We start from the raw sequence: 113,795 nt of genomic DNA, 5'->3' as shown, positions 1-113,795 counted from the left end.
CTCCAGCATTCAACCCAACTGAATCTGCGTCCTGTGGATGCAGGCTCGGCTGTAGGCGGGACCAGCACGGTCAGCTGGGACACTGCTCTGGTCCTGGAATGCTGTCCATATTCACTGTCCATGTATGGACAACAATGTCAGGGGTTTTCCCAGAGGCGGAGTCCTGGAGCAGAGCCGCTAGCGCTCTGCCTGGGACTCCTCTCCTTCTTACATCACTGTCCATATATGGACAGTGATGCCTTAATGACTGCAGCATCAGCACCCAGCGGCCGTGGGCAAGTGGGCACCTGGACAGGGACATAATATTACCACTACAAAGCATTAGTGAGGCCTCATCTAGAATATGCAGTTCAGTTCTGGGCTCCAGTTCATAGAAAGGATGCCCTGGAGTTGGAAAAAATACAAAGAAGAGCAACAAAGCTAATAAGGGGCATGGTGAATGTAAGTTATGAGGAAAAATTAAAAGAATTAAACCTATTTAGCCTTGAAAAGAGATGACTAAGGGGGGACATGATGAACTTATATAAATATATGAATGGCCCATACAAGAAATATAGTGAAAACCTCCTATTCCATATAAAACCCCTCAAAAAACAAGGGGGCACTCCCTCTGTCTGGAGAAAAAAAGGTTCCATCTGCAGAGGCGACAAGCCTTCTTTACTGTGAATCTATGGAATAGTCACCGCAGGAGCTGGTCACAGCAGGGACAGTAGTTGGCTTTAAAAAAGGCTTAGACAATTTCCTAGAGTAAAAATATATCAGCTCCTATGTCAATGTGTAGAATTCTTGTTTAAGCCCTTCCCTTTCTCCCATCCCTTGGTTGAACTTGATGGACATATGTCTTTTTTCAACCATACTAAGTAACTATGTAACTATGGCTTAAATTCAGTTTAAGTATTAGTAAATCTTCTCTACAGTAAGATCTCTGCACTTGTCTTTGTCAATACTGACAGTGCAGAGCGGCGTAATTATTCTGTGCATGCGCAGTGCCATTTTGGCAGAGGCGTAGCTGGGTTCTCCAGCACCCGGGGCAAAGATTCAGTTTGCCGCCCCCCTCCAAACCACTTTCCTGACTATTTCTTCTCCCTCGCCATGTTTGCTTTCTCTACCAATCAATGAGATGTAAAAAAAAAAATTATGTAACTTGAGCATAAAACCATTCGTACATTTTACAAGCGAAACAGTTATATAAAGTAGTTAACATAATAAATAAATAGAAAATAAATAAAGATGTCAGTGCCGGACTAAACAGATTGCATATCTGAGGCTAATGAGACTATATGGTGACATAATGAACAACCTCCTGTAGATAGTGCCACACACCTCCGCTTGTAGACAGCGCCACACCTCCCCTTGTTGATCGTGCCACACAGTCCCCTTGTAGATAGTGCCACATTCCCCCTGTAGATAGTGCCACAACTCCGCTTGTAGATAGTGCCACACAGCCCCCTGTATATTATGCCACACACATCCCCTTGTAGACAGCGCCTGTAATGGCAGGGGGTAGGGAGACGGACAAGTGAGCCCTAATCTACACGCCACTCTGTCCCTGCCTACTTGCAACGACCCGCCCTAGGCGACGGGGTACAACTGGGCGGCGGTCCCTGCGCTCAGTAAGTGCACGACAAACACGACAAACATACAAGGAACACAAGCAAGGAAAAGGGGCCGTTGCCCACGGCATCACCGTGAGCAACCAGAGTGGTGAACGAGCCGAGTCAAGCCAGGAGTGTGCGAGGTACAAAACGAAAAGCAGAAGAGTAGTCGGTAAGCCAGGGTCTGTATGGAGCAGGATCAAAAATAGCAGGAGCTGTAGCTGGGCCAGGAAACCACAAGGAGGGAAACACAAGCAATAACAAGCACCGAGGGACAGGAAGTGCAGGCTTAAATAGACCGAGGGCGGGAGCTAGCTGAGTCTGGCCAGGTTACGATAGGCTCTCCCACTCCTAAGCCTGCCAGCCTGAATGGTGGAAGCAGGAGTTAGTCTCAGGGATGTATTCTCAGGTGCTGACTGATTAGTTCTGGGAGTTAACCCCGCTGTGACTGGCAGATCCTTTACAGTACCCCCCCTTTTATGAGGGGCCACCGGACCCTTTCTAAGTGGACCTGGCTTACTGGGGAAACGCAGGTGGAACCTCCTGACCAATACCCCAGCGTGAACATCCCGGGCGTGTACCCAAGTCCTCTCCTCGGGCCCGTATCCTCTCCAATGGACCAGGTACTGGAGGGAGCCTTGGACCATCTTGCTGTCCACAATCCTGGCCACCTCGAATTCCACCCCCTCCGGGGTGAGGATGGGAACAGGAGGTCTCCTCGAGGGAGCCAAGGACGGGGAGCAGCGTTTAAGGAGGGAGGCATGAAACACGTCGTGTATCCGAAAAGACGGGGGTAACTCCAGCCGGAAGGAGACAGGATTGAGGACCTCAATGACCTTATACGGCCCAATAAACCGGGGAGCAAACTTCTTGGACGGAACCTTGAGACGCAAGTTCCTAGACGACAACCACACCAGATCCCCGACCATAAACAGGGGGTTAGCAGAACGTTTTTTATCAGCCTGAGTTTTTTGTACGCTCTGGGACACCTCTAGGTTTTTCTGAACCTGGGCCCAGACTGTGCACAGTTCCCGATGAACGACCTCTACCTCAGGATTGTTGGAACTACCAGGTGAAACGGAGGAGAACCGTGGATTAAACCCAAAATTACAAAAAAAAGGAGAGACCCCTGACGAGTTACTGACCCGGTTATTAAGGGAAAATTCGGCGAGGGGAATGAAAGAGACCCAATCAAATTGACAGTCAGAGACAAAACACCTTAAGTATTGTTCTAGAGATTGATTAGTCCTCTCCGTTTGGCCATTGGTTTCAGGATGGAAGGCAGAGGAGAAGGACAGATCAATCCCCAACTTCATACAGAAGGCTCTCCAAAACAATGAAACAAATTGTACCCCTCTGTCCGAAACAATATTGACAGGGACCCCATGGAGACGCAGGATGTGTTTGACAAACAAGGTAGCCAACGTTTTGGCGTTGGGTAGTTTCTTGAGGGGCACAAAGTGGCACATCTTACTGAAGCGGTCCACCACCACCCACACCACCGACTTGCCTTGGGATGGAGGCAAATCGGTGATAAAATCCATGGAGATATGTGTCCAAGGTCTCTGGGGAATGGGCAACGAACGCAGTAAGCCTGCTGGTCGGGACCTGGGAGTCTTGGACCTAGCACAAACCTCACAAGCGGCGACGTAGGCCTTAACGTCTTTAGGCAACCCAGGCCACCAATAATTTCTGGTAATGAGGTGTTTGGTACCCAGGATGCCTGGATGGCCAGATAGTGCGGAGTCATGATTTTCCCTAAGTACCCTTAGCCGGAATTGCAGGGGAACAAACAGCTTGTCCCCAGGAAGGTTCCCGGGAGCTGCACCTTGATCAGCAGCAATTTCAGAGACTAAATCAGAATCGATCGAGGAAATGATTATACCTGGAGGCAAAATACAAGCAGGATCTTCCTCCGAAGGAGGGCTGGCCATGAAGCTACGCGACAGTGCATCAGCCTTAATATTTTTAGACCCAGCCCTATAGGTAACCAAAAAATTGAATCTGGTAAAAAATAACGCCCATCGAGCTTGTCTCGGGTTTAGCCTCCGGGCAGATTCTAGGAAAACCAGATTCTTGTGGTCGGTAAGGACCGTTACCTGGTGCCTAGCCCCCTCCAGGAAGTGGCGCCACTCTTCAAATGCCCATTTAATGGCTAAGAGTTCGCGGTTGCCAATATCATAGTTACTTTCAGTTGGCGAAAACTTCCTGGAGAAGTAGGCACAGGGGCGGAGATGGGTGAGGGAGCTGGTACCCTGGGACAAGACAGCCCCCACTCCTACCTCAGATGCGTCAACTTCCACGATAAATGGCTCCATTTGGTTGGGCTGAACCAGCACCGGGGCCGAGACAAAGCACTTCTTAAGGACCTCAAAAGCCTGGACAGCCTCAGGAGGCCAGTGGAGGAGATCAGCACCTTTGCGAGTGAGGTCCGTAAGGGGCTTAGCGATGACCGAGAAGTTAGCAATAAATCTCCTGTAATAATTAGCGAACCCCAAAAAACACTGTAACGCCTTCAGGGAGGCAGGTTGGACCCATTCCGCCACAGCCTGAACCTTGGCGGGGTCCATGCGGAATTCATGAGGAGTGAGGATTTGACCCAAAAATGGAATCTCCTGTACCCCAAACACACATTTTTCGGTTTTGGCAAACAGTTTATTTTCCCGAAGGACCTGGAGCACCTTCCTGACATGCTCCACGTGGGAGGACCAGTCCTTGGAAAACACCAGTATGTCATCAAGGTACACTACCAGAAAAATCCCCAGGTAATTTCTCAAAATCTCATTTATGAAATTCTGGAAGACCGCATGGGCATTACACAACCCAAAGGGCATGACGAGGTATTCGAAATGGCCTTCGGGCGTGTTAAACGCAGTCTTCCACTCATCCCCCTCTTTGATGCGAATAAGGTTATACGCCCCCCGTAGATCCAATTTAGAAAACCATTGGGCCCCCTGAACCTGATTAAAGAGATCAGGAATCAAAGGAAGGGGATACTGGTTCCTTACCGTGACCTTATTCAGGCCACGGTAGTCAATGCATGGCCTAAGACCACCATCCTTCTTCCCCACGAAGAAGAAGCCAGCACCTACCGGAGAAGAAGAGGGACGAATGTAACCCTTGGCCAGGGATTCCTGGATATACACTCTCATAGCTTCACGTTCGGGACAAGAAAGATTAAATATCCTACCCTTAGGAAGCTTAGCTCCTGGTACCAATTCGATAGCGCAATCGTATTCTCTATGAGGAGGTAACACTTCGGAGGCCTCCCTAGAGAAAACATCAGCGAAGTCCTGAACAAACTCGGGTAGCGTATTCGCCTCCTTAGGGGGAGAAATAGAATTAACAGAAAAACATGACGTACAACATTCATTACCCCATTTGGTTAGCTCCCCAGTATTCCAGTCAAACGTAGGATTATGCAACTGCAACCAGGGAAGACCTAGAACCAAATCGTACGATAATCCCTGCATCAACGGTACAGAGCATTGCTCCAAATGCATGGAGCCAACAAGGAGTTCAAAAACAGGGGTATGCTGTGTAAAATAACCATTAGCAAGAGGAGTGGCGTCGATACCCACTACCGGGACAGGTTTAGGCAAATCAATAAGAGGCATAGCAAGGGACATAGCAAATTCCACAGACATGATATTAGTAGAGGACCCTGAATCCACGAAGGCACTGCCGGTAGCAGACCTACCACCAAAAGAGACCTGAAAGGGAAGTAAGATCTTAGTACGTTTCATATTTACTGGAAATACCTGTGCGCCCAAGTGACCTCCCCGATGATCACTTAGACGCGGAAGTTCTCTGGCTGCAACCTTACGCTTAGGACAGTTGTTCACTTGATGCTTGTCGTCCCCACAGTAGAAGCAGAGACCATTCTTCCTGCGGAATTCTCTACGTTGTTGGGGGGACACGGAGGCCCCGAGTTGCATAGGTATCTCTGAATCTTTCGGGGAGGAACGAAGCAACGCAGCTTCGATAGGCATCATGGGGGAGTCGGAGGAGAAAACACATAAACGTTCACGTTGTCGTTCCCTGAGACGTAGGTCAAGTCGTATCGCTAAAGCCATAACCTGGTCTAGGGAGTCAGAAGAGGGATAGCTAACTAGCAGGTCTTTCAGGGCATTCGACAGACCCAACCTAAACTGGCACCTTAAGGCAGGGTCATTCCACCGAGAAGCTACGCACCACTTCCGAAAGTCAGAGCAATACTCCTCAACAGGTCTCTTACCCTGGCTTAAGGTCACCAGCTGACTCTCGGCAAAGGCAGTCCTGTCAGTCTCGTCATAAATAAGTCCGAGAGCAGAAAAGAAACAATCAACGGAGGAAAGTTCAGAGGCGTCAGGAGCCAAGGAGAAGGCCCACTCTTGGGGCCCTTCCTGGAGCCGGGACATAATTATACCCACCCGCTGGCTCTCAGAACCTGAGGAATGAGGCTTTAAACGAAAGTAAAGCCTACAAGTCTCCCGAAAGGAGAGAAAAGCCCTCCGGTCCCCTGAGAACCGGTCGGGCAACTTGAGGTGGGGTTCAAGAGGTGCGGTGAGGGGAACTACCAGGGTAGCATCAGGCTGGTTGATCCTCTGAGCCAGGGCCTGGACCTGTAGGGAGAGACCCTGCATTTGCTGAGCCAGGGTCTCACGGGGATCCATAGTGGTGTCAGGGACCAGGGGTAGACTAGGTATGGGCTTGTTATTATGTAATGGCAGGGGGTAGGGAGACGGACAAGTGAGCCCTAATCTACCCGCCACTCTGTCCCTGCCTACTTGCAACGACCCGCCCTAGGCGACGGGGTACAACTGGGCGGCGGTCCCTGCGCTCAGTAAGTGCACGACAAACACGACAAACATACAAGGAACACAAGCAAGGAAAAGGGGCCGTTGCCCACGGCATCACCGTGAGCAACCAGAGTGGTGAACGAGCCGAGTCAAGCCAGGAGTGTGCGAGGTACAAAACGAAAAGCAGAAGAGTAGTCGGTAAGCCAGGGTCTGTATGGAGCAGGATCAAAAATAGCAGGAGCTGTAGCTGGGCCAGGAAACCACAAGGAGGGAAACACAAGCAATAACAAGCACCGAGGGACAGGAAGTGCAGGCTTAAATAGACCGAGGGCGGGAGCTAGCTGAGTCTGGCCAGGTTACGATAGGCTCTCCCACTCCTAAGCCTGCCAGCCTGAATGGTGGAAGCAGGAGTTAGTCTCAGGGATGTATTCTCAGGTGCTGACTGATTAGTTCTGGGAGTTAACCCCGCTGTGACTGGCAGATCCTTTACATCGCCACACCTCCCCTTGTAGATAGTGCCACACAGTACCCCTGTAGATAGTGCCACACTCCACCCCTTGTCGGTAGTGCCACACACGCCCCCTTCTAGGTAGTGCAACTAATGCTCCCTTAGAGGTACTGCCAGCCCTCTTGTAGATAGTGCCACACAGCCCCCCTTGTAGATATTGCAACCCTCCCACGCTTGTAGATAGTGCCACATACGCACAGCCCTGTAGATAGTGCCACACACACCCTCCTGTAGATAGCACTACACCCACCCCCTCCCTCTACATAGCTCCATTGGGGCTTCCTAGAGGTGCCCCTGACGTCACTGTACATATTTGTATAATGCCCTCAGCTGCCTCCATACGGTAGAATGCCCCTACAGCTGCCCCATACAGTATAATGCTCCTATAGCTGCCCCATACACTATAATGCCCCTATAGCTTCCCCATACAGTATAATGCCACCATAGCTGCCCCATACAGTATAATGCTGCCTTAGATGCCCCCATGCCATACAATGCCCCCTTAGATGCCTCTTGTGCCAGTGCCCATGTAGATAGTGCCACAGTGCCCACATAGATAGTGCCCATAGACAGTACCCATGTAGCTAGCGCCAGTGTCCTCTGTAGATAGTGCCCCTATATAGTGCCACTGTGCCCATGTAGATGGTGCCACACCCCCTTGTAGATAGCGTTACCCCTTCGTATTGCGTCATTGAGACTCCCTCTAGGAACGGAATGCTCAGCCAGAGCACAGGCCGAGAATTCCACTCCTAGTTGATACTGTTCATTTATGTACAGTGACGCCACTGATATTACTGTCCATATATGGACAGTGACGTCAGGGGCTACTCCTGGAGCGGAATCCCCTGCCAGAGTGTTGGAAACGGGGATTCCGCTTAAGAGGAGCCACTGAAGTCACTGTCCTTAAATGGACAGTGAGGTCAAGTGCTTCCCTGGGCACAGCTCCCTCTGCTCCTCCGCTGTTAACAAATGCTGAAGCAGGGAGCTGATGGTTCCTTGCTTCAGCATTAAGTTCAATTGTATCTGTGTCCTGAGGACGAAGATACAGTTGACTTCGGAACATACCACCGGCCGTCCGGGACAGCGGGAAGTATGATTCCTCTCCTGCAGGAGGGGTCCCTGACGTCACTGCCGATATATGGATAGTGACATCAGGGGGACTCCGCTCCAGGAGGAGTATGCAATCGTATCTGCACCTGATGGGGCCAATTCAAATTTCTTTGCCACCTGAGGCAAACACTTAAATGGCGCCCCTGTTGAATTTCAGAAAACTTTAGTGTGCACATCCACGTATGCAACGACTACTGTGCGGTTTCACAATGTGCTGAGGTATATGTTTTTTTTTAGGGGGTTTGCACCGGGTTTTGGGTGGCATAAAACTGTATACTACTGGAGCATTTGTAACTTGTGTCTATTTAAGGTATGTACACATGGATCAAATTTGCTATAGAAAATTCAGCAGCAAATCCAACCCAGAATTCGCAGGGAAATCTGCCAGAAAATCTGTACCAAATCATGCTGTGGAAACCAGTGGAGATAAAAAACAAAACAAAAAACTATACTCGCCTCCCTGGTGCTCCTGTGGCAACATGTCCATGGTCCTTTGGATGGTCTCTGTACAGCTGGCATCCTGTGATTGATTGCAGCGATCAAATGTGATGAAACATCATTACAGGATCCCAGCTGTACAGAGACCATCAGGAGGACCAGGGATGTGTTGCCACAAGAGCGCCATGGGAAGGGAGTATAGTCTTTATATTTAAATTATGAAAAAATACTGGGATATTTTTTGGGGACTTGACATTTCTTGCAGAGATAGATAGATAGATAGATAGATAGATAGATAGATAGATAGATAGATAGATAGATAGATAGATAGATAGATAGATAGATAGATAGATAGATAGATAGATAGATAGATAGAATACTGATAGACACAGATAGACAAACAGAACACACACACACACACACTTATTTCTGTTTGTAGGTAGCTGGACTCTTCACATGCAGACAGTCTGATCAAGAACTTGGAGCCTCTTCATAGGTCAGCAGTGATGGTTGCCTGGAGTTCAGTAGTCAGGTGGAGGAGGGGTAGAGAGCCTGCGGATACAGTGCTGCCCCTAGAGGAGGTCGGGCAGAGTGCACACCAGGCTCTATTATTATCTTCTAGCTGTTATCCGTGTTTCAGCCGATGTGACAGGAGAGCCTGATGTGAACTTACATGAGCTGCTCTCTGCCTGTACTGTCTCTGCAGACTTCCTCCCTCCTGCTTGTCCCCGACTGCTGACAGCTAATGATAGAACAGCTGGAGCAGAGAAGGGACATGCAGGGTGGATAAACATGTCCGGCGTGATGCAGCAAGAGAGGTTTCCAGCACACTGGTCCAATGTTTACAGCGTCTGTGTGTGGCCGCTCTTTTGCCCCCCCCACACAATGCTGAAGGTTATTGCCAGAGACCAGCAGCTCATCCTGCATCATGGTAGGTGCGGCCCTGTGCACCTGGCCTGGCGACCCCCTACCTTCTGTCTTACTTGCGCCCGGGGCAAATGCCGCGCCTGCCCCCCCCCCCTAGCTACACCCCAAATTTTGCTCACAGTATTCAAAGCAGGACGGAGAGCATGCCCAGCGGCTGCACTACTGTACATTCAATAGAATCATCAGAAGGATGGGACCAGAGGCAACACAAAGTAACAAAGGACCCCCATGGATGAAAAGTGAGCTTTTATCACACAATCCATTTTTTTTTTTTTAATAAGGTCCAATTTTAGAGTTTCTACTTGGCTCATAAGGAGGCATATTAGGGGCATTCTACCCTTTTAAGGGGATTAAATACTGTTTTCCCAATTTGATGTTTCTGTGCAAGAATACATATTTTAAATGTTCTAGTTTTAAAGTACACATATATATATATATATAAATATGCGCAGTATACTGTTAGGACAATGAAATATGCAAAAATAGCATATTATAATAGGCAAATATGTTCTTCATGTTTTATTTTTGGAAAAAGAACAAAGAAAAACGATATTCTTGATAAAATGCACAATGTTATGGTTAATATCCAGGAAAACTGTTTTTATTTTAAAAGGGTATAAACACCATTGAATATCTGACAAGTTATTGCCACATGTAAGAAGATGTTATGGGTGAAGGTCAGTGAACCAAGACCCCCCACCAATGTCTTGAACAATGCTGCCTCTTAGGCTTCCATTGGATTTACTCAGATGTTTCTGTGGGATAAGCTGAATGAACATTAATGTCCTATTAATTTTGCTGGTAGCCAAAATAAGCTATCGGGGATTAACACTCAATGGGGCAGTGCAGTGCCCTGGTTCTTTCAATCTTAGGAGTTCAGCTCATGTTCCTCACTGATAATATTATTTCACATGTTTTGATTAGGAGTTTTAACCCCTTCCCTCTTTGGCCACTTTTGACCTTCCTGACAGAGCCTCATTTTTCAAATCTGACATGTTTCACTTTATGTGGTAATAACTTCGGAATGTTTTTACCTATCCAAGCGATTCTGAGATAATTTTTTCTCGTGGCACATTGGACTTTATGTTACTGGCAAAATTTGCTCGATACGTTCAGTATTTAATTGTGAAAAACACCAATATTTAGTGAAAAATTGCAAAAAATTTTATTTTTCTAAATCTAAATGTATCTGCTTGTAAGACAGGCAGTTATACCACACAAAATAGTCACTAATTAACATCCCCCACATGTCTACTTTAGATTGGCATCACTGTTTGAACATCCTTTTATTTTTCTAGGACGTTACAAGGCTTTGAACTTTAGCAGGAATTTCTCACATTTCCAAGAAAATTTGAAAATACTATTTTTACAGGGACCAGTTCAGTTGTGAAGTGGCTTTGAGGGCCTTATATATTAGAAACCCCAAATAAGTCACCCCATTTTATAAACTTCACCACTCATAGTTATCAAAACAGCATTTATAAATCTTTTTAACCCTTTAGACGTTTCACAGGAATTAAAGCAAAGTAGAGCTGAAATTTACAAATTTCATATTTTTTGACAGAAATAAATTTTTAATCCATTTTTTTGTAACACAAAGTTTTACCAGAGAAATACACTCAATATTTATTGCCCAGGTTCTGCAGTTTTAGGAAATATCCCACATGTGGCCCTAGCATCCTACTGGACTGAAGCACCGGCCTCAGAAACAAAGGAGCACCTAGTGGATTTTGGGGCCTTATTTTTATTAGAATATATTTTAGGCACCATATCAGGTTTGAAGGGCTCTTCTGGTGCCAAAACAGTGGAAATCCCCCAAAAAGGACCCCATTTGGGAAACTACACACCTCCCAAAAATTTTCTAGGGGTATAGTGAGCATTTTGACCCCACAGGTTTTTTTCTGAAATTATTGAAATTAGGCCGGGAAAATTAAAATCTAAATTTTTTCAAAGAAAATGTAGGTTTAGCTAATTTTTTTCTCATTTCCATAAGGACTGAAGGAGAAAAAGCACACACAATTTGTAAAGCAATTTCTCCCGAGTAAAACAATACCCCACATGTGGTCATAAAGGGCTGTTTGGACACACGGCAGGGTTTAGAAGGGAAAGAGTGCTATTTGGCTTTTGGAGATCATATTTAGCAGGAATGGTTTGCGGAGGCCATGTCACATTTGCAAATCACCTGATGGGACAAAAGAAAGAAAACGCCCAAAAAGTGACTCCATTTAGGAAACTACTCCCCTTGAGGAATTCATCTAGGGGTGTAGTGAGCATTTTGATCCCACAGGTGTTTCATAGAATTTATTAGAATTGGTCAGTGAAAATAAAAACAATCCCTTTTTTCTTCAATAAGACGTAGCTTTAGCTAAAAAAAATGTCAGTTTCTCAACAAATAAAGGAAAAAAAGAACATTTGTAAAGCAATTTCCCCAGAGTAGGGCAATACCCCATATGTGGTCATAAACGTCTGTTTGGGCACACAGTAGGGCTCAGAAGGCAAGGAGCTGCATTTGGCTTTTGGAGTGCAGATTTTGCTGGATTGGTTTCTGGGCACCTGTGGGACCAAAACAGTGGAAACCCCCCAGAAGTGAACAGAGTTTGGAAACTACAACCCTCAATGTATTCACCTAGGGTTGTAGTGAGCATGTTAACCCCGCAGGTGTTTTTCAGAAATTAGTGTGCACTCGATATTGCAGAGTGAAAATGGGATTGTTTCCATAAATATGCCAATATGTGGTGCCCGGCTTGTGCCACCATAACAAGACAGCTCTCTAATTATTATGCTGTGTTTCTCGGTTTTAGAAACACCCTACATGTGACCGTAATATTTTGCATGGACTTTTGACAGAGCTCAGGAGTGAAAGAGTACCATGTAAAATTGAAGCCTAATTTGGTGATTTACAAAGTATTGGTTCAAAATTGCAGGGCTCAGATGTGAAATAATAAAAGAAACCCCTGAGAAGTGACCCCATTTCGGAAACTACACCCCACAAGGCATTTATTAAGGGGTGTAGGGAGCATTTTCACCCCACAGGTCTTTTCCATAAATGAATGCGCTGCGGATGGTGCAAATTAAAAATTAATATTTTTCACTAGATATGCCATTTCAGTGGCAAATATGTCGTGCCCAGCTTATGCCACTGGAGACACACACTCCAAAAATCGTTAAAATGGTTCTCCTGGGTATGGCGATGCCATATATGTAGAAGTAAACTGCTGCTTGGGCACGCTGTAGGGTTCAGAGAGGAGAGAGCGAGCGCCATCTGGCTTTTGGAGGGCGGATTTTGCATGGTAGTAGTTTTGTTTGAGTATTGCTGGTGTTTTCGTTTATAATGTGGTGGCATATATAAGCTGGGCAGAGTATATAAGTGGCATAGTCAGGTGGTATAATAATGGGGTAAAAAAACAATAAAATGATCCATAGATGTGTGTTACGCTGTGAAGCAATCCTTTCTGCACAGGCCGGTGTTGAACTCATAAATAATGTCCTTTCTTATCCCCCTTTTGGTCCACACTCAGCACCTTTTCAGTTTTGGGAATTTTGCTTGGAAAGTGTTGTCCTGGTATAATAAGGGTGCCGTCGCTTCCAGCAGGTATGTTTGAGCCCTACCCTTCCTGGTACCCTAATTTTAAGGACCTTGATAAATCGCCTCATGAAACAGAAGAAATGTTCTCCTCAGACCTGCACAACTGCATATTTTTCTTTCCTGACTTATTGGAGCCTTAACTAATTTTATTTTTTCATAGACGTAGTGGTATGAGGGCTGTTGTTTTGCGGGTGCTGTAGTTATTATTGGTACCATTTTGGGGTACATGCGACTTTTTGATCAGTTTTATCCTATTTTTTGGGAGGCCAGGTATCCAAAAACCTGCAATTCTGGCATAGTTTTTTTTTAGTGTTTATTATACAGCGTTCACCATGCACTTTATTCTGTGGGTCAGTACGATTCCGGTGATACCTAATTTATAGCACTTTTTTATGTTTTACAACGTTTTGCACAATAAAATTACTTTTGTAAAAAGAATGTATTTTTTCTATTGCCAAGTTGTGAGAGCAATAACTTTTTAACTTTTTAGTCGACGGAGCTGTATGAGGGCTTGTGTTTTGCGAGACGAGCTATAGTTTTTATAGGTACCATTTTTGGATACGTGCGACTTTTTGATCACTTTTTATTCCAATATTTGTAGGGCAAAGTGACCAAAAAACTGAAATTCTGGTATTGTTTTTTCCGTTTTGTTTTTTACGCTGTTCACCACGTGCAATAAATAATATAATATTTTTATAGATCGGGCCGTTACGGTCACAGCGATACCAAATACTTATGGTTTATTATGTTTTTTTCAATAATAAAGGACATGATAAGGGAACAGGGCAATTGTGTTTTATTTTATTACTTGAAACTTTTATTATGTTTTCAAACTTTTTTTTTCACTTTTTTTTCACTTTTTTTTTACACTTTGTTAAGTCCCACTAGGGGACTTGAAGGTCCAACGGTCAGATTTATTTTTCTAATACATTGCACTACCTACGTAGTGCAATGTATTAGATCTGTCAGTTATTCACTGACAGCAAGTCGAGCAAGGCTATTGTGTCTCTTGTTGCCATAGCAGCAGTCGCCAGTCCTGATTGCCTGTCAGGACTGGCGATCTGCTAGCAACCGCTAAGATGCGGGGATCGCTGCATCGAAGGGATTAAAGGCACGGATCGGAGCCATTACAGGTGGATGTCAGCTGTAACATACAGCTGACACTGACATCCACCGCTGATGACGCCGGCTCAGGCTCTGTCACCGGGCGGGTCCTGAACGGCTTCCCTGCTAGGCAGACCGGGAGGCCAGTATTAGGCCTCTGGTTGCCATTGCAGCCACCGGAACCCTGACAATTTCATTCCTGCGGTTTCGATGAGCTGCAAACACCTTAAATGCAGCGATCGCTTTTGAGCGCTGCATTTAAGGGATTAATGGTGGGGATCAAAGCTAAGTTGGGTCCCTGCCATTACAGGCGGATGTCAGCGGTAAGATACCGCCTGACATCCGGCGATGATGGCACCAGCTCAGCTTCTGAGCCGGTGCCCAGCATTTGTCGTATGGATATGGCAAAATGCGGAAAGCACTAGCTTTCCATGACGTATCCATACGACAAATGTCGGGAAGGGGTTAAAGATTATAAAAGTAAAACATGGTATAACCTTGAGTCATTTTAGGACATTTTGTTGTTAAATTTCAGCTGCTGTAAATGCATTAACAGTGGGATTCAGGATTTGCTCACCTTAGATACTTACTCTCTGCAAAATCATTTGTTTCGCGTTATTATGTAGTATATCATCTTTTGAAATTATTTTTTCAAAAAAGGCCATGATACTTCTCAATTTGCAGGAAATCTGTTTATATACTCCCAAACATTGTTCTACAACTAGTACTCTTTTTTTTTGTACATACAAAAAGACTTCTATGTAATATACAAGTCTCCCACAATGGTACGAAGGGATAGAAGGAAACATTCTTGTAAGGCAGGGGTTGGCAACTCATCGATCATGATAAACAGGACGATTTGGGTGTCAAGTAGATTGTGGGTGGTATTTAAAGAGGCTCTGTCACCAGATTCTCAAATCCCTATCTCCTATTGCATGTGATCGGCGCTGCAATGTAGATAACAGTAAAGTTTTTTTTTTTTTAAACGTTAATTTTTGGCCAAGTTATGAGGTATTTTATATATATGCAAATTAGGTTTTAAATGGACAACTGGGCGTGTTTTTTTTTCGTATGTCCAACTGGGCGTGTATTGTGTTTTTAACTGGGCGTGTTTACTTGTTTTACTAACTGGGCGTTGAGAATAGAAGTGTATGATGCTGACGAATCAGCATCATGCACTCCTCTCCATTAATTTACACAGCAGCATCACGTTCTTACTAGAACGATGTGCAGCCACATACACAGACATTAACGTTAATCAAGTGTTCTGATAATGAATATACATTACCCCCAGCCTGGACGTCATGTGTATTCAGAATCCTGGCACTTCTGAATCTTTTCTGTGAGATTTCAGTAAGGGAAACTAAATCTCGTTTACCTCGTAATCTCGCGAGATTACGCGTGGCTTGCTGGAATCTCACAGAAAAGATTCAGAAGTGTCAGGATTCTGAATTCACATGACGTCCAGGCTGTAGGTCATGTGTATTCATTATCAGGACACTTGATTAACGTTAATGTCTGTCTGTGTGGCTGCACATTGTTCTAGTAAGAACGTGATGCTGCTGTGTAAATGAATGGAGAGGAGTGCATAATGCTGACTGGTCACTGATTGGTCAGCATCATACACTTCTATTCACAACGCCCAGTTAGTAAAACAAGTAAACACGCCCAGTTAAAAACACAATACACGCCCAGTTGGACATACGAAAAAAAACACGCCCAGTTGTCCATTTAAGACCTCATTTTCATATATATATATATATATATATATATATATATATATATATAAAATAGCTCATAACTTTGCCAAAAATGAACGTTTTTAAAAAAAAACCAAAACGTTACTGTTATTTACATTGCAGCGCCGATCACATGCAATAGGAGATAGGGATTTGAGAATCTGGTGACAGAGCCTCTTTAAATCAGTATTGTAGAATAAGGTTTATTCTGCAGTACATACTGAACACTATCCGGGTGCCATAGAGCCGGATGCTGCACACTTGCATGTAGTGCAAAGGAGCTTGGGAAGGGAGCAGGCTTCTCCACTCTAGCGTCAGTGTTTTTTATATAAATATCTGCTTTGGCCATGACACTGCTCTGTCAATAGTAAACCTTGTGATTTTCAATTATTGGGATTGTTATGGTAATATGAAATATAGTAAGAAATCTAATTTAACCATAAACAAAGTATTTTGATCATAACATCTGAGTTTAATTTAGAAAATATGCTCAGATCAAGTAAGGAGCACATACAGATGTAGCCATCTTTATCTTGACATTTAACGCATTAACCCCTTCAGGACACAGCCTGTTTTGGCTTTAAAGTCGAAGCTGATTTTTTCAAATCTGACGTGTCGATTTATGTAGTAATAACTTTGGAATGCTTTTACCTGTCCAAACGATTCTGAGATTGTTTTCTTGTGGCATATTGTACTTTATGTTAGTGAAAAAATTTGATCGATAAATTCAATATTTATTTGTGAAAAACACCAAAATTTTGAGAAAAAGTGCAAAAATGATCACTTTTCTCAATTTAAATGTATCTACTTGTAAAACAGATAGTAATACCACACAAAATAGTTACTACTTCACATTTCCCATATGTGTTCTTTATATTTGCATAGTTTTTTTAACGTTCTTTTCTTTTTCTAGGACGTTACAAGGCTTAAAACTTTAGCAGTAATTTCTCACATATTCAATAAAATTTCAAAAGGTTATTTTTCCAGGGACCAATTCAGTTGTGAAGTGGTTTTGAGGGGCTTATATATTGGAAACACCCAATAAGTCCCCCCGTTTTAAAACTGCACCCCTCAAAGTATTCAAAACACCATTAAGAAAGTTTCTTAACTCTTTAGGCATTTCATAAGAATTAAAGCAAAGTAGGGGTGAAATGCACAAATTTATTTTTTTTGCAGAAATTCATATTTAATCCTTTTTGTTCTGTAACACAGAGGGTTTTACCAGAGAAACACAACTCAATATTTATTGCCTGGATACTGCAATTTATAGAAATATCCCACATGTGGCTCTAGTGTGCTAATGAACTGAAACACAGGCCTCAGAAGCAAAGGAACACCTAAAGGATTTTGGGGCCTTCATTTTATTAGACAAAATTTGGCAAACTACACCCCTCAGGGAATTTATCAAGGGGTATAGTGACCATTTTGACCCCACAGTTTTTTTGCTGAATTTAGTGGAATGATGCAGTGAAAATGAAAATCTAAATTTTTTCCAATAAAACGTAGAAATGTTCAATTTTTACAAGGCATAAAGGACAAAAAACACCCCAACATTTGAAAAGCAATTTCTCCTGATTACGGCAGTACCCCATATGTGGTAATAAACTGCTGTTTAGACACAAGGCAGAGCTCAGAAGGGAAGGTGCGCCATTTGACTTTTGGAGCTTAAGTTTTGCTGTAATGGTTTTCAGGTGCCATGTCACATTTGCAAAGCCCCTGTGGGATCAAAACAGTGAAAAACCCCTAAAAATGACCCCATTTGGGAAACAACACCCCTCAAGGAATTTATCGAGGGGTATAGTAAGCATTTTGACCCCACAGATTTTTTTGCTGACTTTAGTGGAATTAGGCTGTGAAAATGAAAATCTAAGTTTTTATCTATTAAAATGTAGTTTTAGCTCAGATTTTTCAATTTTCACAATAAATAAGGAAGAAAAAGTACCCAAAAATTTGTAAATCAACCTCTCCTGAGCACAGCAATACCCCATATGTTTCAATAAACTGCTGTTTGGACCCACGGTAGAGCTTAGAAGGGAAGGAGCACCATTTGGCTGGAATGGTTTGTGGTGCCATTTCACATTTTCAAAGCCCCTGCAGGTCCAAATCAGTGGAAACTCCCAAAAATGACCCCATTTGGGCAAGTACAGACATGGAGGAATTTATCTAGGGGAATAGGGAGCATTTTGACTTCACAGGTTTTTTGCTGAATTTAGTGGAATTAGGCCATGAAATTGAAAAGCTAAATTTTTCTGATAAAACTTGGACTTTTTCAATTTTTACAAGGAACACAGGAGAAAAAGCACCACAACATTTGAAAGGTAATTTCTCCTGATTATGACAATACTCCATAAGTGGTCATACACTGCTGTTTAAACACACTGCAGTGCTCAGAAGGGAAGAAGCGCCATTTGGAGCTCAGATTTAGCTGGAATGGTTTTCGGGTTCCATGTCACATTTCAAAAGCCCCTGCGGGGCCAAAAAAGTAGGAGCCCCCAAAAGTGACCCCATTTGGGAAACTACACATTAAGGAATCTATCTAGGGGTATAGTGGGAATTTAGACTCCACAGGTCTTTTGCAGAATTTATTGGAGTGAGGCAGTAAAAATTAATATCAACATTTTTTCCACTAAAAAGTTGAATTTTTTAATTTTCACAAGGGATAAAGGAGAAAAAGCCATGCCGCATTTGTAAAGCAATTTCTTACGACTAAGGCAATACCCTACATGTTGTCATAAACTGCTCTTTGCACACACAGCAAGGCTCTAAATGGAAGGAGCGCAATTTAGTTTTTGGAGTGGAGATTTTACTAAATTAGTGTAATGGTGGGGGGGGTAGGGAAACGGACAAGTGAGCCCTAATCTACCCGCCACTCTGTCCCTGCCTACTTGCAACGACCCGCCCTAGACGACGGGGTACAACTGGGCGGCGGTCCCTGCGCTCAGTAAGTGCATGACAAACACGACAAACAAACAAGGGAATACAAGCAAGGGAAATGGGCAGTTGCTCGCGGAAACACCGTGAGCAACAGAGTAGTGAACGAGCCGAGTCAAGCCAGGAGAGTGCGAGGTACAAAGCGAAAAGCAGAAGAGTAGTCGGTAAGCCGGGGTCTGTATGGAGCAGGATCAAAAAGTAGCAGGAGCTGTAGCTGGGCCAGGAAACCTCAAGGAAAGAATTCACAAGCACAGATGGACAGGAAGAGCAGGCTTAAATAGACCGAGGGCGGGAGCTAGCTGAGTCTGGCCAGGTTGCGATAGGCTCTCCCACTCCTAAGCCTGCCAGCCTGAGTGGAGGAAGCTGGTGTCTGTCTCAGGGATGTACACTCAGGTGTTGACTGATTAATTCTGGGAGTTAACCCTGAAACAGTGCCTGGCAGATCCTTTACAGTACCCCCCCTTTTATGAGGGGCCACCGGACCCTTTCTAAGTGGACCTGGCTTACTGGGGAAACGCAGGTGGAACCTCCTGACCAATACCCCAGCGTGAACATCCCGGGCGGGTACCCAAGTCCTCTCCTCGGGCCCGTATCCTCTCCAATGGACCAGGTACTGGAGGGAGCCTTGGACCATCTTGCTGTCCACGATCCTGGCCACCTCAAATTCCACCCCCTCAGGGGTGAGGACGGGAACAGGAGGTTTCCTCGAGGGGGCCAAGGACGGGGAGCAGCGTTTCAGGAGGGAGGCATGAAACACGTTGTGTATACGAAAAGACGGGGGTAACTCCAGCCGGAAAGAGACAGGACTGAGGACCTCAATGACCTTATACGGCCCAATAAACCGGGGAGCAAACTTTTTGGACGGAACCTTGAGACGCAAGTTCCTGGATGACAACCACACCAGATCCCCGACCACAAACAGGGGGTTAGCAGAACGTCTTCTATCGGCCTGAGCCTTCTGTATGCTCTGGGACGCCTCTAGGTTCTTCTGAACCTGGGCCCAGACTGTGCACAGATCCCGATGAACGACCTCCACCTCGGGATTGTTGGAACAACCAGGTGAAACGGAGGAGAACCGTGGATTAAACCCAAAATTACAGAAAAAGGGAGAGACCCCTGACGAGTTACTGACCCGGTTATTAAGGGAAAATTCGGCGAGGGGAATGAAAGAAACCCAATCAAATTGACAGTCAGAGACAAAACATCTTAAGTATTGTTCTAGAGACTGATTAGTCCTCTCCGTTTGGCCATTGGTTTCAGGATGGAAGGCAGAGGAGAAGGACAGATCAATCCCCAACTTATTACAGAAGGCTCTCCAAAACAATGAAACAAATTGTACCCCTCTGTCAGAAACAATATTGACGGGGACCCCATGGAGACGCAGGATGTGTTTGATAAACAAGGTAGCCAACGTCTTGGCGTTGGGTAGTTTCTTGAGGGGCACAAAGTGGCACATTTTACTGAAGCGGTCTACCACCACCCACACCACCGACTTGCCTTGGGATGGAGGCAAATCGGTGATAAAATCCATGGAGATATGTGTCCAAGGTCTCTGGGGAATGGGCAACGAACGCAGTAAGCCCGCTGGTCGGGACCTGGGAGTCTTGGACCTGGCACAAACCTCACAGGCGGCGACGTAGGCCTTAACGTCTTTAGGCAAACCAGGCCACCAATAATTTCTGGTAATGAGGTGTTTGGTACCCAGGATGCCTGGATGGCCAGATAGTGCGGAGTCGTGATTTTCCCTAAGTACCCTTAGCCGGAATTGCAGGGGAACAAACAGCTTGTTCTCAGGAAGGTTCCCAGGAGCTGAACCTTGATCAGCAGCAATTTCAGAGACTAAATCGGACTCGATAGAGGAAATGACTATACCTGGAGGCAAAATACAAACAGGATCTTCCTCCGAAGGAGGGCTGGCCATGAAGCTACGCGACAGTGCATCCGCCTTAATATTTTTAGACCCGGCCCTATAGGTAACCAAAAAATTGAATCTGGTAAAAAACAACGCCCATCGAGCTTGTCTCGGGTTTAGCCTCCGGGCAGATTCTAGGAAAACCAGATTCTTGTGGTCGGTAAGGACCGTTACCTGGTGCCTAGCCCCCTCCAGGAAGTGGCGCCACTCTTCAAATGCCCATTTAATGGCTAAAAGTTCGCGGTTGCCAATATCATAGTTACACTCCGTGGGCGAAAACTTCCTAGAAAAGTAAGCACAGGGGCGGAGATGGGTGAGGGAGCTGGTACCCTGGGACAAGACGGCCCCCACTCCCACCTCGGACGCGTCAACCTCCACAATAAATGGCTCCCTTTGGTTGGGCTGAACCAGCACGGGGGCCGAGATAAAGCACTTCTTGAGGGTCTCAAAAGCCTGGACGGCCTCAGGGGGCCAATGGAGGACATCAGCACCCTTGCGAGTGAGGTCCGTAAGAGGCTTAGCGACGACCGAGAAGTTAGCAATAAATCTCCTGTAATAGTTAGCGAACCCCAAAAAACACTGTAGCGCTTTCAGGGAGGCAGGTTGGACCCATTCAGCCACAGCCTGAACCTTGGCAGGGTCCATGCGGAATTCATGAGGAGTGAGGATTTGACCTAAAAATGGTATCTCCTGTACCCCAAATACACATTTTTCGATTTTGGCAAACAGTTTGTTTTCTCGAAGGACCTGGAGCACTTTCCTGACATGCTCTATGTGGGAGGACCAGTCCCTGGAAAACACCAATATGTCATCAAGGTACACTACAAGAAATATCCCCAGGTAATTTCTCAAAATCTCATTTATGAAGTTCTGGAAGACCGCAGGGGCATTGCACAACCCAAAGGGCATGACGAGGTATTCGAAATGGCCTTCGGGCGTGTTAAACGCAGTCTTCCACTCATCCCCCTCTTTGATGCGAATAAGGTTATACGCCCCCCGTAGATCCAATTTAGAGAACCATTGGGCCCCCTGAACCTGATTAAAGAGATCAGGAATCAAAGGAAGGGGATACTGGTTCCTTACCGTGACCTTATTCAGGCCACGGTAGTCAATGCATGGCCTAAGACCCCCATCCTTCTTCCCTACGAAGAAGAAGCCAGCACCTACCGGAGAAGAAGAGGGACGAATGTAACCCTTGGCCAGGGATTCCTGGATATACTCCCTCATGGCTTCACGTTCGGGACAAGAAAGGTTAAATATCCTACCCTTAGGAAGCTTAGCTCCTGGTACCAATTCGATAGCGCAATCGTATTCTCTATGAGGCGGTAATACTTCGGAGGCCTCTTTAGAGAAAACATCAGCGAAGTCCTGAACAAACTCGGGTAGCGTATTCACCTCCTTAGGGGGAGAAATAGAATTAACAGAAAAACATGACGTACAACATTCATTACCCCATTTGGTTAGCTCCCCAGTATTCCAGTCAAACGTAGGATTATGCAACTGCAACCAGGGAAGACCTAGAACCAAATCGTACGATAATCCCTGCATCAATAGTACAGAGCATTGCTCCAAATGCATGGAGCCAACAAGGAGTTCAAAAACAGGGGTATGCTGTGTAAAATAACCATTAGCAAGAGGAGTGGAGTCGATACCCACTACCGGAACAGGTTTAGGCAAATCAATCAGAGGCATAGCGAGAGACATAGCAAATTCCACAGACATGATATTAGTAGAGGACCCTGAATCCACGAAGGCACTGCCGGTAGCAGACCTACCACCAAAAGAGACCTGAAAGGGAAGCAATATCTTAGTACGTTTCATATTTACGGGAAATACCTGTGCGCCCAAGTGACCTCCCCGATGATCACTTAGACGCGGGAGCTCTCTGGCAGCATTCTTACGCTTGGGACAGTTGTTTACTTGATGCTTGACATCCCCACAGTAGAAGCAGAGACCATTCTTCCTGCGGAATTCTCTACGTTGTTGAGGGGACACGGAGGCCCCGAGTTGCATAGGTATTTCTGAGTCTTTAGGGGAGAAACGAAGCAACGGGACTTCGGGAGGCATCATGGGGGAGTCGGAGGAAAAAACACATAAACGTTCACGTTGTCGTTCCCTGAGACGTCGGTCAAGTCGTACCACTAAAGCCATAACCTGGTCTAAGGAGTCAGAAGAGGGATAACTAACTAGCAGGTCTTTCAGGGCGTTCGACAGACCCAACCTAAACTGGCACCTTAAGGCAGGGTCATTCCACCGAGAAGCTACGCACCACTTCCGAAAGTCAGAGCAATACTCCTCAACAGGTCTCTTACCCTGACGTAAGGTCACCAGCTGACTCTCGGCAAAGGCAGTTCTGTCAGTCTCGTCATAAATAAGTCCGAGGGCAGAAAAGAAACAATCAACGGAGGAAAGTTCAGGGGCGCCAGGAGCCAAGGAGAAGGCCCACTCTTGGGGCCCTTCCTGGAGCCGGGACATAATTATACCCACCCGCTGGCTCTCAGAACCTGAGGAGTGAGGCTTTAAGCGAAAGTAAAGCTTACAACTCTCCCGAAAGGAGAGAAAAGCCCTCCGGTCACCTGAGAACCGGTCGGGCAACTTGAGGTGGGGTTCAAGGGGTGCGGTGAGGGGAACTACCAAGGTAGCATCAGGCTGGTTGACCCTCTGAGCCAGGGCCTGGACCTGTAGGGAGAGACCCTGCATTTGCTGAGCCAGGGTTTCACGGGGTTCCATAATGGTGTCAGGGACCAGGGTAGACTAGGTATAGGGCTTGTGAATTTGTAATGGTGGGGGGGGTAGGGAAACGGACAAGTGAGCCCTAATCTACCCGCCACTCTGTCCCTGCCTACTTGCAACGACCCGCCCTAGACGACGGGGTACAACTGGGCGGCGGTCCCTGCGCTCAGTAAGTGCATGACAAACACGACAAACAAACAAGGGAATACAAGCAAGGGAAATGGGCAGTTGCTCGCGGAAACACCGTGAGCAACAGAGTAGTGAACGAGCCGAGTCAAGCCAGGAGAGTGCGAGGTACAAAGCGAAAAGCAGAAGAGTAGTCGGTAAGCCGGGGTCTGTATGGAGCAGGATCAAAAAGTAGCAGGAGCTGTAGCTGGGCCAGGAAACCTCAAGGAAAGAATTCACAAGCACAGATGGACAGGAAGAGCAGGCTTAAATAGACCGAGGGCGGGAGCTAGCTGAGTCTGGCCAGGTTGCGATAGGCTCTCCCACTCCTAAGCCTGCCAGCCTGAGTGGAGGAAGCTGGTGTCTGTCTCAGGGATGTACACTCAGGTGTTGACTGATTAATTCTGGGAGTTAACCCTGAAACAGTGCCTGGCAGATCCTTTACAATTAGTTTTCTGACACCGTATTGCAATGAGCTAAGGTACCCGTACATTGAAAAGCCTCAAAAATGTACCCATTTTGGAAACTACATCCCTGAAGAAATTTATCTAGAGATATTTTTAGCATTTTGACCCTGCAAGTGTTTTTCAGAAATTAGTGCACAGTGGATGTTGCAGATTGAAAATTGCCATTTTTGCACTGATATGCCATTTCAGTGACCAATTTGTTGTGCCCAGCTTGTGCCACTGGAGACATACCCCATACATTGATAAGCAGGTTCTCCAGAATACAGTAATACACCATATGTGATCATAAACTGCTGTTTGGGCATACTGTCAGGCTCAGAAGGACCGCCATTTGGCCTTTGAAGTGTAGATTTAGCGTGGTAGTAGTTTTGTTTGGGGTTTTACTGGTATTTCAGTTTACAATGTGGGAGCTTATGTAAGCTGTGCGGAGTACATCAGGGCATATGTAAACTGTGCGGAGTACATCAGCGCATATGTAAACTGTGCGGAGTACATCAGGGTATATGTAGGCTGTGCGGAGTACATCAGGATATATGTAAACTGGGCGGAGTACATCAGGGCATATGTAAACTGTGCGGAGTACATCAGGGTATATGTAAGTTGTGCGGAGCACATCAGGGTATATGTAAGCTGTGCGGAGTACATCAGGGTATATGTAAGCTGTGTGGAGTACATCAGGTTATATGTAGGCTGTGTGGAGTACATCAGGGTATATGTCAGCAGAGTAGAATACATCAAGGTATATTTAAGCTGTGTGGAGTACATGAGGGTATATGTAATCTGGGTGGAATGCATCAGGGCATAATAGGATGATGTAATAATGGGGTAAATGAACAATAAAATTAATAATCCATGGATTGGTGTGGTATACTTTGAACCAATCCTTTATGCACAGGCTGGGTTTCTAGGGTATTATACAAAATATTTGCGCTCCTGTATTGCCTAATCTTTGACTTCTTTACTAGCCCTATAAGCAGCACAAGGCCCTAAAGATTCCTCATCTCCGCTGCATCAACGGGGTCCACCTGTGGGGTGTAGCAAATGATGATGTGGGGTTTTAGTGAAAAACTCCTGGACCTAACAAAAATTGTCGTGAGGGCATGTCTTGTTTTTTGTGGAACGAGCTCTAATTTTTATTGGTTCCGTTTTGAGATTTTTTTTAATCACTATTTATTCCATTTTTTGGGAGACGAGGAAACCAAAAAACAGCACTTCTAGCATTGTTTTGTTTTTTCTTTTTTACAGTGGTCACCCTGCAGTATAAACAACATGTTAACTTTATACTGTGGGTCGATACAATTACATGGGGGTGATACTCGGTTGTTGCAGTTTTGGGGTGTCGTCCAGCTTAAACTGGGCCCCAGGGCGGGTAACTTAGATCGGAGACTCCTACAGGAAGAGGCACGGTGGATTCATCGGCTCGGCACCGTGACCCCGCAGGGCCTGAATGAGGGGTTCACCTTCACTGCTTTTCTCTGACGTTGTTTCTGTTGTCTGTTTTTGTTTTCTAATTTTGATCTCTTGGTTATGTGTCCCTGATGCGTACTGTGGCTTCTCTCTTAGATGTATATACACACAGAATTTATTGATATATGAGTGGATAGTTTAGCTCTATACCTGTTCCTAACGATGAATTATGGATACTTTCGTAATTCTTACAAGTTCCTATTTGTAATAATATAAAAAAAAATAAAAAAAATTATACTATCTAGGACCACATTTTTATGGCGGCCCCTTCATTCTCCCCTTAACATTTGGAATCAATATTTGGAATTGATATCCATCTGACATATAGTCAGCCCAAAGGACTTTGAAATCCCTGTAGCCCATCAGCATTTAATTCCGAGGCAGGGTGAAGTGGAGATTTATTTATATATGCTCCTTAAAGAGGCTCTGTCACCAGATTTTGCAACCCCTATCTGCTATTGCAGCAGATAGGCGCTGCAATGTAGATTACAGTAACGTTTTTATTTTTAAAAAACGAGCATTTTTGGCCAAGTTATGACCATTTTTGTACTTATGCAAATGAGGCTTGCAAAAGTCCAAGTGGGTGTGTTTAAAAGTAAAAGTCCAAGTGGGCGTGTATTAGGTGCGTACATCGGGGCGTTTTTAATACTTTTACTAGCTGGGCGCTCTGATGAGAAGTATCATCCACTTCTCTTCAGAACGCCCAGCTTCTGGCAGTGCAGTCACAGCCGTGTTCTCGAGAGATCACGCTGTGACGTCACTCACAGGTCCTGCATCGTGTCAGACGAGCGAGGACACCGGCACCAGAGGCTACAGTTGATTCTGCAGCAGCATCAGCGTTTGCAGGTAAGTTGATGTAGCTACTTACCTGCAAACGCCGATACTGCTGCAGAATCAACTGTAGCCTCTGGTGCCGGTGTCCTCGCTCGTCTGACACGATGCAGGACCTGTGAGTGACGTCACAGCGTGATCTCTCGAGAACACGGCTGTGACTGCACTGCCAGAAGCTGGGCGTTCTGAAGAGAAGTGGATGATACTTCTCATCAGAGCGCCCAGCTAGTAAAAGTATTAAAAACGCCCCGATGTACGCACCCAATACACGCCCACTTGGACTTTTACTTTTAAACACACCCACTTGGACTTTTGCAAGCCTCATTTGCATAAGTACAAAAATGGTCATAACTTGGCCAAAAATGCTCGTTTTTTTAAAAATAAAAACGTTACTGTAATCTACATTGCAGCGCCTATCTGCTGCAATAGCAGATAGGGGTTGCAAAATCTGGTGACAGAGCCTCTTTAATAGAATAATTGCATTATTTGCGTCTTGTTTTGCTGCGGGTACTGTGATGTTTGGTTACACCTTAGTCCAGGGAAAACAAGTCCGAGAAATTTATGAATTTGTAAACGCTATCTCTCTTATCTATACGGCCGACCTATTCTAAGTCTGGATATCATCCACCTGCGCATGCGTCATTTCTACCTGGATCCTTGTATATGCTGTGCATTTGTCCACTAACTATGGACATTTTGAACTATGTCCCTGAATGATATGTGTGTGCTCGCGCACACTACCGCTTCCTATTGGTCCATGTTTCCATCTCTTATTAAAGTGGAGACCACATACGTATATCTTTACTTTGGAATAATCATACAGGTCTTTTTGTACTATTAGGTTCTCTTATATTACTTACCTACGGGGCTCTGCTACCTCTCGGTCTAGCGAATTGAAGTCTTATTCTCTTATGTATACACAGTCACTACTGCCTGCTTCATATCTATTATTATCACTGTAATCCCATTCTTATTTCTACTTTTTTCTAAGTTGTGATTTTGCACCACTGCGCATGCGCGGTCCCCTAATGGACCAGCGTAGACGCTGTATAGCTATTTAATCACCATAGGACTTTTTAGACTATGTTCCCGATTGGCAAGTGTGCGCCTGCGCACCTCCCCCTGTATGATTGGCTCCCTAAATGGTCTCCTATTGGTCCACGGATCAGCTGTGGAGGCTGGAATCCTTTCACTCCTGGTGATTGGTAGTTGGCACTGACGTACTTTGGTTTGCGTCATAGACGGACTTTACAAGAGGGGAGGATTTCCCGGCGCGCCGCCATTAGCCCCATTTCCCCTGAGGACGTTACAGCAGTAACGAAACATGTCGGGGGGGCTCCTCAATTTTTAATTCCTGCTTTTGCTGGCTAAACTAAAGCACACACCTCAATCACTGACGGCTAAGATAGCGGTTGTGTCACGTTGGTTCATAGGTGTGTTACACTAGTGCATGGGCAGCTGTCTCGCATACGTTTACCCGGCAATCAAGCAGTGACAATTTTAATTTTCATGTGGGCTGTCATATTGCTATATATAGCACATTAAAGAATTTACTTTATTTATTTATTATCTATCTTTTATGGTAGTTGGAAAACAGGGCTTTTTTGCCTAACGGCAACTAGCTAGTATTATGATACAATTACAGCAACACCAAATTTATATTGTTTTTTTCGTATCACTATGTTCCCACAATAAAAATATTCCTGACAGCTATAACTTTTTTATTTTTCAGTTGATATTGCTGTGGGAGGGCTTGTTTTTTGCATGACAAACTGTAGGTGTACTTGCAACTTTTTGATCTCTTTTTATGAAAGACACTGTGATGAAAAAAAAAAAATCCTGTCATTTTTTATGAACTTTTTTACGGTGTTCACCGTGCGGTAAAAAATAACATGATATTTTTATAGTTCAGGCCGTTCCGAACGCGGCAATAAGTATTATGTATAGTTTTTTTCATTTTTTTCTAATTATAAAGGACTTGATCAGGGAAACCATGGCGATTATTGTTTTTATTATTTAAAACTTTTATTTAATTTTCTTAAACATTTTTTTTTTACTTTTTTTCTTTACACTTACTTGGGGACTTAAAGATCTGATCTTCTGATCCCTGTACAATACACTGCACTACTTGTGTAGTGCAGTGTACTGTAACTGTCATTTTTCATCTGACAGTTAGGCATATTAGGTCCTGCCTTGGGCAGGACCTAATAGGCTTCTGTACCTGGCCGACCAGGAAGCCATTGCTAGGCCATAGCAACCATCGGCACCCTCCCTCTGTCAACCACTTCAATGCGGCGGACGCCATTGACAGCCGCCTCGAAGGGGTAAACAGTGGCGATCAGCGGTAACTGTGATCGCCGCCATTACACCGGAATGTCAGCTGTTTATTACAGCTGACACCCGCTGAACATAAAGCGAGCACAGCTCCTGTGCCCGCTTCATTTACTGGACGTGTCTGGTATCTCGGATTGCGGTAAGTTACTTGCAATGCCGACGTACCAGACACGTCATTTTGTGTGAAGAGGTTAAATACACTGTGGCAATATCTTTTATCTTTACTTTTTCAATGACTTTTTTTGGCTTTTGTTGTGTGATATCACGCTGCAGCAAGTTATCAGTCAAGATAAAGATGGCTACATCCGTACTTTCTAAACATGTTGGTGCTTCATATTTAACTTCCTAAACAATTCAAGAAAATATATACTCAAAAGACACAGAAAAAGTTCAATTAGAATTCTATTTTAATCATATTATAAATTAATGTGCACAGTAAAGATTACCATATGTACAATCATAAGGAACATGTAGGGACTTATCAGATATCGTAATATTCATATAGATTGGCTTAATTATTGTACATTTTCATTAGTGTTATAGTGTTAAATCTGTGTTTATTGGTATGACCTGTCAAGTGTCAAAGAAAACGGAAATAGTCACAATTCATATTTCACAGATAACTCTTGAAGAATTTCAATGACAAACCACACTGGGGCACATTTATAAAAAACGGTTCTCGGCCTGACATTTTTTTATTACGTGTTTAGACTATAGAGGGTCACATGACCATCTGTAAATGAAATGCAGGTCCAAAAAATAGCATATATCAAGCTAAATTAATAGACATGATATTTAAACAAGCAATTAGTAGCACAACTTATATCTATGACTTTAGTTTTGGTTATTACCATTATAATTGTTTACCCACTATACACAAAATCACGCAGTACAGGAAGAAAAGAAGTATAAAAATCTTGTTGTTTTTTTTAAAGCGTGGTTTGTTATCTAATAGCCTATTATAGTATTAACTTCAGGTTGTGACCAATACTCACTGACAATATAACAATTACGACAGGTATAGAGGGTTTTGACAAAAGACTACAGACAATTAATGGCCAACAATAAGGAAAACAGTTGAAATCGGCCCCTTAGGGACCACATAGTCTAACATTTTCTTTTAACATCAAATAAAAAATGTAATAGCTTTAACCAAACAATAGATATATGGCAAAAATACAATTAAATAATTCTTACAATTAAAGTATTAATAATAGCAAAAATGTAGTCATTGTTTCAGAATCTACCCACGCATAAGATTTTATTTAGCATATGGCCTCATACAACAGCTCCAAGCAGTAGTACCAACAATTATGCTATGTCCCATTTTACATAGCAAAAGCCATGACAAATAACTGGCCATGTTCACACAAGATGCAGCTGTTGACATCTTTTTCTGTAAGCCAGGAGCAGATTCTTAAAGAAGAAAAAGTGTAAGGCCTCATGTACACGACCGGAAGAAGTTTTACTGTCCACAAATACGGATGCACATCCGTAGCCGTACACAATTGCGGAAGCGTCCATAGGCTTCTATGGGCGAGTCCATGCCTTAATTGCGGTCAAGAATAGGACATGTTCTATATTTTGCGTATCAATTGTATGGCCCAGACACCCTTCCATAAATATACTGAAGGGTGTCTGTGGCCTATAGAAATGAATAGGTCCACAATTTCATCCGTAATTACTTGATCCATAAAAACTACGGTCTTGTGCATCGGGCCTAAGGCCTCATGCACAATGTGTGGCCATTTTCTTGGAGGCTATGGCACATGGAGTCCCAAACGTTCCTTATTACTAAGCCATAGGCATGCTGTGTCCCACCATATGGTGCCTCCTTATGTATGCCTCCTGAAATGGGAAGCATAACGATTTCTATGGGTGCCGTTCACAGAACAGTTCAATATGGATCCTTGAAACACCCTTGTGCATGAGCGCTAAAGTAAATATTTTATTTCTCCTATTTTATGGATCCATTTCTTGTATTGGAAAAAAAGACCCATCAAAAATTGCATTTTGAGAACCTGACCTTACACAGTTTTTATAAATGACCCCAAATATCATTCTAAAAATAATTAATATATTTCCAGGAAACCATACATATACTATGCAATATAAAACAATAAATCCTCCACAAGTTCATTACACTACACTTTGACATTTCAATAATGCATTTAAATTAGAAAACCAGCCCTTCATTCTTAGGGCATGACCAGACGTGGCGGAATTGCTCTGGAATTCCGCTGCGGACAGTCCGCAGTGTAAATCCGCAGCGTACACGTTTCTCCATTGCCTTCCACAGCTTTTTAGTAGGGTTTGTTTACACGTTGCGGACAATTCCGCTGCGGAGCATAGGCTGCGGTGCGGAATTTGGTGTCCGCAGCATACACTGGTTGTTGCGGACTCATTGCGGAATTTCTCCATTGACTTCAATGGAGAGTCCAAATTCCGCAATGAAGTCCGCAGATGTTATGTGTGCTGCGGAGCGTATTGGTTTTACTAACATGACATTTCTTCATTCTGGCTGGACCTATGTATTTCTAGGTCTACAGCCAGACTGATGAAGTCAATGGGGCTCCTGTAATTACGGGTGACTACGTGTGTGCACCTGTAATTATGGGTGACTACGTGTGTGCACCCGTAATTACGGGAGCGTTGCTAGGCGACGTCAGTAAATAGTCACTGTCCAGGGTGCTGAAAGAGTTAAGCGATCGGCAGTAACTGTTTCAGCACCCTGGACAGTGACTTCCGATCACAATATACATCAACCTGTAAAAAAAAAAGAAGTTCATACTTACCAAGAATTCCCTGCTTCTTCCTCCAGTCCGGCCTCCTGGGATGACGTTTCAGTCCAAGTGACGGCTGCAGCCAATCACAGGCCAATCACAGGCTGCAGCGGTCACATGGACTGCCGCGTCATCCAGGGAGGTTGGGCTGGATGGCGAAAGAGGGATGCGTCACCAAGGCAACGGCCGGGTAAGTATAAATTTATTTTACTTTTACTGTGCGGCATTGATGCGGACAGTGGCGGAAGAAATCCGCCACGTCTGGTCATGCCCTTAGGATATGTTCACACGCATTGTTTTAAGGCGTATTTCGGGGCATTTATGCCTCGAAAAATGCCTGAGAAAAAAGGAAGCTGAATGCCTACAAACATCTGCCCATTGAAATCAATGGGAAAAAAAGCATTTAGTTCAAACGGGGCGTCTTTTTGCGCCACTGTTTTAAAAAACGGAGCGTAAAAAGACGCTCCATAAAAAAAAGTGCATGTCACTTCTTGAGGCGTTTTTTTGGAGCTGAATTTCCATTGAAGACTATGAAAAACGCCTCAAAAAACGCATCAAAAGAAGCCTGAAAGGCTGAGTTCACACAGAGATTTCCTGCAAAATCTGCTCCAGGTGTTTTTTGCACAGTGGTTTGACAAAAACATGTCAAAACACGCGTCGAGGAATTTTTTTTTCATCTCCCACTGATTAGAATGGGGTTTTGGGGGCGGAAACCGCCTCAAGATAGGTCATGTCGCTTCTTTTTACCGCAAGGCGGTTTTTCCGATCGCGGTAAAAGACCGCCTCCATCTCCAATTGAAATCAATAGGAGGCATTTTCGGATGGTTTTTGACCAGTTTTGGGTAACGGTTTCCGCGCCAAAATACTCGTCAAAATACTCAGTGTAAACAGGGCCAAAAGAAGCCTCAAAACAAGCTCCAAATTAAAAGAAGCTTAATTTTCAGCTTCAAAAACGCCTGAAAATCAGAGGCTGTTTTCTCGAAAACAGCTTCGTAATTTCAGAGGTTTTTTGTTAAGCGTGTGAACATACCCTGCAACTGAGTCTTGTGGTTAGTTGGACAGCTAAGTAGCACATACCAGTGATACAAACCGTCACTTATATTTACATAACAAAATCATTAAAATGATTTATTGAACATATATCTTGTAGTATAAAAGCAAAGAACTAATCTAAACTATAAACTCAAATAGTAAAACATGATTTTAGATTGGCTTGAATATCCCATACATATGACAGACATGTCAGAATTTATATTTCACAACGACTAGGAATTCATCAAACTTTCAGAAACATTTCCACGTGGGACAGCAGTTTTTTTCTGTGATCTACAAGCCCTACAAGAAAAACAAAGAAAATCAATCCAGATATATATATAAATAATTTTTTTATTGATTTTGTGATTTGTATGGTGGATATAAATACTTTAGTATCTAATGCCTCCGGCTCTTTCACCATTTCCGTTGTTAGTGTTTTGGGGTTCAATTAAACCATTCAGGTTAAAGTTCATTCAGTCCTGAAAGTTAAGTTGTAAGTTGTACCTCCTTCCAGAATAATGCAATACTTTTTTTTCTACAGATGCTCATGGGATCTTTAGTTATTTGGAAATTGATTGATATCACATTTTTTTTGTATTATTATGTTTGTTTTAACAAAAATTATTATTTTTGAAACATTGTTTAACTGTAATTGGTGTTATGTTATGTTTTTATATTAAGAATTATTTGGCATACAGGGGGCCGCCATGTGTAATAACATCTGTGTAGTGTGTCACTGCACAACACATAGACAGATGGTGCACGGTACAAACAGGGCATAGGAAAGTAGGGACGGCAGGCACAGTTCCCAACGTAAATGGAGTGGTGAAGTGAAAGAAAGAGCCAGATGCCATATATCTGGAACCCAGAAATCACTGCAGTGAATGTTCCATGGCCGTTGCGCTGAGTATACTGAGTATCATTGTATGCTGTGCTAGAATGGCTTCTAGGAGAAAGTATAACATCTTATAGACCATGTGCTAACAAACAAGCTCACTGACAGCTTCACAGAAAAAAAGGTGGAAAAACTGCATGCTTCACAGGCAATGCCTATTGAGTTTTGACCTTGCAGGCATGTCAGAGAAATCAGGGGTGTACATACATAACCTTTATTCATTTTTAGAACATAAGCAATGAGAGTAAATGTACTACTAAGGGCCCATGCACACAAACGTGCTTTTGTGGCCGCAATTCCCCCGAAAATCCATGGGAGAATTGCGGCCCCATTCATTCCTATGGGGCCATGCACACGACCGTGGTTTTCAGTCTGTGCATGGCCCAGGAGCCTGGACCGCAGAAAGAACGGACATGTCTTATCACGGCCGTGTTCTGCAGTCCAGGCTCCTAGCAAATAATGGCCGTGACGATGTGCACAGCCCGCGATTTACGGGCGGCTTGCGGGCGACACTCCTCCCCGACCGACCCGAAAATCACGGCCGTGCACATGGCTAGTCTGGTCATAAACAGCACAGTTTTTCATGAGTTTAGATAAAGATTCATTTAACTACTACCATAATTGTAATACTGCATTTCAACAAATTTAAATATGAAATTTCAAAAAACTCTTTGGGCAATTTCATGATTAAATGCTAAATATGTTTGCTGTCATTGATATAACCTTATGTCGTATGCACACAACTGTATTACGGATCCATGGTGTACAGATCTGTAATACAGTGCACATAAAAAATATATTATCTCATAATATATTACTAAATCATTGAGAAAAAAAAAAGTGAAATGTTCCATCAAATGGTGTGTTATGGTGGTATTTTTCCCTAGAAGCATTGTTATTCATACAGGCACCAAAGAAGGCAAACAAAGTGCCTATGGGACTATAATACCCTGGACTTTAGGAGCTCTTAATTGTATTCAAGTTGTACTAAAACCATACTGTCACTGTACTAAAATATTCTATGAAAAGTATAAAGCTCAGACATAATTATTACTATTGGATACAAGAAATCAACTGCATTTCTTTTCTATCTCAAATACTGTTCTTACCGTGTTTGAAGTAAAGTCAAAAGAATAATTCCAGAAATAAGTATTATCCCAGAAGTATAAGCAATGATATAAATCACAGCATCTAAAAGACAAAACAGCACTTCCTGGTTAATAAAAGCATGAATTATTTAGAAGTGCTACTCCATTGCTACATAATATTACCTATTAATTATTTCCTTCATTATTTCCCAATGAAATTTGAGAAAGACTAGAAATATGACAAATCAAATATATTTGATTTAGTCCGTTTAAACCATTAGATGCTGTGGTTAATAGTGACAGTAGCATCCAAGTGGTTGAGAGGGGGGAGGTTCCCTCTTTCACCCCATCGATGCCCCCGCAATGCAATGCAATTGCAGGGTGCCGAGTGTTTTTATGGCAGCCGAGGGTATAACAAAGGCCCCCCAGGTCTGTCTTCAGTGTATGCTGATTAGGCCCAGCAAAAGGCAGGGCCTAATAGAATGCCTGTAGTTTTTTCACTCATAGGCATATTACACTGCAATACAGAAGTATTGCAGTGTATTATAAAAGTAATCAATTGACCACAAAGTAATGTTCCATAGTGATTTAAAAAAAAGAAAGTTACTAATAAATAAATCAAAAATCCCAAGTAAATAAAATGAAAAGCCCACTTTTTTCCCTTACAAAATGCTTCATTATAAAAAAAAATTTAAAAAAAAGTTACAGAAACTATAAAACTATTATGTTACTTAAACCACATCGTGAATGCCGTAAAAAATAAAAAATAAAAAACACTGCCAAAATGTCTGTTTTTTTTGTGTAATAGTAGTAAAACATAAAAAAACAATATCAATTTGTTATTAACATAATTTTAACGAAGAGTAAAGTTATGTTGTTATTTAGGGCCTGTTCACATCAGTGTTTGATTTCCATTCATCGGTTCCGTTCAACCTTTCCGTCGGAGGAACCGTTGAACGGAAAGCCAAATGTTTGCGTTATCATTGATTTCAATGGTAACGCTTCCGTTGCGGTTGGTTTCCGTTTTTTTACGTTCCGTAAAGCTTCCATTATTTTCACGGAAACATTAACGTAGCGGACTATGCTATTGTTTACGTGAAACAATAGCGTGGTGACTAAAGCGTTAATATTTGAGGCTGATGTGCCTTCTAATAAGCGCTACATTTTAAAGTGTGTTGAATAACAATATAAAATTTAGATACTTTCTAACAGTAGAGTGGGAAAAAGGATATTTATTGCCTTAGTTGAAATCTGTAGTGTTAACTTGGGGACATGTGACACCTTATAGATCTGTCGGACATGCAAGTTTACATTATAAATTTCGCTTGTTGTGGTTGTTAATGTTTTCAAACATGTACACAGAAGCTGTTGTGGAGGACTCGAGGGTCCAAATATTGTTTCTCATGTATAACGCTGTATTAGTTATTATTCACCAGGGGGCACTGTGACTGCTAAATGGTGTTGAGGTAACATGCGCTCGTTGTAGTGGGCCCGCATACTCCCTTAGTTAACCCATTGCTGCTGCAGTCATTTTTAGTTTTTTTCATTACATTTTTTTCCTCCCTGCATATTAAAAGCCATAACTTTTTTGTTTTTTTGTTTTTCGAGTTGTAGATTTTAATGGCACCATTTAATGTCCCATGTACTGGGAAACGGAAAAAAAAAAAATATTTGTGGGTTAAAATGGTTAAAAAAACAGCACTTCCTCCATTGTTATTTGGTTTTCGTTTTCACAGCATTTACTGTGCGGTAAGAACAACAAGTTAACTTTATTCCACGGGTCAATATAATTATGACAATACCAAATTTATATCGTTTTTTTATGATGTACTACTTTTGAAAAAGATATTTGTTAAAAGATAATTTGTTTTGTGCCACCTTATTCTGAGAGCCATAACTTTATTAATTTCCCATCGATGGAGTGGTGTGATTGCTTGTGTTTTGCAAGGCAAGCTGAAGTTTTTATTGGAACCATTTTTGATCACTTTTTATTCCACATTTTTGAGAGCTATTGTGACCAAAAACAGCAAATCTGAGGGTTAAATAATGTTGTATTGTAATCATTCTGACTTTTACAGATGCGGCAATATCAATAACATTAATTTTTTTATATATATTGCTTTATGCACCTGTGTGTCCATCACATGACCAGGACGGATTTTTATCCATTTGAAGTTAACAATAAGGCCATGTTCAGACGTGGCAGAATTTTTCCGCTGCAAATGTTGGTGCAGGTTTGGGGCAATTTCGCAACGAATCTGCAGCAACATTTGCATATTTGACAGGTAATTCAAACGTTGCAGAAATCACAGCGGACTTGCCACTTCTCCGCAATGTAATGAGCATGCTGCGGAGGGTAAATTCTGCACCGCAGCCTAATTTCCGCACAGTTATTTTCTGCAATGTCTGAACTAAGTTTCCTAAAAATGTATAGAAAGAAATGTAAAAAACGGCTGCTGTAGAATTCCACTGCGGACTGTCCACAGCGGAAATCAACAGCAATTCTGCCATTTGAAAGCCATTAATAATAGGTAAGAAAGTAAAGTTAAAAATCATATAACTCTTCATTAGTCAATTAATAACACTGAATCTGTGAAAGGGAACGTTCAGATGTAGCGGGAATTTTCCGCTGCGGATTTTGCTGCAAATTTGTGGCAAATAACGAATCTGCAGCATGAGCATGTTTGATGGTTTGTCCAGACTTGGCGTAAATTACAGTGACAGGGTCATATCTGTAGGAGATGCCTGACTATGTGGATTTGAAAGACACTTTAAATTACAATATTTGTCTGAGAATCAGTAGATATTAGGTGCCATCTCTAAGTGTACAATATCGCAGAAAAAGAAAGCAGCAAATCAGTGCTTGTGCCAGAACCAGCATTGCATTATTTCATTAGGAAAAAGGAAGCAGTTTTGTAGATTTAGCAACATTCCAAGCTGTTTATGGTACGAGCTGGTCACTGAAGCTTAACCCCTTAATGACCGGGCCTGTTTGTACCTTAATGACCAAGCCAGATTTGTCAAATCTGGTATGTCTGACTTTATCAGAGAATAACTCTGTGAAAGTTTTGAATATCCAAGTAATTCTGACATTGTTTTTTCGTCACATGTTGTACTTTATTTTAGTGGTAAAAGTAGACTGATACGATTTGCGGAAATTAATTAAAAAATAGAAAAATTGAAGAAATTTTGTAAAAATTACCATTTTCCCCTATTTTTAACTGCAATATGTCACATATGTACACACATACTGTACAATTTTTTTTAATTAAATATATATTTCTATCTCTTTACTCCATTTTGGCAGCACTTTTGAAAAAATAAAATAAATTTTCAGCAATTTAGAGGACTTACAAATTGAATAATAATTTTATAAATTTTGAAGTACATTTTGTTTTCCGGCACCAAGCCAGGTTTTCAGAGGCTCATAGGTCTCAGGGGAGATTCACACGAACGTTGCGTTTTTGCGCGCGCAAACAACGCAGCGTTTTGCGAGCGCAAAAACCATTTGACAGCTGCGTGTGTCATGCGTGTCTGATGCGCGGCTGCGTGATTTTCGCGCAGCCGGCATCATAGAGATGAGGCTTGTCAACGCCCGTCACTGTCCAAGGTGCTGAAAGAGCTAAATCTTTCAGCACCCTCGACAGTGAATGCCGAACACAACAGCGAAAAACCTGTAAAAAAAAAAGATAAAGTTCCTACTTACCGAGAACTTCCCGGCCGTTGCCTTGGTGACGCGTCCTTGGTGACGCGCCTCTCTTGACATCGGGCCACACCTCCCTGGATGACGCAGCAGTCCAAGTGACCACTGCAGCCTGTGATTGGCTGCAGCCTGTGCTTGGCCTGTGATTGGCTGGAGCTGTCACTTGAACTGAAGTGTCATTCCCGGAGGTCGGACTGCAGGAAGGAGACAGGAGTAATCGGTAAGTTAGAACTTCGTTTTTTTTTACAGGTTAATATATTTTGGGATCGCAAGTCACTGTCCATGGTGCTGAAACAGTTTAACTCTTTCAGCACCATGGACAGTGACTATCTCCTGACGTCGCGTACCGATAATTTTTTTGCCGGGATCGGCCAAAACGAGTTTGGCCGAACCCGGTGAAGTTCGGTACGCTTGTCCGGCTTCGCTCATCGCAAAGACACTCCGTTTGGATGTTCGGAAACAGAAAAGCACGTGGTGCTTTTCGGTTTTCATTCATCCTTTTCACTGCTGTTGCGCGAATCACGCTCGTCCCACGGAAGTGCTTCCGTGTGGTGCGCGTGATTTTCACGCACCCATTGACTTCAATGGGTGCGTGATGCGCGAAATACGCAGAGTTATTGAACCTGTCGCGCTTTTTGCGCAGCAGACAAACGCTGCGCAAAAAGCACGGACTGTCTGTACTGCCCCATAGACTTGTATTGGTCCATGCGCGCCGCGTGAAAACCACGCGGCCCGCACGGACCGAATACACGCTCGTGTGAATCCCCCCTCAGAGTGATGGAAACCTTCACAAATGACCCGATTTAGAAAACTAGACCCCTTAAGGTATTTACCTAAGGGTATAGTAAGTATTTTGACCCCACAGTTTTTTGCTAAATTTAATACATAGCAGGTGAAAAAAAAAAAAAATTAACTTTTTTCATAAAAGTATCAGTTTGAAGACCAATTTCTTTGTAAAGCGACCATGAGAATGAAGAAACACACCACAAAATCTATCACCCTGTTTCTCCTGTTTTCAAAAATACCAACATTGTGGCCCTAATGCGCTGCCTGGACACACGGCAGGACCCAAAATGAAGGGAGCACCCGGAGGCTTTCAGGACTCATATTTTGCTTGAAAATGTTTTAGGCCCCACTGTACATTTGGAGAGGCTTTGAGCTGCCAGAATGATAGAAACTCCCCATAAACGACCCCATTTCGAAAACTAGACCCCATAAGGTATTTATTTAGGGGTATAGTAATTATTTTGACCCCACAGTTCTTTGCTAAATTTAATGCATAGCAGGTGAAAAAAATAATAATTTAACTTTTTTCATAAAAGTATCAGTTTGAAGACCGATTTCTTTGTAAAGCGACCATGAAAATGAAGAAACACACCCCAAAATCTATCACCCTCTTTCTCCTGTTTTCAAAAATACCCACATTGTGGCCCTAATGCGTTGTTTGGACACACGGCAGGGCCCCAAAGGAAGGGAACACCCGGAGGCTTTCAGGACTCATATTTTGCTTGAAAATGTTTTAGGCCCCAATGTACATTTGGAGAGGCTTTGAGCTGCCAGAATGATAGAAACTCCCCATAAACGACCCCATTTCGAAAACTAGACCCCTTAAGGTATTTATCTAGGGGTATAGTTAGCATTTTGACCACACAGGTTTTTTGCTAAATATATTGAAATTAGTCTGTAAGAATTAAAATGTACTTTTTTTCTGAAACAACATAGAAATTTTTATTATTTACAAGGAATAACGAAGAAAATGCACCCCAACATTTGTAAAGCAATGTCTCCCGATTACGACAATACCCCATATGTGGTAATAAACTGCTGTTTGGACCCACAGCAGGGCTCAGAAGGGAAGGAGCGCCATTTGGATTTATGATTTTGCTGGAATGGTTTTCGGTGCCATGTCGCATTTGCAATGCACTGGAGGGACCAAAACAGTGGAAACCCACCAAAAGTGACCCCATTTTGGAAAAGCCTTCAAGGAATTTTTCTAGGGGTATAGTGAGCATTTAGACTCCACGGGTCTTTTGCAGAGTTTATTAGAATTAGGGCGCGAAAATTAATATCAAAATTTTTTCCACTAAAATGTTGCATTTTCTCATTTTCACAAGGGATAAAGGAGGAAAAAAACAACCATTTTTTTATAAAGCAATTTCTCCCGAGTACGGAAATACCCAACATGTTGTCATACGTTTTTTCATTAGAAATGAATTAACCCTTTCAGGACTGATCCATTTTTTGCTTTCATATTTTAGATTTTCACTCCCCGCTTTCCAAGAGCCATAACTTTTTTATTTTTCCATCAATAGAGTGGTGTGAAGGCTTATTTGTTGCGGGACAATCTGTAGTTTTCATTGGTACCATTTTGGGGTATGTGGTGTTATAGGTAAGAGAATCAAAAGTAGGTTACTAGGAGGTAATTTCATAACTCCCTCTGACACAGAAGATACATCTGATTTGCATAGGAAATGCAGATCTTTGGCCATCAAAGGATGTCCACTGTCTGACAAATGTTTAATTGGCTCTTTCCTCACCAAGGTGCGAGATGTGCTGATTAAGGATTTGTCACTAGGGCTGACCAAACATCCTGACCAAACATCTAAAGCTATGCAAATGGTTGCCTGTGGTGTGTCTGTCTGTGGACCAGGAGAAACATGGGAGAATGGCATGGTGTTCAAAGAAAGTATGATACATCAAGGCAAACCCCGTCATAATTTATATTTGTAATGACCCACATAGCTAGTTATGATCAGGGAAAATAGCCCTCATATATATGTCAAATTCAGATCCCTACACTCAGAGGAACTACCTGGGATTGGCTATTGGCTAAAAACATGGGCCTATTATAGTGGTGTTTGATATGCCCTGGTTGGTAAATGTCTGCACAGGTGAATGCAGGTAATATTATATTTCTAGGGGATTCCTGCAAGGACACATGATCACTTTTATGTTTCTCTATAGAAATACAACTGTGTAATGGCAGGAGTACCCTTCATTATCATATGAACAGCCTCCTCTCAGTGACATCACCAGCCAGTGAACTGGAGGGAAAAAACTGGGTTTAAAATGCCATGAGAAGTGAGGGTCAGTGTCAGTCGTTGGGGATCCATATCTCGGTTGGAGTGACTGCCCATATTTTCAGCTGTCCCCACAGCCAGGATATCGCCGCTGTACATCAGTAAGGTTTTGTTCTGTTTCTTTTATCCCTTTTATTTTCATAAACTGTTTGATTGCATTGTAACTGTATGTATATTTTTTATCTTTTATTCTGACAACTATTTTATGTATTGCACTGCACTATTGTGTATTAAATCTGAAATATTTATAAGTCTCTTCCTTGTAGTCTTACAGAACTTAATCTTCCGAAGGTGAGGAACGTTACCTGTATTTTATGTTCAATTTAGATAACCTGTGTTATAGGAACTGGTGTTAAGGGAACATAGAGACGTAGGCCCCTATTGCCTAGATAAGTATAGGTGGTGGTAGCATACTGTGGTATAAATTATTGGGGTGTTGGAAACTACGGGAGTAATTTAGCATAATCCTGTCATCTAGAGTAGGTGGGCGTGGATTTGTGAGGTAAATTAATAAACTCAGTAGTGTAGTTCACCCCTGTGACGTGACCTGAGATCGGCGATCGTCACAGATTGGTGGCACAGCGGTGGGATAGTGTTATTGTCATTTACACTGTTAAAGACGTTAAGTGTTTTGTTTAAGAAATTAACCTTTACACTTAAGGGCTGGAGTATCTTTGAAAATAATACAACAGTCCACAAGGAAGAACTCAGTGCATACTATTTGTCAGCTAACATACATACGTGCAAAACAGTTTCCCTTCCCCTTCTTGTTTTTTCTTTTCTTTCTTTTATTTTTAAAAACCACTGATAAGATGGCAGAGGTGTATAGAAATAAGAGGAAAGATGAACTGCTAGTCCTCTGTGAGGAGAGAAGGCTGGACGGAATGAACAAAAGTAAAGCGGATCTGATCCAAGCATTGGTGGCAGATGATACACAGCTCCACCATTCCGTGGGACCAGAGCGGGAAACTTCAGCCTCAGAGGAACAGACAGGAGACTCTAGTCAGGATCTGGCTGGGCATGGCAGTACCAGGTCTCAAAACGGTATGGAGTCTTCTCTTTCTCTAATCCTCCAGCAGATGGGCAACTGTGATCCAGATATGCGAATGCAACTGGTGATGCAAGAGCGTCAAGCAGAGCGAGAAGCTGCACAACGTCAAGCAGAGCGAGAAGCTGCACAACGCCAAGCAGAGCGAGAAGCTGCACAACGCCAAGCAGAGCGAGAAGCTGCACAACGCCAAGCAGATTGAGAGTTTGCAGAACGTCAAGCGGAGCGAGAGTATGCAGAACGCCAGGCAGAGCGGGAGTACCAGCTCAAGTTGACCCAAATGCAGCTGCCAAGTGCTTCATCCTCACCTCAGGGTGAGCCCACGGACACAGTCAACCTTAAACCCCGTCTAGAGCGTTTCCCTGTCATGGAGAAAGACGGTGATCTGGATGTTTATCTAAAAGGTTTTGAAAAGGTCTGCCGACAATTCCAACTGCCACCTGCAGACTGGGCTAAGTATCTGACTCCAGGGCTGAAAGGCAAAGCTCTGGAGGTGTTTGCAGCCCTGCCCACAACTATCGATCAAGATTATGAGGTTATTAAAAAGGCCTTAATCCAACGATTTAACCTTACCCCAGAGGTATACAGGAAACGATTTCGGGCTTTGCAGCGCACGGGTACTGACAGTTACTCAGACCTGGCCGATGGACTAAAGAACCACTTCAGGCAGTGGACGCAGGGATTAGCTGTCAACACCTTTGAAGATTTGGAGGATCTGATGATCCTGGACCAGTTTCTCCACACCTGTCCTATGGAAGTACGACAGTTTATTTTGGACCGTGAGCCCAAGACCCTGGATAAAGCTGCCCAGATAGCGGATGTATATGCCGCCAACAGAGCGCCAGAGGCGCGAAAGCCTGCTGTTCCAGGCTGGAAAGGGGGAAAGCCCCCTATTAACACTTTTGCCCCTACTCGCAGATCACCAGGAGGTGTTGCCCCTGCCCCACTTCCCAGGCCTGCTGTTGATAATCGCAGGTGTTTTGGATGCAACCAAGTGGGGCATATCAGCACTGCTTGCCCAGAGAAGAGGAAAACTACCCCTTTGCCCAAACCATCTATTTTGTCCCCAGCAGTTTTGTTTGTGGGTGGGAGGGAGAGGGCATCTTGTGACAATTTACAAGCGGTCACTGTGGGCAAGACGGTTACCATGGGACTGAGGGACACTGGTGCCGAAATGACTCTTGTCCACCCAGAGCTTGTTTCTTCAGAAGACATTATCCCAGGAAAAACTCTAACTGTTTCTGGAGTTGGTGGTCTGATCCCGGCCTTACCCATGGCACGAGTTTACCTGGATTGGGGGGCGGGAAGAGGGATGATGGATGTGGGAGTGACGGATAAAATCCCCACTAATGTGTTACTAGGAACCGATCTGGGACGTTTAGTCTCCAGATATATTTCTTCAGACCATGAGGAGGACTCTAGCGTACTTGCTGCCCCATGTGTGTCACCGCAGGTAGTATATGATAATAATGAAACTGTCAATACTAAGGAATGTGATGACCCTGTGTCCAGCAATGTTATAGAATTACATAATGTTACTGTGCTTAGTGATAGCCTAGACTTATCTAACAATGCATTGGATATAGACTGTATAACTAGCAATGATGTAGGTGATTGTAAAGCGTCAGATAATGATTTGTGTGTAGATTTAGTAGCGGGAAACGTCATAAACATGCATGAAATCCCTGTCACATGCACACACACACCAGTTCACCAAGACGGGGAGAAGGTTGTGTCCATTTCTCCTGTGACGCGCAGTCAGGCTGCCTGTAACACAAACCTGGGTTCTGGGCCCCCTACTGTGTCTGCTGCAGAGGAAGTGGGGACAGCTGACAGCCCGCAGCCAGCGGCAGAACTTAGTCAGAATGTGTTGCTATCAGCCAGTACAGACGCAGAATGTCAGTTGTTTCAGACGGCCCTACGCACTGACGATAGTCTGCAGAAGCTGCGACAGCTGGCTGATCGGACCCCAGAGGAGGGGGACACTGAAAAAATAACCTGGGACCAGGGGAGACTGTATAGACAAAGTATTTCCACTGACCCCCAGCAGGATGTATTAAAAGACAGGCAACTAGTGGTGCCACGTCAGTTCAGGGAACAACTCCTGCGGGTGGCTCATGAGATACCACTAGCTGGTCACCTAGGGATAAGTAAGACTAAGAGTCGTCTAAAACACAACTTTTACTGGCCTGGCCTGGGGAATGATGTGACAGATTACTGCCGTTCCTGTATTGTGTGCCAAAGGATGGGGAAGTCGGGACCTGTGCACCGGGCCCCCCTCATTCCTTTGCCCATAATTGATGAGCCTTTTCGACGGATTGCTGTGGATCTGGTAGGGCCCTTGGCCATACCCAGCAGTTCTGGAAAGCGCTTTATCCTGACGGTAGTGGATTATGCCACACGTTACCCAGAAGCCATAGCATTATCCTCCATCAGGGCTGATAAGGTAGCAGACGCCCTTCTGACCATATTTTCCCGTGTAGGATTTCCCAGGGAGATGCTCACAGATCAGGGGACCCAGTTTATGTCAAATTTGATGCAGTGCCTCTGTAAGAAAATACAGGTGCAACACCTGGTGGCCAGCCCTTACCATCCTCAGACTAATGGTCTGTGTGAAAGGTTTAACGGGACCCTCAAGCAGATGCTACGAATGCTTGTGGCGTCCCAAGGGCGAGACTGGGAGCGTTATCTCCCGCACCTGCTATTTGCTTACAGAGAGGTACCGCAGGCATCAACCGGTTTCTCACCCTTTGAGCTCCTGTATGGAAGGAGGGTACGGGGACCCCTAGATCTCATGAAAGAAGCATGGGAGGGAGAATTGGTTACACCAGAGGTCTCTGTGATAGATTATGTCTTGAAATTCAGAGAGAGGATGCAGGAACTGACAGGCCTAGTACATGAGAACATGGTGCAGGCACAGGCAAGTCAGAAGAGGTGGTATGATAGGAATGCCCGAGAGAGAGTGTATGCGGTGGGTCAGAAGGTATGGGTACTGGTCCCTATGACCCAAAACAAACTCCAGGCGGCATGGGAAGGCCCATATCCAATTCATCAACGCCTCAACGATGTGGACTACGTAGTCACGATCGATCATGTTCGCAAGAAACACAAAGTTTTTCATGTGAATATGATCAAGGCGCATTATGACCGGGATATGTGCGCTCTGCCAGTCTGCAGTTTGCCAGAGGAGGGAGAAAGTGAAACACTGCTGGATTTAGTGGCTTCCGAAAAGGAGATAGGATCCATTGAGGATGCCGTAGTCAATTCACAGCTGTCTGAGGGTCAGAAGTTCCAGCTGCAGGAGGTACTTAACCCCTTCCTTGCCACTTTTACAGGGAGACCTGGGAGAACTCCGCTAGCAACTCACCATGTAGACACGGGGCATCACCAACCTGTTAGGCAAGCAGCTTATAGAGTTTCCCTAGAAGTGAGGGCTGACATGAAGAAAGAAATAGAGGAAATGTTAGGGCTGGGCGTGATCCAGGAGTCTCAAAGTGCCTGGGCATCACCTGTAGTGCTTGTCCCCAAAAAGGACAAGACAACACGATTTTGCGTGGACTACAGGAAGTTGAATACCATCACTGTGTTTGATGCGTATCCAATGCCCCGCATAGATGAGCTTTTGGATCAGCTAGCCGGTGCCCGGTACCTAACAATTATGGATTTAAGTCGGGGGTATTGGCAAATCCCTATGTCCGTGGAAGCGCAGGAGAGGTCCGCTTTCATCACCCCCTTTGGACTCTATGAGTCCAAGGTAATGCCCTTTGGTATGAAAAATGCTCCTGCCACATTCCAGCGCTTGGTGAACAAGCTGTTAGAGAAGTTTGCAGGGTTTGCTGTCGCTTACCTGGATGACATTGCTGTATTCAGTCAGACCTGGGAGGATCACCTGACCCACCTGTCACAGGTGCTCAGGCGTATCCAGGATGCAGGACTGACCATCAAGCCTGGAAAGTGTCAAATCGGCATGACCGAAGTGCAGTACCTCGGGCACAAGGTGGGTGGAGGGACACTAAAGCCAGAGCCAGGAAAGGTTGATGCAATTTCTGCCTGGCCCACTCCTAAGACCAAAAAACAGGTTATGTCCTTTTTGGGGACCGCAGGATACTATAGAAAGTTTGTTCCTAACTATAGTTCCCTAGCAAAACCTTTGACAGACCTCACAAAGAAGAAACAGCCTCAAATAGTTAATTGGACTGCCGACTGCGAGAGTTCTCTGTCAGCTTTAAAAGCTGCCCTTGCTAGCTCCCCAGTCTTGCAAAGCCCGGATTTCACTCGTAAGTTTGTGGTGCAGACTGACGCCAGCGCCTATGGGCTAGGCGCAGTGCTCAGCCAGGTAAATCCAGAAGGGCATGAACATCCAATAATGTATTTGAGCAGAAAGCTTCTACCGAGGGAGGTTGCGTATGCCACTGTAGAGAAGGAATGTTTGGCCATTGTATGGGCCTTGCAGAAATTACAGGCATACCTCTATGGGCGCAGATTTACCGTAGTGACCGACCACAACCCACTTAGTTGGTTGCACAGGGTAGCAGGTGATAACGGGAAGCTGCTGAGATGGAGTTTAGCCTTGCAACAATATGATTTCACTATCCAGCACAAAAAGGGCAGTGAGCATGGCAACGCAGATGGGTTATCGCGCCAGGGGGAAGCTGCGGAGATCGGCTTGGGATATTGATGGCTATATCAATGATCCCATGCCATGTCTTAAGGGGGGAGGTGTGGTGTTATAGGTAAGAGAATCAAAAGTAGGTTACTAGGAGGTAATTTCATAACTCCCTCTGACACAGAAGATACATCTGATTTGCATAGGAAATGCAGATCTTTGGCCATCAAAGGATGTCCACTGTCTGACAAATGTTTAATTGGCTCTTTCCTCACCAAGGTGCGAGATGTGCTGATTAAGGATTTGTCACTAGGGCTGACCAAACATCCTGACCAAACATCTAAAGCTATGCAAATGGATGCCTGTGGTGTGTCTGTCTGTGGACCAGGAGAAACATGGGAGAATGGCATGGTGTTCAAAGAAAGTATGATACATCAAGGCAAACCCCGTCATAATTTATATTTGTAATGACCCACATAGCTAGTTATGATCAGGGAAAATAGCCCTCATATATATGTCAAATTCAGATCCCTACACTCAGAGGAACTACCTGGGATTGGCTATTGGCTAAAAACATGGGCCTATTATAGTGGTGTTTGATATGCCCTGGTTGGTAAATGTCTGCACAGGTGAATGCAGGTAATATTATATTTCTAGGGGATTCCTGCAAGGACACATGATCACTTTTATGTTTCTCTATAGAAATACAACTGTGTAATGGCAGGAGTACCCTTCATTATCATATGAACAGCCTCCTCTCAGTGACATCACCAGCCAGTGAACTGGAGGGAAAAAACTGGGTTTAAAATGCCATGAGAAGTGAGGGTCAGTGTCAGTCGTTGGGGATCCATATCTCGGTTGGAGTGACTGCCCATATTTTCAGCTGTCCCCACAGCCAGGATATCGCCGCTGTACATCAGTAAGGTTTTGTTCTGTTTCTTTTATCCCTTTTATTTTCATAAACTGTTTGATTGCATTGTAACTGTATGTATATTTTTTATCTTTTATTCTGACAACTATTTTATGTATTGCACTGCACTATTGTGTATTAAATCTGAAATATTTATAAGTCTCTTCCTTGTAGTCTTACAGAACTTAATCTTCCGAAGGTGAGGAACGTTACCTGTATTTTATGTTCAATTTAGATAACCTGTGTTATAGGAACTGGTGTTAAGGGAACATAGAGACGTAGGCCCCTATTGCCTAGATAAGTATAGGTGGTGGTAGCATACTGTGGTATAAATTATTGGGGTGTTGGAAACTACGGGAGTAATTTAGCATAATCCTGTCATCTAGAGTAGGTGGGCGTGGATTTGTGAGGTAAATTAATAAACTCAGTAGTGTAGTTCACCCCTGTGACGTGACCAGAGATCGGTGATCGTCACAGGGTACATGCGACTTTTTGATCACTTTTTATTCTTTATTTAGGGAGCGGTGGTGACCCAAAAAATTGTGATTCTGTCGTAGTTTTTTATTGATTTTTTTTGGGGTGTTCATCGTGCGGGAAAAATAACATTATAGTTTTATAGTTGGGGCCGTTACGAACGCGGTGATACCAGATATGTGTACTTTTTTAACGTGTTCATTTTTTTTCTATAATAAAAGTCTTATTATAGGAAAAAAAGCATTTAGTGTTTATAGAACTTATAACTTTTATTTTTACACTTTTTTGAAAACATTTTTATTACTTTTTTTTACTTTTTTAACTTGTCCCACTAGGGGACACTTAGTCTTGCAGCTTTGATCGCTGCAAGAGTACATTACACTACACACGTAGTGTAATGTACTCTAACTGTCATTGTGACGTGACTGTCACACTGACAGGAAGCAGAGGAGGAACGGCCGGAGGCTGTTCCTCCGAGGCTTCCGTGCATGGCAACCCGGAGGTCATTATCTGACCTCCGATTGCCGTGACAAGCATCGGTAGCCCCCACGATCACTTCGTGGGGGCTGCTGATGTGCTTCAAACCACTTAAATGCGGCGACGGCAATCCGTCGCCGCACTTAAGGGGTTAACTGCCGAAATCAGCGGCGATGGTCCGCTGTCCGGCAAGACTGATGTCTCAGCTGTCGGGGACAGCTGTCAGCGCGGGTCTGTCACTCTGTGTTTACACAGAGTGACAGTTTGAAATGCGGACGAAAATGTACGTCATGGTGCGGGAACTAGCAGCCGACCATGACGTACATTTTCGTCCTTGGTCGTTAAGGGGTTAAAGACAAACATAATGTTATGAAGGTTGACATTAGTCTTCTTGGGAAGAAAATACCTGTATTCACTGTAAGGGCATGGCCCCACGTGGCGTATTTCTTCCGCAACTGTCCGCATCAATGCCGCACAGAATCTGCGTTGCAAATTCTGTTGCGGATCTTCCCAAAATGTGCAGTAAATTGATGTGGACTGGCCGTTGCGTATTGAGGTGAAAGTACTTCCCTTCTCTCTATCAGTGCAGGATAGAAAGAAGTGACAGCAATTTCCCTAGTGAAAGTAAAAGAAATTCATACGTACCGGCCGTTGTCTTGGTGACGCGTCCCTCTTTCGGCATCCAGCCCGACCTCCCTGGATGACGCGGCAGTCCATGTGTCCGCTGCAGCCTGTGATTGGCTGCAGCCGTCACTTAGACTGAAACGTCATCCTGGGAAGCCGTACTGGAGGAAGAAGCAGGGAGTTCTCGGTAAGTATGAACTTCTATTTTTTCTCAGGTTGCTGTATATTGTGATCAGTAGTAACTGTCCAGGGTGCTGAAACAGTTACTGCCGATCGCTTAACTCTTGCAGCACCCTGGACAGTGACTATTTACTGACGTCGCCTAGCAACGCTCCCATAATTACGGGTGCACACACGTAGTCACCCGTAATTATGGGTGCACACACGTAGTCACCCGTAATTATGGGTGCACACACGTAGTCACCCGTAATTACGGGAGCCCCATTGACTTCCTCAGTCTGGCTGTAGACCTAGAAATACACATAGGTCCAGCCAGAATGAAGAAATGTCATGTTAAAAAACCAATACGCTCCGCAGCACACATAACCATGTACATTACATCTGCGGACTTCATTGCTTAATTTTGAATCTCAATTGAAGTCAATGGAGAGCTTCCACAATGAGTCCGCAACCAGTCCGCCACAGGTCCGCAACATCCATTGTATGCTGCGGACACCAAATTCCGCACTGCAGCCTATGCTCCGCAGCGGAATTTTCCGCATCGTCTAAACGAACCCTACTAAAAAGAAGTGGAAGGCAATGGAGAAACGAGTCCGCATCGGATTAACGCTGCGTAGTGTCAACAGCGGAATTCCAGAGCAATTCCGCCACGTGGGTCCTTGCCCTATGGGTATGTGCACACGGCAGCGTCCGATATGGCTGAAATTACGGAGCTGTTTTCAGGAGAAAACAGCTCCATAATTTCAGACGTAATTGCTCGTCCTCGAATTTTGCAAGGCGTCATTGACGGGCGTAATTTAGAGCTGTTCTTGATTGAATTCAATGAAAAACGGCTCAAATTACGTCCAAAGAAGTGTCCTGCACTTCTTTGACGAGGCAGTCATTTTACGCGTCGTCGTTTGACAGCTGTCAAACGACGACACGTAAATTACAGGTCGTCGGCACAGTACGTCGGAAAACCCATTCAAATGAATGGGCAGATGTTTGCCGACGTATTGTAGCCGTATTTTCAGGCGTAAATCGAGGCATAATATGCCCGTTTATGCCTGAAAATAGGTAGTGTGAACCCAGCCTTAGGGTATGTGCACACGACCCCTTTTCAGACGTAAGGGAGGCGTTTTACGCCTCGAATTACGCCTGAAAGGACGGCTCCAATACGTCGGCAAACATCTGCCCATTGCTTGCAATGGGTCTTACGAAGTTCTGTGCAGACGAGCTGTCATTTTACGTGTCGCTGTCAAAAGACGGCATGTAAAATTACGGCCGCGTCAAAGAAGTGCAGGAGACTTCTTGGGACGTAATTGGAGCCGGTTTTCATTGACTCTAATGAAAACCAGCTCAAATTACGTCCATAAAAGACGCCGCAAAAAACGCGTGCACTTGTAAAAACGTCTGAAATTCTGAAGCTGTTTTCTCCTGAAAACAGCTCCGTAATTTCAGATGAAATTGGCGTTGTCGTGTGCACATACCCTAACTGAGCAGCCAAAGAGACTGTGCTTCATAAATGTTCAGAATATTGGCAATATCTCTATGCAAACTGCAGAAGTAGGACACATAAAATAAAGATATCATCTGCTACAAATGACATAATAACTCACCAGCATGTGGACCAGTGCTTATAATTTGCTCTCCTTGTGAATCACTATAAGATGCATGAATGTTTGGTGCAGTAACACGTTCTGTATAAAGAGATAATATACAAGAATCAGCATACTGTCTGTTCAGTGAGTCTAAAAAAAACAATAATCCATGTAATACTATACATATATACCTGTATATATATATATATATATATATATATATATATATATATATATAGGGTGAGAGAGTAGAGAGAGAGAGTATACAAATGTCTCTTTTACATGCAATGCACTCAAAATTAAGAAGTACTTATTCTTTGTACCAGGAAAACGGTCTCTAATACAGAGTCATAGATTGCTACTCAAGCCCTATATCTATACTCTGGCCAAAGCAGAATGCCTTGATCCCACTCCCACTGGCACCAAGCACCTGTGACACATGCACCACCAGCCCATGTTTCAATTTAGAGTAGAACCAAAACTTTTAGTCTCAATTAGACTATAATATTACAATAAATATTTTGAAATATCTATTTTCTATGGATGTAGTAATCCTTAGGGTATGTTCACACGGCCAAATTTCAGACGTATACGAGGCGTATTTTGCCTCGTTTTACGTCTGAAAATAGGGCTACAATACGTCGGCAAACATCTGCCCATTCATTTGAATGGGTTTGCCGACGTACTGTGCAGACGACCTGTTATTTACGCATCGTCGTTTGACAGCTGTCAAACGACGACGCGTAAAAATACAGCCTCGGCAAAAGAAATGCAGGACACTTCTTTGGACGTTTTTGGAGCTCTTTTCTCATAGACTCCAATGAAAACAGCTCCAAAAACGGACGTAAAAAACGGCGTGAAAACGCCGCGAAAAATGCGAGTTGGTAAAAAAACGTCTGAAAAGCAGGGTCTGTTTTCCCTTGAAAACAGCTCTGGATTTTCAGACGTTTTTGTTGACTACGTGTGAACATACCCTTAGCTGGAATAGTTTTTGGGTGTCATGTCATATTTGCAAAGCCCCTGAGTACCAAAACAGTGGAAACCTCCCAAAACTGACCCCATTTGGGAAACTACACCACTTAAGGAATCTATCTAGGGGTATAGTGAGCATTTAGACTCCACAGGTCTCTTGCAGAATTTCTTAGAATTAGGCCGTGAAAATGAATATCAACTTTTTTTCCACAAAAATGTTGCATTTTTTCATTTTCACAAAGGATAAAGGAGAAAAAGCCCCCCAACATTTGTAAAGCAATTTCTCCCGAGTACGGCAATACCCTACGTTGTCATAAATGCTTTTTCATTAGAAATTAATTAACCCTTTCAGGACTGATCCATTTTTTGCTTTTTAATTTTAGTTTTTCCCTCCCCGCTTACCAAGAGCCACAACTTTTTTTATTTTTCCGTCAGTGAAGTGGTGTGAGGGCTTATTTTTTGCAGGAGGAGTTGTAGTTTCTAGTGATACCATTTAAAGTACCATTTAATGTACTGGGAAACTGAAAATAAAGTTCTTTGCAGGCTGAAATTTGAAAAAGCTGCGATTCCTCCATTGTTTTTTGGGTTTCGTTTTTACCGCTTTCACCGTGCAGTAAAAACAACAACTAAAATATTTTCTGAGACTTAATACGATTAAGGTGATACCAAATTTGCACAATTTTTTGTATATTTTACTACTTTTACAAAGTAAAAACTATTTGTTAAAAAACAAAAACAAACGTTTTGCTTCACCACATACCGGGAGGCATCACTTTTTTTTATTTTTTGGTCGATTGAGTGGTGTGGGGGCTTATTTTTTTGCGGGACAAGCTGTAGTTTTTATTGGTACCATTTTTTTGGTACATACAACTTTTTGATCACTTTTTATTAAAAATGTTTTAAAAGCTAAGGTGAGCAAAAAACAGCGATTTCGGCGTTTTCAATTCTTTATTTTTTATGGCGTTCACAGTGCGAGTTAAATAATGGTATATTGTAATAGTTCGGACTTCTACGGATGCAGCGATACCAATTTTGTTTATTTTTTAATATTTGACATTACTTTAGAGGAAAAGTGGGAAAGGTTTTTTTTTTTGTACTTTAAATATATAATATATTTTTTTCACTAATAATAACTTTTTTAACTTTTTTTTCACACATTTTATTAGTCCCCCTAGGGGACTTGAAGTATTGCAGTATAATGTAATTTTTACAGCGGTTGCTGTTCCTGTCCGTTAGTCCCAGGTGTCAGCTGTAATAAACAGCTGACACCGGCAGAATATGAAGAGGTCTCAGCGCATGAGCCCACTCCATATGTAACCCCCCGCACCACGACATGCTATTGAGTCGTGCAAAGTGACAATTACAATTTTCCACTGATATGCCATTTTAATGCACAATATGTTGTGCCCAGTTTGTGCCACTGAAGACAAATAACTCATACAATGTTGAGTGGGTTCTCCTGGATATAAAATGGCATATATGTGGACATAAGCCGGTGTTTGGCCACGCTGTAGGGCTCAGAAGTGAGGGAGCACCATTTGGTTTTTGGAGTGCAGATTTTGCATGGTAATAATTCTGTTTGGGGTTTTGCTGGTATTGCAGTTTATAATGTGGGGGCTTATGTAAGCTGGGCAAAGTACATCAGGGCATAATAGAAGGGTATAATAATGGGGTAAATAAATAATAATTTACAGATATGTGGCCGGTGTCGCACTGATAAATGGGGCCCAATCTTATCCGCTTTTGGACACTCTGCACAATTTCTGTCACCATTTTCTGAGAGCCAAAACTTTTTTTTTCTCCCCCGGAGCTGTGTGGGGGCTTATTTGTTGGGGAACAATCTGTAGTTTTCATTGGTACCATTTTGGGGTATATGTGATTTTTTTTTACAACAAACTTTCCATGCAATCACGTGATCGGGACCTGAACCAATCAGGTCCCGATCATGTCTCCGGGACCAGAGGAAAGGATTAGCAGCGTGATCCGAGTGTCAGCACTACTCTGAGACACCCAGATCACGCTTTTAAAACTTACCGTGAATTCACGTCGGCGCTGCACAGAGCCCAGCAAGCGCCGACGTGAATTTACTGTGGGCGGTCGGGAAGCGGTTAATGCGTTAAAAGTCAGGTTAAAGATGGCTACATCTTTATACATTCACTTTTTATTATCAAGGATCTTACTAATGTAATGTACTTCCCAAAATAAAGAAACCTCCAAGTGCTTTCTCATGAAAAAAAAAAAAAGAGTGTCTGTCAGAGATTACAGATAAATTGCTGCTATTCCATACTAAATGGACAGAACACATCATTCAAACTAATTTTGTATGACATCGTATTTGTTTATTGGGTACATGCTAAACCGGTATTATGAAAGTAAAATTGGAAAATTCATATTTATTTTTTCACTAACTGTGCATTAACCCAGTTTACTAGTTTTTATGTATTCTATAGTTTTTCTCTATGGTAAGGGCTCATTCAGACGGGCGTGTTCCTTGTCCGTGTGCTGTCCGTTGAAATAATGGACAGCACACAGACCAATACAAATCAATGGGGCAATTCAGACATGCGTGATTCCGTTGCGTGAAACTCACTGCATGTTCTATATTGGTCTGTTTTTGCAGACCTTTTCGCCCATTGAAGTCTATGGGTGCGTGAAAACCACAGACAGCACACAGAGAACATCCGTGTGCTGTCCGTGTTTCATGCATCATTTGCTAAAGAAATGTAGAGAAATAAGTAAAAAAGGAAGTGCTAGCCGAGGATAATCATGGACGTGAAGAACGGATGCCACACGCAAAGCACACTGATGCCACATGGAATGCACACCCATACACACATGGATATGAAATGCAGGAAATACAGTCCATTTTTTTAGCACACAAATCGGACACGCTCGTGTGAATATAGCCTGACACAATATATATAGATTTTTTTTTAGAAAACAATTGCTCTTTACTTTTTCATTGCAACATTGTAACCTCAGCAGTGGTAACTGTTAAATTTGACAATAGAATACATTACAATGTATTTGGGCTACGCGTGCCTAATGGTACAAATTACTATATAGTAATCTACTTTATAACTTACTTAAACAAGATTTGCTGTGCAAAATGTGAAAGAACAATGAACATAAATGCTGTTCCTCATAGTTAAGTACAATGTTACACGTGCATGGGATTTGAAGCTTTGTCCCGAGAGTACGGATATATGCAGCATGACATTCATCACTTCCAGAACAAGTCAGATCTTCTTTGTGTAAAGCAAGCAAACAGCTCCTATTATTGCGGCATCTGCTAACAGGTTCCCAACATTTTGATTGATATATCCCATATCGTTCTCTGTAGAGATAAAATATTACACTTAAAGCTGTGCTAATTTAGCAAGCTAATAACAGAAGTTGCTGAAAGCAAAGATGTGTGCTATATAATATCTCTCCACATCATAATGTAAGCAGCAGAACTAATTTACAATTACAATTTTACCAAACTGTAGTATTTCCTCATTTTAGGAAATGTTAAAAGAAGATTTAATATTGCAAAATTAATTAACGATTGAATTAACAAACACTATAAACTGACAATAAAACCAAACATAAAACTATCATGAAACAATACTAACTAATCTACATTTATACAATCTTTAAAAAAAGATGTGTCACAATACCCCCCAGTTTTTTCCTATCTAACTTAGGTTGAATTAAGTTATTAAAATCACCTATCACCAATAAGGCTGCAACCTCTTTTCCCTGCATATAGCTATTCAGTGTATACAATATGACATCATGATATGGCGGGAAAGCATAAGCTGCAGCTATAATCAATATAATTTCACAAATTTTACAATATAATAAAATAACTCTTCCTTCTCCATTACAACGTGACGGTATAATTTCTGTATTAATATCACAGTGTATTAACAAATTGACCCCTTGTAATAAGGACGTATACCATGAGTGGAATATATATTTTGCCCAACTTAATTTAAGTCTGCCCTCCGTATCACTTGTCAGGTGTGTCTCTTGGAGACAAACTATTGCTGGAAGATATCTGTTAATTATGTTACACACTTCTAATATTTTTAATTTATTCCTATTCTTATGATATTCCAGGAAAAAACACTAAGCCTTACCTGTTAACTATGGCAGATGTAATAACCTGGTACAATGTAAGTAAGCATCTGTACAATTGCATAAAAGCGAGAGAGAGGAGAGGGCAAAAAACACCCCCAAAAAAACCCACCACAACCCCACCAAACCCATATATCTTCTAAAATCTGAATAAAATCATAACACTTGTAACGGCCGCCGCCTCTCCTTACCTTCTGATGGCCACGACCGCAGAACTCTCTCCTCCTGCCGACGTCTCCCTCCTCGGAGACGCCAGCACACGCGGCCGCTCTTTCCTGTAGTGTCCGCTAGGGTTCCAGGCCTTAAAGGGCCAGAGCTCCCACAATTAATTAATTATCCCCAGACCACACTGGACTATAAAAAGGGCCCTGCCCTTTCACTCCTTGCCTGAGCGTTGTTGTGTATTCCCAGGTTAGTATTAGCAAATGGTCCCTTAATTGTATCCTGTTCCCAGTATACCTGTGCCCTGCTACTTGTATCCCATGGTATGTTTGTTTCTGAGCCTTATCTAGTATTGGAGTCGTGTTGTGCCATCTGCCATGCCTGCTGTCATAAACAACATCGGGTGTCATCTGCAATGCCTGCTGTCATACACCACGTCTGCTGTCATCTGCCATGCCTGCTGTCATAAATGACATCTGGTGTCATCTGCAATGCCTGCTGTCATACACCACGTCTGGTGTCATTTGCCATGCCTGGTATCATCCGCCACGTCTGGCATCATCTACCTTCAAGTTCCATCTGTGCCTAAGCCTCTGCTACTGTCTGGACTTTTACAGGTACTCTTGTGCTAGGACTTTGCATAGACTTAATAGACTGTTGTTTAGCCAGCTGCTACTCCGCTATGGTGGTGTGGCCTAGTGGGTCCATATACCCACAGATCATGACAACACTCTACTCACTAAAGTCTAATTTATCCAACAATGAAACCACCTCTTTAAGATTATTAAAAAAAAAAAACACTGTTTTGTCCATATAGACAACTGGCTGAAAATACAGTAAGAAAAAGTATTGGATTCCAAACTTAGTATGTCCTTAGTCTTCTCTTTACATACCAGAGATATTGGAGACTTGAAAGCCAACTTTCAATATCCATGAAGGTCACACTGATACTAAGCTCCTTGTCAAAATATTGCCAAATAGGCAGAAATTGACTCTAATTCATAAGGATCAAACAGGCTTCATGGCAGGAAAATTGACAGCGTGAAATATTATGTGACTTTTTATGAATATGCCATTGTACCCAGATAATCCGGGTGAAAGGGTGATTCTGTCCCTTGACGCAGCAAATGTCTTTGATACTGTTAAAGGGGTTTTCTAGTCCCTAAAAACTGTGTGCCTATTCTCAGGATAGGCCATCGATAGCTAAATTGGAAGGGGTCTGACTCCCGGGTCCTCCGCCGATCAGCTGTTTTAAAGGGGTTGCAGCGGCCATACAAGCGATCCGTTCCCTTAATTTTTACTTGCTCACTGTGAGTCGTCGACACACACATAGCGGCAATTAACGCTATTACAGCCTTCTTCCATTGAAGTGATGTGACCGTCCCCGCTGTACTCTTTGTACAAGCAGTAGTAGTAGTACAGTGATTACATAGCCTATGGCGGGGCCGGTCACATCACTTCAATGGGAGAAGGCTGCAATACTGTGAATCGCCGCTACATGTGTGTCGAGGATTCACAGTGAGCAAGTAGAAATGAAGGAGAAGCAGCACTCATACCGATTGTTGTCATGGAGCTGCTAATAGTAAAATAAATAAATAAACTGCAATACATAAGTTTTGCAGTATATTGAACAAGCGATCCAACAATCGCTCGCTTGAATCCTCTAGGGGGACTAACAAAAAAGTAAAAAACTGTTAAGTAAAGGTATGTATATATATATATATATATATATATGAATATATATGAGAAAAAAATTATACTGTACAAAAAAAACATTTCCCATTTTACCTCTAAACTAATGCAAAAATTATAAAAATAAAAATAATTAGTATAGCTGCGTCTGTAAGAGTCTGAGCTATTACAATATAACATTATTTAACCCGCACGGTGTAAGTGAACAAAAAGTTACATGTACCCAAAATGGTACAAATAATAACAGCTCATCTTGCAAAAAAGAAGCCAAACCATCACACAGCTCAATTGAGGAAAAAAAATTCGGAATATGGCGACACAAAACAATTTTTTTAACAATTTGTTATTTCTTTGTAAATGTAATGAACCATAAAAAATATGAATTTGGTATCACCGTAATCATATTAACCCATAGAATAACGGTAAGGTGTTGTTTTTATGCCATAAAAACAAGACCCAAAAAATAATGGAGGAATCATTTTTTTCCCATTCCAACTCACATAGAGTTTTCCCAGTTTCCCAGTACATTATATAATACAATAAATGGTGTCATGAAAAACTACACTTGTCCCGCAAAAAACAAGCCCTCATATGGATATATCGATATAAAAATAAAAAGTTATGGCTTTTGGGAAGCAAGAAGGAAAACATTAAAATGAAAAAAGAAGGGGGCGTTCCCGGAAGCCGATGGAGTAGGTCGCACAACCAGGAGCTCCTCTGATCCCCGGCCTTAACTAAGCGGTTTGTACTCGTTGTAGCCTCCCAAGACATACCTATAATGGTGAGACAGTCTGCTAAGAAGCCAGAGATTAAACTGGCATCCTCTGGAGCCCCGAAGGGTGGCACCTTGGACGCCTTCTTCTCGGACCTGCCGGCGGGACACGCGCCATTGCCTGCGCCCTCTCAAGATGCTGCATCACAGTCCTCCTGGTGTCCGTCGGAGCTGGACGAGCAAGACTCGGATAACTTGCTGCCACTGGCAATTGGAGATACACCCCATCCTGAGATGGATCCTCGAGAGGGAAACGGAGATGGCTTGCCGCCATCTTCTGTGGCAGCCTCTATTCCACATTCGGCTGAACCGGAGTGGGAGGCACTTCACTCTCTGGGACCACCCTCCTCCTCACGACAGAATCTTCAGGTCAGTGACTTACTGATACAAGCCAGGAAATTTCCAATATCCCCCAAACCTCCGAGACCCCGAAGGAGCGACATTTATACTTCTAAACGCCCCAGAGACTTGGGCAGGTCAGGGAGAGACCCTGAGTTGGAGACTCTCTCTATTTCTGATCATCTGCCGCCATGTGCTCATGGTGCAGACTCGCAACCATGGCTCTCATCATCTGACTCTGAGAGTCCCACTCCCAAACGCCATGACTGGCTGTCTTTTTTAAAACAGCTTCCTACCCGAGAGGATTTTAAATCACTTATTGCTGAGGTGAAAGACACCTGTAATGTGGCTATTGCAACAGTGAGGCAAGACATCCATAAAATCTCCCATAGAATGGAGTCGTTAGAAGATGACCATGATTTCACCCGCCAATATGTATCCCAGTTGCAAACCACGGTAGTGGCACAACATACTGCTCTATCCGATTATCAAAAACACCTGGAGGATCTGGATAACAGAGGTAGAAGACATAATATTAGAGTTCGGGGTGTGCCTGAAGTTACTCAGGATGAGAATCTGAAGGAAGTACTGGCGACCATTTTTAATAATGTTCTGGGTGCCTCCGCTGACCATGCTATCAAGTTGGATAGGGCTCACAGAGCTCTAAGACCTAAAGGAGCTTCGCCTTTACCTCGTGATATTATCTGCTGTGTGACTGACTATGAGCTTAAGGAAACCATTATGAATAAAGCTAGAGTTCACCGTTCTATTCAGTATAAAGGTTCCACTGTCCAACTGCTACATGTCATGGATCACACTGCACAGACGTAGACAATTATGCCCTTTACTTTCTAGATTGCGAGAAAATAATATCTTATACCGTTGGGGATTCCCGTTCAGTCTCACAGCCAGACGTGATGGCCGTTCAGCTGTTCTCAGATCATCGTCAGATGTCTGGGCCTTCTGTGATATCCTGGACATTCCGGTCCCGAAACTGCCCGCTTGGGAACTTTCTCCGCCTCCACCCCCACCTTCCCCTGTTTGGCAAAAGGTTTCCCCACGAAGGAAATCTGCTACTCCACGAGGTTCCATGTTTGATCGCAGACCCAAACCATCATCTCAACGTTCATGAATTTGTTTAAGGAGGCTCATACTCTTGTTTGCATGCATACGTTCTTAGACCGCACTGAAAGTTCACTTTGTGTAAAAGAATGTTCTTTCTGACCTGATTTCTTTTTTATAGGCTGTGGCGGAGTTCCACTAGTACAGATTATACAAGATTTGTTCATCCCTGCTACTGGGGTTAATGGCTGTGTTGCTGATAGATTTGGCTTCCAGTGGTTCTTCTCCCTTATGGAGACACTATACCTTCCTAGTGCATTTGATGCATCTAGTGCTCACATTGTCACATGCGTGTAAGAATTTCATTATTATACTAGTCTTTATATGGAATTTTGATTCCATTCATAGTCGTATAACCGACTTGATACCGCAAGACTGCTATCTGTTTTTATCTTTTTTGTCTGTGTTTGTTTGTCTTTGTCTCCCCCATCCCTTCCCCTCTTTCCTCCAACTTTGTATCTTGTATCTTAATTAGGAGATCTGGTTTGTGGACTAGGACTATAACAATGGTATGGCGACTCCTCTTCCTGACACTCCACTCAGCACACAGGTTGGTGGGCCCTCTGGGTTCGTTGTTCATATTTGATCCACTGCTTACGGAACTGTCATGGCGCGTATAGTATCCTTGAATGTTAAGGGCCTAAATTCTAATGTTAAGAGGCGCCTTGCACTCCGAGAGCTGAAGCACTTGAGGGCAGATGTCGCCTTCTTACAAGAGACGCACCATGACAGTTCTGGGTCTTTCAAATTTGCATTGCCTCATTTTCCTGTTGCTTACACGGCTGTTCAAAATAAGAAAAGGGCTGGTGTCGCTATTTTAATATCACGGGATTGTCCATTACAAGTTACAAAGTCCATTGTTGATCCACACGGATGATATGTCATCCTCGCAGGGACCCTGAAAGGTGTTCCGATCACTTTATGCAACCTATATGCTCCAAATACGTTACAAATTCCCTTTTTGGAGAGAGTTTTTGCTAAGATTTCCCGGCTACCGCCTACTACTTTGTTTATAGGGGGCGACTTTAACCTCCCTCTCTCTGATATCATGGATAGGCACTCGCTTAGTTACCCTTCTCCGGCTTTGGAATTGCGTCGGCGCACATCAGCATTTCGTCTTTTGATTTGTAAATATAACCTCTATGATTTATGGCGAATCTCTAACCCGTCGGCTAAACAATACACCTTTTACTCACACCCACATAGCACCCACACTCGGATTGATCTATTTCTCGGCAATATACCGGGTCTTCGTTCAACCTCATTTGTTGACATTGGTCCTATTACTTGGTCGGATCACGCTCCAATTATGTTGGATCTACATCCTGATCTACGAACTACCCGGATATGTCACTGGAGGTTGAACGAACGTATGCTTAAATCCCCAGTACATAGGGCGACCCTTAAAGCACATATTGATTCCTATTTTGCTCTTAACAAGGATTCGGTCCCTTCGTTATCCACAACATGGGAGGCGCACAAGGCGGTTCTCCGAGGGCACTGTATTTCCCTCTCTTCTCACATCAAACGGGTTACGGCCCAACAATGCTTAGATCTAACGATGACCCTCACTAACCTAGAGCGTAAAATGTCCCTTTCCCCCTCAATGTCTACTCTCTGACGAATCATTGCCACACGGGGAAAGTTAAAGGATCTCTCTATAGCTAAATTAGAAAATATACTCTTGTATACTAAGCAACGATATTATGAGAGGGGGAATAAGGCGCATTCATTACTTGCGGCTCAATTGCGTGACAAAAAAGCTCAGTCGACCCTGTCTGCTCTCCGGGATGCACGAGGTCGATTGATCTATGATCCTAATCAACAAGCGGACATGTTTCACCAATATTACTCAAAGTTATTTTCTCTTAAATCCCAACTCCCTGCAGATCCGTCCACGCGTGCCCAACATTTAACTGAATATTTAAGGTCCTGCCCTCTTCCCACTATTACATCTGATGATGCCCTTATGCTCAATGCCCCCATCACCACAGAGGAATTGCAAGATACTATAAAAGATCTTCCTAATGGAAAATCCCCAGGACCTGATGGTTTCTCATACCTTTATTATAAGGCTTTTCAGGATTCATTAACTTCGCATTTATTGGCCCTCTTTAACTCCTTCCTGTCGGGGGCTGTGATCCCCCCTTCCATGCTTCATTCCTTTATCACGGTTATTCCTAAACCGGGAAAGGATCAGTCTGATTGTTCCAGCTATAGGCCAATTTCTTTGTTGAATGCTGATCTCAAAATATTTACTAAGATTCTGGCCAATAGACTTGGCATGTTGCTCCCTGGCTTGATTCATAAAGACCAGGTGGGTTTTGTCATGCATAGACAAGCAGGAGACAACACTAGACGTACCATTGATTTAGTGGATGTCCTCAATAAAACTGATTCTCCTGGCTTACTCCTTAGCCTGGACGCTGAAAAATCCTTTGACCGATTGGACTGGTCCTTCCTCTTTGCCACATTAGAAACCATAGGCATCTCCGGTCCCTTTCTTACTGCCCTATACTCATTATATACCTCTCCAAATGCAGTGGTTAAGTTACCACACGCGACTTCCCAACGTTTCAATATTTCCAATGGGACTTGTCAGGGTTGCCCTCTCTCCTCCATTTTTTATGTGTTATGCATAGAACCTCTGGCCGCCTGTATCAGGAGTAATCCGGATATTCAGGGCTTTTTAGTGCGGGATCGGGATAAAAGATTTCTCTATTTGCTGATGATGTCCTTCTGACTCTGCGCAATCCACAAATTTCCTTACCAAATTTACACGCGGTCCTAGATGAATATAGCCTCCACTCGGGATACAAGCTTAATAACTCTAAGACAGAAGCCCTACCACTTAATATTTCCCCACCGCTTACTTCGACCCTACAAACGGCCTTTAACTACACATTGAAAGATGATGCGATTAAATATTTAGGTGACCAGATCACCCGATCATATGCCTCCTTGTATAAACTTAACTTTTCCCCCTTCTTCCAGGAAATTAATACACTATTGTCTAAATGGTCCTCCCTCCCCCTGTCCTTCGGCAGAGTGTCTGCAGTCAAAATGACTATTCTACCAAAGTATCTGTATCTCTTGGAGACCCTTCCGGTGCCTATACCGCGTAACGAAATCCGAAGGTTTCAATCAGCTCTCTTGAAATATATTTGGGTGAGTAAACGCCACAGAATCCCAAAATCAGTCCTACTTTCTACCACTACATCAGGTGGCCTGGCTGTATATCGATACTATTTAGCTGTACATCTCCATAGAATTCCTAGTTGGACTTCGATGCGTGCATATAATAAATGGACTGAGATTGAGAAGCTCTGGATTGCTCCTACTCACCCGAATGTGCTGTTGTGGTCTGGGGCTGTGGACGCTCTGCCGATGCCCTTACTTGGTCCCATGCTGTTCACTAAGAACATATGGAGGCTGGCTAACGCCTTGTACCCCTTGTCCTCTTCTAAATCACCAATGACCTTTTTCTTATTTAACCCGTCCTTGCCCGACGGACTCACTGCAAGGATGACTAGACCATGGTCACGAGCTGGCCTATTTTATTTTGCTGACATCATAGTCCCATGCTCGAGAATTCTTTTACCGTTTTCAAAATCACCCAACACATACTTCAGTTATCTACAGATTACCCATTATGCCAATTCTCTTCCTGGTGATTGTAGTTTCTCTAAACCTACACCCTTCGAAATTCTCTGCAAAACTATTACTTCCACTAGTAGTCTAATCTCTGAGATATACAACATTCTCTCCTCTCTAGGGGGTAATATGACTCCCAAACATAGCTATATGGTTAAATGGGAGACCTATTTTGGTAGGGAGATCCCCCTGTCGCTGTGGCAAATTGTTTGGTCGCAAGCTGGAAAATCCTCTCTTTGTGCCTCCTACAAAGAGAACCAGTATAAAATTCTGATGTATTGGTACCACACTTCGGATTTTCTCCACCACATATACCCTCTTGTTTCAGACAGATTTTGGAGATGCCGCAGCGATAGGGGGACACTTCCTCATATCTTCTGGGACTGCCGATTACTCCGCCCCTTCTGGAGAGAGGTTGCAGATTTAGTCCATGCACTATTAGGGGTCCATGTTCCCCTGACAGCTCTGACTTTTCTTCTTAATGTACCGCCGAAAGGCCTCTGAAAAGTATCCTCCAGATTACTACTACATGTGCTTAGTGCTGCTAAGTGTCTCATAGCGGCTCACTGGAAGAAAACTAGTCCCCCTACATTGACAGATTTGTATTCTAGAATAAGAGAGGTTAGAAGAATGGAGTCCTTGAAAGCCTCCTTGAACAATCACTTGGATCGTTTACATGATGTCTGGTCACCATGGGATGTGTATGATTCGCCCTGAGCCGCATACTACCTGTTCTAATCTCTTTTTGATGTTCTCAGATCAAGCCAGGATATCTCTTTGCTTCCTTCCCCTCCCCTCCTATTGACTTGTCGTACATGTTTTCTGTGTTCGCTGTTTTTCCTTTTATTTTTTTGAAAACAGAGTCTGCCTAGTTGATAGGGAAGCGTGGGATCCACATATTACCCTATCACATGTTCTTCATTGGGAGTTTTTGCAACATGATTGGTCTCTCTTATGGTGCCCATTGTAGACTGTATGTTATTTTTGATTCCTACCATGTTGTACTTTCATACCATTTCTGTCATGACTTATACTCTGTACTGTGATGATACCGTGTATGTTTTATCCTTTTTGAAAAATATAAATATATAATTATAAAAATTAAAAAAATAAAAAAATAAAAAATAGCTGCGGCAGCAGGGGGTTAAGGAAACGTGTTTTTGCCTTGTTTTGGATTGACAGGGCTGTTATTATATAGAGATCCTTGTGCCAGGATCGGTTTACATTGGTTAATTTTTGAATCTTCTGATATTTTAAGGGGAAGAAGCACTTCTCCTGCTTAAATGTGGACGGATATTATTTGACTAATATTTTTTACTAATTTATTTGATTTGGTTCTCTTTATCTACTTTTAAGACTTGTGTGAAAATCTGATGTCGTTTTAGTGACATTTATGCAGAAATATAGAAAATTCTAAAGGGTTCACGAAATTTCAAGCACCACTGTATATGGATACCCATGAAAATATTTAAAATTAATGAAAATACTTTGTGTAGAGGGGTAAACAGCCTAGACTTAAGATTATACATTTCCAATTAATCCTACAATTACGTTATTGCACTTGAGATGGTGGCGAATGAAAAAATAATAATAATTGTAAATATTAAAGACATGCTGGATTTTACTCCTATTTTTGGAAATAGTGTTCTTAAAAGTTCCTCTCTTCCAAAGAAATGTAGATTTTGAATAGCCAGATAGCCAGATGTGTACATAGATACAGCATCAGGACCAAACTCAGTATATAAATGCAGTGCCAGATCCAAGCTCAGTACAAAAATATAGCTTAAAAATCAAGCTCATTACATGAATATGGTACCAGAACCAAGCCCAGTACATATATGCAGAACCAGAACAAAGCTCAGTACATACAAACGGCACCAGAACCAAGGTCAGTACATAAATACAATATCAGAACCAAGCTCCTAACATAAATATAGCAGCGGAACCAATCTCGATACATAAATATAGTACGAGAACCAAGCTAGTACAATAATGTAGTTAAGAACCAAGCTCAGTACAATAATATAGCTTAAGAAACAAGCTCAGTACATAAAAATGGTACCAGAACCAAGCCCAGTACATAAATGTAGCACCAGAACTAAGGCTCAGCACAGAAAAAACAGTACCAGAACCAAGCTCAGTACATAAGCATAGCACCAAAACCAAGTTCAGTACATAAATACAGTGCTAGAACCAAGCTCAATACATAAATATAGCACCAGAACTAAGCTCAATACATATAGTATTAGAACCAAACTTTCAGTACAGAAATTCAGCACCAGAATCAAGCTCAGCACGTAAATAAAGCACCAGATCCAAGCTCAGTCCATAAATATTATACCAGAACCAAGCCCAGTATATAAATACAGCACCAGAACCAAGTTCAGTACATACATAATATCAGCACACATACTGCTCAGTACAGAGATTACTTACAAATTCAGTTTAGCCCATGCCATATGGGTTTGACTATGTGAAACTACAGTTCCCAGTATGGCCTAAACAATGGTACAGTCAGATTATGCTAAAAATTGCTGTTCCACAAAAAAGAATGGTACCACCCATCATCTTGCTGCAAATAATATAGTGACTACAGTAAAAATGAAAGGAACTGCAGCACTCCAGTATTCCAAAAATATGTATAAAATGCATAAAAAACTTGCAACATTTCAAGCCTTATAGGTTCTATAACAAGCTTAATACAATGATACGGTGCACAGATTATATAGTATTTGGCCAGTGACATAATTTCCTGTGCATAACTATCGTAAACAAACTATACAATCCATTATAAATACATAATACATCCTTATAAATACCTCCCATAACACCTGTGCAGTATATATTCTCAATTACGGTGAAGATCGCCAAGGAATGACACTCTAATCTATGCTTGATAAAGACCCTATAAGTGTTGAAACGTTGCAAGTTTTTTATGCTTGGTGAATAAATACTAACACATTTTTGGAATAGTGGAGTGCTGCAATTCATTTCATTTTTATTTTGGATACCCTTGGACCTGGGACATTTTTGCGGTGTGCACCACCCACTGTTGGAGATTTGTTCCTTTCTCTTTGTGTTTTATACCTGGTTGTGCTGCTGACCTCTTTGAGTATATCGTGACTACAGTACTGATTAAAACCAAGCTCAGTACATAAATATAGCACCAGAACAGAGCTCAGTACATACATACAGCACCAGAACCAAGCTCAGTACATGAATACAATATCAGAACCAAGCTCCTAACATATATATATATATATATATATAGTAGCGGAACCAAGCTTAATACATATGTATAGTGCCAGAACCAAGCTCAGTACAAAAATATAGCTTAAGAACCAAGCTCAGTGCAATAATATAGCACAAGAAACAAGATCAGTACATAAATATGGTACAAGAACCAAGCCCAATACATAAATACAGCACCAAAGCTAAGCTCAGTATATAAATGCAGTGCGAGAACCAAGTTCAGTACAAAAATATAGCTTAAGAACCAAGCAAAGTACATACATATGGTACCAGAACCAAGCCCAGTACATATATATAGCACCAGAACTATGAATACAGTAGCAGAACAAAGCTCAGTATATATACAATACCAGTACAAATACATTTTAGCCCCTGCTCTATAAGTTTGTACGACATGAAACTACAGCTACCAGTATGGCATGAGCAATGGTAAGGCTATGCTGGGAGTTGCTGAAAAAAAATGGTACCACCCATCATCTCACTTCAGATCATACAGTTACTACAGTAATGATTAGACAAAGTCAGAGGAAGAATAATCATTTACATTCAGTGAGTCACAGATGATTTATTCTCTGACTGGAGTCCTCCACTTTCTCTTTTTTTTTTTTTTTCATCCGTTCCAAACCGTAATGACAACTTCTTTTGACTTCTTACGACTCGTCTCTGTAAAATTTGCTGCTCAGATGTTTTCAGCTTCTCATTTATACTGCGCAAAATCCTCATGATGCCACACACTGCGCCCTGAATAAAAATGCACTATATACTCTGCTCCTGAATACACGGCCACACGTTGTGCCCCTGAAAACAATAATGTCACACATTGTGCTCCCTGAAAATAAAGTACCAAAGACACTGTGTCCTTTATTCCACATGCTGTGACCCATGCAAATAAGTGCCCCATTAGAATTTGACATGCTGTGCCCTCTGTAGAGTGCCACACTGTGCCACCTGTAGAAAGTGCCGCACACAGTGCAACCTAAAGAAAGTGTCACACACACTGCCCCCTGAAGAGAGTGCAACACACATTGTCCCTGTAGAGAGTGTCACACAGTGCCCCCTGTAGATAGTGTCACATACAGTGCCCCTGTAGAAGGTGTCACATACAATGAACCCTGTAAAATGCCACACAGAGTGCCAGAATTAAGCTCAGAACCAAGAACCAAGCTCAGTACAAAAATATTGCTTAAGAACCAAGCTCAATACAATAATATAGCACAAGAAACAAGATCAGTACACAAATATGATACAAGAACCAAACCCAATACATAAATACAGCACCAAAGCTAAGCTCAGTATATAAATGCAGTGCTAGAACCAAGTTCAGTACAAAATATAGCTTAAGAACCAAGCACAGTACATACATATGGTACCAGAACCAAGCCCAGTACATACTGTATATATAGCATCAGAACTAAGCTTGGTATATGAATACAGTAGCAGAACAAAGCTCAGTAAATATACAATACCAGTACAAATACATCTTAGCCCCTGCTTTATAAGTTTGTACCACATGAAACTACAGCTACCAGTATGGCATGAGCAATGGTAAGGTTATGCTGGGAGTTGCTGACAAAAAACATGGTACCACCCATCATCTCACTTCAGATCATACAGTTACTACAGTAATGATTAGACAAAGGCAGAGGAAGAATAAACATTTACATTCAGTGAGTCACAGATGATTTATTCTCTGACTGGAGTCCTCCACTTTCTGTTTTTTTTTTTTCCATCCGATCCAAACCGTAATGACAACTTCTTTTGACTTCTTACGACTCGTCTCTGTAAAATTTACTGCTTAGATGTTTTCAACTTCTCATTTATACTAAGGCAAAATCCTCATGATGCCACACACTGCGCCCTGAATAAAAATGCACTATATACTCTGCTCCTGAATACACTGCCACATGTTGTGCCCCTGAATACAATAATGTCACACATTGTGCTCCCTGAAAATAAAGTACCAAAGACACTATGTCCTATATTCCACATGCTATGACCCATGCAAATAAGTGCCCCATTAGAATTTGACACGCTGTACCCTCTGTAGAGAATGCCACACAGTGCCACCTGTAGAAAGTGCCACACAGTGCAACCTATAGAAAGTGGCACACACTGTGCCCCACGAAGAGAGTGCAACACACATTGTCCCTGTAGAGAGTGTCACACAGAGCCCCCTGTAGATAGTGTCACATACAGTGCCCCTGTAGAAGGTGTCGCATACAATGAACCCTGTAAAATGCCACACAGAGTACCTCCTGTAGAGTGCCACACACAGTGTCCCAGGCAGACAGCGCCACACAGTGCCCTCTGTAGATAGTCAACAAACAATGGGGAGCGAGACCAAAATAGTTGGCGGGCAAATTAATGATCAATGAAAATGGATGCCTGCCGGCAAGATAGGCCCTTTTTTATCAACTATAATTGAAGTAAAATAACAAATTTTTTATTATGCTATTAGAAGCAAAGAGACACACTACATAGAAATTAAAAGGTTCATGTTCACTGCCAACATTGACCAGCGTAGTGCAATGTATAACAGCAAAGAGATGCAGAGTGTCAGCGGCTGCAGCACGCTCCACTCAGACCAAGGTTCAATATCTAGAGTCAGCAGTTAACATTGTATTAAAATTTCAAAGGAGCCCCATCTCTTTGCTATTATACATTGCACTACGCTGGTCAATGTTGGCAGTGAACATGAACCTTTTAATTTCTATGTAGTGTGTCTCTTTTCTTCTAATAGCATAATAAAAATGTTGTTGTTTTACTTCAATTATAGTTGATAAAAAAGGGCCTCTGTAGATAGTGTCACACACATTATTTTCTGTAGATACTGTCACACAGCCCCCTGTAGATAGTACCACAGAGTACCCCCTGTGGATAGTGTTACACACAGTGACCCCTGTAGACAGTACCATACTCAGTGCCCTCTGTACATAGTTCCACACAGTGCCCCCTGTAGATAGTGCCACAGTGTCCTCTATAAGTAGAATGTCACAGTGCCCCCTGTAGATAGTTCCACAGAGTGGCCTCAGTAGATAGTAACACATACAGTGCCACCTGAGATAGTGCCACACAGAGACTATTGTCCATAGCGCCACAGTGCCCCTGTAAATAATATGCCACAGTTCCCAATGTTCCACAAACATACATATATACATACTCACCTGTCCCCGTTCCCATGCCGTCCTCCAGAAATGTAGGCCTGGCCTCTTCTGACCATGCCTGCTCTAGCGGAACAATGCAGGTGACAACAACATAATTGCGTCGCCTGTATCACAGGAAATGGGCAGGATACTAAAAGTTCCCTTTCCTTGCCAGCGCTAGGTAGACTGCTCAATTGTATCTGCATCCTAAGAACACGGATACAATTAAGGGCAGGGGTACCAGGTCGCGATCCCTCTCCAGCCCCCCCCCCCCCGGTTCTGAGAACCGGCTACTAATTTTGATACAAAGCAATGATAACTGCATGTGTTTCCTTGGAGATAACCATGGTTAACAGAAGAAGATAATGATTTCAAGCACCATCCCCCTTTTAACCCCTTAATACTGAAGGTGTTTTAAACCTTAGTGTCCAAAGCAATTTTCGCAGTTTTGCTATTCACAGATGTAACGCAGTATAACTCTGTATGTTTTATGTATCGATGTGAATTTTAGTATATATATATATATATAGTATAAAACACAAGTGCCCCTTTTTTCAATTGCGCACTAAAATGTCTTAATTTAGTTTTTTACACCATGGTATTAATGTATGGGTAATGGACTTGAAGTCCAATAAATAATGGTAAAAAAACATTGTGTTCTACAAACTAGACACTCTAAAGTCTATTTCTAGCGGTTCAATTTCCGTTTTAACCCTTCGTACTTTTTAATTTGGGCCAAAAAAATGTAAATAGCTTTTTTTTTTTTACAAAAGTGTCACTTTTCTTAAGCCATTTCGAAACACCATATGACATACTGGTAAAAGTGTCACCTTTCCACATTCTGCTATTTCTCCCGTGTACGGCGATACCAAATATGTGTGTATAATCTATTATATGGACCCGTTATAGGGCATATCATAGAAGGAGGCCATTTTGGCTTTTGGAGGCCTGTCACACCAGAGTTAATTTTAGTTCACCGTGCTGCATTTGCCATAGTACTGGAGTGGCAGACTGTCAGAATTTACCAAAAATTACCATGATACAAAAAAATACACACCCTAAATTTTATTTCTAGCAGTTCAATTTCTGTTTTAACCCTTCACACTTTTTACAGAATTTGTCCAAACTTGGGCCAAAAAAATGTAAATTGCATTTTTTTTACAAAAGTGGCACTTTTCTTAAGCCATTTCGAAACACCATATGACATACTTGTAAAAGTGACACCTTTCCACATTCTGCTACTTCTCCCATGTACGGCGATACAAATATGTGTGTCTAATCTATTATATGGACCCGTTATAGGGCATATCATAGAAGGAGTCCATTTTGGCTTTTGGAGGCCTTTATACGCCAGAGCTGATTTTAGGGAACCACGCTATATTTGCTATGGTACTGCAGGTCATTTTGATAAGTATAAATGTCCTGCTAATATTCATCTAGGGGTATAGTGAGTATTTTTAATAGGTCGAAATAAATAAAAAATAGTTTTTTCCAGAAAATACAGTATTGCTGCATTTTTACAGTGAAACATTATCCAATAAGCAACCCTCCCTTTTGGTTCTCCCTACAAAAACAGTGTGAAAGTAAATGAGTTAATAATGTGGGTAATATCACGGTCTTTGCCTTCATAGGTTTTAAAGGCAGATGTGTAGCCTGTACCGCTCTCACAGAGCTTGTAGATTTTAACCCCATATTTTGCTCTCTTTGAGGGGATGTACTGGCGGAATGAGAGCCTGCCTTTGTAACTCATCAGCAATTTATCCACCGCTAGGTTTTTTACTCCTCCAGTTTTTATCAGGAGCCTTATTTTATACAGGCGGTCACGGCCTGGATAACTACGGGGGGCCTAGTGATTGTCGTTAAAATGAAGGAAGCGCATTAGCACCTCATATCTGCTTCTGGTCATAACGGATGGAAAAGCAGGTGTGGCATGTGTAGGGCTTGTTGCCCAATATGACCGGATTGAGAGCTTTTTCACTAACCCCATGTTGAGGATGAGCCCCAAAAATGTTTAAGTTCGCCAGTATTTGTGGGGTGCCACTCCTTTGCATAGGAGGACGTTGGCTTTTCAGCAAAGAATTGGCGAGCATACAGATTGGTTTAGGTTAACAACCAGCTCCAATAGGTCATCTGTAAGGAATATTTTAAAAAAATCGAGGACTGTAAAATTTTCCACATTAATATTTATCCCTGGTGTGGCAATAAATTCTGAGATATTAGGGGAAATTTTCCCTCCGCAGCATGCACTGTCTGGCGGAGAAGAAGCAAAATTTCACTGCGGATTTCAGCCTTTGCAATGCAAAAACTAAAATCTGTGGCAAGTCCGCTGTGTTTTCTGCAACATCTGAATTACCTGTCAAATATGCAAAGGTTGGTGCAGATTCGTTGCGTAATTGCCCCAAATCTGCACCAACATTTGCAGCGGAAAAACTCTGCCATGTGTGAACGTGCCCTAAGGATAACCTTAGCCTAGGTATACAATTGAAGTTTATATAAAGTTTATATATTAGATTTTTTTGTAATTTTGTGTCTTTGGTGTCGCAGTAAAATTCTCTCTCTGTCTCTTCTCATACAGGGTAACACGTGTGAGGAGAGACAGAGATACAGGTAGGAGAAACATGTCGTTTTTAATTTTGTGATCACTGTGAATGGTACTCACAGTGATCACATGAACGGCGACCACTGCTAGTGGTCCCCGATGGTTGCCCTGAAGCCTGAGGCTGTTACTAACAGCACGGTCTTCAGAAGATCCCCGAGAAAACCGCTCCGATGCGGCCCCCTCCCTCGCAAACCACTCAGATGCGGCCGGCACTCACTATTGAGTGCCGCATCTGAGGGGTTAAATACAATCGGAGACTACTGCTAGTTGTCTCCTATCGTTGCCCTGAAGCCCGAGGCTGTTACCAGCAGCCCGGACTTCAGGAGATCCACCCAAAACCGCTCTGATGCGGCCCCTTCCCTCCCAAACCACTCAGATGCAGCACTTGCTATTCAGCACCGCATCTGAGGGGTTAAAAATGATCGGAGACTACTGCTAGTGGTCGCCGATCATTGCCCTGAGGCCCGAGGCTGTTACTAACAGCCAGGTCTTCAAGAGATCCTGGCACGATGGCAGAAAAGTTCTTCTGAAGTGCCGAGCCGACACTTAAGAAGAACTGCCCTAAACGACCGACGTAAAAACACTCTACGCCGGTCGTTAAGAGGTTAAAGCAACCAATATGTTTTTATAATTCCATCATCATGACAGAGTGATATCAGCTGCGTTGTCTTCGTTAACACTTTCTCCTGAGCTCACGAGAAGATTACTGAAATGATGTTAGCAGGTCATTTTGTGACAGGGCTGAAATGCAGTGGAAATTAGTTTTTTGTGATTATGTTGATTCTCATGGCAAGGAAAGACTTTACAATTAATTGAAATTCATCTTATCAACCTTCATAATAATCTAAAGGAGAGAAAAATAAAAATAAAAAATAAAAAAAAAATATGATCTTTTCGGGGGCGCTGCTACGTGGCAAGGTTGGTAGGAATGAAGTCCAGAGAGGATAAATAAGATATGTTTATTTCATTGAGTGGCTACGCGTTTCAACGCCGAACAAGCGTCTTCCTCAGGCCATGTGCACACCATGTTCACAGCACTTTTTATAACATAGTGGGTTCAAATTAGCACGAGTGAAAATTACATTTATTTCATTGTACCTTTATTACTAAAATACCTCTGTCTTACTTAAGAATGTATTTATTTACGAATGTATTTATTTGTATAATGTTTTATCTTTGCTTTCACCGCCCTCCTGGGGTGTTTTAAAAAACCGGGTGTGACGTCACGATCGCACCTTGACCCCGGCAGATTTGGTGGTTTTTTCACTCGTGCTAATTTGAACCCACTATGTTATAAAAAGTGCTGTGAACATGGTGTGCACATGGCCTGAGGAAGACGCTTGTTCGGCGTTGAAACGCGTAGCCACTCAATGAAATAAACATATCTTATTTATCCTCTCTGGACTTCATTCCTACCAACCTTGCCACGTAGCAGCGCCCCCGAAAAGATCCAATTTTTTTTTTTCTCTCCTTTATTCTCTTCAACAAAGCGGTCCCCTCGGGGTACTGACTCGGATCTGGCAGCAGCACTGTGGTTCTGTTTATACACCTCAAAAACATCTTATCTAGGTGAGCATGATACATGCCCCCTTGTCCTACCCCATTACTCACTGATCTGCACAAGGTGGTGCCGTGTGTTTTTTTTCTCTTTCTCTTCATAATAATCTAGAGTTAATTCAAAGTGCCACTATAAAAACTGAAGCAGCAAACTTTGTGTAAACAAAAATTTGTGTCAGTCTCAAAACATTTGGCCAGGACTGTATAATAATATGCACAGATTAGGAACAAGGGATGAAGTTTAAATGTGGATTAAGGAATTTATTTGGGATTAGAACATAAAAACATTTGAGCAGGGCTCTCTTCTCATGTATTGTGTTTCTGTATATATTTTGCTATTGTCTGTATTTTAAACCCTCTATCATGAAATGTATAGTTATAAATAAATGATAATTACAACAACAACAACAACAACAACAACAACAATAATGATAATAAAGATAATACATTTTAGCATTGTATATTAATTTAAAACATATTGGTAGCCCTTCTTTCATTGTTGATAAATGAGCTATATATTTCCAATATTACATTTTACTATTTAAATAAGATTTTACTTATGTGGTTAACAGTACAATAACATTACTAACCTGCATAATTCGTTGTCGAGACAACTTGAGACCACATGAAGGCAAGATATGGGGACATCAGAATGACCTGTGCATGATTTGCTATGAAGAACATCTCCAGCAAGATGACAAGTTTCATGAGATTGATCACAATCACAAAAAGCCATAATTTGAGAAATATTGAAAGGCATAGTTTCATAAAATGCTCGTATTGTTCTCTTGCAGTCTTTCACATTACATGCAGTTCCATTGACTGGACAAGCCTTCATAAGGGCAGCCAAGTGTCTATTGCACACTGAATCTCCAACACAGAGTGTGGCAACATCTAAGCAAGACTTGGGACCTCTATATTCTAAAGGGAAAATTAAGCAGTATATTAGTAATTGAAACTTCATAATGATGAACTTAGAGAAAATCTTGAGCTGATTTACAGAAAGCATAAGTTAAAAAAGAAAAAACTGCTGTGTACAATTGTGAACAAAAATATATTTGATTGGTTGTAAGAGTTTCTCCCAATGTATACATTATTAAATAGGCACTGCACTTTAAACAAACTTTGAATAAATCAATAGTATAAGCAAATATAAGAAACTTTGTAATACACCTTAATAGAGAAAAATGCCTCTTTCTCCACTTCTCAGGCTCATTTCTCCCCATCTCCCTCCTAACTGTTCACTCACTCTGAATATCTACTTTCTCCGTCTTGTCTTTGACAAGTAGAACTCTCAGCTCAAAGAAGGATCAGGTTACATGCTGCCCATAGAAGTCTATGGAGAGGGAAGGGGAAGCAGAAGAAGAGAGCAAGAGCAGAGACTGAGAGGAGACACAGGTTGCTGGTAAGAGTTATATGTTACCCCAGTAATAGGCTCTAGTGTCGTATTTATTAAATGGTCATTTACAATGTTTTACTAAAGCAGCTAATCACTAAGAAGAAAAGCTATTATAAGTTAAGTGGCAATAGGGCTGTAAGATTTTTATAAAATGTCCTAATTAAAATAATAATCTTAAAAAAAAATTGATTCCTCAAATACACAAAAAAAATCTAAATTAATTTAGTGGAATATTGGCAAGAAATGTTAAGTTAATTAAGTTTATTATAGCCCATAAAATAGTAACATATATTCTTTCTATACTAGCTTTACCAGGGGTAGGTGCTTTCTAAGCTTTCTAAGCTTGATGTTTTGTATATCATATATGTACACTATTGTCTTTAGTTACATTTCGTGTTTCATGATTATATAAAAATATGTATTTTTATAATATACATTACCCATATTCTTCAATGAACTGGTATCCCAATCTAAATTAATTGTCCCTTGAAAAGAATCTGAAAAAAAGGAAAGTAAGCTATCTATAGTGATTCATTTTAGACCATGACATGGTGTACATTTGCGATTTAGGTTGTTGCTAAATAATACATTTAAATTCCTTTTGTAAATTATAGCTACTTTTAAAGAAACACAAATCAGCATTATAATCAGCTACTATTATGCTGAAAACCTTGTTTTTTCTGAAAATGCACAACCAAGGGAATGCATACCATAGAGGCAGCCCATCTACAGGTGTGCAGCATTCCCCACTCCAAACTAACTGCATTGTTAGCAAACAGGAAAAAAAAGTATAAATAAAAGACATTTCTAAGGAGTTCCATCAAAGCACATTGAAAATCATAACTATATGTCCAAATTGGGAACACATGGAACAGTGGCAAATTTTCTCAGATATAAATTACAGCCAGAGAACTGCAGGTCTATTTATCTTCAGCTAAGGTAAGCTAAAGACCAGTTATAAGCTTCTGATGCCATTGACACATGTCAAAAGTCCATCAAGTCTACCGCTTAACAGATATAACACTACACAGTAAGAACATCATGCCAACAGGGAAACATGGTGATCGTGTAAGCTTTGTTGCCTCAGGACCTGGATAACTTGCCATTCTGGATAGCGGCCTACCACATGCACTATCATCATGGTCTGCAATGACGGATTCCAGGACTGAACTAGCCTGGAGAACTTCCCTGTGAATTGATGGGGTTATCTTCTCCTTCTCTGTACTACATATGGTAACATGGATTGTGAGCACCTTAACCCACATGATACATTGGTTTTATTTGCTGTTGTACATATTGATAATCTTGAACCAGTAGGACTTTTTATATCCAGCTCTGTTGCATTATGTTTTACAAGTATTGATCTTGTTTTTTGACTATTTATTTTTGACTGCTTGTTTGTTCCCTGATGAATCTGCCAATTTTCAGGGGAAACGTGTTGGAACGCAGCTTATTATGTCTATCATTTTAAGTCAATCAGAGCCACCTCTCTAGACATACTGTTTTCTTTTTCATCATTCACAACCTCCGTCTGGTGGTTGTGGTATGTTTTTGTATGAGTATTTCTTTTTGCTGTGTATCATTTATTTTTTTCTTCATTTGTGCCTACCCATTGTTGTGCACAGTTTGAAGTTCTTGCACATTTTTGCTTTCTCCATTTGTGCATTTGCCTTGTTTTAGGTCCCACCTCTGTACTTGATATCCACTGCTACATTGGCTAGGCCAATAATAGGGTATCTAGGGTACAGGTTGGAGGTTGGAGTCGTCTCTTGAGAAGGGGCATTAATCCAACTAGGAAGGGTGACCCAATAGGTTTTACCAGGGGGGGCAAATTTGTTGTTTTTCTTGTTCTCTTAACTCAATGAACAAAAAAAAATCCCTCACCCTTACTAATTTTTGCATCATTATTTTGAGGGTTATTTATTTTCCCTTATTTATTCCAATATATTAATTAAAGGTTACGTTTTACTGTGTAATATTTTTGATCAGCTTATTTTATTCTGTGATTTTCATTCTGGATAATGCAACATGCCAATAATCCAAGATATAAAAAGCAAATCTACATCGAAATAGTCTAGAAAGAGAATGAATTGGTCAAGTCAAGGTCTTCATCTTAACCCAACAGATTTTCACAAACCATTTAGTGTGACAAATATGGGAAAGTAAGGAATATTTAGAAAGAGTTAAGTAACCTTTCACAACACTGTTGTAACGTCCGTGGTCGCTGACCACGAACTCCTTCCATCCTGTCGATGCCCTTCTCTCCAGAGATGTCTGCACATGCGGCCGTCCTGTTCCACAGTGACCACCAGGATGCGCTCGCGAGCATAGTCCAGACAAGGAGCCAGGTCGCACACAGGTGTGAGATTGACCTGATTACTCCCAGAGCACCCTGGACTATAAGAAGGGCCCTGCCCCTTCCTACCTTGCCTGAGCCTTGTTGTCATTATCCTGGTATGTCTATGCAATGGTCCCCCAAGTGTTTTCCAGTTCCCCGTTCCTGCTACCTGTAACCTGTATCCCGTGCTAGTCTGGTCAAGTGCCGTGTTGAGCTGAAGTCGTGCTGTGCTGTGTTCCACGCCTGTCCTGCTACACCACGCCTGGCACCTGCCTGCTGCCTAGTCCCAGCCGATCCTGTCTTGCTACTATCTGAGCTACCACAGGTGCACTATACGAACTATAGACTGTGACCTGTGTCCTGTTGGCCAGCTGCCATACCATCAAGGCGGTATGGCCCAGTGGGTACACTTACCCCTTGTGATAACTGTAGATTATGTCAATCAGACATTTATTGCCAATGCCATCATATGTATTATTTGTTTTGTACAATCTGCTAGGAATTTAATTATTTTTATAGATTCAACGCAACTACATTTTGACCTCTCAAAAAGACCACCTCTATAAGAAGACCTCATTTGCTCTAGACCTAATTATTTTTTAGGAGATTTTTAACTGCCTTATTTCCTGTGTTTAATGATCTGATTCCTGTGGTACCCAAATAGATATCCAATTAAATAATACCATTTCACTTAAAGCTCAACCCTTTCCCACAACTTTATTTAGGGTTGTGGTACTCTGCTAGCCCTTGGAAATAGGTGCCGCTAGTTGGTCCAGTGCTTGATTCTGTGGATTACAGCTAACTGGGGGTGGAATCAGACCCTAAGTGTGGGCTTTGGGCAATGTCAAAAGCTTCTTTAATGTACCATGAAGGGTATACAGAAGATGGGAACCACAGTGTGCTCAGGCAGTCCAGAAGTAATCATGAGATATCAGACAGATGCAGAATCAGTCGGGAGGGTATATCGTAGATAGATAACCGTTGTAGGTAACATTAAAGTAGCACAGCTGGGTGTGCGGAACAGAAACAGTTCAGGAGAGTAATCAGACAAGTCAATGTTCAGTAACGAAGATATAGCAAAGTTGAGTACAGTGGTGTGTAATTCAGACGGGTAACAAATACCTGGCATTGAGAACAGTGCATTGCCATTTTAAGTACGGTGCCTTTACGCATGCACTGCGTGGAAATCCTGTCAGCTCAATCCTACCATATACATCATAATTTTCAATGCAATTTTAAGTAGTCATCACAAAAAAAGTTTACTCTAACTTAACTCGTTAATGTGTTTCTAAAGAAATAGGCTAACCCTTTAGAGAAGCTCCAAGTATATTTCTTAACAATTATAGTTAAATACAAAAAATGCAAAAGCGGCAAAGTAGCTGCTGTATGCACCATCTATGGCACTACATCTTTTCACAGCAGGAGCTGTCATGTTTTTCCCCTATGCTTTATCCACATGGAGCTTTACAATGTATGTTAATCAATATGGTTATAACATAGCTGACCACATTTAACTGAATTTGACTAGAACTTATTCATGATCTTGTGGTCAGGGCAATCAACAGTGGTGTATTCTCTAAAATTCAGATGATAGTATGTTAACTTGTATGTCAAACCTGTTAGACTCTGTTCACATATGTGTCATGCCTTTCATTTATAAATGAAGCCATGACGCAATGCTGGATCCGTTGCACGACGGATACCACCGGTGCCCGAATTACCCAGTTGACTTAAGTTGGGTTCTATCTGGTTCCACCAAGGTGCCTGTCATTTTGATGTGAAAAATAGCACTGCATGCAGTAAATTTGAGGGAATCTGTAACAGAACATTTAACACAGATGTTAAGATACTGTAGCCTTAAAAGGGGTTTCCAGCCACTAAAAATTGATGGCCTGTCCTTAGGGACCCCTTAGGGACATTCGGGACCCCTGCTGATCTGTTTTTTTCGAAGAGGCTGCAGTGCTAATACGAGCACTGCTTCCCCTTCATTTATTTTTGCCCACTGTAAATAGTCGACACGCATTTAGTGGCGATTCACAGGTGTTGCACCCTTTTCATTCATTCACTTTAATTCAATGGGAGAAAAGGCTGAAATACCTGTGAATCGCCGCTAGATGCGTGTCGACGATTCACAGTGAGCAAGAAGAAATGAAGGGGAAGCAGCTCTCATATGAGCGCTGTGGCCCCTTCAAAATAGCTGATCAGTGGGGGTCCCGGGAGCCAGATGGCAACCCATCAGCTATTGATGGCCTATCCTGAGGATAAGACATCAATTTTTAGTAGTTGGAAAACTCCCTTAAGAGCACACTCTTTTTTAGTCCTGTTAAGGCTATTTGATATACACATGGCTGCCCCTGTTTTTTGTGTCTCCATTAACAAATCATATCCCTTCATAATACTTTTTAAGCTTGCAATGCTCTATAAATTTACAGAAATACAGCTAAAATTCTGAAGTCTTTAATTTATTATATTCAGTATATTTACCTGTGTATGCAAAAATACCATGTTATCGTTTTACTTACATGGATCCAGGGCAGAAAAATCATTTTTGTCTTCTGAATATGTGGAAAGTTGTCTTTCTTTTGCATGTTGTAAACAGGTATTATTATAAATGCTATTCCAAACTTTTATACATTTTCTTTTTGTTGAGTTGGGGCATAAACAGTTTCCCATAAGAGTCTTTTTCAGTTCACTCCAAGCTGTGAAGCAACTTTGTAATGCATCATTAAGAATGCATTCATGTGGGTGAATGCAATGAATTTGAAAGTTTTCATATAAAAACAGACAATTAGGGTCATCTTTGCATACTTGTTTTGCTACGAAGCAGTCATTTGCTTTTCCTGATGACGTACTGACAGATATTTTGGGATTTTGCATGAATCCTTTTTGAATAATGGAATGTTCTCGCTTAATGGGTCCTGCCGGAATGGTAGCTTCTGCATGCAAAAGAGAGGAATAATATTAAATTCATAGCACAATATTTCATACCATTTAAAAATAGCTAAATACTGTTTAGCTGCCCCCCACAGCTCAGAGAGCAAGTAATCAACAGTGCAGCTTTTCTTTTGGAGCTACATTTAAGTATATGTTATGAATTTAAATTAAATACCTTTTTCCTAAGGGAATGATATCAAAAATACTCTCTTTCATTTTGGGAACCATCCAGTCAGTTTATTATGAGTTTCAGTGATTTAGCAGGACACAAGAAATGCGACATTTGTCTATGAGATATCAGCGTTGTCTCAATCTTCGAGCTGTTAAACAACTACCATTTGGATTAATATTTTCATTCATGGTATCCAAGGATTCTTAGAGTTACAAGAAAAAGTTAGTAAAGCCTTTGGAATTACCTGGATTTCTGCATTGATTACTAATAAAATGAGGTCTGGTTGTCTTCAGAGTCACAACTAGAAACAAACACAATCTAACGTATCTAATAATGCACAAATAGTTGTACTGTTCATGTGTATTGTTGAGCATATTGCGTAAACATCTACAGTGCAGGGAGAAAAAGTAAATGATCACTTCTCCAGAAGCCACTTGGCAAAACGTGTTTGAATTCAGGAGATGTGATTGCAAGTGTCGGTTTTACAGATATTTTGCCCAATACATAAAGGAATACAAAGCCTGGTTACTGATAAATCTGTTCTTTTGAAGACAGATTAGTTAGTGCAAACATGCCTTGAGACAAACAACTTTTAGAAGACCTCAGAAGATATGTTATAGGAATGAATGAAGCTGGAAAAGGCTACATAGCTTGGTGTACATTAATCCACAGTAGACAAATTGTCTACAAATGGGGGAAATTGTTGGTACTCTCCCTCGGAGTGGGTGTCCTGTTAAGATCACTCCAAGAGCACAACGGGCAATTCTGATAGAGGAGAGAAAGGGTAACAGTAAAAGACCTAGAGTAGACTCTACAAACTGCAAAAACCTCTGTTCATGTGTCCACTATTAGGGACACCACATAAGAAGTTGCTGCTGTTCAAAAAAAAATTGCAGTCTGTTTCCAGTTTGCTCAAGACCACCTGGATGTTCCACAATGCTTCTGGGAAAATGTTCTATGGACAGATGTGACAAAAGTTAGGCCTCAAGCACACGACCGTAGCGGGACATGCACATGGTCGCCGCCATTGTTTTCAATGAGCCCGGACCGCAGAACAGGGCCGTAATAAGACATGCCCGTTCTTTCTGCGGTCCGGGCTCCCAGGCCGTGCAAGGACCGCAAAAACTACGGTCGTGTTCATGGCCCCATAGAAAAGAATGGGGCCGCAATTCTCCCGTGGATTTTCGGGGGAATTGCGGCCGCAAAAACACGTTCGTGTGCATGGGGCCTTAGACTTTTTAGCACCAATGTACAACGCCATGTTTATAAGTAAAGGAAACCGCTGCACACTAACACCAAAACCTCATTCCAACTGTGAAGCATATTGAGGGAGCATCATGATTTGGGGCTGATTTGCCTCACAGGAGAATGTAAGGGCAGCAGTACATGACCTCAAACTGAAGGGACTTTGGGTGATGCAACAAGACAAAGATCCAAAGCACAGAAGTAAATCACCTAAAGAATGGTTAAAAGAGAAGAAGATTTGTGTTTTAAGATGGCCAAGTCAGAGTTCTCACCTTAACCCTATCGAGATACTGTGGCATGATCTGAAGATCTGATATATATGTGCACGCAAGGCATCCCAGAAATATTGATGAACTGAAACACATTTGCAAGGAGGAATAGTACAAAATTATTTCTAAATGTTGTGCAAATATTTTTGAAGCAAAAGGAAATGTTTGATGGAGATAATTGCTGGTAAAGGAGAATCGAAAAGTTATTAGGATTCACATACTTTTTCTCCTTGAACTGTGGATGTTTAATCAATATGCTCAATAAAAGACACAATATGTACAACTGTTTGAGTGTTATTAGTTTAGTTAGATTGTGTCTATCTATGATTTGACTTAGATAACAATTAGACTACATTTTACAAGGAAATAATGCAGAATTTCAGGTAATTCCAAAGGGTTCACTTCGTTTTTCTTGCCACTGTATATAATTACGAAAATCTATCAGCAGATCATTGCCTACCAAATGGGCTGCAGTATTTAGTAGGCAATCTAAAACCCTTTCCACACATACCTATATAAGAATGGTCCACCCGAGTGGCACTTGCAGCTGAATTGCATTTAAAGAAAAATGTGATTTTCACAAAAACTATTTTGAATTGCAGCATAAAATATGTATGTGTGGAAAGAGGTTTTGATTGCCTACCAAACACTGGGGCCAGTTTGGAAGGTAATGTTCTTCTGACAGATTCCCTTTAATATAGCCATAGAAGTCCTTATATTTTTGTTGATCCAACTCATAATGAGCCATTGGAGGTATAATAAACATATATATATATCTATATTGACAAAACAGCTCCAACGAATTGCAATTTATTGCAACAGAATATAAGGAAAAGTTATCATTTGTTGCTAGTTATGCAACACCAATTGACAGAGAATATTCCATTATAAGGACTAATATTACTCTACCTAGAAGCCAAGTCAAGTACACGTGGATATACAGTGAATATAATCTATCTCTTACTGGTAAAATTAACCTAGCCTAAAAATTCTAGACTGTTCATGTCTTTGACAGTGAGCAAACTTACAAAATCAGCAAGGGATCAAATACTTATTTCCTTCACTGTATATGATTCTTGGTTATGTATGATAAATTGTGGTTTTGCAGCTATGTTTAGGAAAACCTGTGTTTTTATTGTGTTATTGTATAAATAGTATCAAAACTGTGATGTGTAGAATATATAGGGATATTATATGTGTGTAGTGTACATAGTGGTATTATATGTGTATACAGTATATAGCGGTATTATATGTGAGTACAGTATATTTACGGTAGCATTATTAAATGTGAGTAAAGTATATAGCAGTATTATGTGTGTATGGTATACAGTGATATTATTGGTGTGTACAGTATATAGCAGTATTACATGTGAGTACAGTATATAGGTGTATTTTATGAGGAAAACAAAAGTCTATGGAGAAGCACTGTAGCAAAAAAAAAAAAATGCGGTGACTGCAGGACTTCTAAGGAGCAACCTCTCCATGTGGATCACAAAAGTCAAACAGTGAGGAAGCAGCACTGCAAAAGGAAGTCGATTTATTCAGTAAATATTCACAGCAACGTTTCACCTTCTCAATGAAGGTGCTGTGAATGTTTGGTGAATAAATTAACTTTATTTTGGAGTGCTGCTTCCTCGCTGTTTGGTGTATTATACATATGTGTGTACAGCATAAAGCAGTATTATTTATATATACAACATTATATAAATACGTGTGTACAGTATGTATATATTTATTAATATATATATATCTTTTTTTTTTATACATATACTGTGTATATATATATATATATATATATATATATATATATATATATATACAGGTGCGTAGCTAGGGGGGGCAGGCAGGGCATGTGCCCTGTGCGCAACTTAGAGGGGGCGCCAGCGCCACCTCCTCCTGCACTATAATTGTACCTGTGTCTATAGGACACAGGTACAATTAGAAGCAATGAATGACCGGGCACGTTCCGTGTCTGGCTATTCAGCGCTTCTGTACCAGTGAAGCGACTGGTACCTTTTGTACCAGTGAAGCTTCCGTCGATGACAGGCGCTGATTGACAGGGAAAGTCATCCTGCCCAGCCAATCAGCGCCTTTCATAGACGCTTCGTTCAACCCCCAGGAGACCGGCGCAGAAGAGCGGCCGGCGTGGGAACGGGATTAAGGTGAGTTTGAATAGTTTTTTGTTTTTTTTAACTGTAATAAAAAAGTGTGTGGCTGTATCTACAGTGGGGGCTTTTTCTACAAGGGGAACTTTATCTACGGAGGGGGGACTTTGTCTACATGGGGGGGCCTTTATCTACGAGGAGGACTTTATCTATGGGGGGACTTTATCTATGGGGGGGCTTTATTTACATGTGGGGGCTTTATCTACGGGGGGGGGGTGTCTATCTACAGGGGGGGCTATATACTGGGGTGGGCTATCTATGGAGCACCATATACAGGGGTGGGCTATAGCTACAGGGGGCTATATACAGGGGTGGGAGATCTATGGAGCACTATATACAGGGGTGGGCTATATCAACAGGGGGGGCTATATAGTATATAGCCCCCCTGTAGATATAGCCCACCCCTGTATATAGTGCTACATAGATCAGCCACCCCTGTATATAGCCCCCCTGTAGATATAGCCCACCCCTGTATATAGTCCCCCTGTAGATATAGTCCAACCCTGTATATAGTATCCCTCAAATAGCTCCCCCTATTGTGCTCCACAGAAAGCCCACCCCTGTATATAGCCCCCCTGTACATATAGTCTACCCCTGTATATAGTGCTCCACAGATAGCCCACCCCTCTATATAGTATATACAGGGGTGGGCTATCTGTGAAACACTATATACAGGGGTGGACTATATGTGGAGCACTATATACAGGGGTGGGCTATATCTACAGGGGGGCTATATACAGGGGTGGGCTTTCTGTGGAGCACTATAGGGGAGCTATCTGTGGAGCACTATATACAGGGGTGGGCTATATCTACAGGGGGCTATATACAGGGTTGGGCTATATGTGGAGCACTATATACAGGGCTGGGCTATATCTACACGGGGCTATATACAGGGTTGGGCTATACATGGAGCACTATATACAGGGCTGGGCTATATCTACAGGGGGGCTATATACAGGGGTGGGCTATCTGTAGAGCACTATAGGGGGACTTATTTGTGGGACACTATACAGGGGTGGGCTCTATGGTGGCACTATCTACAGGGTGCTCTATGGCAGACACTATCTACAGGGGGCACAGTGTGTGTGTGTGGGACACGGTGTATGGTGCTATTATAATTAGAGGTGCAGTGTATGGCGCTATTATATTTAGGGGCGTAGTATGTGGTATAATGATAACTTTATCTTTGTTTATAGGTGTCGAAATGTTGGAAAAGTGAGAAGCTGAAGACATCTGAGCGGAAAACTGCAGAAATGGTCTGTGACCGGGAGAAGTCATCATAGAGGTCTGGACCGGATGTAGAAAAAGAACTAGAATCTGAGACGTCACCGGTGAGTCACTTAATGTAAATGTTTATTCTGCCTCTAATCAGTAATGTAGTCACTGTATGATCTGCAGCGAGATGATGGGTGGTATGATTATGATAGGATTTATTTTTGTGAAACAGCAACTCCCAGCATATCCTTAGCATTGTTCGGGCCATGCTGGGGGCTGTAGTTTTACGCCGTACAAATCTGTACAGCAGGGGTTGCACTAAATTGAGCTGTATTTGTGCTGGTGCTGTATATATGTACTGAGCTTGGTTCTGGGGCTGTATTTATGTACTGAGCACTATTCTGGTGTTGTGTAAAGAACTATATTGCTTGTAAAATGTACAAATGTTTTTATGCTCGCGTTACATAAAAAGAAATGTGAAAAAGAAATGACACATCATTGATTAGTAGAGAAAACAAACACGGCGAGGGGGAAGGAGATGTCGGGAAAGAGGTTGGGGGGGGTGCCAAACTGAATCTTTGCCCCGGCTGCTGGAGAATCTAGCTACTCCTCTGTATATATACATACAGTATATGGCAGTAAAAATACAGTATCTGGGATGATTGGAAGTCAGACCAGACAAGAGTTGTATAGCGGCCTTGTATGTGCGAGCTTTCCTCTTTTTGATCAAACCCATCATTAGTTTTGTGGCTTTATCACCATGCACATAGATGGAGTATTTTACTGACATGTACATTTAAACAGATTTCTCATTCAGTATGTCCTTATATTAATACCTAAACTGTGTTATTTGTCAGTGGTGTTGGGTTGCTAAGGATTGTTTATATAAATTTTCTAGTCTTTCAATTTCAGAGTAAATGGGTTTAATTTGTGTATCTCTCTTCTAGTTTCATTTATAAGAAAAGGAATCTTCCTTCACTGTCAACAAGAGACGCCATATGTTCAAAAGTGATATGTTTAGATAATGCTATAGATAAACCTCTAGAACCCTACTGAGGTGTATGTGCATAAAACAAATTATAATAATGTCTAGGGAGGTCAGGTGTTTTTGCCTGAAGAAAGTGGATTTCCTGGAGCAGGAGAACATCGCAAAATCTATTTTTGAGAAATTGAACTGTTTAACTACGTTCAACAGCTGAATTGAGATCATATTCATCTAAAGAATACTCCTAGTAAGGGTAAAAGGAAGCTTGAAGTGAGCTTCCTACAATGGATCCCGGGCTGAGGAGGTTAATATGAAACAGAAAGATACATCGTGTGAGAGAAGGAAGATGGATAGAAGAGTGAGTCTGTAACTACAAATATTTCGGTTGAAACCTGAATGGAAGGGGAGCGGGGAACAAAAAGAAAATACATAATAATAAAAAAATCATAAAGACGATCCAACAGACCGTTAATTAATGGAGTAATAGGAAAGTATCTTATAAATATAGTATACCTAAAATAAATCCACTTTGTAATTTACAAAGTGTTAAAATTTCGTTGATTTTTTTCCATGTACATTCTGTGTGAAGTTAATGCCACTAGGTGCCTCTCTTCATGTAGTCTGCTGTCCATTCCCTGTAGTCAAGCAAAATCTGTCTCTAATAAAAGAGCAGAGAAGACGGACTGAAGCAAGTGCCTGTGTTTCTTTACAACCTGCCCATAGATGTCTATGGGAAGGTGAGAGAGCAGCAGGAGGAAGCAGGATCAGAGAGAGAGAGAGAGAGAGAGAGAGAGAGAGACACAGACGCTGCACATAGTAGTTCATGGAAAGGGGAGGGGAAGAAGGGAGCATTTGCACAGACACAGACGTGCTGCCCATAGATGTCTATGATGTGAGGAGGGGGAAGCTGGAGGAGGGAGCAGGGAGGGAGACACTCACACAGATACACTGCCCATAGATGTCTATGGAGAGGGGAGGGGGAACAGGAGCACAAAGGAGACACAGGCTGCTGGTAAGTGTTATATCTCACCCAAGTGCTTGATTCTTAGCTAAACTTCTCATTATTCCTGTATACTCTCCTCCATGTTGCTGCAGCTTCTGTATATATGTGATATTTTGAGATTGGGGAGTATAATGTTCTATTCCCTATGTGTGATGTGTCTAGTAGACAGGATGGCAGTGAGGCCCCCTCCCATTATCTGGGGGAAAACTGAGAATAAGAGAGAGAGCCTGCAGAGGGGAAAAATGCTAAAAAATGCTATATACAAGTAAATGTGGCCAGAAATAGTGTTATTCCTCATGTACATACATATGACAGCTTATTCTGAAAAGTCACCTAAAAAGTTAAGTACGCTTTAACACTCAATTTAGGGTTTGAGCATTTGTTTTGAATAGATATATACTACTTCAGTTACCACTCTCTCACCAAAGCTAACTTAGGATGGTTGTAGCGTCCATGGCCACGGGCCGTCGGGTCTACTCACCTCCTGACGCCCGCAGGCATGGATCTGTGCGCGCTGGTCCCCATCTCTTTCCCAGGAGATGCCAGCACTCACTTTCGCTCCAAGCGACTGAGTCCCATAGGGTGCGCGCGCACGCTCGTGCCCACTCTTAAAGGGCCAGAGTGCGCACATGAAGAAAATCATCATCAACACACATGATTTCCTGGACTATAAGAAAGCCCCAGCCCTTCTGATCTTTGCCTGAGCGTTGTTAGTAATTCCCAAGTCTGTCTTGAAAATAGTCCCTTAGTGTTTCCCGTTCCAGTTGTTACCCTTGCCCTGTTACCTGTTCCTGTATCCCATGCTGTGTTCTTGTTCCTGTGCCTACTAGTTGGAGTCGTGTCTACTGCACCTGTGTCATCCGCAAGGTCCTGTGTCATCTGCCACGTCCAGAGGGATTTGCTATGTCTGGCGCAACCTGCGGAACCTGCTGTCATCCGCCACGTCTGGCGTTACCTGCTGCACCCATCTCCATCCGTGCCAGAGTTTTGGTCACTGTCTGGACTATCCAGGTACCCTTGCGGGACTTTGTATTGCTGGGGTTCCCTGTTGTTTGGCCAGCTGCCTCCCTGCTACGGTAGTGCGGCCAAGTGGGTCCACATACCCACACATCGTGACAGTACGCTCAGGCCATGGACCCCGCTGGCCAACCTGAGACCTTGACGACACAAGCCATGCTGGCCAAGATGCAAGACGTCCAGTCACGGCAAGACCAACTCCTCCTGTCGGTGAACGCCATTGCCCATCGGCTGGTTGCTCCAACCACAGTCATCACCACACCCATTCCCGCAGTTCCTACTGCTGCACTTCCTGTCTGTACCAGTGCCGATCCCCGGTGCTTCTTGCCGCTACCTCCATGCTATGACGGAGACCCGAGGACCTGCAGGGGATTTTTGAATCAGTGCCTGATCCACTTCAGACTACATGCCAGGTCTTTCTGTATGGATGACATCAGGATTGCCTTCATCATCTCTCTCAATATTGGCAAAGCCCTGGAATTGGCATATCCTCTGTGGGAACATCAGGGACCAGAGACCTGTGACTTGCAGTTCTTCTTACGGTCCTTCCGCTCGATCTTTGAGGAACTTAGGAGAGTTTCTTCGGCTGCTGCATCTCTGCTGATCCTACACTAGGGAGACCTCTCCGTGGGCAAGTATGCCATACAGTTCCGTATCCTGGCTGCTGAGTTAACCTGCAACAACGAGGCTTTGGTGGCCACATTCTGTCAGGGACTGTCTTCAGGGATTTAGGACGAGCTGGCCGCTCGCGATATGCCATCTACCCTGGACGATCTTATCCTACTTGCCTCATGAGGATCCGGGAGCGTTCCCAAGAGGTTCTCCGGGAGAGAGAACTTCCCAGGCTGGATTCTACTTTCCAGCAATCCTTACTATCCTCCTCAGTCGTCCCACCAGAAGATCCTATGCAGATGAGCCATGTCAAATTGTCTATCCAGGAGAAACAACGCAGACGCACTTCTGGACTTTGTCTGTATTGCGGCCTCGGAGGCCATATTGTGCGTCTGTGTCCCCAGAGACCTGAGAGACCCCATTGCCTAGAATTGGTTGGAGAGACAACCCTAGGTGGAACGGTACTTAATAAAGCATTCTGTCCCAAGCTAACTATTCCTGTGACCCTAGTATCCGGCGAGAGGATGCATCAAGTTTCTGCCTATCTTGACTCTGGTTCTGAGGCAAACTTCATCCAAAAGGAGCTAGTGGTTCATCATCAGTTGCCCACAGTTCCCCTGGAGACATCTTTGGCTGTGAATGGACTACCTCTGCCTGATCCCATCGTTTCTAAAACCAAGCCGTTGAAGCTCCAGGTTGGAGTCCTTCATTCTTAACTAATTTATTTCCTTGTTTTGCACAAAGCCATCAATCCGGATCTACTGGGCCTGCCTTGGCTTCGACTGCATGCCCCGGTCCTGGACTGGAATTCTGGATAGGTTCTCCAATGGGGCTCCAAGTGCCTTGGTCATTGTCTGTTGCAGATTCTTCCTGTCCAGCCTCCTCTGCCTCAGTCATTGGCGGGACTGCCCCCCCCCCAGTTCGCTCAGTTTGCAGATGTCTTCAGCAAAAGGGAGGCTGAGATGCTGCCTCTACATCGGACTTATGACTGCCCCGAGTCTCTATCCATGTTGGCCTATATCAAGGAGAATTTGAAGAGGGGTTTCATACGAAAGTCTTCCACCCCGGCCGGGGCTGGGTTCTTCTTGGTTAAGAAGATAGATGGATCCCTTTGACCCTGCATTGACTACCGTGGACTCAACCAGATCACGGTCAAGACCAACAAATACCCATTGCCACTTATATCTGAACTGTTTGACCGTATACGAGGGGCCAGAATTTTTTCTAAATTAGACTTGCGTGGGGCTTATAATTTGATCCGAATCCGTCAAGGTGATGAGTGGAAGACGGCATTCGACACTCAAGATGGGCATTATGAATACCTGGTGATGCAATTTGGACTGTGTAACGTTCCCGCGGTCTTCCAGGAATTCGTTAATGATATCTGATTAGATCTCCTCTATATCTGTGTTGTTGTTTATCTCGATGATATTTTGATTTTCTCCCCAGGTCCGACGACTCATCTGAAGCATGTCCGCAAAGTTCTGCTACGATTAAGGGAGAATTGTTTAAACGCCAAGCTGGAGAAGTGCGTCTTTGAGAAGAGTTCTCTGTCCTTCCTGGGCTACATCATCTCGGATCAAGGTCTAAAGATGGATCCTGAGAAAGTGAGAGCTGTCCTGGACTGGCCACGTCTTCGAGGCCTGAGGTCCATACAGCGTTTCCTGGGATTCGCCAATTTCTACCAGGAGTTTATCCCAAACTTCTCATCACTGACATCTCCCATCACTGACACACCCTTACCAAGAAGGGTGTGAATGCCAAGGTGTGGACCCCAGAGGCAGAGTCCTCATTTATTAGTCTCAAAAACGTCTTTGGACGTGGACGCCTCTTCTGTTGGTGCAGGTGCACTTCTGTTCCAGAGGAGCTCCAAAGGAAAGGCAGTAGCATGTGGCTACTACTCGAGACTTTTTTCTTCTGCAGAGCACAATTACTCGATTGGGGATCGGGCGCTACTGGCCATCAAATTGGCCCTGGAGGAGTGGAGACATCTGCTGGAGGGAGCAGCTAACCCCATCCTGATCTACACCGATCACAAGAACCTCACCTACCTTCAGTCCGCTCAACGACTAAATCCCCATAAAGCCAGGTGGCCGCTGTCCTTCACCCGTTTCTAATTTGTGCTCCACTACCGTCCCACTGACAAGAATGTGAGGGCCGATGCCCTGTCCAGGTCATTTGAGACGGATGACACGTTGGAGTCCATTCAAAGTATCATAGACCCATCCTGCATTGTCACTGCCAAACCTTTGCAGGTTAGAGACATCGCTCCGGGGAGGATTTTTGTTCGGTTGGCAGACAGGAGAAGAATTCTCCTATGGGGACACAGTTCTAAACTGGCTGGGCAACCTCTTGTTCGTAAAACCAGAGACCTGATTGCTCGTTACTTCTGGTGGCCCACGCTGCCGACGGATGTTGTGGACTTTGTCTCTTTTTGCACGATGTGTACTTCTGACAAGTTTACTCTCTCCAAGCCTGCCGGCCTTCTTCAACCTCTGCCTGTACCCAATGCCCCCTGGCAGCACATTGCGATGGGCTTTGTCACTGACCTTCCTCCCTCAGCATGATGCAACACTGTCTGGGTGGTGGCGGACCGGTTCTCGAAGATGACACATTTTATCCTGCTGACCGGCCTACCTTCTACTCCCCGACTGGCGAGTCTCTTCATTCAGCACATCTTCCGCTTTCATGGCTTGCCTCTTCACATTGTATCCGATCGGGGGGTTCAATTTACCTCGAAATTCTGGAGGGCTCTCTGTAAACTCCTGGATGTGAGATTGGACTTTTCCTCAGCCTATCACCCCCAGTGCAATGGGCAAGTCGAGAGGATCAACTAGATCATGGAGAATTATCTCCGTCACTTCATCTCCTTACAGCATGATAACTGGGTACAGCTTCTTCCATGGGCCGAGTTCTCGTACAACAACCACACAAGAGAGTCCACCACTTCCACTCCGTTTTACATTGTATACAGTCAACATCCTAGAGTCCCTCTTCCAGTGTCTACTACTTCTCAGGTACCCGCTGCTGACTCTGCATTTGGGGACTTTCTGGAAATCTGGCAACAGACCCGGTCCTCTATTTTGCTGGCTGTCGATCGCATAAAGCGAAAGGCGGATACAAAGAGAAGAGAGTCGCCTCAGTATCTTCCAGGTACAAAAGTCTGTCTGTCCTCATGGAACATTCGTTTGAAGGTGCCTTCATACAAATTTGCTCCCAGGTTCCTCGGTCCTTTTGAGATTCTGCTACAGATTAACCCTGTCTCCTATAGACTGCGGCTGCCTCCTACCCTCAGAAATCCCCAACTCATTTCATATGTCCCTCCTGAAACCAGTGGTGCTGAACCGCTACAGCAGGACTTCAAGTTCCACTATTGCTCCCAGCGGATCTTCTGATGTGTTCGAGGTGAGGGAGATCCTGGACTGCAAGAGGGTAGGAGGAAGAACTTTCTATTTGGTGGACTGGCACAGATTTGGTCCTGAGGAGAGCTCCTGGGAGCCGGAGGAGAACCTTGATGCCCCTTCTCTCATTAAGAAGTTCCTCTCTTGCTCTGGTCCCAAGAAGAGGGGGCTTGAAAATGCTTCCATTGAGGAAGTGAAACGTTGCAGTTGTTGGGTGAATAACTTCACTTTTTTTCTTGAGTACTGCTTCCATGCTTTTGTCTTTTTGTTATACATCATATGGGGAGAAGTCACTCCTATCATTTGAAGCTTAGCACCGACCATTTATTTGGTAATTTGCACTTGTGCTGCTCCTACCTGCCTTACTATTCTAAATTAGGATGTGAATACCCTCAAATTAAAGCTGAAAGTCTGCACTTTAAGCCCATAATCATTATATAACTGTATATTCAATACATTTTGTTAAACAGCTAAAATGCCAAAACTTGTGTAACTGTCCAAATAATTCTGGACCTAACTGTATATCCGCCTTCATATTCCAATTGGTCTGCCTCTCTAGCCCTCCTCAGTAAATGTTCTTTAGTCTGGTAGTGCAACAGCTTGCAGATGACATCTCTTGAAGGATCAGAAGGCTTAGAATTCCTTTTTAACCATACTACTGCAGCGCTGGATCCAATCCTTTCTACTAAAATATAACAGTGTACAATCAGTACAATATTTATTCAAAAATTAGAAACAACGTTTACATTAAAAAGGAACTGAGATCGTTGCGGTCATTGAAACCCAACGGTCCCAGTGCCTCCGTTTTTAAAATAATTTCAGCCTCCTTTCTTAATAAGGTGCAGTGCCTGTCTCCCCCCGATGGGGCCAATTTAATTTGAGTTAATCCTGCAAAACGCAGTACCCGGTAATTATTACCATGGCACTCGTTCAAATGCTGCATAAATCTCGGGCAGCCCTTCCCTGTGTCTAAAGATTAGACATGTTCGCCGAAGCGCTTTTGCATCTGGCGAATTGTTTTGCCTATGTAAAATTTCTGACAAGAGCAGAAAATTACATAGACAACAAATTGCGATTTGCAAGTGATCATGTCATCCACATAAAACGTACAGCCCCCTATTTTAAGGTACCTTGTGCGTAGAAGAAGACTAAAAAAACTACATTGACCGCATCTATAATTACCTTTCGGTAGAGATGCTGTCAACCAATCTCCTGTCTCAGTACAGGAAGAAAATCTCCCTTCAAGTACATCCCTCAAATTCTGACAACGACGAAAATAAATAATTGGACGTCTGGTTGAGACATCCGTAAGCAGAGGATCATTCCCAACCAGATGCCAATTATTGTAAATAGTAGAACGTATTACATCGCTCATCGGGCTAAAAGCAAAAGACAACACAAATCGTTTGTTGTCCTTAATAGAGATATTACTCTTACGTTTGGACTTTAATAGCGATCGTTGACTTTGGCCATTTACGCGAGCAAATGCTTTTGCAATGAGATGCGAAGGATATCCCTGTCTGACTAATCTCTGACTAAGTTCCTCTGATTGTTCGAAAAATGTGTCATCATGATTGTTTAGTCTCCTCAATCTCAAAAATTGTGCATACGGGAGGGAACACATAATGTGACTAGGGTGATAGCTATCAAACCTTAACAACAAATTTGTTGCAGTAGGTTTTCTATATCCCTTTTTTCGTAAATGACCCTCATTTACACTCACCTGTACATCTAAAAATTCTATCTCCTGATCTCCAAATTTATAAGTGAAATTCATATTCATCGTGTTTTTATTAAAATATTCAATGAACTTTAAAAATTCATTCTGTGTCCCCGACCATACTATAAATATGTCATCAATATAGCGCAAAAAGATTTGTAAGTACTTAACAAAGGGGTTTGATATATTGTAAATTAATGTCCATTCCAATTCAGCAAGAAAAAGATTCGCAAAGGTAGGAGCCACAGGGGTCCCCATAGCCGTGTCGGCTATCTGATGGTACCACTGTCCATCAAACTGAAAAGAGTTATGATTAAGAACAAACTGTAGCACTTCACAAATATATTTAGAAAAATAGGGATCACCCTTCGTATATTCCAATTGACGGCCGATTGCCTGTACACCAGCATCCTGTGGGATGTGTGTGTTTAGGCTCTCGACGTCAATGGTAGCCAATTTAAAATGGGATTGCCATCCAAAATCCATAATTATGGACAGAAAATCTTTTGTGTCCTTTAAATATGAAGGAATATTCACCAATAAAGGACGTAAAAGCCAATCTAAGTAGCGGGAGATAGGCTCAGTAACCGAACCTCTCCCCGCCACAATAGGGCGACCTGGTGGATCGATGATGGATTTATGTATCTTGGGAATCATATACCAATACGGCTTTTTAGGTAGGGATATAATCAATTTCTCCGCAAATCGAGAAAAACCCTCCCTCAACTCCTCCCCTTAATAAATGCTGTCAATGTAGATTTTGTAGTCTTCTTCTATGCACAAGGTACCTTAAAATAGGGGGCTGTACGTTTTATGTGGATGACATGATCACTTGCAAATCGCAATTTGTTGTCTACGTAATTTTACATAGGCAAAACAATTCGCCAGATGCAAAAGCGCTTCGGCGAACATGTCTGATCTTTAGACACAGGGAAGGGCTGCCCGACATTTATGTAGCATATGAACGAGTGCCATGGTAATAATTACCGGGTACTGCGTTTTGAAGGATTAACTCAAATTAAATTGGCCCCGTCGGGGAGAGACAGGCACTGCACCCTATTAAGAAAGGAGGCTGAAAATATTTTAAAAATGGAGGCACTGGGACCGTTGGGTCTCAATGACCGCAATGATCTCAGTTCCTTTTTAATGTAAAAGTAGTTTCAATTTTTTGAATAAATTTTGTACTGATTGTACACTGTTATATTTTAGTATCTTTCTATCTACTTCTGTGTATCTTTTTGCTCTTTTTATGTTTTTTCATCATTTTCTGTTAATGTATTATGTAAGCTCTTATGGAGCGTGTTATAAAAAGAGCAATGAGGAAGAGCCTTGACAAAGCGCTTGTAGCGTGAAACGGTCGTTAGCATCCTCCACATCATTACTGACCGAGATCAACCTCAATAAATCTTTTTTATTGCCACTGCGGTGAGTGCCTCGTAATTCCTATCTGTCTTCAATCTAGTTTTCAATAGTCTCTACTCTGTGATCTACATGTCTCAGGTCTTTTTTTTTATGTCTGTCAGTTCTTGGAAACTGGTTGCAAAGCTTTGGTTAAAACAGGTTCTGAAGACCGGTAGGCATTGTTGTTCTTTTTTAAATTCAAGGATGTTTGAACCTTCTGCTTCTGATTGATCTGATCGGTGCGGAGGATCATCTTCCATTGGTTCCGCCACAAATTTTCAGCCTCTAAGTTTAAAAAACACTGAATTTTTAATATATTTTTCAACTTCAGTTTCTGTATCATGCATTTTTACCTTTAGAGATGCGTTTTCACGTTTGTCTTTCTCGCCTCTCACAATGATTGCCTCTTCGAGGTCCAACTTGAGAACCTTCTGTTGGTTGGGACACGTAGATTTTAATTTAGCAGCTCATGGCTCTAGGCATTAGGGGAAAGGTCCCCTTATAAGCTTAGTAATACCATGGTAGGTGGACTCAAGATAGGATCTGAGGGAGTCAGTTCAACAGAAAAAATTCCACCGTTGCTGGGAGATGTGGTAAGAGTGGCGAAGAGTGGGTTGTTATTGCAAGGGTTCTGCTAGGCAGACTTTGAGAGAGGGTTTGGAGTAGATGGAGCATCTATAGAAAGTCCTGAAAAATATTAGCCTCTATTGTTTGTGGGTCCAGGATCACTAATAGATTGCATGAGGCATGGACCAGGTTACCTAAATGCAGGAATCCTTTGAAACTAGGAGGCAAGCTAGGAGAAGATAGCCTTGGCTAGGCTGCGGAGGCTGCAGGTTTCCGCCCCTCATGGGATGGTGCCTCATCACGTCCCTGTTCAGCCAGCGGACATTGATTTAGGCCGGGGATCCTAAATTTCTAGGAAGCTATTGGAAGAATGGATCAAACAATTTAAGGATGGTGAAGCGGTTTTGATGGGGCAGTACATGCCTGAAAGGAGACCGCAATGCTGCTAGGGATCAGATAGCTTAGGCCATGCTGTGTCAGAATAATGTAAAGCCTCAGCAGCTCAGAGTCTCTAGATCCCGTAGAACATCTAATGTGGAGAGGGGGAACCGGACGGTCACTGGAGACCTTTTGCAGCTAAACCTGGAGAGTTTAGGCCGCAGCCCCGCCGATGTGGTTGGTCTTACTTTCCGGCCCGATGGTTAAGACAATGTGGGGGCGAGAGATGTGTTTTATTATACAGGGGCTTGCAGGTAGCTGATGATTTAGTGGGGTTTGGCCTCAGATTACAGGGGATGCCAGCGGATTTATTGTGAATGAAGCAGATCTATGGCTCCCTGCGTCTCCCCCCTTTAACGTGCAGGCCACGCCTCGCAGAAAAAGTCTTCCTCAGTGCCCAGTGTAGCTCAGATTTTCTGAGGACCAGATGGCACTCTTTTGCACATCTTACCCCAGAGCTCGACTGCTGTAATGGCCCCCAACCAGACAATATGTGAAATTAAACAATTGCTGCTTCTCATCACATGTTACAACCCGTCAAGTGCAGGAAGCAATCACAGCTGTTGGGTAAAACCTGCAGATGGCTCCTTGTACTGTCTGTGAGAATGGGGAGGGAGGAAGCTGGGAAAATGAGCATGGGAAAACCAGGTCTGGAGCCGACTGCACTAGGGCAAGGCCATGTGCCCACTGTGAAAGGCATACCCCTGAGGCCCTGTTTTTAGGTTAATTGATCTAGAAAATGATAATCTAAGAATAAATGGGAGACAATCAGAGAAACATGATCACCATACAGCATATTAATAAAACACATGAACAAAAAGATAACAAAAAGCTATTTACCACCTTTGGAATTACAGTTCTTTCCCAGTAACTTTTTAATAGTGCAGTAAATATCTTCAGAACAAGTACAAGCTTTGAAATCTGGGTATCGGTCAGTGAAGTAAACAATAGTCAAATTGCAATTCATCAAATTTTTTAGTTGACAGTTCAGACCTAAAACACAGAAAAGTTTCAAAATTATGATGACAAGTAAAGTAAACAAACAATATTGTGAATATAAGTTAATTTGGAACAGATATACCATTGTTTTAAAGCCCAAATCATAGAACATAGTGGGAAAATGTATTATAACCGGTGTAAATTAAAACTGGAGCAGGTGCCTATAGCAACCGGTCAGATTCCTGAAGTCATTTTTAAGTGGACCTTTGGAACCAGTTTTAATAAAACTCTCCCAAATAATTACTGAAACAGTGATATATATTGTCAAGCAATTTAAAAATAAATAAATAAATAAGTAAATACATAATAATAAACTAGGTTTAAAGAGGCTCTGTCACCAGATTTTGCAACCCCTATCTGCTATTGCAGCAGATAGGCGCTGCAATGTAGATTACAGTAACGTTTTTATTTAAAAAAAACGAGCATTTTTGGCCAAGTTATGACCATTTTTGTAGTTATGCAAATGAGGCTTGCAAAAGTCCAAGTGGGTGTGTATTATGTGCGTACATCGGGGCGTTTTTAATACTTTCACTAGCTGGGCGCTCTGATGAGAAGTAACATCCTCTTCTCTTCAGAACGCCCAGCTTCTGACAGTGCAGATCTGTGACGTCACTCACAGGTCCTGCATCGTGACGGCCACATCGGCACCAGAGGCTACAGTTGATTCTGCAGCAGCATCAGCGTTTGCAGGTAAGTCGATCTTACCTGCAAACGCTGATGCTGCTGCAGAATCAACTGTAGCCTCTGCTGCCGATGTGGCCGTCACGATGCAGGACCTGTGAGTGACGTCACAGATCTGCACTGTCACAAGCTGGGCGTTCTGAAGAGAAGAGGATGTTACTTCTCTTCACAGCGCCCAGCTAGTAAAAGTATTAAAAACGCCCCGATGTACGCACCTAATACACGCCCACTTGGACTTTTACTTTTAAACACACCCACTTGGACTTTTGCAAGCCTCATTTGCATAATTACAAAAATGGTCATAACTTGGCCAAAAATGCTCGTTTTTTAAAAATAAAAACGTTACTGTAATCTACATTGCAGCGCCTATCTGCTGCAATAGCAGATAGGGGTTGCAAAATCTGGTGACAGAGCCTCTTTAAAGCTAACGAAAGATGTAACAAAATATGTAATATAGGGACTTTGCAGTGCCTGCAGTATAGGAGACTAAATGAAAAGGCAGCCTTGCATGTGCTCACTCTCTCCACGTCCATGTTTTTTACCCTCATAGACTTGACATGAATGGCCACCTCAGTTCTTACCTGTCTGCGGCTATGCTTGGACTACCATTCTTCTGATATGTGGGATCCCAGAGATGGTAACCCCGTCTATCAGACATTAATGGCATATTTCACCATAAAAGTGGATAAACCCGTAAACCCCTTTGAGAAAGTTGTTTTTTTTTAATCTACTTTCAAAGAGTTTTTCTATATTGAGTGTAGTAAATCCCAGCATAATATTCTAAATCATAACATTGTGAAAAATTATTTTACATATACATGTAGAAACTAAGGCCCTGTTCACACTGAGTTTTTTTGACGAGTTTTTTGGCGCGGAAACCGCTCCGCAAAACTCGTCAAAAACCGCCCTAAAATGCCTCCCATTGATTTCAATGGGAGGCGGACGAGTTTTTTTTACCGCGAGCGGTTTCCGCCTCCAAGACCTTATTTTTTGTCAAACCACAGTGCAAAAAACGTCTAAAGCTGAGTTCACACTGAGTTTCTTGCAGGCAGAAAATTCTGCCTCAAGATTCCGTTTGGAATTTTGAGGCGGATTTTGGTCTGCCTGCACGCCGTTTGGCGTGTTTTTCGTGGCATTTTTCGCTCACGCCCATTGAGCACCACGGGCAAAAACACAGTGAAATATGCTTTCTCTGCCTCCCATTCATGTCAATGGGAGGTCAGAGGCATTAACGCCCGAAGATAGGGCATGTCGCTTCTTTTTCCCGCAAGCGTTTTTTACCGCACGCGGGGGAAAAAATGTGTCCACCTCCCATTGAAATCAATGGGAGCCATTTTCAGCCATTTTGTGGCGCGTTTTCCGACGTGGTTTCCACACCAAAAAACGTGTCAAAAAAACTCTGTGTGAACTGGGCCTAAATCTACACTATTTAGTTTGTTTGTTTAGTTTTTGTTTTCACTTTAATTATCTATATTTTATTTTTATTTTTTTCTTGGCAGGTTAACATCAAAACGCTATATTACAAATATATACGATAAATACCATGTAGATGAAAGCACAAATTTGCAGCTTTGTGTAATTTTATTTGATAAATTACATTTTTTTTTAAGTCTTCTGTTTTAGAAATATATTATTGTCAACCAAAGCAAAAAAAATATTTCCCCTGCATGGTAAGAATGGTAATGTTGAGAAACATAGGATATGAAAGCAGCAGTCTATATACTTTATTTCATGCAGATATTAGTATGCTATTGGCTGCACATTCTAACTATTGAAGCAGATTCCTTTTATATACTGTAGCCTCGAGGAACCAGATAAAATAATGATAATGGATGGACAGCAATATTGTTCTCTACAGACAGCTGAATAAATATGAAAAGCAAACACTAATTATTGATAATAAAGGATTGATGCCTGCGCTGAAGCATAAAATCAACAAAAGACAGGCCTGTGCAGTACATTTTATATTGCAACATACAGCACACAATTTGTTTGAACATGTCTTTAACTGGAAATAGTAATACTATAAATTAGAACAGCCATGTAAATCAAATACATATATGAAATACAAAGCAATTCATGTTTATTGTAAGGTGTTGTGAGCAGAGCTAAAATGTTATGAGAATCTACACATAACATCTATAATAGTTAGCATGTTTTAAAAATACAATTGTCTCATGCTCAATAGCAAAAAATAAATGATGACCAATTAAAAGATAAGCAGTAAGAAAAACAAGTGAGCAAGCTGGTATTATTTTCAAAAAGTATCTAAATGCACCGGATATTTAAAGTTTTCAGGGAATTATAACTAAGCTTTCAAGGGATTGTACAGGGTAAGAAAAAAATGACTTTCCTTCTTCCAGAAACTGCGCCACACCTGTCCATGGGTTGTGTATGGTATTGCAGCTCAGCTCGATTGAAGTGAATGAGGCTCTGCTGCAATATCACACACAGCCCGAGGGCAGGCGTTACACAGGTAGAAAGTAGTTATATTTTTCTTATTCTGCACAATCACTTTAAACCTAAAATGGGAAAATGAGATGACATGATGTCCATGTGACATCATATGATCACAGTGGCCAATAAACACTGCATGGCGTAACCTTAGCATGGACAGAATATCTCATCGGTAGGCCTCTGTTAGCGGCTGCAATCACATAACATCTCATGGATGTTATGTCATGTCATACAACTGATAAACAAACGAACTGGTAAGTATCAGTTGCAAAGGAATGGCACAGAAGGAGTAAAGGAAGTATATTGTTTTGCTTTACCATTTTAGGCATATTAAAACTTAGTTAACAATCCCAGAAAAATCTATTTTAATGAATTTGTTCAGATCTTATACAAGATATAGAAAATAAGAAAGACTATAACTTGAATGTATTTCATGTATTATTTATTTATTCATTACATGTGAATTAAAGTCTTATTCAACTCCATGGCGGGCTCATCAACATTAGCTGGAATATCTCTAAAGTAAAGGTAGAAGAGGCATAACCCTCTAAAGAGTGCAGGGAGCACATTTGTTCTAGAACTTATTGGGGGTCTCACTCACGTATACCTCCAGATGAAAACTTCTAATATGTCTCTTAGTTTGTTAAAACCAGAGGTACACTTTAAAGAGGCTCTGTTACCACATTATAAGTGCCCTATCTCCTATATAATCTGATCGGCGCTGTAATGTAAATAACAACAGTGTTTTTTTTATTTTGAAAAACAATCAATTTTGAGCAAGTTATGCACAATTTTAGATTTATGCTAATTACTTTCTTAGTAGACAACTGGGCGTGTTTTTACTTTTTTACCAACTGGGCGCTGTGAAGAAAAGTGTATGACGCTGACCAATCAGCGTCATACACTTCTCTCCATTCATTTTTAGCAGTACTCGCAACACAGTGTGACCTTGCGAGATCACGCTGTGCAGTCACATACTCCCATATTAACTTTACCGAAGTGTCTTGGGAGTGAATAGACATCGCCTCCAGCCAGGATGCAATGTCTATTCCTCACTCTCGACACTTCGGTAAAGTTTCTGTGAATGACAGCAACAGTGATCTCGCGAGATCACGCTCTGCAGTCACATTCTCCATATTAACTTTACTGAAGTGTCTTGGGAGCGAATAGACATCACCTCCAGCCAGGATGCAATGTCTATTCACACTCCCGACTCTTCGGTAAAGTTTCTGTGAATGACAGCACACGTGATCTCGCGAGATTGATCATTTTTCAAAATAAAAAACACTGTTGTTATCTACATTACAGCGCCGATCACATTATGTAATGTGGTGACAGAGCCTCTTTAAGCTAAGCTCAGCTAGCATATGGGATAGTGTAGGCAGACTTTGACTAACCTTATACCTATACATTTCCAAAATTAGTATGAAACATATAAAAAAAAAGATTAATTTTAGAATGTGGAAGGAAACCAGATTACCTGGAAGTAGCCAGCAGGACTATGTGGTCTTCAGTTACATTACTGGTATAAATGATGGGTAATTTTCTTCTATAAGCATTTTTACAACTGGTAAAATAATTTATTTGAGACTCTTGTTACTTACCTGAAAGATCACACATTGTATCTGTTGCATTCCATAGTCCTGCACATTCATCTTCAGACATTCTGCATCTCTCTTTCAAGTTAAGACAATTTATGGCCTGTGATCTTGGCAAGATTAAAAGAATCAACCAGAGAGCTAGAACACAGATAAGGCAATCCATGAACACAGATATATATCAGATAGAATGACAATAAAATGCAGTCATTGACACACAGAGCACTTGCATATCTCCGTATTTCTCAATGGCAATTCTTCTTAGTAATATTTCTTCAAAGCATAAACTATGTATTATTATCTTCTATAAAAATGTTTGCAATTGTTATGTTCAAAATTGACACCTGTCACTCACCTGCACATTTATCGCCAGACATTCTACATCTCTCTTTTACGTTAAAGGACTTTCCAACCCCTAAAAACCTAATCTAATTTGCTTCAAATGTAATATTCTAAATCTGAAATCAGAGGTATATGGGGGTACATTATAGGTCAGTAAACTTCTATGGGTGCTGTATTGCAACTCAATACAACTTGCAACATGTATGGAACAATAATACTAAATTAAAAACTCCTACAGGTCATCTCAGTAACAAATGAGTATTTAATGAAATTATCAGGTTTTTATATTGTTACACTCTTTCAAAGTTAATTTTTGGTAAACTAATCTTTATGGTGTATTAAGCTATATGAGTATAACTAGAATAAAAATAAAGCAATAAGAAGATTCATAAGCAACAACTAGGACAGACTCAATAATTTTGTTTATGCACTACACAGAATAACAGCAAACGAAACAAATAAGTGAAAAGAGCAGAAGAAATTCTTTGTTATATATTTTCCATTTGCTGACAAAATAGCCAATGTTAAAACCAGAGCCTTACTTTGAGGCAACCATAGAATACTATAAGAGTAAAATAGAATATGTAATAGAAGATAAAATAATATGTTGATTTTCTGTACTTAGGGGGGGGGGGGGTATTTTGTAGAGCAAAATTCAGATTTTCTATTGCAACTCCTTATTACATATTCCTTTAAAAATTCTAATGAATAATAATTTTATGCACTGTGTTTGCGAAGAAGTGCCTGACCTATGTTGGATGACTGTGGAGCTATGGGGCTTCTGCTGTCACACTACCATCTAAATAATATGTTATGCTATATAAATCAGCCGAACCCTAAATAATATGCTCCTCCATGTAAATCTAGCCTACCCTACTGTTTTTAAATTAATTAGGCAGCAGGATAGGTTATTTAGACCCTAAGTCCTCAAGCACATGACTTTATTTAAAAAACGGTACATACAAAACTCTGTACTGTATACATAGATGCGCAAACCACACCACAGAGATTCTGGTTGGTGCTTTATTATTTTTTTCTGTGTTTTTTTTGTTTAGTGTCCAGGATGGTTACATATTTATCTCAAGGCATGGTGTAAAAACAGGCAGAATTGTTTCATTTTTTTCCAATGATGCTACTGTAGCAGAGGAATAAAAAAATGGTACTCACAGATCAACATTTTCAGTCTCCATTCTTTTTATATAGCACCTACATGGAATGCCACAATTTATTTTCAAACGGCAGCACATATACTGCACATAATTTTTTGGGGAAAATATAGCAAATACATGGATAACACTAGCAGCGTACTATGACTTCATACCAAATGGAAAAGATACAGATCTGTAATACTATTGTGTGCATGAGGCGTAATACTTGTTGGAATGGGACTGTCGCAAGAATTTCTTTAAATAAATCTGCCACGTGTGAATATACCCTAAGGGCATGACCAGACGTGGCGGAATTGCTCTGGAATCCCGCTGCGGACAGTCCGCAGTGGAAATCCGCTGCGTACATGTTTCTCCATTGCCTTCCACAGCTTTGTGGTTGGGTTCGTTTACACGTTGCGGACAATTCCGCTGCGGAGCATAGGCTGCGGTGCGGAATTTGGTGTCCGCAGCATACAATGGTTGTTGCGGACGTGTAGCGGACTTGTTGTGTACTCATTGTGGAATTTCTCCATTGACTTCAATGGAGAGTCAAAACTCTGCAATGAAGTCCGCAGATGTTATGTGTGCTGTGGAGCGTATTGGTTTTACCAACATGACATTTCTTCATTCTGGCTGGACCTATGTATCTCTAGGTCTACAGCCAGACTGAGGAAGTCAATGGGGCTCCCGTAATTACGGGTGACTACGTGTGTGCACCCGTAATTACGGGAGAGTTGCTAGGCGACGTCAGTAAATAGTCACTGTTCAGGGTGCTGAAAGAGTTAAGCGATCGTCAGTAACTGTTTCAGCACCCTGGACAGTGACTTCCGATCACAATATACATCAACCTGTAAAAAAAATAGAAGTTCCTACTTACCGAGAACTCCCTGCTTCTTCCTCCAGTCCGGCCTCCCAGGATGATGTTTCAGTCCAAGTGACGGCTGCAGCCAATCACAGGCTGCAGCGGTCACATGGGCTGCCGCGTCATCCAGGGAGGTCGGGCTGGATGGCGAAAGAGGGACGCGTCACCAAGACAACGGCCGGGTAAGTATGATTTTTTTTTAACTTTTACTAGGGAAAGGGCTGTCCCTTATCTCTATCCTGCACTGATAGAAGGGAAGCCCTCTTCCCCTCAATACGCAACGGCTAGTCCGCATCAATTTAATGCCCATTTTAGGCAAAGCCGCAACAGAATCTGCAACGCAGATTCTGTGCGGCATTGATGTGGACAGTGGCGGAAGAACTCCGCCACGTCTGGGCATGCCCTAAGAATTCCCACACACGGAGACAATTTGATTTTCCGACATGAATCAGCAGCAAATCTGCAGCAATACCTCAGCAATATCCACCTGGGTTACCACAGATTTTATTTCTTCTACGTTGAAAAGCGTTAAATCCGCGGTGAACAGAAGCAAATGGAATTTCTATTTGATTTTTTTGTTCAATTACATCACCTATATGTTTGTATAATGTTTAAGTAAAGATCAAATATTGATCTGTCCACATATGTTAAACAATAAAAAAAATTACATACAATGCCCTTACTTTTTACAACCCAGTATATGCTGCATTCTTTGCAAAAAAAAGTTAATCCATTATAATTAAAGCATATTCAAAATGTTAAAATATCGTCTAAATAAAGTCCACCCACTGGACTCCTAAGCTCAGAATGAGCGGAAGTTCAGAATAAATTACAAGAAATACTGAAAATTTTTCTCACAAAACTTTAGATTAATCTGCTCATTTCCTCCGGCTCCATAACATGCTGCCCGCAGATTGGACTGCATTTTCAACGTGCCATGTTTCCATTAATATTTATGTGATGATGCTGCTATGGGCATTATCCTAAGAATGATCCTAGGAATCTTGTCATGTTTAATTATATATGTAGTAAAATATAAATAAACAGTTAATCAAATTGTAAATTAAATATTGTATTAACCCCTTAATGACCAGCCTATTTTAGACCTTAATGACCAAGCTATTTTTTACGTTTTTCGCATTCCAAGAACAATAACGTTTTTATTTTTGCGTCGACATAGCTGTATAAGGTCTTGTTTTTTTGCGGGACAAGTTGTATTTTTTAATAGCACCATTTTGAGGTACATATTATTTTTTGATTAACTTTCATTAACTTTTTTTTCGGCGTGTCTGCTGCTTGATCCACGTGACCGAGTCATTCTGACTCGGTCCCGCGTTTCCGGCTTGGGCTCGCCTCTACTGACGTCGATGTGGGCATGGTCTCTTCAGCCTCCGGGAGACAGCGACCAATAAGTATACAGGGGGAGTAGTTTCATTGTCCGGCACACATAACAGCTGCACCACTTCATGTCCATTGGCTACTTCCATATAAAGACCCTTTGACCTTAACCTTACACCACCCCCAGACGAAGACATTAGCGCCGAAACGCGCGTTGGGGAGGATCCAGGCTGTATTCATCCCGTTTATTCATTATGGGTATGTGAGACTTCACCCCTTTGATGCAAATTTACCTTGTTTTACTTTCATTCTCTACATGTTTGTTTCTCTAGCATGCATAATGATATGTGTAGTGCTGAGGTCAGTGGACCATGATTGTCATATCAGCATTACTAATTGTCTTGTGTTGTGATTTCTGCCTGTAGGGTTATGCAGTTTATACTATCTTGCATATATACATATATATATATATTTTGTCTATCCGTCCAAGCAGATCACATTACCACATTATTATATATATGTATAAAATAACAAAACATTCAGAGAAATTATTTCCATCTAGGGAGTTTATATATATCTCATGTACTGTTTATACGCATTTAGGTAAACATTCAGTCGAGCATCCGTGTTTTTACTGCTGGCTTATGGATTCTTTTATCATTATATGGTGTATTACATGTTAATAAAGTATTTTTGTATTTTTTCATTATTCTATTTTCTCTCAGCATTTATTGTCTCTCTTTTGGTCTTATCTACTCAATTGTTATGCTGTTTGTGTATAACACCCTGGAATCAACCCATAGAGCTATATATATATATCTTACCTGTGATATGCTCTTTATTGGGGTATATAGATTCATGTTGCTTTTTCGGATTGGTTATATGTTTGGTTTCTGTTCTTTCACAGATAGTACCAGCAACTCCACTATGGATTTTCGAGCCAGAGAACAATCCTGGCTATCACTAATTTCTAATGTTTTTAAAGATGAATCCATAGCCACAGGGGCAGGCAATCAGAGCAACCTTAGAGAATCACAAAACACTTTTAAAAACCTCATCCATAAGAGGATGAAGGTGTGGTGGAATCGGGCCTTTCTAGAAAATTATCTTTCACACAATTTGATTCCGCGAGGTTTACGAATACAAGTTTTTCCGTCATTTCCTATTGACGATGAAAACTTTACATCTCTATGGGAAGATAATTGCAATTCTTGTTCACGTCGCATGATGGAATTATTGATAGATATAAATCGCAAATCTTTAGACCACATGGATGGCGAATTAGAAAAAATACAATTGCGTTTAAAAACAGAAATGTCTGCGGATAACCTTGAAATCTTCAATCGCCAGCTAGATCAACAATGTATAATGTGGGAAAAGGAAATTGAGTCAGTTAAAATTAAGAAATTCAGTCATGATAATGACGATTACATTCAAAAGAAAATGTATCGGTGGAGTCAAAGGACACCTCACATGCCAATTGCTCGGTCCTCGTCTATATCTTCAACATCGTCACTTAATGACCACCATGAAATGACCCTAAGAAGGGGGTAGACAGACCATTAATAGACAGAAACGCAAAGCCAACTATAATAATTCCATCTATCCTAAAAGAAAAACCAACAAGGGTATCGAACCCAGACCTAGATACTATGACAACGAATCTAGTTTGGGTCAACGTGGCATGAAGGTAATTAATTTATCTCAACATACCTTAACTGAAACTGATTACTCCCTACTAGAAAAAGGTTTGACATTTTCTCCCGCTTCTCCATTTGACCCCTTTCTAGCAGTAAAAGATCTACAATTATTTGGAAGATCTTAGATCTTTAAAAAGTGTTTTTTTAAGGAAGACGACATCATATTTACTACAACTCAAGAAAGGGAAACTTTGAAAATATTAGAAGAACTATATAATCAGGACGAGCCCACACCTGGAGGTAAGATACCTGATTGTGTAAGAAAATCCACTAAATTTCCTCCACTCACAATCTGTCCTGCTGTGGATCTTTTTGTGAAATTGGTTTCAAACGAATGGGCTAATATCTCTAGCAGAATTAAAAAGGATAATTTGACAAAAATTGAAAGAGAAAGTCTGGAGTGTTTTAAATCTTGGCACGACACAGTGATAAAATCAGCAGACAAAGGGGGTAATGTGGTATTATGGCCACGGCAAATGTATGTGAATGAGGCAAATTGCCAGTTAAGACAGTCAGCTTGTTATAAAAAACTTACATTTAACCCTCTATTATCCTTCAGCTCGGAACTCATGCAGATCTTACAAGATGCCATGGATAGCGGGACTATCTCTAAAATCTTGAAAGACTCCTTATATGTAACGGAACCAACTATACCTACCCTATATTTAATACTGAAAATCCACAAGGACATCAAAAACCCTCCAGGTAGGCCTATTATCTCGGGTTCCGGGGGGTTAACAGAGAGAATCTGCAAATGGATTGATTATTACCTAAAACCATTGGTTGAAGGGCTTCCCTCATATCTGAGAGATTCAGCTGATCTCTTGTTAAAAATCGATGGGATACATCTAGACCCTGACCACATTATGGTCACATGCGACGTCGAGTCTCTCTATACAAGCATTCATCATCATGATGGATTGCATGCAGTTGAGAGCTTTTTGCGTATGGGTAATGTTGAGAGTGAGATTTCCCAACTAATTTTAACGTTATTGGACTTCGTCCTTAAACATAATTTTTTTACCTTCAATGACTCGTTTTACCTACAGCTCCAGGGAACGGCAATGGGGGCAGCTTGCGCTCCCTCCTATGCCAATCTTTTCCTGGGGCTGTGGGAGAGAGACCTTTTCATGTCAGATCGGGTGTCATCGATGAGTCGGTCCTCTTTTGGGCCCGATTCATCGATTACATTTTCTTTATCTGCCAGGGTACCCAAGACGAACTATCTCTCTTCATCAAAACACTTAATCTCAACACTCTCAACATTAACCTGACGTACAAATGGAACTATCAGAGTATAGATTTTTTGGACATTATTATTAAACAAGACATCAATGGCTTTTTACAGACTGATCTCTACCGTAAAACAACATCGACCAATTCTTTGCTACATGCAACTTCGTCACACCCACGACATGTAATTGAAGCAATTCCAACTGGTCAATTTCTTCACGTAAAAAAGATCTGTTCAACCCCTGAAGATTTTAAAATTAGATCGAACGAATTGAAAGATAGATTTGCCCAGAGGGGATATAGCCATCGAAACATCCGTAAAGCGTATCACCGTGCCCAACAAATTCCACGTGACCAACTTCTAAAAACATCTATCAAAAATCAACATGAGCATAAGGTGAGATTTGTAACAACCTACAACTCTCGTTGGGTGGAAATGCGTAATATTTTAAATAAATGTTGGCCAATTCTTCTAACTGATCCAACCCTGCAAAAGATATTGCCTGATTACACGGCTATGGCACCCCGTAGAGCACGCAATTTGCATGACTCTATTGTACATAGTTATTTAACACCTGTTAAACCAGGGAAAATGTTTGAAACTAAGGGCCCAAAATGGGGCTGTAAACCATGTGGAGATTGCTTGAGTTGTCCCAACATCGAACGCTCTCAGTCCTTTACTGACTCTAGCGGTATGTGCCAATTTAAAATCTATTGGCCGATTACATGCAGGACAAAGGGAGTAATCTATTATGCCAGTTGCCCATGCCCAAAAATATATATTGGCATGACTACTCGAGAATTTCGAGTTAGAGTCAGAGAACATGTTAGAGATATAGAAAACGCCAAAACAGAGCCAAATATTGAGGTATTAAAAACAATTCCTAGACATTTCCTACTCCATCATGCATGTGATTCTAAACTCTTCAAAGTACGTGGCATTGATCATATTAACACCGGCATACGAGGAGGCGATATTAAAAAACGTCTCTTACAGAAAGAATGCAAATGGATTTGGAAACTCCAAACGATGTTTCCCAAGGGCCTCAACGAAACCGCTGGTTTCTCTGCTTTCCTCTGATTGTCTGCTCAATTTTAGTGGTGTTGGGTTTAAACTGTATAATTAATTGTGTTTTAGTATTTCATGATTTTAACTCTTACATTTGTCATTATACAGATGAGAAGTATATCAATATTGCTACTCTAATTGTTGAGGTCTTTTTTTGTTCGTCTTCTGGATCATTAAAGAAAATTTGGACATCGATTGTGCCCGACGACACCTTATTTAAATATGTTACTACTCTATTTTGTTGCATTGATGCATTTGACGACTGATTTCAGTCATTACGGAAGCATCAACATAAATATATTATACCTGTATTTGGCCCATATGAGCTGATCTATGTGAACACACTACTATCACATTCATATATTTAATTTTCTTCATACCTCAATTTTCACTTTTCAAAATTTTTGAACCTTTGTATTAATTTTCTTTATTTTTTATGTATTTTTGTATAGTTATGGCATAAACTTATTTTATCATCATATTGATATCTGATTAATTTCCAATACATGCATATATATATACATCGGCAGTGATTATTTACTTATATTATGTCACATTAGTGTACAATATACAATACATCCTCATTCAATTACGTATATTATGTCACATTAGTGTGCGGGGTGGGCCTTTTGTATGGATGCACCTGGATGGAATGGGAATGGTTGGTGATGTTGACTTCCTGTTTGTGGTGCATTGGTGTGTGGGGGGGGGGAAGGCTTTTCGGGCTGGGTGTTGACCATGGCGGCCATTTTGGAGTCGGCCATTTTGTGTCCAGCTTTGGTTTTTTCGGTGGGGGGAGGGTCATGTGGCGCGTCGGGCTTATCGAGAGTTTCACAGTGGGAACAGTGGTGTGCTTGGTTTTGACGTTGCTTTGTTCTTTCGTGGGTTGTTTACAGGTTTCTGGCCACTTGTGGGATGTGTTCGGGGTGCTGCCCATTGTGTTGGATTGTCGGTGCGGCCCTCTTCTCCCGCTCTTCACGCACTGGTGGCAAAAACACAGAAGAAATGCTAGCACAGGCTTCCAGTATCTGTAGTTTCAGTTGCTGCACATCTCGTATCTTCACAGCATAGACAATTGCCTTCAGATGACCCCAAAGATAAAAGTCTAAGGGGGTCAGATCGGGAGGCGTTTCTTCTGCGGTGTTGCTGTCGGTGTGTGGGGAGTGGGAGAGGAGGGTTGCATTGACGGTCCGGCATGGTGGGCAGGACTTTGGACACATTTTGTGGGTGGTCAGAGACTTGTGGATGACTCATGGGGGAGTGGAGTGGCGTTGGAGCCAAGCACGCCATTGTTTTTCTTGTGGGGTTCTCGATGGGTTTGGTGTGTCGCATGACCCTCTTCCCATTGGGAGGGCTGGGGTTGGATGCAGGGTGGCCGACTTTGGGGTGGCCGCCGTGGTCGGCGCCCAGCTTGGGGGGTTTCCCCCCTCCCGTGTGCTGGTGTGCCACAGGCGGGAGGTTGGTGTCGCCGGCCATTCCCGTTTTGTTTGGGTGTGTCCATGTGAATGGCCCACCCTGTACAATATACAATACATTCTCATTCAGTAGTCTATTACTAACACTACACTGTTTCTCACTTACACTATTGCTCACATCACTACACAGTTATTCATAACTAAATGTAATATATTACACATACACATGCACATTAAACGATTTATGAATATCTTTACTTATTTGTCATACATATATTTTTTATAAATGTCTCACCTCTTGTGTCACTACTGCTTTGTTTCGTTTTTAATATCAAATTGATATGTATGTTTGTATACTTTTCTAGTATTATGATGTCACTAATATATTTGTATATACCTCGGTACTTGTTTAGTACCAACACACTTTCATTCATTTTTTCAGTGCACATATATCAATTTGTTTACGATCTGTCACGCTGTATCAAAACATATTTTGATTATTATACACAAATATTCTTCCTTATTGTTGTACACTATGTCTAATTGTGTTAGTCTTTATGTATTTATATTACTATATTGCGGGATCTTTCTACGGTCAATTTTTGTAGATACGGTATGGGTTAATACAGCACATTTGATTCATATTACATATATATATATATATACCCATTTGCAATTAGTATTTTGGATACACGCTGTGGTTCACACATTTTTGAAGTACTTCGTGTTTTTACATAGACTCTTATACATTAAAATTAACCTCCTTTCATTTCTCCACTTACCATTCGTTGTGGATTGATCTTCCTGTGTCGCTCTCTCATTGGCGGCCAGCGTCCGGCCCCTGTCTGCGTCATCTGCGGTGTGTCTGCTGCTTGATCCACGTGACCGAGTCATTCTGACTCGGTCCCGCGTTTCCGGCTTGGGCTCGCCTCTGCTGACGTTGATGTGGGCGTGGTCTCTTCAGCCTCCGGGAGACAGCGACCAATAAGTATACAGGGGGAGTAGTTTCATTGTCCGGCACACATAACAGCTGCACCACTTCATGTCCATTGGCTACTTCCATATAAAGACCCTTTGACCTTAACCTTACACCACCCCCAGACGAAGGCATTAGCGCCGAAACGCGCGTTGGGGAGGATCCCGGCTGTATTCATCCCATTTATTCATTATGGGTATGTGAGACTTCACCCCTTTGATGCAAATTTACCTTGTTTTACTTTCATTCTCTACATGTTTGTTTCTCTAGCATGCATAATGATATGTGTAGTGCTGAGGTCAGTGGACCATGATTGTCATATCAGCATTACTAATTGTCTTGTGTTGTGATTTCTGCCTGTAGGGTTATGCAGTTTATACTATCTTGCATATATACATATATATATATTTTGTCTATCCGTCCAAGCAGATCACATTACCACATTATTATATATATGTATAAAATAACAAAACATTCAGAGAAATTATTTCCATCTAGGGAGTTTATATATATCTCATGTACTGTTTATACGCATTTAGGTAAACATTCAGTCGAGCATCCGTGTTTTTACTGCTGGCTTATGGATTCTTTTATCA

The 113,795-nt window shown here is 42.1% G+C and overlaps 1 protein-coding gene across 1 annotated transcript; it reads right to left on the bottom strand.

The window, feature by feature from the left end:
- Window positions 1-32,676: 32,676 nt before the first annotated feature.
- GFRAL (GDNF family receptor alpha like) lies at window positions 32,677-103,493 on the bottom strand. Its single transcript, XM_075863681.1, has 10 exons — window positions 103,472-103,493; window positions 103,123-103,257; window positions 98,222-98,374; window positions 80,760-81,173; window positions 76,340-76,396; window positions 75,091-75,421; window positions 55,170-55,420; window positions 51,130-51,210; window positions 34,451-34,532; window positions 32,677-32,746 (listed from the first exon to the last, which is right to left on the bottom strand). The coding sequence occupies exons 1-10, from the start codon at window positions 103,491-103,493 to the stop codon at window positions 32,677-32,679; spliced, it is 1,596 nt and encodes a 531-aa protein (XP_075719796.1).
- Window positions 103,494-113,795: the final 10,302 nt, after the last annotated feature.

Source organism: Rhinoderma darwinii, chromosome 4, assembly GCF_050947455.1.
Source record: "Rhinoderma darwinii isolate aRhiDar2 chromosome 4, aRhiDar2.hap1, whole genome shotgun sequence".
In the NCBI taxonomy this organism is placed as follows: domain Eukaryota; kingdom Metazoa; phylum Chordata; class Amphibia; order Anura; family Rhinodermatidae; genus Rhinoderma; species Rhinoderma darwinii.
Note: the sequence above shows the minus strand (reverse complement) of the source record. Positions and strands in the feature narration are given on the sequence as shown.

Bases quoted from the DNA above. Each gene is read 5' to 3' on its own strand.
- GFRAL (XM_075863681.1), bottom strand. From the start codon at position 103,493: ATGTCTGGCGATAAATGTGCAG. The intron at 103,258-103,471 runs GTGAGTGACAGG...TCTGTGTTCTAG, and splicing joins GTCTGGCGATAAATGTGCAG to CTCTCTGGTTGATTCTTTTA. The intron at 32,747-34,450 runs GTAAGAACAGTA...TTTTTCTTGTAG, and splicing joins TTGACTTTACTTCAAACACG to GGCTTGTAGATCACAGAAAA.